The sequence below is a fragment of the Sinohyriopsis cumingii genome, chromosome 10 (assembly GCF_028554795.1).
Source record: "Sinohyriopsis cumingii isolate HCF-2022 chromosome 10, ASM2855479v2, whole genome shotgun sequence".
Lineage (NCBI taxonomy): Eukaryota > Metazoa > Mollusca > Bivalvia > Unionida > Unionidae > Sinohyriopsis > Sinohyriopsis cumingii.
This window is the reverse complement of record NC_142970.1, coordinates 11,784,953-11,929,131: the sequence shown is the minus strand read 5'-3', so window position 1 is coordinate 11,929,131 and position 144,179 is coordinate 11,784,953. Positions and strand designations below refer to the sequence as shown.

At 35.9% G+C, this 144,179-nt stretch overlaps 2 protein-coding genes across 5 annotated transcripts; both read left to right on the top strand.

Moving 5' to 3' along the window:
* Positions 1-62,647: 62,647 nt before the first annotated feature.
* On the top strand, positions 62,648-121,248 carry LOC149789598 (uncharacterized). 4 transcript variants are annotated; one of them, XM_089971619.1, is made up of 17 exons: positions 62,648-62,759; positions 72,461-72,635; positions 76,677-76,764; positions 79,722-79,839; positions 82,451-82,594; positions 84,679-85,512; positions 88,114-88,380; positions 90,422-91,003; positions 99,856-99,962; positions 102,298-102,546; positions 104,205-104,326; positions 105,705-105,865; positions 108,584-108,702; positions 110,803-111,372; positions 116,268-116,298; positions 118,930-119,208; positions 120,044-121,248. In XM_089971619.1, exons 5-17 carry the CDS (start codon positions 82,525-82,527, stop codon positions 120,343-120,345), a joined length of 3,693 nt encoding a protein of 1,230 aa, XP_089827745.1. In that variant the 5' UTR covers positions 62,648-62,759; positions 72,461-72,635; positions 76,677-76,764; positions 79,722-79,839; positions 82,451-82,524; the 3' UTR covers positions 120,346-121,248. The 4 variants fall into 4 exon arrangements, with proteins under 4 accessions (XP_089827745.1, XP_089827742.1, XP_089827743.1 ...); XM_089971616.1 differs by having other exon boundaries at positions 108,584-108,711; XM_089971617.1 differs by lacking the exon at positions 76,677-76,764 and having other exon boundaries at positions 108,584-108,711.
* Positions 93,650-97,328, top strand: LOC149789599 (vertnin-like). The gene is made up of 2 exons (XM_089971620.1): positions 93,650-94,411; positions 95,355-97,328. Exon 2 carries the CDS (start codon positions 95,374-95,376, stop codon positions 96,457-96,459), a length of 1,086 nt encoding a protein of 361 aa, XP_089827746.1. The 5' UTR covers positions 93,650-94,411; positions 95,355-95,373; the 3' UTR covers positions 96,460-97,328.
* Positions 121,249-144,179: the final 22,931 nt, after the last annotated feature.

Here is a 144,179-nt window from a genome sequence, read left to right as displayed (position 1 = left end):
GCACTGGCGTTGCAAGACGAGATGGTACAAGTCGGATGTCGTAGGACTTTGTATTGATCAGGCCTTGGTATTGACGAAAGTGTTCCACGTCAAAGTGCTTAGTGAACAATTCAGGGTTTACTGTAAGAAATCGGCAATATGTGCGCACCGAATGAAAATGGAACACACATAGATGCTAAACAACCCCGGCATCTCCCGACACAATTAATGTTTGTCCCGATTGCACAAACCCTTGGTCACATTTCTCACAATTAAAAGTGTATCCAATAAATCAGGTGATATTGGTAATGGCATGGAAATGTTCTTCGTGTAAATATACGTAATGTAGTTTCCGTCTTGGAAATCGGGGTCACGAAACATCCAAGCTTCACGAGCCACTTAAGGGTAAATTTTCAACGTATAGCATGGAGCCGAGATGCATTGAAGTTTCTGCATTTCAGGAATGCCGTACGTAGTGATGTTCGATATGCTTGCCTGTATCAACAGGAGTTTCTTTCTGCTTCACTTTGTTCTTGGCTTTCCGATTGTCAAATGATCTTCCAGTCTCTTTTACATTCTGCTTTATCGTTTTTGTCGGCATATGTTTGTTGCACTACGATGACCCGGGATCAACACAAATGGTTTAAGATGTTGTTAATATGAAGTGCTCTAACAAGGAATCCCACAACTCGGTGATAGCACTTCGAGCCTGAACACAAATGTTACCCCGTAGGTGGAAGCGGCTGTTCTTAATTATTTGCATGTACGTTTGTGCGTTTCTCGAATTTGGTAATAATTTTCGGGAACTTTTTCAACGAGTCTTGTTTGGTTTAACTCTCATTGTCTTCCAATAAACGTGATGTTTATTGCTTCAGGCTAGCTCATGTCTTTTCGGAAATTTGTTGGATCGATATGATCCAGCAATTCATCTCATGTATGAGGCGATCGATGCCTCTTTGTGTCTCACTGGCATGTTGAAATTATTTCATCTTTGTTGAAAATGTTAGTTTGACAACGTTTTATAAGCAGCTGGACCCTATATATAGGAATAATATTTTAGAGTCAGAGTGGTCATTCAGCTCTCAGGTGGTGAAGATTTTGAGTCAGAACAATCTGTCCTTCTCGCCAGAGATTTCCAAACACTTTTTCGAAAATATATTTTTGAGAAAACGAAAGACTACTTCTCTCGAGATAAAATGATCATACTTGCTACATCGGGTAGAGAAATGTCAATCGGCAGCCTAACGCAAACAAAGTCAAATGCAATGAAATACAGGAGAAAAGACAAAGTTTAAGATACATGCTATCATTGTTGGTAGAAAGGACAATGGTCTTCTGAGTGTCCTAAGAAACAAGAAAACCAGCAAAGAAAGCAACAGGAAGAGGAGCTATCTTCAAAAGCAGAGGAACCCAATGTCGTCAAGGTATCCAAGAAATCATGGCCCGTAGAAGAAAGAGATGAAAATAACCAATGTCAGTGAAGTCAGCCAAAAAGTGACAAGAATAAAACAGGTAGAAGAAAATGGAATTTTATGATGTGCTGTGATTTGAAAAAGAGAATATACTAAAAGGAAGACATAAGTGTCACTTTGTTTTGACTTCTATATTCAGTGATTCAGCAGGTACTTACACGCACACAATTTAACCATGAGGGAATAATTTTGGACGGTGTGTATGGATTCTTAAATAATATGTTTGTTAGATTTCATTTCTTTCTTTTAAAGTCTACGCTAAAACCAGGAGATTAAACTATGTGCCAAAAGATTTTTACTTTGAACACCCATTCAACTTTTATGAAAAGTATAAAATGTTTAGTGTCGTTGACGTAAGTACAAGGCAGTACAGGTGGGCTACAGAGTTTAATGGATTTATCCAAACATCAACTGTCACATCCACATCTCTACCTCTTTTTGTTATAATAAATGATTGTGAATACAGTAACGACGTGTCTCAAAATAAACCCTGACTGTAGCACTAAAACTGTTGTTAAAATATATCACCCACGAGTGATTATGTATTCTGCACAATATTTCCTTGCAATTTTAGTAGTATTGTCTGTAGACACACTATACCCTTTCCAGGGCCAATTCATCCAAGTAAACTGGCTGAAACCCAAGATGACACAGTCTACCTCGAGCTCCCCAATCGTCGCTGAAGTTATATCGATCTCTTTACAGGAGATACAATCAGTAACTATTTGTTGTTTGCTGTGCTTTTCGCAGGTAAACTTAAATACATTGATACACATGGTAAATGCACTCTATCATTCATACTTGTTTTAGTATACCTTTAGGTAAAATGTAGGGAAACTTGGATGTCAAAATACATCAAACATTTTGGCATATTTCGCCTTGGGGTCAAAATCCAAATCATAGCAAATTTACGTTTTGGTTTTGATCACAACAATCTTTTCCACTGCTTGTATTTCGCTGGGTAAAGTACTAGGTGTGCGCAAACACCCCACAAATATGGGTAAATCATGGTAATGAATTTTACAACAAAACCGTTTCGGATTGGCTTCAAAAACAATAATATTGACCTGTACAGCACGCAGAATCAGATAAAGACTGTTGTCGTGAAGGAGGTTAACTGAACTCTGAAATATCGTATGTGGAAGAGATTTACCAACGATAATACCAACCGATGCTTAGAATGTTTTTACAAGAGATCGTAAACCAGTATAATCATGCATTGCATCGTATCATTAAAATACTTACAGCAGAATCATCTTCAGTTCACCCCAAGCAGGAGGTAACAGAAGTCTTATTTTTTAGATCTAACTTTAAGATAGGTGACCACGTGAGAATAAGCAGGCAAAAAGGCACTTTTGAAAAAGGATATACACCTAATTGGACAGAGGAGGTGTTTGTAGTCGGTAAGATACACAAAAATATGCTTGTCACGTACACTCGTAAAGACGCCTCAGGAGAACCCATCGAAGGTTTTTTCTACGAGGAGTAGTTACAGAAAACCAGCTATGTGGGTTTTCAGGATCTCATCTCGGCTGGACGTACAAAAATATCTTGTCAAATTATTTGGTTGTTCTGAACAAATTTAACTCGTGGATCCCAACGGCAGTAATGACTCAGCTGTCTGCGTCTGTGACTATGACATCCGTTTGCATGCGTCTCAAACGCACTAAGCGCATCGGAAATAATATTATCATACGCTGCTGGTACGTTTTTATCAGAGACTGGTTTACACTTCCCTGCATACTCTGGAGGTTCCATCACCTCAAAAATACGCTTAAGCACGCGATACAACTTAATAAATTTCACATGATCTGGAAGCAAAGCTCTCGTGACCAGGCTGAGCAATTGACAATACTGATATCGATGTGGCTTGGTCAAGTTAAAATTCTTGACTTTATTCTGGATGTGGCACTGCTGCTTACACCTCTGTGTGGGCCTCTGGTCCAATGGCACCTTCTCCTCCACTGGTCATCATCATACTCATCTATGTCCACCTCCGAACAATATATTCTCTGGAATATAACTCAAGATCCTTATTAGCAGCTGCCACCCCCTCGTCAAAACGTTTCAAAATTTCATCAGTTGAACCCATCACCTCAGGCAACTCTGATGACGCTTCTGTCTATGGCTATGGAGGAAGTGTTACCGTATCTGAAACCGCCATTATTTAATCCTAATAAACGTATAACATACATCACCTTACTGTGATCAAACCCTCTCATGGTTTTACTAAAACAATACTTTTCCGCATTAAGAAAACCCGCCAATTTTTTTTGGCCTGCGTTTGATACAAACAGTGGTCCAAAACAACCATTTGTTCCTACGCTTAGCCCTGAAACCCCCATATCTCTACATAAAACGTGGTTCTGAACCCCCATTTTTACGGCATTAAAAGGTGGTCCAGAACCTACATTTTTACGGCATTAAAAAAGTGGTACAGAATCCCCATTTTTACAGAACTAAAATGTTGGTACAGAACCCCTAATTTAAGGCATTAAAATGTGGTCCAGGACCAACATTTTTACGGCATTAAAAAGGTGGTCCAGAACCCCCAATTTCAGGCATTAAAAGGTGGTCCAGAACCACCTTTTTTCACTGCATAAATCAACTTCAGGAAAACGTGGTCCAGAACATCCATTTTACTATACAACTCCCGCGTGGCTGAGTAGTCTAAAGCGCTTGACTTTACCAATCACTGCCACCATACCTCTGTCCGCCTCGGTTCGAGTCTCGGGCTCGGCCAATGTGGGTACGTGAGAAACTTTGCCAGTATCTTCACTTGGGTCGGTGCTACTTCCTGGGGTTTTCCTGGATTCATTCTCACCAGTTGTACTGGCCGCCATGTATAGCTAGTTCATCATGTTCTGAAAAACTGGCGTTAAACACACAACAAAAACACCATAAATCTTGGTTGTTTCATTGCTAAATGACACATCTGACTAAACGTCTTTCGCTTCTTTGTTTCTTTGATTGTTTGTTTGTGTTTGTTAGTTTTTTTCTTTCTTTTCTTGTTTTCTTATTTTTTTTTCTTTCAGGCTCATGCATTTTTCTACCGATGTCTGAACAATGGATTGCAGATAAAAGTGTTGTCTACCATCGACACGTTCGTAAATGCTTTCGAAACTTTGTAACTGCTCATTTCACGTTTACTAACGGTATTTTTCGCAAGAGAAAAGTAAAGCTGATAATGAAACAAGGAAGAAAAGAAAATATAACATTTTAAAAAACATACTAGCGGAAATATAATATCTACAGATTTGTTGATATCCACCGATAGAGCAGCACCTGAACAGCAACATATATTCCTTCCAGATTGTAAGGAGTTTTCTTCTTGTAGACTGCTTTAATAAATATGTAGCACTATAATCGACACCTCTAACATAAATAGGTTGATTTAATTATAAGTGTATTATAAAGGCCTAATTTGTAAGGCTGTCACAAAGTACTGTCATGCTTGCGATTTTCATAGTACGATATAACAAATGCAGATTTATAAATGTATATGATTTATAGATGTATATATTCGTCACGTAGGTTTGTTCTTTCCGTACAAGCATACCACGTGACAATGGCATACAAACTTCTTAACGTATCGTAAGGAAGTGTGGGATATTCATTCTGAACCTTGACTCTCACAGACTACCTTGTCAAGTTCATCTGCCATGTTTTGAATAAGAAGGACCTCGTCATTAACGCCCAAAATTACCTTTAGGCCAACAAGACTGCAATGTGCAATAAAATGAAACCCTCGTATGACATCATATAGGAGATGGCAGAGCAATATTTTTGGAATCACCCACTCCCCCCACCGACCCCTAAAATGCTGTAGATGTATTGATATCGTGGAGATATATAGGTGGAGATACATTATTTGGTAATAATTTTCACACACACACACACACACACACACACACACACACACACACACACACAGAGAATCAAAATTATCTTGGGATGATCATGCATATCCAATATATTCCTTTATACACGACCCGACATTGGAACTCACTTTTATTGCAAACCGACCCATTATCTACCAGCTATTCTCGTCAACGCGTCATCAAAAATATTTAATTCGGTCCATGTGGTCGAGTAAAACCCATTTGCTCAAACAAGGAGGCCATCCGAAATCGACTTAAGGAACTCAAATGGCAGTCATAAAACAAGGAGTAGCAATGTACAATTCAGGCCCATCCACCGAGCACATTGTCCGAATACACTGACATATTACTGGATACCTATCTTTAAAGACAAGGCAATGGCGATGAACGAACATGAAGAAAGGTTTTGACAAGGATGCGAAAATATTTTTCATGAAAGAATTTTATGGTGAAATCAATATGGACAGATTATATTTTCGTAAGTGTACAAAATATGAGGTTTTTATGCATGTCAAAATTGTTTAAATCTTGAAGGCGATACATAGACAAAACTAAGTATGTATCTTGTACCCAGCGGGAGCAAAGAACGAGTTTGATACTGCGTAGGAATGTCGAGGTCATCAGGCCGAGACCATGTTCCTACGCCGTATCAAACGTGTTACTTCTCACGACTCGGAACAAAACATCTATGTAGTTTTATATTTATTACAGTTTTTATTCCCACATTCTTTTGACACTGTTCGTTTACAGTACATTCAAACTCTCTATTTCTATGTTTTAGACAAATACAAGAAATTATTCACGCATTGAATTTAAAGTGTTAATTTAATCATAAAATAAAGAAATCAAAGATTCGGTCTCTTTCTAACACGCCGACTAGATTTTAAAACATTTTTCATATTGTAACAAGAAAATGTTGTAATTTTGTTCTGTTTACTACTCTTTATTTTATACTTGAACAAGAATTTAAAACGTACACATATTTCCCTTCATGTGCCCCTGAAATTTCAACAACATTGTAACATGATATAATACTTCTAGTTGGGTGACACTCAAAACAGCTGCTGTTCTCTGTGATACGTTTACATTTATATTGCAAATGTTTGTCAGTTTTATCCTCAGATTTATTAAACTAAATCAATTCCTCGGTAATGTTAATAAAGTCCCTTCACTTTAACTTGCTCCATAAAAGAATAAAATTCTGCAGAGCTTATATTTTAAAATCTGAAGCTGAATTGTAAGTGTGTTTGATATTTTAGATGGATTAAATTGTGTAATATCTCTTGGAAATTAATCATGTGGGTTATATTTTTTGTAAACGTGGGGCAATCTTTCTTCCTTTTGTGCATTAATAAAATTTCGATACAATATTTCAGTGGTAATGGAGTTGTTCTCTCTCTCTCTCTCTCTCTCTTATTTTGTATGTCGCATTGCACACTAGCCTCATTGTCAAACATTTTGCAGAGATATTGTTATCCACATCACCTAACTCTCCTTTGTCGGCCTAGGCACCGTGAAATGCCCATGAACTGCAAGTCTATACTTACGGTACTCCAATTATCCCTTGCAGGAAATAAACCCATTTTCACCCAATATAAATGGCTTTCTAAAAAATTACAAAGTGTGTTGAAATTTTTTGGAATAATTTAAAATGTTTAGCAATAAATCATTCCGGATATTTTATGATAGGTCTATTATTTAATATTTTAAGTTGTTAAAGTAGTTCCAGGCTGGGGGTGCGATACCGAAAATTTAGGGGTGCGATACGGAGTGTGCAATACGGAATTACAGATTCATCATCTTTGTATTGAATGCCAGATTAGCCATGGAATATTGAAAGGGTTTGTAATTAATTTTCAGGAAGTATATGCCACGAGGGGGGAGTTTACCGATAACACCCTCCTTGTTGAAATTGGAAATAATTTTCACTGTATTATAACTTGCTCTATCTTAATTAAAAGAATAAAACGGAAGAAAAAAAGAAGAAGAAAAAAAACGAAGAAAGAAGAATACGTTTCACATCTTCATCTATGCAATTTAATTTAAACATAGAACACACTGACAAACCTAATAAGTAAGGCGGTAAAGAATAAAGGGAAAGTGATTGAAAATATATAAAACCTTCCACGTTAGTATTAATACTGTTCTATATACATGAATTTAATAATATATTTGCTTATTACACTGGTCAACAGTGAAATCATTACTGACTTGAAAAGGCCCTAATCTGTAGTATTTTGGTGTGCCGAACACGAATATAACCGTGAAAAATTTGTATTGGCTCTCGTTTTGAAGATATTCATATACCTCATTTTCTATGTTTCACTGTGTAAATTTCTCCAGTAGGACTGCAGCAACATCCGGAATAATGATGTAACATTGCATAATACCATCATGCTCACATCATCCACAGTTGATTGCATCATTTTCTGATGCAATGCAATACTAATGCCATGCGGCTGCTGAAGTAAGTTGACGTCAGCAGTGTACTATACATGTGTAGGCCTATTATACTAATGCCAGGCGGCTGCTGAAGCTGACGTAAGCAGTGTACTATATAAAACCCAATCAGATAGGTTCAGCATTTAAAATATTTTAGACGTTGTGCGAGACAGTTCAAGCTACTGTTACATAAAACTTATTATTTTATCCATTTACGTACAATAAAGAACAGTAATGCCTCGAAAGTGTGTTAATACCGCGGACAATTTTTGCTATATTTGTGGGGAAGTGACATTTGCCAACCAGAAGAAAAGTATCAATTCTCAAGTGAAGAAGGCATATCATCTTTACTTCGGATGCAAGGTTGGTGACCAAGACAAGCCTTGGGCTCCGCATATATGCTGTGCTACATGTACAACACAGCTTTCACAGTGGTTGAATTGCAAAAGGTCATCAATGCCGTTTGCAGTCCCAATGGTGTGGAGAGAGCCAAGCAACCACCTAAATGACTGTTACTTCTGCTTGGTTCCTCCTCTTTCCGGCGGAATAACGAAGCGAAAGAAGTCGAGAATAGTCTACCCAAACATTCCGTCTGCATTGAGACCAGTTCCACATGGTGAGGGACTTCCTATTCCAGAACCTCCAGCAGAATATTCTCTTGATTCATCTGACGAAGACAAAGGTGAGTCGACCTGTTCTTCTCCTGGTCCATCAGCATGCAGTGATCCAGATTTTCACTGTGGTGCATCATCAACCCCACACAGAATAACACAGGAAGAACTAAATGACCTGATTCGTGATTTGGACTTATCAAAGAACAAGGCAGAATTGCTAGGATCAAGACTCCAACAATGGAATCTTCTAGAAGAAGATGTCACAATTACTGCATATCGAAAGCGCCACCAGCAATTGGAGCCTTTCTTCAGAAAGGAAAGTAATCTGATATTCTGTTCCGATATTGAGGGCCTCATGAATGCTTTAAAAATCACTCATGACCCACAAGAATGGAGACTATTTGTGGACTCTTCGAAACTGAGTCTCAAGGCTGTGCTTTTGCACAATGGAAACATTCTTCCATCTATTCCAGTAGCGTATGCTGTCCACATGAAAGTAACATACGATAACTTAAGGCAGCTACTGAATTCCATTGAGTATAACAAGTACAGCTGGCACCTCTGTGGTGATTTGAAGGTAGTTGCCCTTTTAATGGGACTGCAGCAAGGATATACAAAATACATGTGTTTCTTATGCGAGTGGGATAGCCGAGCAAGGGAAATGCACTACATGAGGAAGGAATGGACTCACAGGCAGAATGTAGCCATTGGATAGAAGAATATCCAACACCCAGCTCTGGTTGAGGCTCAGAAAATCTTGCTACCACCCCTTCACATCAAACTAGGTTTGATGAAGAACTTCGTGAAAGCCATTGACCGGGCTTTGCCAGCATTCCGATACCTGCATGAAAAATTCCCTCGACTCAGCGAAGCAAAGATTAAAGAGGGAGTTTTTGTGGGTCCTCAGATTCGAGAGCTTTTCAAAGATGACCGGTTCAACAACTTGCTGGAAGGTGACGCGAAACAAGCATGGAATGCTTTTCGCCTAGTTTCTACAAACTTCCTCGGAAATGTTAGGGCAGAAAACTATAAGGAACTAGTAGAAGACATGTTGATGAAGTATAAGAAACTTGGCTGCAATATGTCTCTAAAGATTCACTTCCTTCATTCCCATTTGGATTTCTTTCCTAGCAACTGTGGTATTGTTAGTGATGAACACGGCGAACGTTTTCATCAAGATATCGCAACAATGGAACAAAGATACCAGGGAAAATGGTCCACTACAATGCTGGCTGACTACTGCTGGACACTCCTCAGAGATGCTCCCGAACAGCTGTACAAGAGACAGGCGAAGAAATCTAAGATGTAGTCAATGACTTGATTTTTTATAGGTAGGCTATTACAGTTGACCTTTTACTATTGGAATGCATTTCGTTATGTAAACATTAATTTCTTGCAGATTACAAAAAAACTAGAGCCAATTTTGCAATTTGACTGTCATATTCGTGTTCAGCACATAAAAATTGATAAGAACTGACTAATTTTATTTCAGTAACATGACTTTTGTAAAAATTTGTTGTCCAGTGTTATTAATATTTTAATTTACATCAAGTTATGAATATATTTAATGAACGTCATTTTACCAAGAAAGCTCATTTCTTAAGTACCGTATGAAAACTTTGTTTCTAATTTGGGTCGATGGGCTGTATTACAAGAAATTATTAATTTATTAGTAGTAGTAGTATTAGTAGTATAGCATCTTTCAAACATCTTCCTATTGAATACAAATGCTTTCGAATCCTTATATTTTGGAGAAGAAGTTCGTTCCCGGATGTAAGGCTTCAAGCTAAATAAATTTCTAATATAAGCATCTTCTTTACATATCAAAAGCTCTTTAGAAACTTAAATAAATATTGCAGATGTTTTGAATGATACCGACAATGGTGTTCCATTCTACAAGCAGAGCGCCAGGAGGTCGAATAGTCTAAGACAGTCGCCTTTACATATCACTCACAAACCTCACCTCTGTCTGCATGGGTTCGAGTCTCACTCGCCCAACGGTGTATGTGAGAAAGCTTGCCAGTAGCTTCACCGGGTTTTCTACGCTTTTTCCACTAAGTAAGCTGTTCGCCATGTATGGCCGATCAGGTATTGTAAAATCACATTAAACCTGGCAAAACCGAAGCAAATACCCCCATCCAAAAACAAACAACAAATAAACAACAAAACATTTTCATAGCACTATTAAACACGTTCAGTCTGCCAGATTTGAACACTGGTTAGAAAGAAAGTAATGATGCATAATTCTTAATACCATATTGTACAAGACACATCATTTGAACACTGATTAGAAAGAAAGGAATGATGCATAATTAATTCTTTATACCATGTTGTAAAAAACGCGTCATAAGTTTATTCTAATATTATTCATTTCTGCATGATTGCAAACCATCTGCGGCTTGTATTTTACGCTTACCAAGATGAAAGTATACCTGACATACAAGATGACACACTATCAACCAGATGTCTGCTAGCAAATTCATGATTATTAACCTGTGCCTTTCGACATGCATTTATTAACCCCAATGTGCCATTAAACCAAGTTTAGCGACAAGACGATAAGAACCATATAATGAAGCCTAAAGTATCATAAAAATGAGTTTAGGAAAAAGATGAATAAAAAAAAGCAACGTAAACTGTAACAAATTTGGTTTAGTACAATGCACGCCGTATGCATGCATGTAATAAAGTATACAAATCATGCATTACACAAACTGCATAAAATTAGAAAACGAGTTTCGGTCAAGACTATAATTTACAAACAACACCGAACCAAGGATGCACAACACAAACTTATATAAATAGTCAATGACAAATAGTTTATTGCCCTTGCAAGGCATGCAGATACATAATCTACTAAAACAGGTATATATATATATATATATATATATATATATATATATATATATATATATATATATATATATATATATATATATATATATAATGGGTATATAACTACATAATCCACGGGCATTTAACCAAAATAGATGGAGGTACGTAATCTACTAAGAGTAGGATATATATAAACGGCATAAGAAGGCAGGAATGTAAATTAGCGAAACTAAGCAACTATGAATTATAGCTAGTGCTACATATATCTAAAGAGAATATAATTATAACATGTGTAAAATAGCTATATTATAAAATACGCGGGATATATAAAAATGGTACCAGCATCTATCTTACTTTTCCCTGAGAGTCATATTCGACGTCCATTACGACCATGCATTTTTGATTTTTACATTTTTTAATTTTTTGTGTCAGATACTCACAGCCAGTGTGATGTTTGACGAGGAGTAAAACTTTTTATTATAACTGATGCCAATATATTAAAATTCAATTAATTATAAGCCAATGACGCTTTTGTCAGATAAAAAATGAACAGACACATTTTTGTTTGACGTCCGTGGTGGAAATATATCTTAAGGGGTGTCAACGGACGCGGATTTTAAAGGGCTTTCTTATAATGCATATATCGTTCACTTACGTTTAATAGTTATGCAGATATGATCAAAAAAAAAAAATCTGATAGTCTGATATGATCTGATCTGACCCAGCTTCAGGTTGTCTGTTACCTTCAATTTGTCTATTACACTCTTATTTGATGTCAGAAATACATATTTATTACCTCTTGAAAGAAATTTAAAAAGCTAACTGACGATACCCATACTATGTTGATATCGATATATTTGGCGAAGTTATCGCAAAAATGTGTAACGCATATTTATGACATGGTCTACCAAATTATGAAAAATTAAAAATTAGCGTTACCGTCTACAGTTCATTACAATATTCAAAAAGAGCATGGGCCATTTTGTAAAACGGAAAGTTGACAGATTTGTAGCTTTCACGCTTAGAAAGATAGAGATTTTAATTTCTAAAAATAAAACAATAAATTCCAGTTTCAACGAGGATAGGATGCCAGGACATATAGCGTTATAGGGTACAAACAGACAACTTGAAGCTTCAAGATATTTGTTACCTTTAATCCGCCCATTACACGCTTATTTCATGACAAATACATATTTGTTGCATTCTTGAAAAGAAAGTTAAGAAAGATAACTGACTATACCTAAGCTTTGTTGATATCTATATATTTGGTAAAGTTATTTCAAAATAGTTTAACGGATCTTTATGACAAAATTCACAAAATTAAAAACAAAATCATAAATTAACGTCACCATCGATAATTCATTACAATATTCATAAAGAGCATGGTTCATTTTGTGAAACATAAAATTTATAAATTTGTAGCTTTCACGCTTAGAAAGAAACAGATTTTAATTTCTAAATGATCAATTGCAGCTTAATTGAGGATAACATATCTAAAATAAATAACCTTAGAATCGAGTTTTATAAAAAGCAATACAAATTCCGTTCCATACGGCATAGATATTAAGGAATAGTAACAGATAAAAGATTGTTCAAATTCTAATGGGAAAGATAACATTAATATATTGGTATCGTTGTAATTGCCATTAAAAGATCTACAGTTAGGTAATAAATAATATAAAATCTGATATAGGGTAACAAAAAATAACACAGTTTATAAATACTTATAGGATGTTGATTTGGAATAGATCAGCTTCATGTTTATGATAATGTACAGTTTGAAGATATAATCATAACGAACTGATTAATGCCATGGATTGAAGAGACAGAACATGTACCGCTATAGCTTAAAAACAGAATATAGGCGGATTTTTAGAAAAAAATACTCCCATTTAATATTTATTTTACTTACAATGATATTTAAATTGTCGAACATCATATCGTTAGGTATGCATTATCATACCAAAGTGGGCTTCTGGGACATTAATCAACAAATATAGCGGGATTAAAGAAACAGATCATGTAACATCATAGGGTAAAAAAGAACAAAATAGAGCTAGAGTTTTCTAAAAGATTTATACTCGCATATTTCAAATTCATCAATACTAATTGCATCTTTATTGCAATATGTATAGCAAATTCCATAAAAGAGATTTAATTGTATTAATATTGAAACGTTACCAAAGGGTTAACATAACCACGGAATTTACAGCGACGGGCTTCATATCTACTGGTTGTATGAATCAAGGGAGGTAACTCAGATGTATTTACAATATTACCTTCTATAATAGCTGTCTCACTTTGACATATTCGTCAGAAGTTAATACTGGAAACACTTGTTTTGAAAAGGCTCTTAAAATGATAAAAACATTATCGTACTCCTTAAATAAATTAATTACCCTTGGAATCGAGTTTTATAAAAAGCAATACAAATTTCATTATGTACGGCATACATATTAAGGAACCGTAATAAATAAAAGGTTGCCCATTCCGAGATCTACACTTAGCTACTATATACTTAATTTATGACATAGGGTAACACAAAAAAAAATAGTTTATATATATATATATATATATATATATATATATATATATATATATATATATGATCCTGTCTTAAATGCAACAGTTTAATAGTTCTGACAATGTACAGTTTGAGGATATAATCATAACAATTGATTAATGCCAGGGATTGAAGAAACAGAACATGTAGCGCTATAGGGTAAATGTAAATACAGAAAACTTGAAGCTAGAGGTTCTTAGAAGGTTTAGCCGATTTTATTTCCACCAGTATTACTTGTACCTTGATTTCAAAACGTAAAGATTTTTCTTTTAAAAAACGGTAGTCATTTTATTCATTTTGAAAAATGTAATATGTGTTATTTAAATGTTTTAATCATTAAAATAATGTAGTTTTAATAATACTAGTCTATGAATGTATCCAGCCTAAAATACTTGTCTGTGGCAATAACCATGCTAAGGTCAAATAGAGCAGAATCTGGTCTGAGGCAATATCAATGCTAAGACCAAATAGAATATAATCTGGTCTGAGGCAATATCAATGCTAAGACCAAATAGAATGTAATCTGGTCTGAGGCAATATCAATGATACGGTCAAATGGAATATAATCTGGTTTGAGGCAATACAAATGCTAAGGTCAAATGAAATATAATCTGGTCTAAGGAAATATCAATGGTCAGGTCAAATGAAATATAATCTGTTATGAGGCGATATCCATGATAAGGTCAAATGGAATATAATCTGGTCTGAGGCAATATCAATGGTCAGGTTAAATGGAATATAATCTGGTTTGAGGCAATACAAATGCTAAGGTCAAATGAAATATAATCTGGTCTAAGGAAATATCAATGGTCAGGTCAAATGAAATATAATCTGTTATGAGGCGATATCCATGATAAGGTCAAATGGAATATAATCTGGTCTGAGGCAATATCAATGGTCAGGTCAAATGGAATATAATCTGTTATGAGGCGAAATCCATGTAAGGTCAAATAAAATATAATCTTATCTGTGGCAATATCAATGCTAAGGTCAAACGGAATAAAAGCTTGTATGTGGCAATAACCGTGCTAAGGTCAAATAGAACAGAATCTAGTCTGAGGCTATATCAATGCAAAGGTTAAATAGAATAAAATCATACCTGTTCTACATACAGATTAAACTATTTGATCAACATAATTAAGGCTATTATATTCTAGGTCAGTGCAATCATTGCCGTTCTAATATTGGAAAGAAAACAAGTATTATCTTGTATTTTGTATTAATGCCTTTCTAGAATGGTCTAAGTCTAATCATTTTGTATTAATGCCTTTCTAGGGATGGTCTCAGTCTAATCATTTTGTATTAATGCCTTTCTGAGGGATGGTCTAAGTCTAATCATTTTGTATTAATGCCTTTCTGAAGGATGGTCTAAGTCTAATCATTTTGTATTAATGCCTTTTGAGAGGGATAGTCTAAGTCTAATCATTTTGTATTAATGCCTTTTGTGAGGGAGAGTCCAAGTCCAATCATTTTGTATTAATGCCTTTCTGAGGGATGGTCTAAGTTCAGTCATTTTACATTAATGCATTTTGTGAGGGAGAGTCCAAGTCCAATCATTTTGTATTAATGTCTTTTGTGAGGGATGGTCTAAGTCCAATCATTTTGCATTAATGCCTTTCTGAGGGATAGTCTAAGTTTAATCATTTTGTATTATTGCCTTTCGTGAGGGATAGTCAAAGTCCAATCATTTTGGATTATTGCCTTTCGTGAGGGATAGTCAAAGCCCAATCATTTTGGATTATTGCCTTTCGTGAGGGATAGTCAAAGTCCAATCATTTTGGATTAATGACTTTTCTGAGGGATAGTCTAAGTCTAATCATTTTGTATTATTGCCTTTCGTGAGGGATAGTCAAAGTCCAATCATTTTGTATTATTGCCTTTCGTGAGGGATAGTCAAAGTCCAATCATTTTGGATTATTGCCTTTCGTGAGGGATAGTCAAAGTCCAATCATTTTGTATTAATGACTTTTCTGAGGATAGTCTAAGTCTAATCATTTTGTATTATTGCCTTTCGTTAGGGATAGTCAAAGTCCAATCATTTTGTATTATTGCCTTTCGTGAGGGATAGTCAAAGTCCAATCATTTTGTATTAATGACTTTTCTGAGGATAGTCTAAGTCTAATCATTTTGTATTATTGCCTTTCGTTAGGGATAGTCAAAGTCCAATCATTTTGTATTATTGCCTTTCGTGAGGGATAGTCAAAGTCCAATCATTTTGGATTAATGACTTTTCTGAGGGATCGTCTAAGTCCAATCATTTTGCATTAATGCCTTTCTGAGGGATAGTCTAAGTTTAATCATTTTGTATTATTGCCTTTCGTGAGGGATAGTCAAAGTCCAATCATTTTGGATTATTGCCTTTCGTGAGGGATAGTCAAAGTCCAATCATTTTGTATTATTGCCTTTCGTGAGGGATAGTCAAAGTCCAATCATTTTGTATTATTGCCTTTCGTGAGGGATAGTCAAAGTCCAATCATTTTGGATTAATGACTTTTCTGAGGGATCGTCAAAGTCCAATCATTTTGGATTAATGACTTTTCTGAGGGATAGTCTAAGTCTAATCATTTTGTATTATTGCCTTTCGTTAGGGATAGTCAAAGTCCAATCATTTTGTATTATTGCCTTTCGTGAGGGATAGTCAAAGTCCAATCATTTTGGATTATTGCCTTTCGTGAGGGATAGTCAAAGTCCAATCATTTTGGATTAATGACTTTTCTGAGGGATAGTCTAAGTCTAATCATTTTGTATTAATGCCTTTCATTAGGGATAGTCAAAGTCCAGTCATTTTGGATTACTGCCTTTCGTGAACGATAGTCAAAGTCCAATCATTTTGTATTAATGCCTTCTGAGGGATAGTCTAAGTCTAATCATTTTGTATTAATGACTTTCTGAGGGATAGGCTAAGTCGAATGGTTTTGCATTAATGCATTTTGTGAGGGATGGTCTATGTCCAATCATTTTTTTATTAATGCCTTACTGAGGGATATATTAAGTCCAATTATTTTGTATTAATGCCTTTCTGAGGGATGGTCTACGTCCAGTCATTTTGTATTAATGCCTTTTGTGAGGCATATTATAAGTCTAATGATTATTTATTAATGTCTTTCTGAGGGATAGTCTAAGTCTAATTAATTTGTATCAATGTCTTTCCTGAGGGATGGTCTATGTCTAATCATTTTGTATTAATGCCTTTCTGAGGAATAGTCTAAAACTAATCATTTTGTATTAATGCCTTTCTGAGGGATAGTCGAAGTCTAATCATTTTGTATTAATGCCTTTTGTGAGGGATGGTCTATGTCCATTCATTTTGTAATAATGCCTTACTGAGGGATATAATAAGTCCAATGATTTTGTATTAATGCCTTTCTTAGGGATGGTCTAAGTCCAGTCGTTTTACATTAATGCCTTTTGTGAGGGATAGTCTAAGTCTAATCACTTTGTATTAATGCCTTTTGTGAGCGATGGTCTAAGTCTAATCATTTTGCATTAATACCTTTTGTGAGGGATGGTCTAAGTCTAATCATTTTGCATTAATACCTTTTGTGAGGGACAGTCCAAGTCTAATCATTTTGTATTAATGCCTTTTGTGAGGTATAGTCTATTGATTGCAAATGCATATATTGACTGTTGGAAACGTTTCAGATAATCAGGGTCACTAATATGGAATAAAATTCCAAAGGAAATGAGATATTAGTTATACTGTATATATACAATATACTTATCTGTACTGTACATACACTATGTACATGGTGGTACTGTATATATACAATGTGCATAGTTGTACCGTATATGCATCATATACATAGTTGTACTGTACAGTACACAATGTACCTCCCTGTATTGTACATACAAAACGTACCTACCTGTAGTATATATATATATATATATATATATATATATATATATATATATATATATATATATATATATATATATATATATATATAATGTACCTATATGTACTTTATATAAACCATGCACATAGTTGAAGCATGTTCTTACAAAATGTTCTGTCTTTTGTCGATACATATATGTAGCTTATACGCAATGCATTATTATGATTATTATTATTATTATTATTATTATTATTAAAACATTGAGATAGAAAAGATTTTGAATAATTATGATATGTTACTTTGATTAATGATTAAATTTAAACACGTGAATTTAAAAGAAATTCTGCAGGGTGTTTCACAGCAAAGAACTTCTTATTTTAAAATACTCCAATGAATATTCCATATAGTATATGTTTCCACTGATTTTATTTTTTATTAGATGATAAAAGAAGCACATTTAGCAACCCGATTTTACAGTGTCGTTTCCATATTAGAAAACTCAGATGTGGGTTTTATATAAATAGCGAGAAAATAACAGTTAAAATAAACAACAGCTCAGGCTTCAACAGCAGGTAGTCTTGCTCAAGTTTCATTTAATTATCCGTGATGTATATTTATGTAAAAAGCAAGCTGAGTTGAACATCAAGCACTTGCCACAAGGTTATAATCATATACATGTACGTACATATACATAATCATATACATACAAACCCCATGATGGAGAGTAGGGATACTTCCATACTTTGGTGCTGCATACACTGGTACTATTATTGTATTTCATCTGCAGAATTTTACTTGTTATTTTTTTCAATAGGGATTGGGAATAGTGGTTTAAATGATCTCATGTGACCTTTCATTTTCTTCATTTTAGACTTGTTAAATGGCCATCGCTATAATTCATAAACATACCACCATTATGTCATTGGGGTTGTTCAACTCTTTGTATATTCATCTACTTCTCTTTGATTATTTATTACCATGAATTGTCTTGTTTTAATAGCCCCACGCATCACCCTCATCAATTTGCTTTAGGATCACATAATTTAAGAGTATAATTATGATAACTGTTTCCGCTATATATATATATATATATATATATATATATATATATATATATATATATATATATATATATATACACTAATAATATGCATAGGAAACATTTTGGTATGACCTACTAATTGAGACATATAGAGTAATGCTAATAGGCCATCATACAACAGTTACAGCAGTGAATGACTTCTAAATAAAGGCATTTAAAGTAATGTTATTATGCCATCATAGAATAGGTACAGCAGTGAATGACTGCTAATAAAGGCATTTACAGTAATGTTATTATGGCATCATATGATAGGTACAGCAGTGAATGACTTCTAAATAAAGGCATGTACCTTAAATATATTATGTCATTATTCCAAATTTACAATGGTAAACGATATACTAATAAAGGCATATAATGTAAAGCAATAATGCCATCATATGGCATGTACAGTGCCGAATTACCTATTAATAAGGCATATACAATAAAGCTATTATGTCATCATAGAACATGTACAATGGTAAATGACCTACTATCAAAGGCATGTACAGTAAGCTATTATGCCATCATAGAACATGTACAGTGGTTAATGACCTACTATCAAAGGCATGTACAGTAAACTATTATGCCATCATAGAATATGTACAGTGTTAAATGACCTATCAAAGGCATGTACAGTAAGATATTATGACATCATATATAATGTTCAAGCTTTTTGTCAAATTCATATTATGCCATTATATATAATGATAAAGACTTTTGTCAAATTCATATTTGTACAATTAGACACAATTCTCATCATATCAGTGTTATAATATTATCCAAACTAATTAAATATCTTAAAATTAGATCGTAACACATCACTGCCGTATAAGTATTAAATTCATACTGGTGTACTGACCGAATAAAGGACTTAGAATAAGGTATTGATACAAGACTGGAATGTAAGTATTAGATTCATGCTAGCGTATAGTGGCCAAGCAAAGGACTTGGAATGATGTCAGATTGGTATTATGTATGTTGGTATATTGTACAATGACAGATTGAGGTCTATACAACACTGTTTGCATGTTGGTGTATTGTACAATGGCAGGTTGAGGCCTATACAACACTGTTTGCATGTTGGTGTATTGTACAATGGCAGGTTGAGGCCTATACAACACTGTTTGCATGTTGGTGTATTGTACAATGGCAGATTCAGTTCTGTACAACACTGTTTGTGTATTGGTGTATTATACAATGGCAGATTGAGGTCTAAACAATGCCATTTATTACTGAACACGTGACAGTAATTATATAATGACAAGATAGTTGCTATATATTTCAATAGCAGATTAAATTTTATGCAAGAATGTTTGCCAATGGACATGTTGTTGCAATTATCCTAATAAGTTCTAATATTGTACACTGGCATATTCAGGTATATTCAACTATGTACATGTTACTGTAAATATCTTGATATGTTCTTATATTGTACAATGGCATATTAAGGTCTATACAACCATGTACATGTTACTGTAATTATCTTGATATGTTGTCATATTGTACAATGGCATATTGATGTATATTCAACTATGTACATGTTACTGTAATTATCCTAATATGTTCTTATATTGTACATTGGCATAGTGAGTTCTATACAACTATGTACATGTTACTGTAATTATCTAGATATGTTCTTATATGGTACAATGGCATGGTGAGGTCTATACAACTATGTACATGTTACTGTAATTATCCTAATATGTTCTTATATTGTACATTGGCATAGTGAGTTCTATACAACTATGTACATGTTACTGTAATTATCTTGATATGTTCTTATATTGTACACTGGCATAGTGAGGTCTATACAACTATATACATGTACTGTAATTATCTTGATATGTTCTTATATTGTACAATGGCATATTGATGTATATTCAACTATGTACATGTTACTGTAATTATCTTGATATGTTCTTATATCGTACACTGGCATAGTGAGGTCTATACAACTATGTACATGTTACTGTAATTATCTTGATATGTTCTTATATTGTACAATGGCATATTGATGTATATTCAACTATGTACATGTTACTGTAATTATCTTGATATGTTCTTATATTGTACACTGGCATAGTGAGGTCTATACAACTATATACATGTACTGTAATTATCTTGATATGTTCTTATAATGTACACTGGAATATAGAGGCCTATACAACCATGTACTTGTTACTGTAATTATCTTGATATGTTCTTATATTGCACAATGGCATAGTGATGTATATTCAACTATGTACATGTTGCTGTAATTATCCTAATATGTTCTTATATTGTACATTGGCATAGTGAGTTCTATACAACTATGTACATGTTACTGTAATTATCTAGATATGTTCTTATATGGTACAATGGCATTGTGAGGTCTATACAACTATGTACATGTTACTGTAATTATCTTGATATGTTCTTATATTGTACAATGGCATATTGAGGTCTATACAACTATGTACATGTACTGTAATTATCTTGATATGTTCTTATATTGTACAATGGCATAGTGATGTATATTCAACTATGTACATGTTACTGTAATTATCTTCATATGTTCTTATATTGTACACTGGCATAGTGAGGTCTATACAACTATATACATGTACTTTAATTATCTTGATATGTTCTTATATTGCACACTGGCATAGTGAGGTCTATACAACTATATACATGTACTGTAATTATCTTGATATGTTCTTATATTGTACACTGGCATAGTGAGGTCTATACAACTATATACATATACTGTAATTATCTTGATATGTTCTTATACGGTGCACTGGCATATTGAGGTCTATACAACTATATACATGTTACTGTAATTATCTTGATATGTTCTTATATTGCACAATGGCATAGTGATGTCTATACAACTATGTACATGTTACTGTAATTATCTTGATATGTTCTTATACTGTACACTGGAATATTGAGGCCTATACAACTATGTACATGTTACTGTAATTATCTTGATATGTTCTTATATTGCACAATGGCATAGTGATGTCTATACAACTATATACATGTACTGTAATTATCTTGATATGTTCTTATATTGTACAATGGCATATTTAATTCTATACAACTATGTACATGTTACTGTAATTATCCTAAAATGTTCTTGTATTGTACAATGACATATAGATACAGCATTATTTGCCGTTGGGTAGATCAGTCTGTAATTAAATAATCATAAGACCCCAATCCATAATAAGCCCATTCTACATTTGTACTCAATTTCTGGCAGATATATGCAAAGAATATTTTTGTAAGAATTAGTACAACCACCACCTTTCATACATTCATTAGTCTGGCCTCTGGGTCTTGTTTGGGAGAAATACGGTATGCACAAGTAAACTAAATAGATGAGGTGATTACTGTTTTGACCTCAGTGGTAGGAAAATAATCAGTTATCATTTGTAATAGCATTTTGATCTTTAAGGTACAGTATGTCTCCCATAATTAGACCAAGAAGCCAGTCTGACAAGTATTTTGTATTCCTGCCATAATAAGGTTAGGGAGCCAGTCTGACTAGTATTTTTTATCTTTCCTATAATAAGATTATGGAGCCAGTCTGACAAGTAGTTTGTATTTCTCCCATAATACGACTAGGAAGTCAGTATGACATGTATTTTGCATTTCTCCCATAATAAGACCAGGAAGTCAGGCTGACAAGTATTTTGTTTTTCTCCCATAATAAGACTAGGAAGTCAGTCTGACAAGTATTTTGTATTTCTCACATAATACGATTAGGGAGCCAGTCTGACAAATATTTTTTATTTCTCCCATAATAACATTAGGGAGCCAGTCTGACAAGTATTTTGTATTTTTCCCATGATAAGACATGGAAGTCAGTCTGACAAGCCAACGAAAATGTATGCAGTAAAATGTATTGTTAAAGATATCCTTATCTGAGTTAAAGACAGAGGACTGATTTTTCAAGGACATAAAGCTTCTCGATGATTTGTGAAATAAGAAAAGTCAGAAAAATCGTTTACAAAGGATTAGTTTTTTTTCCTGAAAAAAGATCTTTAAGTAAAATATAAAATAAATTCACACTAAAACAAGAATTCTACAGAATGCCATGTTTCATATGCTTCAGTATGGCATACTCCCACAACCTTGTCTGGTCAAAACAGGAAGAAATGAAGGTCGCTGTAAGCTTAACAGTGCATCAGTGAGGTAAATTATATAACTACACTTATCAAATGACATGGCTGTACTCATAACAGTGTCTAAAGATGTAAGATAAATGCAAAATCTTAACACAATTGCTGAAGCATTGAAAGTATGTCACTGTAGCCTTTTTCCATCATGAACAGAACCCTTAAAGATGAATATACTTGTCAAATTTCATGAATATACAGGCAAAGATATCTGTAGTTGAGAAAATTAAAATCCTAGCATACATTACTGGATCATAAAATATATATCACTGTGACCCATTTTTGTCCATGATTAATAGTACCCACCAATACAAATATGCTCATCAAGTTTCATGTCTACATACAACATTGTCGGAAAAAATGTGCTTATGGGATTGGGGTATGTGGACGTCTAAGCAGATATTACATTATTTCTGTACTTTTTGTTTTAGGTTCTTGCATTTGCAAAGTACGTCATTTCTATAACCGGGAGTGGTTGTGACGTATATGTATTTTTTGTCATGTGATACTGAACCATACTGGATTTATACTTTAGTGTAATAGATTCGACAGTTTGGGTTGACTTTATACTCCACCATACTGGATTTATACTTTAGTGTAATAGATTCGACAGTTTGGGTTGACCTTATACTCCACCATACTGGATTTATACTTTAGTGTAAAAGATTCGACAGTTTGGGTTGACCTTATACTCCACCATACTGGATTTATACTTTAGTGTAATAGATTCGACAGTTTGGGTTGACCTTATACTCCACCATGCTGGATTTATACTTTAGTGTAATAGATTCGACAGTTTGGGTTGACTTTATACTCCACCATGCTGGATTTATACTTTAGTGTAATAGATTCGACAGTTTGCGTTGACCTTATACTCCACCATACTGGATTTATACTTTAGTGTAATAGATTCGACAGTTTGGGTTGACCTTATACTCCACCATGCTGGATTTATACTTTAGTGTAATAGATTCGACAGTTTGGGTTGACCTTATACTCCACCATACTGGATCTATAATTTAGCATGATGATTGGACAATTTAAGGGCTAACATAATACTCCATCATACTGGATTTATATGTTAGCATGTTGATTGGACAGTTTGGGTTCACCTAATACTCCATACTGGATTCGTATTTTAGCATGTTGATTGGACAGTTTTTGGTTGACCTAATATCCCATCATTCACACATGATATGTAGTTTAGCATGTTAATTGGACAGTTTGGTTTGACCTAATACTCCGCCGTATTGGATTTATACTTTAACAAGTTGATTTGACAGTTTTTGGTTGACATAGTACTTAACCATGCTGGATTTATACTTTAGAAATTTGATTGGACAGTTTTTGGTTGACATAGTACTTAACCATGCTGGATTTATACTTTAGAAATTTGATTGGACAGTTTTTGGTTGACATAGTACTTGACCATGCTGGATTTATACTTTAGAAATTTGATTGGACAGTTTTTGGTTGACATAGTACTTGACCATGCTGGATTTATACTTTAGAAATTTGATTGGACAGTTTTTGGTTGACATAGTACTTGACCATGCTGGATTTATACTTTAGAAATTTGATTGGACAGTTTTTGGTTGACATAGTACTTGACCATGCTGGATTTATACTTTAGAAATTTGATTGGACAGTTTTTGGTTGACATAGTACTTGACCATGCTGGACTTATACTTTAGAAATTTGATTGGACAGTTTTTGGTTGACATAGTACTTAACCATGCTGGACTTATACTTCAGAAATTTGATTGGACAGTTTTTGGTTGACATAGTACTTAACCATGCTGGACTTATACTTTAGAAATTTGATTGGACAGTTTTTGGTTGACATAGTACTTAACCATGCTGGATTTATACTTTAGAAATTTGATTGGACAGTTTTTGGTTGACATAGTACTTAACCATGCTGGACTTATACTTCAGAAATTTGATTGGACAGTTTTTGGTTGACATAGTACTTAACCATGCTGGACTTATACTTTAGAAATTTGATTGGACAGTTTTTGGTTGACATAGTACTTAACCATGCTGGATTTATACTTTAGAAATTTGATTTGACAGTTTTTGGTTGACATAGTACTTAACCATGCTGGATTTATACTTTAGAAATTTGATTGGGCAGTTTTTGGTTGACATAGTACTTGACCATGCTGGATTTATACTTTAGAAATTTGATTGGACAGTTTTTGGTTGACATAGTACTTAACCATGCTGGATTTATACTTTAGAAATTTGATTGGACAGTTTTTGGTTGACATAGTACTTAACCATGCTGGATTTATACTTTAGAAATTTGATTGGACAGTTTTTGGTTGACATAGTACTTAACCATACTGGATTTATACTTTAGAAATTTGATTGGACAGTTTTTGGTTGACATAGTACTTAACCATACTGGATTTATACTTTAGAAATTTGATTGGACAGTTTGGGTTGACATAGTACTTAACCATGCTGGATTTATACTTTAGAAATTTGATTGGACAGTTTTTGGTTGACATAGTACTTAACCATGCTGGATTTATACTTTAGAAATTTGATTGGACAGTTTGGGTTGACCAAATACTCACCCATATTGGATTTATATTTTTGCATGTCGATTGGTTAAGTTTGGGTGACCTAACACTCCACCATATTAGATGTATACTTTTGTGTGTTAGATTGGACAAGTTAGGTTGATCGGATATGCTGCTGAGTCTAATCAAGCCTGCTCTGATGGCCTGAGTGGTTAAAGCCTTTAGTTGAAGGCTGAATTCTTTATTATGACCGACTACAATGGTAATGTGCGAAGTCCAAGAAACTGTAGGAGTAACATCTGGAGAGTTGATGAGAGTTACGCTTTGTGTATTACTTCTTCCTACACCAACAAACCTAAAATATGGGGAGTAATTGTTGAAACAAAGTTTAAACTGTTTAGGAAACTTGCAAATTTAGAACAAGTGATTTCATCCTTCAATGTAGCTCTGACAGACGTTCGTTATCGTTGGCGCCATAACCAAGTGCTTGCTGAGGTTGTGCCAGTATGGATATAGCCAGGGGAAAGAAATATCAAGTGAAAAGTGGTCCAAACTTTATCCGCTTTGTCAAAAGTGGCGAAACCCAAAGACAAAAGACTGCAACACGAGGAATATTGACAACAGCACAGGGTTGGGAAATGCATGCAAATGTAAACGGACAGCTGACGTTCCCAAGAGACATCTGCAAAACCAACTTCAGGCCTGATATTTTACTGAGGTCTCGAGGTACCAAACATATGATTTTGGTGGAATTGACAGTGCCATGAGAAGCTAGAATGGAGGAGACCCATGTAAGGAAATTGGCTAAGTGTAGGCACTCATCCGTGAGTTCCAGCAAAATGGATGAAAAGCATGGAATCTACCTGTGAAAATAGGATGCCGTGGCTTTGTAGCAGGCACCATTTTGTGCACCATGGGAGTCGTTGGTGTTACATAACCTAGCCACAGGACGTTATTCACCAAGGTTGGCAAAAAAGCCGACGATGGTTCACATTGGATTTCGCGTAAGAGAGATAACCAATGGATAAGCTAATCAGTTGTTGCGTGAATCTGATCAACTCAGCTGACCCATCCCAGGACAGCATATGATGACGTAACCGGTTGCAGTGCAGGACTATATATTAATTTGCCTATTAATATGCCTTAACATTATGGAATCAATGTGTTTCATCAAGTATAAATAGGGGCAATGAAATTATATACCTAAGTGGATAATGTAATGGAAAAACCCATAAACAGTAATTTTCGTTTCATATATGTTAATTTTCGTTTCGTTAAAGTTTATGTTTGTTTTTAAATGTTAGCGAGTTTTGTAGCACCGTCCAGAGTCATAGTTTGGGGCACGTGATGCCGCCTGGGTATATATAAGTGCCATCTGTGGCTGCAATGGTGGTGTGTTAGGATGCGGTATTGTGTGAAGACGTCAGTAGTGAATAGGGACGATTCAGCGACAATGGGAATTAGCATTAAAAACCACCCTGGGACGATATAGCGGCAATGGGAAATTTAACATTACGAAAACCCCTGGGACGATATAGCGACAATGGGAAATTTAACATTACGAAAACCCCTGGGACTGTTTAGCGACAAGGGAAATTAACATGGGGAATAAATCGTGGGTCTGTTTAGCGACAAGGGGAAATGGAACAGGGTCGGGACCCTATTTTAATATGACCCCGACCTTATGGGTCTATGGAAACTGAACAGGGGAGAGGAATATAACACACACACACACACACACGACAACAGACATTTTTTTAAAAAAGGGGTAGGCAATGAAAGTCAAGGTCTTTTCGAGACCTATGAAGGGGCCCTGAAAAGGGCCTTTGGTTTCATCATCATCTTTTTCTTTTATTTCCTCCACTTCTTTAGCCATCTTCTAACTTTTTCCATCATTCCTGTCTTCTTCTTCTTTATTTCTGACTCAGGCATCCAGTTAGGATGACCTATCACTCGGAATTTCTCCTGTATTCTTATCCAGTTATTGTTGAGTTTCTCAAAGCTTTCTTTTCTCTTTCTATTTTCTTCTTCTTTTCTTTCCTTAGTCCACTTTTCTCTGATGTTCTTTACCTCTTCCGTCATCACTTTCCTCCTTACTTCTTCTGTTTTTGTCAGCTGGTCGAACCCCCATTTTAGGTATCGCCACTCCGTCCAATTCAATATTTTTTCTAAGAAGCACCTGACCTCGATGACATTTTCAAGTGCTTCCTTTAAACTTCCCACTCTGACATAAGGCTGGTCAATCAATCCTCTCAATCTCTTTTCCTCTTCTTCCATCATTCCTTTTACTATCTCGTTTGCTTCCTGCAGACTATTAATACAGTCAAGACACTTTTCTAACTTGAATTCTTTCTGTATCTTTCCCATGACAAACGTAACATCTACTATCCAATAATAAATACCTATCAAATGATTCAGTAACGCTGTTGCTACCACCATTTTCCTTGTCTTTATTCCGTGGAATTGGTTCTAATGGCTAACACTGTTATTTTTATAGTTAAAGCGCGGACGTGAAGGAAAACATCCCGCTAAGACCCAAAACTTGTTGCTGTTAGTTGGATTATAGTGGTTTTCGTTCTTTTGAACATGTACCACTTGTTTATTCACGCACTGTGTGATTTTTAATTACTCCTGGGGGAAGGAAAAGGAGCCTCATCCCCCAGGCTTTTATGTACTCAAAGAGTACTTTTTAATTTAGCCACTCAGGTGTAGGACTAACTAGTCCTTAACAACCTGACTGAAAGGCTAATAAACATAAGTGGGAATAGTCACACCACACACTCGTGTTTTTCAGTTGGATTGAAATGCCCCAGGTGTCAAACCAAGCAGTATGTGACTCCCGCTACGATTGGTCAGCAGCGATGACGTCACATTAGGACACCTGGTCTTGTGGCAGGTGGAAATCGTTCCACATACTGCCACGTGTACGTTGTCCGAGCTTGGTAAAGGAGGAAAGGTACTCGGAAAGCCAGCCATAGATGTCATGTACTCCCCCAGAACGCCAGCCCATACTTATTCCAAATCATATCCAGTTTTACTAATGGACAAAATATACAATAATAACTTACAAGTATAATTTATGTGGATACCATCCCATATTAACATACCAGTTAACGATTTGGCAGATATAACAGCTAAACAAAAACTAAACGAAACCACTCACATCAACCTAGATTATAGCATATGCGAACTCAATAGCATATCTAAAACCCTCATTGATAATAAATGGCAGGAATTATGGAACACAAGCACTCAAGACGGGAAACTAAAAACCATCATTAAAGAAGTATGTAGAAATAGGAAACCACCCAAAACAAAAGGCAGTGAACAAAAATTCATAAATAGAATACTCACGGGCAAAACCAAGCTGGCTAACAGCTTCGGACAGTACATAGGACCACAACCACATAACCCTAACTGCTACCACTGCAGGGTCCCAGAAGACATAGAGCATATTTTTAACAACTGCCATACACTTGAAAAAGAAAGGGCTAAGTTTAAAGTTAAACAGCATAATATTGGATCCCCTGCAACATACCCAGAATTCTTGATGAACACAAACTCCAGTATTAATCTAACATTCAAAAATATCATAAGTTTTATACACGAATCCAATCTAATAAAAAAAATCTAAGAAAGTAAATCAAAGACCAGTTAAAATATTACAAATCACTTTTTGGGAATTATGACGGCCGGCTCGGTCTCGTGGGTTCACAGACTGACACAGCCGTTCATAGCCCGAATAATAAAAAACCAGTTAAGGACGAATATTACAAAATCACTGTTTGGGAATTATGACGGCCTGCTAGGTCTCGTAGGTTCACAAACTGACACAGCCGTTCATAGCCCGAATAATAAAAACCAATTAAGGCCACAAAAAATTAAAATAGGAAAATAGGAATTAATTAAAACAGGACTCCATAATAACATACAAACAACCATAAAACAAGTTTTCATTCCAAACCAATAAGATAAGGAATCAAAATAAATAAGGAATTCATTTAAAAAAAAAAACTCCTAACCGTCTCCTTGTCTGTTAAACAACATCTGGCTGAACTTTTAAATCAAGCTTCCACAGCTATTTCTACTAACATACTCAGCCAAATCCAGGCAATGTTGGCAGACGACCCTGAAGAATTTGAAACTTCCACGCTGGCAGCGGCCCTGGAAGTATCATCATCCAGCGGCGATGAAGCTGATGAACCTGCACCACCTAAACAGAGTGGAAAAAAGGAAGGCTCTGTCTACCGGAATATGGGACTAGGAAAGGCAATTGATGATATCAAAAAAACGGGCCACTTCGTCAATGCAATCCAATACATGAATTGGCGCTCTATTATGAAGCTTACTCAGTTCTCCTTACGCCAACTGACTGACACGGCTAAATACCTCGCTAAACTTCATGGTTATGCCTTTCCAGGGGAAACTAACGAAGAAAGCAAACAGCCCAGCTATGCAGGGAAGCAGAGGACAGACGGGGAACGTTTGTCATGCGTTACTCAATTGCTATAAGTCGTTTAGACTTAACCGATTGGTTTTTAATTTCAGTAAGTATGTACACTGCGTACACTAAATTCAAACTTGTTCGGAAAATTTTATTCAAAATTTATAACACACCCAAAACTTATATTACCTAGATCATCACTTAAAACGCGCGGACGTGAAGGAAAACATTCCCTAATTTTCTCATCTCATATTATCTACTATCCACACAAACGTACTTTAGCACTTACAAAACCCAAACTATACTATCCACACACACGCTAAGCATTAAAATCAAACCCAATAATTAACTATTCACACAAACCTACGTGAGCGCTTACAAACACACAATCATATACATAAACACATACAATCTTAACAGGAAAAGAGTGAGTGTTCATAAATACACTACTTCACATACACACATTGGCAAATCGATTACTATCTCTTTTCTAGAGAATGGGGTAGCCCTGAAAAGGGCTGGGGTTTTTTTTCTTCAACTCCACAGACACCTGTTAGTGGTTGCATCTCCCCGGTCTGACCCCGCAAACGCATCTTCGACTCCGGTCTCCTTTCACTCTTTTGACTGGGAGCGCAGAGGGAGGATAATTGGCTTCAGCACCCCAATCCTCTATCTCTGGAATATTGTAAGCTATCCTCTCTCCTATTTTCTTTTCCTCCTCTTCCCTCTGTCTTTTCTCCTCCTCTTCCTTCTTTATCCTTCCCTCTTCGACTATGGCCTCCGCGGTCAGTTCATTTAGTATGCGCCTGGCATATTCCAGGTGCATCTGGAGTTCTAACAGTTTAGCTAGTCTGGTATTCATTCTCTAGTGTTGATCAATCAACAAGGGTAGCTAGACTGCCGAGCAATTTTCAATTTATACGAAAAGCGCGGACATGAAGGAAAACATCCCCTAAGACAAAACTTATATTACCTAGATTATGACCAAACAACGCGCGGACCTAAAAGAAACATTCACTCACTTTTTTACTACCCATTACTAATTTAAAAATTTTCATTAAAAAAAATAATATACTATCCATATTCGTAAAGCAGTCAAATCAAACCCCAAATCTACTATTCCCACACTTCAAACAACAAAAACATTGTCATAATCTATTATCCACACAAACGTACGTGAGCGCTTACAATCACACACACACACTTTGTAAGCAAGATAAATAATTCATGTGCTTATACACTCACTTCTATTTTTTAACTTATTATAGGCAATCGATTGTTATTTCTTTTCTAGAGGTTGGGGTAGCCCTGAAAAGGGCTGGGGTTTTTTTTGTTTCCTATGGCAATCTTTTTTAGGTTCTAAGACTGCGGCCTCCTTTGACGATAGGCTTTCTCCCAGGATAAGGTCTGCTTCTTCGAAAAGAGAAGAAGAACTCTTTGGTATCGATACGACAATCGACAAAGCCTCTGTCAAGTTCAGGTTGCTGTTGCTGCTGCTGTTGTTGCTGTTGCTGCTCTCTCTGCTGTTTCTGAAGTCTGTACTTCTCTGTCCATTCTTCTTTCTCCCTGTTAATTTCTTCTCTGAAGAGCTCTTCTATCAGGTCTTCAGTGACTTTTAACATTCTCACGTTCTCTATCTCTTCTGGCTTCGGTATCAGACTGTGTCTGACCCTATGCAAATTCACGTAGGCTTCGTTTAGCTTAGCTAGTCTGGAGCACATCTTCGTAGGTGGATGAGTCGACAATGGATGGTTAGACTGGAGACTGCCCCGGCTTTAAAGTCAAAGAGCGGACGTGAAGGAAAACATCCCTACACGGTTTTCGAGCCGGAAAATTCAATGAGTGTCATGAAAGGGATAGTAAGAAGTCAAGGAGCATGAATCAACATTCCTATAGCAAAACAAACGACAAAGGCATTTTTTCTTCAAAACAACATTTTTTATTCAAAATCACTTAACACTAACAAACAACTATAACATTTTTAACAATAACCAAACAATATAACATCAAATATTTTTTTTAAATCACAAACATTTTTTTTTCAACTAACACATTTTGTTGGACAGGGCTGACAACGTTGTGATTTGAAATTGTGATTTCCACTATTGGAAGTCATTAGACCATTGATGGACTCTACGTTTCCTAGCTTGAGACAAAAGATAAGCATAATGGTTACAAAACCATCGATCTACTTTCACATCGTTTCTAGAAGAAGAACGAGGTACAAAATGAGTCACTAAATGTTCTGAGGAATAGCCCAGGCTGTTATGATGCAGAAAGTACACACAATATTGTCTACACACCAAGGAATCTGTGCCTTGTAATTTCACATTATTGAATCGGGTGGTCTGAGCATTTCTTCTCATAAAGTCAATGATATCGTCTTCCAAAGGGGGTAATCCATACGAATCGAAATATTCCACACATCCTTCTTGAGGAAAGCAGACGGCTACCCAGTGGGTTCCTGGCAGATGACTGTCGTCCGTATTGTTCACATAAGCTTGATGGTCTTGAGGTTTGCGATGAGGGAGTTTATCTTTAGCACAGACGACAGGATTCCAAGAAGCAGTGTACGAACTGTGGTTCAAAAGGTAATAAAGTTCCCAGGTGTCCATTTATTTGTGTGGTTTTTTCTTCACAGGTAATGATAAGTGATCAATTCGATCCTGATTTTCTCTTGGAAAATGTCTGACAAGTAAAAGGCGTTTAGCTCTGACTTCGGACCCTGGTTCACGAGAGTTTCAATGCAACGATCTCCAGAGGCGTTAATGGAGGACAAGAATGTTCACGCAAGCCTTTATACCACTGATGCAACACGACTTCTTTCGAGATGAGACCCCAAGCTTCGTTCAGATACTCGTCCAATTTTTCTTCTTGACTCAGCATCAGACATTTATCGTGTTGAATTTGACTCGGATGATCGTTTTGACATCCATAACACTCTTCCTTGATTAATTCTTTCATTTTTTTCTGCCAGGACTGTAGCAAAACAGGAGATTAAATGCGCTTCTTGTTCTGGCCATCTCGACTTCATCATGATAACTTTTTCGTCTTTGTCTTGGGATTTTCCTTCCATGGTCTCCTCACATTCCATGTCCAAAGTTTCTCCACTAGGTAAAGAGGGAAAACAGTCTTCCATGACTTCTAATAATCTAGAATGACTTCTCTCAAACTGCAGCAGTGGAGTTCTATAGACCAGGCGCGATCGCCAAAATAAAATCTTCTACAGAAATAAATCCGTAGAAAACCTTTATTTTTACTTTTAAGGGCTTCTACAAGGGCTTATTTTCGTCTTTAACAGACCTACATGCGGCAGTGATGTGTAAAATTACATCTGCGTTGGGGCAAATAATATTGTTAAAATATTTGATCAAGACCAAGACCAATTCGATATCGACATCGTGGATCATGCAAATTTATCGTAATGAATCCATGCGGAGTTGCCTGAGCACGACTAAATACATTTTTAAACTTATTTATATCCATGTCACCGTTGCACCAAGTTTGATGAATATTCCTTAACGAATGCGTATCGACGCCGTTAAATACCGCTAAAATATTACAATTATCTCTAATTACCTTAGGAATTTGTGTATATCGTTGAGTTACATAAATAACGTCTGCATTTTTATGTCGGCCGCGTGAGAATATCCTGGCCGGATTTGCTTGTTTGTCTAATATTACGTCATCGTATTCAACTAAATTATTAATTTCTCCGTCGAGGTCTTCCACGGATGGTGCCTCATTAATATCTGTAATGAATTCGATGATATTCTCGGATATTTCGGTTGCATTTTCATTAAAATCTTTTAAAACTTGATAACAACGCTGATCGTCAACCGACGGTGCAACTAAATATAATTTATCCCATTTTAACCATCTCATTATCAAATTTAACAACAACTGAGTTTTACCTGATCCAGATGGGCCAATTATTATCATTCTGATCGAATTTGGTAGCGCCGTGTGATGTTTTACTTGTTCGCGTTTTTTTTTTTGTGGCTGAAAAATCAATTACATTCATGATATAACAATACTTATGGATTTATATTGTGTAAAATGTCGCATGCGTACCCAAACGGCGGCGTTGACTGAAATTAAAACACGCAATGGTAGACTTGCAATAACAGGCGCGTGCGTGAAATGTGGCAGAAAAAATTTAAATTTATTAAAAAAAAGCTTGGCGGAGACATAGCATCTAGTTTAGGTAAATTACCGGGTCTTCCTTGGGCTAAATATCCCGGAGAAAAACACGTACCTGGATATAATTATTGTGGACCGGGAACACGACTTGATATCAGACTTGATGAAAATAATCAACCAAATCCTGGTGAAAATCCGATAAACGCCATCGATGACGCTTGTTACGTTCATGATCTCGCTTATCGAAGCGGTGATTTACAACAAAGACATCTCGCTGATGTAAAATTAATTCACGCGTTAAATGTTATTCCTAATAAATCTATCAAAGAAAGATTAGCCAATTGGCTAATAAAAGGCGGGATGAAAGGCAAATTAGCATTCGGCGCAGGTAATAAATAATGGAGGAAATTTATTATTCTCCACGAGGATTTTGGCGAGGTAAATCATCAATTGCTAAACTTGCGAAGGCCGCCAAAATAAAAATACCCGTAGCAGCTTCTTGGTTATCTTCCTCCACCTAAGAAAATTCCTCATGCGCATTTTGACGTTAGTGTTCCTAATGAGGTTCACCAAGCTGATATTATGTTTTTGCCGCATGACATCGTTAACGGCGTCACTTACCAGTATGTGCTAATTATCGTTGACATCGCTAGCAGATACAAGGAAGCAGCGCCGTTAGCAAATAAAACTGCCACTGAAGTTGCAAACGCATTTAGCAAATTTAATCGCGATCGCCATTAAAATGGCCAAATCTTCTTCAGGTTGACCCAGGTAGAGAAATTCTTGGCGCGGTCTCGTCACTTATGAAAAAAATAATGTTAATATTCGACGTGGTCATGTTGGAATTCATCGAGATCAGGCTATTGTTGAGCGATTTAACAAAACACTCGCTGAGCGACTATTTGGATATCAATATGCACGAGAATTTATTAGTGACGAGCGATCTCAAGAGTGGGTATCAAGATTGCCTGAAGTTATGAATGAGATAAATAGCGAGATAACACGAACAAGAAAAATGAGACCAGCAATTGCAATTACAAAGTCAATTATACCAATTACTAGACGCGATTTCTCAATGCAGCCCGTGTTAGGTAGTATCACAGTTAGATATTTATATAAAAAAGGTGAAGCTCAAGGTGGTAGAAAAAGAGCAACTGATCCAACTTGGAGCGTGACTTCACATAAAATATCTGCCGTGACAAGATCGTCTGGAAGACCGGCCATGTATGTGTTAGATTCGTTGGCGCCTCAACGCGGATTTACTCGCGAAGAATTACTTGTAATTCCCGAAGATACTCAATTACCGTCAAAATCACTCAAGTAAAATCCGTCCCAACTGAGATAATTTTCTGACCCTAGACACGGCTAAATAAACTAAATTTGACCACATAATTCTATCATCGACAATCCAAATTTGACTATTTATAGTTAGTCCTTACGATGAATGTATCGTTGTTGCATAACCTAACTTCCATGGAGATTTTTCTGCATTTAGCGCATCATTAACAAGATTAATATCAACTTTAATAATATCATTTAACACTAAATTTATTTTTTCTCCTCCTGGAACAATTACATCAATATTTTGTCTTCGTGTATCTGCTGTCCTATAACATAACGGTTCTGGCAGCGTTGGAAATTTCTCACAATGCAACTTAAATAATCTCACCTGAAGGTCATCACGAACTATTTTTCTGCTTGCCACGATTAAATGATCGGGTCGCCATAAATTAAGAAAACCCTTCATTGACGTTTCACTAATTATGTTTCTCATAACGTCACACTGAATTTTATCCGATTGCAGTCGAATTAGCTCCTTAAACGCAGTTAGTAATTTATCTGTAGATCTGTAATCGGCATTAATTTCCTCATAGTAGTCAACAAAATCCTTAAGCCATCCATGTGGCGATTCACCATCAATCGGATTAGGTTGACCGTGATCGCCACACATAACTACGGTGCAATTTTTTTGTGATAACCACGCTAAAAATAACTTTAGTACATATAAATTTATTGTACAAACTTCATCAACAATAATAACTTTATTTATGTATTTGTCGCCCATTCGTATAGGATCCCACGCACCACCGCTGTATTTGAAATAGCTATGATAAGTACAAGAATTAAAGCCGCGTTGTTTCATTTTTCGAGCTAATCTATGTGTTGGCGTTAATACAATCATATCTGAATTTACAAATAAATTTATCACTCTGGTAGTTTTTCCACTGCCACCGGGTCCATTCAGATATACAAATTTATGTCTTGAAATAGGATCGTGTACAGATACAGCTGAGGATATTTCTGTAATATTTCCAAGATGAAGTTCATCATGATCTTCAACGTCAGCGTCTTCACAATAGCAAAGAATATCTTCGTTTTTTACCCTCCAAGTGCCCCTAGAGCCATCTTGGGTAAGATATTTTTCTAACCTAGGCAGGTATTTATCATTAATGTAAAATGAATCAGTTGCTACTCGTACTGCGATGTCAGAAACTTTATTTATCATCGAAAGTAAATTTATACTTACATATGCGAGCATTGACGATCTTAAATGAGTACATTGAGGAGATTCTCCCTCAAGATAGCTAACTACGGTACCCAACTTTGTTCCGTCAACGTTAATAACTTCTCTGTTACAAAATATACCTTTCGACGTGGTATCATTGATAATAAAATCTAATTCAGCATCGTCCATAAATAATCTAGCATGCCGACGTTTATGATCAACAGCGCCACCTTGAGTAAATTTACCAATTATTTTTCTATCTAAATCTTTATCTAGCGGCAACCACACTTCAGTTTGTTTTTTATACGAAATAATTGCTTCACTAACTATCAATAACTTCAGCATGGATGAATCTAACATATATCTTAATGACGCTGTGTGAACCCAACGTCGTTGTGAAAAATGTCTACCAAACCAAACGTAACAAATTTTATGTAAATTTTCAGCAAATTCAAATGATACAACGCGAGCAAATCCAGTTAAGGAAAATCTGGCAACGGTCCGTTAATAGGAACTCTGGTCATCTCACTACAGGGATGCCCAAATTTAGCAAAATATTTAGCAGCGTCGCCATATCCTAGAAAACTTCCAGGGTAACACGCAGACATGTCTATGGAAATCATATTTTCACAATAATATTCAGTATTCCATAATCCTCCATGACCGTATTCGACGCAACTTTGTTGAACATCTTTGAGAAACTCCCACCGCGTTGGCTTCCATGAATTTCTTTCTCTTGCGGCGTGTGCAGCAACAGATGAAATAGTAAAACAATTAGTTAATATTTCAGGATTCATCGAATATTCTACTGCTAATTTGCTCATTGAGTCATTAAGAGATTTATTTCTGTAAATATCACCACGCGGTAATACAAACTGATCATATTTATCTTCGCTGGAAAATAACCAAACTGATACAGGATCATATTTACTTATTTCACGAATAAATTTAAACATCTCTGTGGGTAAAAATTTAACTACTCGTTCTCGTGGGAATATCGTTACCGCATGTGACCACGCGTGAGAATTATGATCAATAATTTCAATTGGCGTTCCCCGAGATTCATATGCAGATTTATATAAAATTTCTCCAGATAATGTCTTTACCGAAATTGGAAATTTTAATTGCCGTGACAACGCCGCTACATCAGTTATTGACGCACCATCAACGACCGTTCCTGCCCAGTTATTTATCTTCGTCAACCTTAACTGAGTTAACCCCGATCCGCGTTTTGCATTTTTAGATGTTCCATTACACGCTCAGCTACGCAATTTATCAATGATGATTTCTTCATCAGTGGTAGATTCCCAACGTCGGGTTTGTTATTTAGCTTATAAATTCCATAAACAACTGCGTTAACTGGATTTGATCCAACATAATACGGTTTATCTATACCTAGAATTAATCCAGGCCGACTATTTTTGTCAAGAATAACATTTTTTTTATCTCCGCTAATAGGATCCCGTTTATCACGAATAATCCACACGCCGTCAGGCATCTGTGCGATCAATTTTATTCCAAAAATAAATTTCTCATCAGGATGATTTTCTTTCACGTATTCAATTATTTTCTTGGCTCGTTTTTCGGTCATTGTTCTATCTATGGTTTTCCAAGTTGACCAGGTATGGACAGCTCCATCGTTAAGAAATTCTTTCTTGGCTTGATTAGCCTCAGAAATTTCATATTTAGCTTCGTCAAGATCAAACAATTTCATATTATATTTTTAACAAATATCTAAGTAATAATGAATAAGTGCGGATGGTTATTAGTTGGCTCAGTAAATTATTGTGATAAATCGTGTAAAAAAGACTATTGTGGCGCACATATGCAGGCTGTTCGCGGAGGAAGTTTAGGACCACAACGATGTGTAATTTGTCAGGTTGGCGTTCGAGGAAAGACCCGATTATGCTAAAAATGTGGTGGTAAACGCTATCGAGAGTTAAAGCGACATTATGGTAAAAAATCCGTCAATGACGTCATAAATTGCGAAGAAGATTATCTTAATAGATTTCAAACAAATTATGATTTAAACAAATAGAATATTGTATATGAATCCAATATTCATGACTCATCCAACAATTAGCGGCTACGAAGCATCATGCGACGGCGTCGTCAGAAATTGCAAATCAAAAAATCAGTCGGTGCCATTATTAATTCTGGTTATCTTAAATTTACCGTTGGATATAAAAAAAACTTATTTCAACCATAGGTTTATCTTCGAATGTCATAACGGACCAATCAAAGATAAACTCGTTATTGACCACATTGACGGAGATAAACTTAACAATAAGTTACAAAATCTTCAGGCGGTTACTTCTAGCGAAAATAACTTGCGCGGTAATGCTGGCAAATTTGCAAAATTTCCTAGAGCTGTCAAATCAGTAAATTTAAATACCAACGAAGAGATGATATTTCAATCAATGAGCGCTGCTGCAAAATGTTTTGGTATTGATCGCTCATCAGTACGGCATGTTGCAGAAAAAACAATCAACATTACGTTTTCATATAAATTTGGCAAATGGATCAAGTTTTCTTATATTCCACTGATACTTAATTAAGTTACAAAATAATAAATTTTACTTACAATAATAATATTTCACAAACAATAAAAACAATACTTTTTTTTACAATTTATTAAATGAATACAATTGTAATATGAACGAGGAAAATATTAGCAATATCACTGACGCCATTGAAAATTTGAAAAATAAAAATATAAAATTATCCCTAGATTTAGATACTGATAAAATTATCTCTGAATTTGAGATACTTGCTCAAAATAAACTCGAGCACAGGTACGTATTGCCATCTGAATATAATTTATAAAACAAATTCAATCAGCGATGTATCAGTCGTTGGCATCTGTCAACGAAAATCAAATTAAGGAATTTGTTACCCTATCGACGCATGTGGAGAAAATAAGATCAGAATTATCTGACGAATACGAATCAAGAAAAATTATTAGTACTCGCGCTAGACAGTTAAAAAATTTAGTAAGTGAAAATTAATTCAACAAAATTGTGCAAATTTCTTGATTTTGACTACCACCTACCCCCTCAAAAAGGAGAAAAAAACAACAATTATTTTACAAAATATCACAAAATTGTACAAATTTCTTGATTTTGAGCACCAAGTACCCCCTCAAAAACAAGAAATTCTTCATTTTGCTAAATTGATTTATTTTGCAAATTATTTATTTACTAAATTAATTTATTTTAAAAATTATTTATTTACTGAAATATTTGTTATTTTAACAAAATTGTGCAAATTTCTTAATTTGGACTACCAACTACCCCCTCAAAAACGAGAAAAATGAACAAATTTCAATAAATACAACAAAATTGTGCAAATTTGTTGATTTTGACTACCAACTACCCTCTCAAAAACAAGAAAGATCAACAAATTTTACTGAGAATTAAAATAAATAAATTTGACTTTTTTATTGTATTTTATCTATTTTTTATGTCATTTTTCTACTATGGACAAGTTTAAGATTCCACTAGCAGATTAATACTTAATGTTTCACCGCGTATGTCAAGAAAATTTCCTTGTTGATTAATTAATCTGAAATTAATTCTAGATAATAATCGATTATGACACCGCATATAAAACGGATTGACCGGCTCTTTGACAATCAATGATCCCGGCGGTGTTTCTGGTGAAAACGAATAAAGAATAAATCCCTGCTGAACTCGTTCTGACACTGACGCGTCTGCGCTATAACTACCATCGATGACATCCGCGTGAAGATCAACCGCGACAACGTCAGTTATATTTACGATGCCTGGTGAAATATGCCTACCTAGTCCATCTGGGTCATTATTATGTCTAAGTATATATGCCGGTGGTAATTTTTTTGCCCACGCGGCGTGTAATTGCGAAAATAACTCATCAATGGTATCAGTGACAGATTTTATTAATTCAGGTGCGTTATAACCGGGAAATTTATAACCTGGCAACGTTGCCTCGTGAAAATCCAGAAATGTCTGTTTATTGACAGATTTATCATCAATAATTGTCTGAATTAATCGCTGTTGGATATATTCCATTTCAGATGCAAGTTGATTTAATATTTCTACGTGTTTGATAATTTCGCTACGTGACGTTGACACGTTAAAGATGCACTCATTAAAATATTGTCGTAGCAGCCGTAGTTGCTCCTGATGTTTATCATTAATTTCCTTAAACCACAAAATAATATCACTTAAAAAGATACTTACTTCCTATTTGAAAGAATCCTCCCAACCTTTATGAATAATTACACCTTCCTGACTACGAATAATAAATACCCTTTCTTTTTTTATAAAAATTCCACGTTAAATTGTTTTTACCATAAACGAAAAATTCAATTTTGTCATTATATGTTTTAACTTTATCTAATTTATCTTTAAAACTTAAAACAATTTCATAATAATCTCCTTTGTCAGTTACATAATCAGATTTCACAGGTTCTATTGGTGCTGGTTGATCCGGTGGCGGCTCAGTTTCAGGCCAACCTAGCACGGATCTAATCGAGGATTGGTAAATATCAACGACGTACGGTGATTTTAACTCAATAACCGACGTTAACGTTGGTTCATGTACGGATATTTTTATGCCTGGTTCTTTATCGCCGGTTATATTGGCTATTCTATAAATAAATTCAGTATTGATTTGTTCGATTTGATAACTACCTGTTGGTATTCCAACGACGGTCCAGTCAGGAGTGCCGTCGGCGCGATTTTTATTAGCAAAAACAAGCGAATTATTCGATAATAATCTACCAAATGATTTTGATCTGATATTGGGCCAACTGTAATAGACACGTAACTGCGATAGTGCAATTTCGCTGACGGGAATTTCTTCTGGAAAATTAATACTAAATTCTGGATTAGTTGAGCTTGCCGATATCATTGTTGTTGTTGGCGGCGTTGTGTTTGTTACAATCTGCGCCAGCTCGGTCATTATTAATATCGACAATCTTTAACATTAACGAGAATTCATGATCGGATATATTACCGTCATTGAGACTTTCAGATAGCAACGATGATAATTTTGAATATGCGTCCGTCGCTATATTTAACTTATTTACATACGAAGCTAATTTTGTGCATGTGCACGATAATAATTTTTTTGCAATTATGTTAAGAACGCCTGCGATCGTCGTTGACGTGGAAACAATAATAGTTACAGCGATCGGCGCCATCATTGTTACCACGGATAATATTATGCCAGCGCCAGCAAAGGCGGCGGAAACTGAATACACAATTACGTCGATGGCAACTAATCTTCGCTGATATTTTTTTACTTTTGCTTGGTACACATCTACGGATAATTTCAGCGAATCCTGCCATAGTCGCGCCTGATTATATCTGTACTCGGACGCGGTCATTTATGTAATTTCTGTCCAACTAAATGATGGAGGTGTTTCAGAGATAAATTCCATGCACCACCATAGGTCCGTTGACGTTGTTATTGCTCGTTCTGGTAGTTCTAGTATAAACGTTTCTTCGGCGTCTTTACTTAGCAAAAGATTCAAAAATCCAAGAAATCTATCAGTGGAGTGTCGCCATTTGTAATTTTTGGCTATTATTCTGAATCTCACTTTGGAGAAAATATATAGTTGATAAACGCCAGTAACCGGCGCTGTATACGTGAAGGAGTTATTTTCTGGCGTCCACGTTGCTGATCCAGATGCCGTCGTAAACGTTATATTGTGAAATTGCTGTAATGATACTGGTGGAACTTTAATAAAACTTGTTTTGCTAATAATTCCAGGAATTAATGCGTTGACGCCACTAAATAATTCAGCAGTAGATTTAAAACCAGTAATTGCTGTATTAATTTCGGTAATTTTTTTATTTATTTCCGCGGCCGTATTATCAACTCGATTAATAGCTGCGTTAGTTGTTAAGTTTGTTTCGGCGGCTATTTGATTAATTTGTCTGATAGATTCATTAATATCTTTTATAGCGTCGGCGGTGTTTTTAACAACATCATCTGCGTCTTTATTAACTTTGTCGGATTGTTCATGAATTTCGTTAATTTCTTCCCGAGATTTTAAAATTCACCTACGTGAGCGTTATATTCATCTCGCTTGATTATATCGCTAATTTTAACGTTACTTGTTCGTAATTTTCCATGAGTATCTTGAAAAATAACAACATCGTCGGGATGTATTCCTGCCACCGATAGAAGATTATTAAGATCGTCCTTTGTTGCATATTTGGATAAATCAATATCAGTCTTCGCTGTTTTCCTATAAAGAGGTCTACCATAAATGTCAACCATATTTATTAGATGTGTATTTAAGTACGGTTTTACTGTACGGGTCAATTGCACGTGAAATTGCGTCAAGAACGTTAATTGATTCTGGACCGCATATCGGTGGATCGGTTAGTGTCTGCGTTGGTAACGTTGAACACCAAATTGGAACTTTTAACTTTGATGTGTAATTGAGAAATTCTTTCGGCAGGGCTAACCCGTACGAGTCAAAATAAATAACTTCACGTGGATTTATCGCGTAAGCAACCCAATGTGTTCCTGGACCAATACTTGAATCGAGATTTATTATCCCGGTTTCGTTAATATTTGGTTTGTCAGGAAGTTGATCTCGCATGAAAACACCTCTGAAGAATTTTATTTTTTTATTTTTTGCCTCGTTGGATAAATTTAAATTTGACATTGGCGTTATGTTAATCTTAGACCGCGTCCGTTTCGCAGATATGTCCCTGGCAATCTTAGTCCGCGTCCTTTTTTTTACCATATTGTCCTCCGGTTATTTTTTCTAATAGTTTATTAGCTGCGAACCTGGCCGCACCCGTTAGTGAGCCTTTTGCTAGTAACGGAGCAACCGTGGATAATAATCCAGGAATTAATCCAAGAAGTGGTAAAAATCCACCAACTTTAACCATATCTTTGATGGCACCTGGACTAAGTTCAACATGGACGCCAGAATTCGCTGATTTAGCCTTAGTAAAACGTCCATGTTGAGTTTTAGTTAATGATAATTTATTTGGTCCACCTTGAATTTGAGTATTTTTTAATATTAATTTCACCCCGCAGGCTTTCGCTGACGCCGACGCGAGTTTTTTTATCTGACCCGGAGTCAGAGTTACACTAACATGATCGTATGGCATTTATTATAATTCGTTTGATCTAAATTTAGATCACATTTTCTCCACGGGCGCGTCAATGACTCTCATTCTGCCACTAATGCCCTCCAGTAGCATGGTTCTGTCGCTGAGTATCACCGCGATAGCTCTAGCGTCTCCACCTGTATTAATTCTAGCTTTAAAATGTATATCAACGACAGATTGTTTTATCAAATCAAGATGTTCCAGTGAAAAATAATAGATTGGGTAAAATTTATTAAAATCTAACTGTGATATTTGTAATCCTGTGTTAATATTTTGATCTCGACCCATATAACTTAATATGCGATGATATGCACGAGCCGTCGAATAATTTGCAAAATTTATTGATATCTCCTCAGATGGTTCTTGTTGTCCGTTTATTCTCAATGATACTTCAGTAGCGGCAAAATTATCAAATATCATATGACTATGCGTTTGATCATATCTGTTAGCGGCTTGAAGAGCAACAAAGATATGTCTAGGTGCAGAGACGCCTTGTTGAGCTGCAATACGCCAAGTAAAATTGCCGTTGATATTTACGTCGATGGAGTCAGTAGTTGTTGTTAACCACGACAAAATTGATTTACCACCATGATCCATAAATGAGAGTAACTTTTGTTCTTCAATCATCGATGGTGTTATTGGTGGCATCCAGAGTGCAATTTTTTTAAATTCCACTTTACCGTTATCACCAGCACCAGCACCAGTTTCTCTCCAGATGGCAATATTGCTACCATTTCGAATAAAAGTAACCGTATGTTTCGCTCCGAAAATAACTTTTCTAAAATATCTACAAAATCCAAATACATGCGATAATGGAATTGCGCAGGAAAAGTTTCTACGACCTGCTGTTAGCATAACTCTTCGCGTAGCAAATCCAGGGTTGTAATTAGCGTTAATAGTTGTAACTACCGGTTCGACGGCGGCATCAGTGTTACCACCAGCAACGGTTTTTGATTGTCTATGAACAAATTGAATATGTTCAGCTGCATCAGAATTATCCTTGCCAAACATCATACTAGGACCAGCTGATCTGGTAAAATCGTCTGAGTATCTAGCTAGGCCTATAATTGTCGTAGCAATATCAACATTATCCGTAATTGACTCAATTTCTCTTCCATCAATCATGTATGTGGCACTCTTACATAACGCCATAATACCATTATTGACAAATCCGATTTTATAATCATCCCCGTAGACAGTATCGTCGGTTTTTATAATTTCACCAGTAACTTCGATAAACGCCTCAGATGGTAGAAAATATCTTGTCGTGTCATGAATTTGAATCTCAACACGATTTTGGCTATTTGGATCCACACTGTAATACGAGTAATATTAATAATCACGCACCGACGTGTCCTTGCTTACTGGCTCGTCCATGTCGAATGCCTCATTTGATGCCCGTGCAAACATTTATTATAAAGATTATCTTCTAAAACGAAGACCACTGCCTGATATAAAACTCGTACTTGCTGGTTCTTGGCGCCCTAATTTACTAATTTCTTTAATAATTCCTTGACTTGCTTATTGACTTGTTAATTGACCAATTCCTTGACTTGCTAATTGACTTGTTAAATCCGCCAATTTCTGATTTGCTGCGTCATTTATTATTTTACTAATATCGCTAGGCATCACGTCAGTGCTAGGTAATTTAACTTGCTCAGGTGGTTTTTCCCTGCCTAATGATCTTAATATTCTACTTTTGACAGCTTCATAACCTTTACTAGATAAACTACTAACACCTGAAATAACTTTTTCGCCAATTATTTTTCCTATGGCTTTCATAGCTATTTGTTTAGCGGCAGGTCTTAGTTTAGGAGCTATTCTTGTTACGAGACTTGTGACAGTATCGCCAAGTCCGTTCCCGTGAACGTATTTGTACACGGGCAATCTAGAATTTACCACACGAACTTGTGTTGGTCTGCGATGATATCTGTGAACGATCATTATTTATTTACTATAATCTAATCGCTGTGTTCATCAACGAGTTCGTCAATAAAATTTCTATAAACGTGAACATCTATGATACCACCGCGAAATAATCGTTGACAAATATCAGATATCTCGTTGGTTATTTTACGTGAATTATTTGCAGCTCGTTTTCCTCCGACAAGTACTTCTAACCGAGACACATCGTTGATAACGCTATCAGGACAAATGGAATTATAACCGCTACCGATAGCGCTAGGTGATTGCGGCGGTGAGAAAAAATCTCTTTCGTCAGGTTTGGCTCTTAGTTGATATACACGTTTTCTAAAATTTTTATAACCTTGATCTTGAATATTGACTGGTTCACCTGTATAAGCAAAATATACCGCAGGAATCCAATCATGATGAGATATTTGTCTAATATTAGCTTGTTTTAGATGATTTCTTCTATTATCATATTCAGACGCAGCAATGCTAACTGCAAAATTTTGATCAATTTTTAATTTATCGAGAGATTTTTTAGAAAAATATCTCTGGTTTGCATACCGCTTATTGCTGATTTATCTGGTGGAAGGAAAAATTCTTCCTCTTCATGAGGTCGTTTTGGTGGAACAACAAATTTTTCTTCCTCTTCCTGAGGTTGTTGTTTTAGTTTATTTACTTCTCTGATAAAATTTTTATAATCTGGATCATTTCGATCAATTGGCTTATTTACATGAACAGAGTACAGATAAATTGGCCATTCATCCTCACTGATTTTATCGACATATTCTTTTTGTAAATATCTACTTCGATTATCATAATCATATGCAGCAATTTCAGCTACTCTAGATCGACTTTTCAGCGATTTACCGACATGTATTTTAAAAATAATCTCGGGAAATTCTTCTTCCATTGGTATTTGTTGCTGTGGTACAATTTCTCTCTGTGGCGCAGTTTCTCCTTTTGCTCTATTTTATCCTTGCATAAACGCGTAATAATTACTGCAAACTTTTAGTTTATCTGTTATTCTATCGATACCTAACCTTGCCTTGAACATCCAATCGGCAAATTTTTTTCGATCCCTAATATCAACATCGGTATTCAAAAATCTATCTTTGTCTCCAAAAGATTGAAAAGCAAATTCACCAAATTCATCAAATTCCTCCTTGGTATTGAGTGGATATTGGTTCATTTTAGATAATCCATATGGAGTAAAACTTTCATCATATCTTTTAGTAGGTTCTTCTTCTTCTTGCTGAGCAGCAGCATCTACCGTTTGAGGTCTAGGTATAGTTTGCTCCTCAACTTTTTTTAGCACGGGAAGAAAACCACGTTTTCTCACTTCAGGATCTTTAACATCTCCAAGAAGAACTTTCTCGGTTGTTTCAGTGACAGGTCTAAATATCTCCGCAGATAATTCCCTAAATCCACTTTTCGCGTCCTCGATTGCTCTTATTTTTCTCTTGACAGATTCTCTCACAGGTAGATATTGTTTTATTGCCGCTAATCGTTCTCTTGCTGATCTAGCAGAATGTGGTTCTCCAACGCTCATTATTATTTATAAATAATTTTAATAGATAACAAAATATTTTGTTTTCATAAATAAATTTGCCCCAACGCAGATGTAATTTTACACATCACTGCCGCATGTAGGTCTGTTAATGACGAAAATAAACCCCTGTAGAAGCCCTTAAAAGTAAAAATAAAGGTTTTCTACGGATTTATTTCTGTAGAAGATTTTATTTTGGCGATCGCGCCTGGTCTGTAGAACTCCACTGCTGCTTATATGGTATTATCGAATTCTGCATACAGGAGAACGTTCACTGTGTCAGGTAGAGGATTAGTAAACTGAAGTTCCACTCGAATCTGACCGGATTTTATAGGGTGGAAATGTCCCTCATCGCTGCCTTGGTCTGGAGTGAAATCAAACGCCTACAAGCCGTAGCCTCCTGCATAATCCTCGTACGACATGCCGTGACCGGTGTTGGTTCCTAACTGTGCGGTGGCTTCGTACAGGGACAAGTAGGTCCTTAAGTAATTCCTGTCACCAAACTTAGGCTCAAAGGGTCGGGTACACAGTGTCTTGCCATCGCGACTGACTTCGATCTTGGCTACGTTGTAATGATGAACCAGGAAAGGATTTTCGTTGTGGACTCCGTTGAAGGCTGAATTCTTGACGATGCCAATGATCAAACACTTGGGTAACTGACCTTGGAACAGATGATCTTCGATCATTGATCGCTGTCCAGCAGGAATAGTGAACGTTTTTACTTCCACGCGTCGTATCGGATACTTGGCGGTTGTTCTGCTCAACGTTTGACTGATGTCGTTTCCCACTTTGGGTAACACTTCCACGCGTCGAACGTACAGCCTGGCTTCTTGGATGATGGTTTTGTACGCGTTAGCATGGGCCATCAAATGGAAAGCGGTGCTGCTACGATTCAGTCTCAGGCGAATATCCACTCCGTTCAGTAAATACTTTTCTTTCAGCCACATGTCCAAATCCAAACGACCCATCAGTTCTAAACTACGTCCTTGCATAATGTTATTTCTACGTGTATTAAACCCCACATTGTGAGGATCGTTATCTGCTGTCAGGGCTGTATCGTTAAACGTGTTATCACCCTCTGTGTCAGGTTTCCATATCACGCAAGCATCCATATGAGTATTCTTGGCTTCTTTTCCGTACGTCAAGAGATTTTCCAGGTAGGCTCGATAGGGGTAAGTATCCATGCTGCTGCTGACCAGTCTGTTATTCAAGTACAAGTCCACTTCGCTGAACAAGAAATCCATGAAATTGTTGACAGGAGCTACTCTAGCAGTGTCTGCGGGATTGGAGTTGTCCGTTTTGATCATTTTGACTTTCAAGTACAGGTAACTGCTATTCAGATCGCTGTAATCTTCGGGCTGACCTTTGATATCAAACTCGATGGGAGCTGAATCCGTCAAAGAGGAGACGGGATGAAATTCCACCCATTGGGATTCTTGCATCGTCATCATGATAGTTGGCATGGCAAACAGATCCAGTTCCGACTTGGAACAGGCGCAAGACTCTCGGTGCATCATTTTTCTGTTTCTCAATACTTTAATAATCGAAAACGTCTAAGTCTCGAACGGTTTTTCTTTTCTTTGTCTTTCTAGGTTTAGACGTGTGAAGTCTGGTGAAAGGGTGTTTTCTTCGTCGTCTCTTTCTGCCTTATCCTTGCTGTGGCTTCCAGGAAGTAGGAATGCCTGACTCGGTAGCGTGTAGGGCGTTTATAGATGTTTCTCGTCGGCCTAAAAGGTCTTTACCTGTTTGCAGCAAGACATTTTTGCCTGTCCTCAAGAAAGCTTCTTTGGGGTTTTGTTTGTCGATGATGACATTTTGGAGAAATGCTTTGCCGTGTGTCAATGCCGCATCTTTCAAGGCGTGCAATCCGCGTGTCACCATCGGTTTCAACACCGGAGCCATCGAACGAAAAGCCGATTTTAACATATCTCCTAAACCGTGTCCTCGCTGTCGAGCAACCCCTCGGTACACTGGATACACGACTTACAACTCGTGAGAGAACCGTTTTCGAAAATGGAGTTTCACCGTGACTTTCCCTTTGGTGAATGAATATTTTGTCCCAGATCTCCTCTTATAGCAATGTTGACCGTGTCCAAATACGACTTGCTGACCGGCAAATAGTGAGGATGTACAAATTCGCGGTGTACGTGATAAGTGTTTTCACCTTCTTCGTCAGCGACCGTAGCAGAATCCACTTTGAAAGGAATGACAATCAGTAATGGTACGGAGGTGTGTCCCACCACGTTATACTCTACCACATCCGAGTACATAAAGATCAAATTCAGACCTTGGTTCAGTTCTACCGAGGAACGAAAAAACGTGGAAAAAGAATCGTTGTCAGAAATGACTGGTAATTCGTTTTTCTTGATGATGGTCATCCTCATGTCCATGTCCCCACCCAATATGTCAAACAATTCAGGACAAAATAAAATAGACATGATTTTTCCCCCGTCAAATTTCATCAGGAAGCGACGAGCTGCTTTGTGGTGCTCCGTGGTGACACTTTTTTGACACTTTCCAAAGCTTTAAGAAACACGACATTAAATCTGGAGGTAATGGTGCTGACCAAATGTTTACCACTAAAATAATAACCTGAGGGAACGAACAAGTGGTAGATCCACTTTTGAGTTTTGTCATCATAGGTTTTGTGATCATATTTGACATGGATATTCAAGTACTTTTGCATTTGCTCGTCATGAACTTCCACTGTAAAATAATTTTGATTGGGACGGACATTGAGGACTTGGGTCGGGTGAATGATTTCCACTAAAGCCACTTCCCAATGGGCTTCGTGATCTAATTGGATGGTCTGAGGTAATTTGACCGTGTAACAGCACAACGTGTTCTTGGGAAACACCTCCATGGAACTGTCACTGGGTAAGGTTAAGTAAAATTGCTTGTTATTGCTCATAATTCCAGAGTTCTGTGATTGTCCGAGGGGTTACTGAAAGCCAGAAGAGTGTCTCCGCTCAAAATGGTATTGTTGTTGTTGGAGTGGTGACTGGCACTGGCACTGGACACAAGGTTCCCGTTGTTCCCGTTCGAAGAGAATTTCAGGGAGGGATTGGGAAGCAGGTAACCGATGCAACTGCTTAATAAAATGGTCCACAATTGTTTGTCTCCTTGTTGCAAACTCAAATTGGCGATGGCTGCCCCGATGACACAATACACCACAAAGATTTGGCAGAAAAAGACGATTTGCGTTTTAGGCACACGTTCTCCACACCACACCCACAAGGGTTGTTTTTGTAAATCTTATAGAGAAGAACTGGGTGAAGGAGTAGTCGCCGTAGCTGCGTCTGTGTGAAAGGGCATGATGGTCACTTCTTTTTATAGTCGATGACTGGCGAAACGTCGATCCAAGAATCAAAAGTGGGTGGGTATCCTTTCCAACGTACTTTGACTTCTTTGACACGTCGTTTGCCCACTTTACGTGTTCTGCGTTCGAGAATGCTTTCGATGTCGTACACGTCATCTTCATTTTTGGTGACAAGTTGTAACTCTGGCAAATAAAACGTTCCTTTGAGCACTTCTCCGTTCATCTCTTTCAATTTATACACGGCAGGATGACAGCCATGCACTTGTTCAGTGACACGAAACAATTCGGTAGTCCAGTTAGGTAAGTAACCTTTGTCGAAAGTGCGTTTGGTTTTGCCAATGCGCACCCAATCTCCTACGTCCAACACTCCACTTTTCTTGGGGACAGCCCTCGTCGGGGACTGCCAAACAGGCGATCAGACACCAGCACTTCGTTCTCGGGAGTCACCTCTTGCGGGGCACGTCCAATGCTTCGATGGTAAGATTGGTTGTACGCTTGCACCAGGTGCGGTAAGATGTCGATGTACTTCAGAGTGTGGTGATGCGTAAAATATTTCCACATGCGTTCTTTCAAAGTGCGTTGAAAACATTCCACTTTGCTGGCTTTGGTTTCAGGATTCTCGGTGGTAAAAAAATGAATGTCACGTTTCTTTAATTCTTTTTGGAAAGCTTGGTTCAGAAATTCGGTACCTTTGTCCGTTTGCCATCGAAGAGGGTGACGACCGCTTTGTTTCAACATTCTTTGCAGGGCTCGCACTAACTCGTTGCTCGATTTGGAAGTCAAGGGCACGACCCAGGCAAATTTGGAAAAGACGTCGATGACACAAAACAAATATTTGTAGCCACGATTGTAGCTGGCCAAATGAGAGACATCGGCTAAATCGGCTTGCCATTGATGATCGATGCCTTCCACTCGGGTGCGACTTCTGGCAAACTTGCGTCGAATGGGTTTGTGTAAAGTGTAAGTAGCTTGTTCTTGTAACCATCTTTGCACTTGAGGTAAACAGAGACTTTTCAGTCGAGTTTTGGCAGCACGATATAATTTTTGAACTCCTGCGTAACCTTCTGGATGGGAGGTATCCTAGTAAATGCTGGCTAACACTTTTTCCATTTTTTGTTTGTTTGTTAATAAGGCACTCACTCTTGGAGGATGCTACTCTTTTTCTCTTGGGGTACTTTCTTGGATTGCAATGCTTTACGTGTGCGACCGGCGATAGGTGTCGCAGAGGAGGATGTCTGAGCGGGGGATATCGGTTCTTGTTTCGCTTCTGTCTTCACTTTCTTTTTCTGTTCTGATGAAGAAGGGGTGGTCATCATCCTTTTAATCCATCCAATTCTGGAGGTAGGTGGTGTTGTTAACTTGCGTACTTTTTCTGAAGGAGTTTGAAACCCTTCTTCTTCTTCTTCTCCTTTTTCTGTCTTGGTCACTGGTTGTGGTGGTAGTAGTGATGGTGCTGCACTTTCCATCAAGGTCTTAAAATCTTTCAGAGTGGGAAGAGCTGTTTCGTGTGAGGCTTTCTGGTGAAAGAGTTGCAGTCGTTGCAAGAGTTGACCGTACTTGTGCGATTTTTCTGTTTCGGACAAATCTTGGCGATCCATCAAGGACTACAATTCGTGTTGTAACTGGGACATCTCGCTCAAATTGGGATTGGGAGGTAAATGCTGGGTGCGTTGTTCTTGCCAACGATGGTATTCCATCCATCGTTTGTAAGGCACTAAAGCTAGTTTTCTTCCTTCCATGGGATGTCAGGGGTCGATTCTGAGATCTTGAGACTCCAGAGGGCCTTTTTATCTTGCTCCCACCAGTCCTCCCAACACGATTCCCAAGACTCCTTTCAGTAATGGGCCTAGCAAGAGGGGTAAAATTCATCCACGTTGGACCAACATCTTCTTTTTTGACGAATGGGAATTTTCTTTTGAACCATTTGGCGAAGAACGTGACGATGTTTGCCTAAGCATTGTTTCTGGTGTTTAGACAAAGAGATCGTGCCTTTCAAGACGTTCAAACAACATTCGCACACGGTATCGATGACCTCTTTGGAGGCTGATTGAATGAGTTTCTTCTCGCAGGGGTGGAGAAGCTTTGGACAGGACAGATAACATGTCCCCATGTTTGACTAAACGTGGATGCAGTCCTTTCCTTTTCTTTCCTTGGGGTTTAGAAGAGGAATGTTTTCTGGAGGGTGACATCTTTGCTTGTGGGTTCTGGGACATTCACGAAACATACACTAACGTCGATGACTTAACACACGCCCTTTTATCTTTTTTTTTTTTTGGGGGGGGGACTATCGCTTTGTCATAAAGGTGACAATGTTTTTTTCCAAAATCGCCAAGGAATCCTCCCCTTTGTTGACGCCTCTTTTTCTTTGAACGACTATATCTTTTCTTAGGGTAACGTCGATGCTTGGCTAAGCGCTTTGTCGGATGACGAGTCTGCCTTTGTCTCTTTCTTTTTTGACGATGGTTACGGTGTGCACTTCTTGGTGGTGACATCTTTTGGAAGTTCATTGATACCCCTACTTGGTCGCAGGCCTTTTTTATACTGCAACGCGTCGGCACTGATTGTCTTTACGGCGTATCAACTTGAGGACAGGCATGACACGTCGTGCAGGGATACGCAACGGACTAAATCGAGGCAGTCCTTGCTTGGACAAATCCAGTAAACTTTGTAACATGCCCGATCTTTCTTGAACTTTGATTTTGGGAGCAGATACTTTGTGAGCAGTGGCCACTGCCGCTAAATTGGAGGGTCCTGCCACTGGGGAAGTTCTTGGGGTCATCAGCGGAGGAGTTCTTGATGTGATCAACGTCTCCAAGTACTTTTCAGTTCTTGGTGTCATCAACGGAGAAGTGGATGAACCTGAGGCTACCGGAGACGCGGTCACCGCCGTTGCAGGTCGTGGTTTGCGAGTGTAAGGTTGCGTCCTGGCCGAAGTGCCTCTCTTGAGACTAGTTTTCTGTGAGCTTTTCTTTTTCTGGGGACTTTTTCTCTGCTTCTTTTTCTGGAGGCTTTTCTTTTTCAGGGGTGGTGACTGGTAAGATGAGGGTTCCGCCACTGGAGAAGTTCTTGGAGACACGGGTCTCCTTGAGGACCTTGTCTTGCCACCGTGGCTCTTTTTCTTGTTCTTGGAGCTTCGTTTGGCTTTTTTCTTGGGGAGAACTTTGGGAACATTAGGAACTCATCTTAAGAGAGAGCGAATGATGACCCCTCCTAGAGTACCGCTCCCTCCAGGTTTCAAAATGATTTCTTTTTTGTTTGAGTGTCGATGCGGCGATCGGCCAGTTGGGTCAAAGCGACTTTGTTTCGATCAAAATAGCGTTTGGTTTGATGAGGAATCTGAATGATCTCTTGCAGTAATTGACGTGCTGTCGCCGTAAACCATCGTAAGATTTCTTTGAGACTAGCTTCTAAGATACGAGCCCGTATTTGTGGATTTTTTTCTCGACTGATGCCGTACAAGGCACGAATCAATTTGACGGGAAGATGCGACTGTAGGGACGTCATGTTCAAACTGTGTGAGACAGACGAAAAGTGTCTGAGGTGTTTATAGATTTTTTTTTAGTGCAATTAAGTCGAGGACGGAGACGTGTACAGGACAGTCCCTCCGTCTTGACACCAGTGGTGAAACAATTGGGTACGAAATCGCAAACATCAGGGGTCGTAGGTTTCAAATCGACGAGTAAATAAGCGTGTGGAGTTTGAGTGGCATCGTCGTACGCCTGAGTCAGCCAAGGCGTTCCTAACTGTTTGGCTAAGACTTGCACTTGCGATTTATCTGGAGGGCTTTTAAACAAGACCACGTAATGCGCATTGAGACTGATGGTGCGATGGGCTTTACTTTGTTGAAACAAATTTTGAGTGATGTAAATGACACTGGCATTACGATGATGCCCTTTGCGTGTAAACCAGTTTAATTTCTTCTTCGTCTTCTCCTAACATGTCGTCGAAAATGACCAAATGGGTTTGACGGGAGTCAGAGACGATTCCGTCGTCTTCTTTAGGAACGCCTTCCACAAACACGATGGAATCGCCTTGACTTTCTCGCAAGAGGCTGTACGCCGATTGCCACTCTTTGTAACACCACATGATGCGTTGAGGTGGACGGTCGATCAAATGCTGTTTATGTTCGATCAAACGTTTGACAAATTCGGTTTTGCCTGAACCGCTAGGTCCAGCAATGAGCATGTTAAAGGGATGGCAAAGATACAAGGCCTCCCATCTGGCACGATCTAAGTGTTCGTCGATGACTTTGACAGTGGAGGAAGAGGGAGCAGAGACAGCAGAGGTAGCCATAGTGTTGGAATGTCACTTGTGACACGAAAACAGACAAGACAAGAGTTTTTATACTTTTTCAGGACACGTTTATTGAATGTTTTCAACATGAACACGAAAGACAAAATTACATAAAAGCCAAAGGCTTAAGTACAACGATAAAAGGCACATGAAAACCATCAACGTGGAATAAAAACAAGTTTCTGTACAACATGTTTTGGGCAATGTTCTGACCAGTTCTGTAGGGGGTAAGGTCACACAAGTGTCCTCCCGAAAGGGTCTTTCAGGCCTGTCCACGACAGTTCTGTCCTGATTGACGAGTTCTTCTTTTGGTACTGTCACTAACACAGGTTGAAAAGTGACTTTTTTCTTTGGACGTTGAAAGGAAGGATCACAACTCTCGAGCATACTGGGCCACTTCTTCGGTCCAAGCCTCAAAACCCCCCTTTTTTCCAGGCCCGTACATCTGTCCATTGGGGGTGTAAGTCACAAGCTACACACACATCGTCATACACGTCTTCGGTAGCTAAAAGTTGACGAATCTTTTTTCCCCGTAGAGATTGAGAAGTATCCAGATGAAAATTCAAGGCTTTGAGCAAAAGGAGTCTTTCGTGACCATTTAAAGGCACCATTTTCATGTTGAATTGGGTGGTAAGTACTGTTCGTATAGAGTCCACAAGGAATCGACTGGTAAACGAAAACCCAGAAAACAAATCACTAAGACACACATCACTTGTCGACCCAAATTGAACGGATACAGTTCTTGTAATAAGTGATGGTAATTATCCACGATTTAAATATGGTCATTGAGTTCCTTCCACGGAATCTGTTCAATCACATGTGATAAAAGCTTTGGCATGACAGCCTGTTTTTATACTCTTTTTTCGGATGCAATAAAGGTACTTTCTGCCTAGAGATATTCGTTTTCCAGTAGGGAATCTAAATACTCCATGTGCTAACCTACACTCCAAAGTTCGTTCTACAGTTTGTTCAGAAGTTTCCTCTTTCTCTAAAGAGATGTTACATAAACTATGTTTGCCATTCTTCAACTTTTCTTCCTCAATTCGTTGCAGTAAGTCTATCTCGAAGTAACGAAAAACATGAACATGTCGATCGTTTGCGACCTCAAAGTGTTGAACAATGTCTGACCACTGAAACAATTTCTGACGAATCAGTTCTCTTATAGCATTTAGGTACCAGTGGTTAAACATCTGCAATTGTTCTTTACGTTTGACTTGTATTTTGACCAGTTCTCGGTAACTGCGTTCTCTCAACTCCACAGGCAAACCCAAAATGTTCTCTTGTAAAGTATCCATATGTATATACACTGTTTTTGGAATCACTGGATGGTGGCCAATAGCCTCGTTTACCTTTGTGACTGATGTAATATCCACTCATAATCAGTCTTTTTATACTTTGGAAAAGAGCATAATTTAAAAACGGATGAATGACTGCGTGTACGTTTCACTTGAATTTTGACCCGTTCTCGGTAAATCCTTTCTCTCAACTCCACAGGCAAGCCACGAATGTTCTCTAGCAAAGGATCCATGAATAAGTCAGTCTGAATTTACAATCTTCTCCTACAGCAAAAGTAATCCACATAGTAAGTAATTTCTGACCACTGCCATACAGGGTAACGTCCAAGAATCTCATTGAAATCTTTTGATGTAAACGGTCTAGAGTGATATAATAGGATGAATGCACACTTTAACCAGAGAAATCTAACACATTGGTTGACTTTTTTCACTTTCCTCTTGTGAATTTCTCGGCACAAAAGTTCTACAGTTACCCATTGAGATTTCACTCTGGCAAGTCCCTGCCAAACTTGTAAATCTTCTCTTGCAGTTCTTTAGGTAATGATTCAATATCGTTTTTGAAATGAAGTTTAAATACTGGTCTCGGTGATGTCCAACATTTGACTTCTAGCCAATCTGATTTCTTCTTCTTCAAGGACATGGTAAGTTACTTCAATGTCTCGGTCCCACTAAGGGTAAGTAATGACAATTCGGTGACCATCGAGCATGTTCTTGGTAGGCCGAATCTTGTGGTTCCCAGTGGTGAAGTGACACACCGCAACTGAAGCACTTGATCTTATCCCCTTCGCCCAAGTAGAAAAATCCGGCTCTGGCTAATTCCTCGGGGGTCGGTCCTCCCAGATACTTAGGCCATTTTCCTTTGAACGATTGAAGATGATTTTCAAAGTCGCAGTATTCCGACAAACGCACAGGGAACGAATATTCGTCTTTCACAGGTTCGTTTCGATGAGGGTAGGGTGACATCGATAGGAGTTTGCTCAGGGCTGGATGACATCCGTAGAGGGGTAGACGTGAAGGTTGACATCCACCTTTAAAATGAAACCCAGTAAAGTGTCCACGATGGCCAGGGACATCGATTTCGCATCCCTCAGGATTGACACGCACAGCATCACTTTCCATGATAGGGGTAGTGAGAACAAAGTTCCCATGATGCTTTACGGCATTGCTCAGGTCACAACGTACAGCATCGTTCCCATCGCAAGGCTCACAATCGCACTCGTCTGCAAACTCCGTTACGCAATTACAATGGTAACCGCATGGACACTTGCATTTTCCTTCCGGACATTTTCCGTCGCAATGCATGGGTCTTAAACTCGTACACGATCTTGGGGTTTTCTAAGTCCCAACCATCAACCGAATGCGTTCCGATAGTCTTTTCGCCCCCTCCGTTGCAGGCATGCTGAATCCATTTGTCTTCTTTGTCGCACAATTAATGTAACCAGCGTAGGGCTTTGACCGAGTATTGACGTTTGACAAAGTTGGTCGATTGAGGACTGATGACAGCCACGGTGTTTTCAGGCATGAATCGTTGGCGGTACACTAAGGAACACGCTTTGGCAATGGTGCAAGCTTCTTTCAAAGGATTGACCCCTCCGTGTTCCATGAACAGTTCTCGAAATTTTCCACAGCAACGCCGTAAAATATCCACGTCGGAACGACAATACTTTAGCATTTCTTCCTGAAAGTCGAAAGGGTCTGAGGCGTGAGCCTAGTACCAAGCGTAGAAATCTTCTCGTTGTTCGGTACGCATGTTGTCGGGGTCGTAATAGTGAGCCTCAGGCAAATGGGGTAGAACGGCATGTTGATTGGCTTCGGTATTGAAAAAGTGAGGATAATACCCTTTAGCCATTTCTGTCATTCCAAACGTTTTAGGCATTCGACTCAAAGGCATGGCCGAGTAACTCATCGAATCTTTAAACTGCACTTGTCCCACTTGCATGAAAATGATTTTGGCTCCATTCAAAGTGACTTTAGGACGCTTGGTGCCATGTTGCATACAGTAGCTCAAAAGAAACTGTCCATCGTATCCGGAGAAATTGTGAGCCAACACTGTGGCATGACGATGACAATCTCCGTAACGTTCGATGTCCTCTTGGTTCCACGTGTTGTCAATGGGGTCTAAGACCCATCGAGCGAAATCGTCTAGCGTCTTGTATCCCCGAAAGATTTGTTCACGTCCTCCAGGAATCTTACTGCAGTGAGGGCAATGACTCACGATAGGTTCTTGAATGCACTTTTCGCACGCTCGATGAGCCACGCAGAAATTAGGAATGTGAATGCCAGTCTCTTGCATGCATTCGAAATCGAAAAAGATGAAATTGCCTTTCTTCTTGTGACCATCCTCTTTTTCTTCTTGGGGTTGGCATTTTTGCATGTAGCATTGGTGTTCCAAGTCCACGATGTGGTGACAAATGTGACATTTTGTCTTTCCTCGACATACGTGTGCCTTGACACTCTTGGTACGTATGCCTTGTCCACACGTAGGGCACAATCTCAGGAGTTGACAAGTACATTTCTGCTGTGAACCTTGCGTCTTCAGATGTTGTTGGTAACAGGCAGGGTTGACAAACGTGCGCAGACAAGTAGAACAATGCACTCGTTCTTGCCTTTCGTTCAGACAGGGTTGAGAGGTCAAAGATCCTGAGCATTTCGATCCGCAATGCTTGTGTTGCTCTCGATTGTTATAGTCATAGTCACATTTCTCACAGTGATAACCGTATCCCAGGAATGCGGTGATACTGGTAATGGTATCGAAATGTTCATCGTGATGATAGAGGTGAATGTATTTTCCATCCTTAAAGTCTTTCCCTCGAAACAAGAGGCCCGCGCACTTCTTGAGGGTGCACTTTCAAGGTGTAGAGTGCAGCTAGGATATCTTGCAATTTTTGCATCTCAAGAATGCCTCAGGGTGTGTCTTTGGACAGACCAGATTGTTGCAACAGGAGTTCTGCATCACTTCGTTGTTTTGCTCGGTCCGATTTTTGAATAGTTTTCCAGGCTCTTTTCCATTCTGCCGTGTCGTTCTTGTTGGCATAGGTTCGTCCCACCACGATGGCTCGGGCTAAGCACATCTGGTCTTGACGGTTGTTAATTTGGACGAGACTCTTTTTGGTGCTACGAAGACCGTTCACCAATAAGACCTTTTTGCGCTGTGTGGTCCCTTGAGGAGGAGAGACGTGGGTCATGTCCAGTGTGGCTTTTCCATCGGTGATGTCAAACTGGTCATTGGATTGTTGTACGTGTTGAATCTTGTCCATGACTTTGGAAGCGGTCAATTCTGCAGGGCTGCTAAACTCGATCCAAACAGGGGATTTCAAGCCGTCGTGTTGTATGGAAAGTCTCAAGCGATCGTTTTCTTTGGGCTGACATTGTCGCTTGAGTGTGGTGAGCAAAGAATCCCACATCTCGGTGATGAACCCTTCTGCTTTCTCTAACGGTACTTCGGACTTGAAATCTTTAAACTTCATAGTGTATTTGTAAGTCGTGGTTGTAAATTTTCTAGAGGGACGCTTTTCCGTCTCTTGAATGGAATAGTACTTTTCAGGGTTGACTGAGGGTGGTGAACTTTGTTTAGAGGAAAAATCTCTGGGTTTGGATTCTGGTTCACTCATGTCCTCTTCAAAATCACTGGCATGAATTTGTGCCAAGGCTTCAGCCCTGGTACGAGGCGATAGATCACGTTTCTGCCTCTTACTTTCTTCTTCTTCTTTCTTTTTGAATGAATTGGATCGTTTCATCTTGATAGTAAAACGTCAAATGACTAAATTTTAAACACCATGGGCTACTTTATAGTCATGGCAGACCAGCGTATATAAAGGGTGTGTGTCTTGTCCTTCCACTATTCATTTTATTCTCAAACCAAGCACAACGATGGACGAGACTACACAAATCGAACGTTTCATCAGAGCGTTGCGAGGAGTCATTAGAAAATTTTCTTCAGACCAGTCGTCGGACTACTCTCCTTCCTTGCGAGATAAAAGTCAAGATACTTGCTATATCTGTCAGAAGAAAGGGCATTGGTCTTCAGAGTGTGCAGACCATCAAAAAAGCAAAACAGGGTCTAAAAGAGATAAAAGTCAAGATACCTGTTATCATTGTCAAGAAAACGGACATTGGTCTCCAGATTGCCCTAAGAAACAACAGGAGCAAGAAGAGGGGGGTGATGGAGAGGAAGAAGAGGAGGAAGAAAGCAGACAGGTGAAGAAAAAGAAACAGGAGAAGAAAAGAAGAAGGGAAGAAAGTGAGGATGAAGAGGAGGAAAAGACTGTGACTGTGAAGAAATTGAAAAAACAGAGAGAGTGAACAAAGAGACAGAAGAAGTCAATGAACTTTTTAAAGTGCTATGTTGTGAATTGTGAATTGGATTGTAAATATTTATAAAAGAATAAATTAGGTATAAGAGGTAAGTGTCTTTGGGTTTTGATTTTAAAATGAGAACCTACACTCACACACTCCATCATTCACACGTACTATTGGGGTAAAATGGGTTTTTTATTTGAGTTTTAAAGGATGTTGGCAATTGAAAGACTATCTCTTTTCGAGAGACATGGGTGGCCCTGAAAAGGGCCTTTTTTTGGTGTTGGGGTGAGATTAAACAATCAACTTTAACTGCCTTAAGCCTTTGCCACGGCCAAGGCCTACTTCTGGACTGCGTACTGTTGATGATGATGATGATTGGTTGAAATCACTAAGGGTGGTACGGTAGGCTTAGTCACCGAGTTGGAGTGTTTAGCTTGGGAAGGTCGTATTCTCTTCGGTCGTAATAAAGAAGTCTGATACATTTGTTTCAGACTTCTTAACTCTGCTAAAATGTCTAACAGTACCGTGACCGTTTGACTTTGACACCCTTGTTTCTTTGCTGCTGCTTCTTCTTCTTATTTTTTTTCTTACCTCTTCTTCTTGCTGCTGTTGCTGTAGGAGAAAAGAATGTTCTGCTTCCCTTTGCTGTTGTATAAATTTCTCCAATTCTTCTTTCTGTCTCTGTCTAAAATTCTCCACGTGCGGTAATGAAGGTGACGAAGGTTCCGTAACAAATTCTTGCGAGGTAAGAAAATCCACAAAATCCCAATTCACCTCTTCTGAAAGTAAGTCCGGGTTCCCTTGGGTAGTCTCCACGGCTGGTGCACCCCAATTTATCGTTTTCTGAGTTTCCGTCATGTTGAAAAACTGTCGCATGGATTGACTGCGCACAGGCGATAGCGAATCTATATAGACCACGTGACGTCACAGACTGTTCTCTTCAGATTGGACGTGGGCTAACTGAATTTTGTAACGCGTGTTTGGATTGGTCAATGAATTCAATCCGTTTCAATCCTTCCACTCCCTATAAATAAGCGCAGTTCACTGCATTCCTTCACCTGTTCTCGGCACCCGCAACATGTGGACTACCGTGGAGTCATCAACTATCATTTAATCATGATGTTCCGGACGGACATACCGATGTATGTCCGATCCAAGTGGACAGTTGTCCACAGGACAGACACCAGCCTGTGGATAAGAAGGATATATGTGGAGAGGTAAGGATGCCTAAAGAGAGTCTTAGTATATGGCCCTGCAATCAGGCGCAGCTTGAGAAGAAGAAGAAGATCTCACAGATGCCCTTTATGTTAATATTAAGGGTATATTAACATAAAACCAAAGGCCCTTTTCAGGGCCCCTTCATAGGTCTCGAAAAGACCTTGACTTTCATTGCCTACCCCTTTTTTAAAAAAATGTCTGTTGTCGTGTGTGTGTGTGTGTGTGTGTGTGTGTCTGTGTGTTATATCCCTCTCCCCTGTTCAATTTCCATAGACCCATAAGGTCGCGACCGTATTAAAATAGGGCCCCGACCCTGTTCCATTTCCCCTTGTCGCTAAACAGGCCCACGATTTATTCCTATGTTCAATTCCCCTTGTCGCTAAACAGACCCACGATTTATTCCCATGTTAATTTACCAATGTAAACATGATGTTCACATCTTACAACTATGGGTAAAAGTTAAATACATTATATAATTTATATATAACAAACAAAAAATAATGTTTATTATAATTCTGAGGATGGTATTTCAAAGATGGTGAAATAACCAAATGGGGGAGCAGCAAGCATGGTTGTGCTGGTGGTATTATGAAAATAATATAAATTTTAGTAATTGAGCAAAAATATGTAAAAAGGAATAGTAGAAAGGATGACGCCTATGTAAATATCGACACGATGTTAGGTAAGTTATATGTAAAGACGATAAAGTCGAAATATTAGAATTGATGGTAATATCAGTGGTTCATTAGATTTTTTAGAGATGTTTCGTTTCAGTGTCAGCAAACTCGGAAGTAGTGGTATGAGGTGTAGAAGATGGGAAGCCCAAAAACAAAGGAATGAGGGGAGCAAAAGGAAGTAGTGTGCGATCCATTTATGCAAGTAGTACTAGACAGACTGACATAAAAAATAAACATGAGGTAATTGACTGCTACAGTTTGACTGCTACAGTTTGATCCGTATTCAACCATCATGTGACGCTTCTACCTTACACTACTTGAACAAACCCCGTATACACGGTGTATATAACGCAACCCACGTCATTTGTGGGATCTCGAAAAAACCGGGTAGTATAAGAACAGCCATTTAAAGCAAGCTATTCATAGCTTATCTGTGTACTATACGGTTGACAAATTCTCTGTAGTGTTACGTCCGTTTGTTTATAGGAACCGAGCTTTATCCAGGTAAATCAGGACACTACGTTGTATTGTAATGAATATACCAGATAATTCGGGATCTAACATTTTAAGGGACTTGAAAGAGATATTTTGTAAGTATCAATCTACTATATATTATTAGAAAAGTACATAAGTGTATTTGCTATAGGACAGCACACGTTGACGTTCATCGTACAAGTAATCACAACTGATTGAAGTCCCTTAGAGTCATTGTAATGAACTTCGTTTCCTTTTGGGCTGTCCTGAAAACTGGGTCAGTAACCTTTATGAAATGATACATTGTCGGACTATATTTTCTAGTATTTCAAGTGGTGCGTAAATGTTCTAAAGATATTGCTGATTAGCTGATTGGGATTAATTCATTCAATATATTACTGACGGGTTTATCTTGACTAGTGATGTTTTCTTTTTCTTCTTCTCAGTAGTGCTGACTAGTGATGGGTTTATCTTCAGTAGTGTTGACTAGTGATGGGTTTATCTTCAGTAATGTCGACTAGTGATGGGTTTATCTTTAGTAATGTTGACTAGTGATGAGTTTATCTTCAGTAATGTCGACTAGTGATGGGTTTATCTTTAGTAATGTTGACTAGTGATGAGTTTATCTTCAGTAATGTCGACTAGTGATGGGTTTATCTTCAGTATTGTCGACTAGTGATGGGTTTATCTTTAGTAATGTTGACTAGTGATGAGTTTATCTTCAGTAATGTCGACTAGTGATGGGTTTATCTTTAGTAATGTTGACTAGTGATGGGTTTATCTTCCATAATTTTGACTAGTGATGGGTTTATCTTCAGTAATGTTGACTAGTGATGGGTTTATATTCAGTAATGTTGACTAGTGATAGGTTTATCTTCAGTAATGTTGACTAGTGATGGGCTTATATTCAGTAATGTACTGATTATTTCGCATGGTGATTTAATTTTCATTTTACTATTGTGGTACATCAAACGGAAAATAAACTTTTGAGGGAACAGGTCATTGTAAGGGAGCCACGTAAGAAAGACTGATTACATCAGGAGAGACACATTCATTGAAATGACGTTTTTTTTTTCCGTAGGTAATATTGAACAATGAAGAGAGGGGTGAACCGACCTTTAATGCGGGGGCGGGGGGGGGGGGGCGGTCGAAGGGTTCATACCTGCATTGCAAATGGCAATTAATTTACACGAACCATGAACGTGATATCCTACGATATCGACACAATCTTTGGTTAAGCAGTCGGTCATTTTGTGGCTCAATGATAAGTCAATTATTTTATAACACACAAAAAGGGGCAGGGGGCTTGACCCCTGTGGTGGAAACAGGGCTCAGATCGACGTTTTTAATACAAGATCTCAACATTTCAAGGCCTCGATTTTCAAAGCGGGTATTTAAAAATGCCCCCAAAAGGGCAGTCCAGTTCGCCCTATATATTCATTTTTTTTACTGAAGTGGTATCACCACACGTTGATTCTGGGGTCGATACAAGGCAATGATCGGCATTTGAAATGCAATTATGAACCCTCCAGCCCCATTTAGTAAAAGGTTTGGTTTTAAAATGGTCGCTTCATAGCCCCATCCCAAAGGTGGGTTTACCCCCTGCTGTTTACTGTAAATGCTATAATTATTCATAATGTTTAAAATTCGTTGCTACTATCGTCAGTGGTATAATATATATGTTTAGATTGTATTTCAAAATTTTTAAGTATTTGTCATAAATATAATCCCTTTAAACATACAATTAGTTTTCCCGTTTTCTATTTGTCCGTCCCAAAACTCAGTATGTTTAAGATATATCTGTATGCTTCAACTTGGGCCACATCTTCGGGTCATTATGCTACGAAATGACGTGGTGGATCAGTGGTAAATGTGTCGGAATCTCTACCGAAAAGTTACGAAGGTTGGAAGTATATCAATATGATTTTGCAGGAGTCGGCTTCTCTGCCCTGTCCTTAGGAACTCTATTTACTTCAGTTGCTTCGACACTAAATAGCATACTTGTGTTGATGTGCCGTAAACAACTGAACCAAACCAAACTCATTATATTCCACCCAAATAATTAGCAGACGTACTCTAGCTGTAGTAGTATGAGTGACGTGGAGGAGGAATGATAATAGTCATGGGGAAAGTAGTATGAGTGAGGTGGAGGAGGAATGATAATAATCATGGGGAAAGTAGTATGAGTGAGGTGGAGGAGGAATGATAATAATCATGGGGAAAGAAGTATGAGTGACGTTGGAGGAGGAATGATAATAATCATGGGGAAAGTAGTACGAGTGACGTGGAGGAAGAATGATAATAATATTGGGGATAGTGGTATGAGTGAGGTGGAGTAGGAGTATCAATAATAGTTCATTATATACGGGAAGCACTCACCAAACTGACAAAATAAAAGAAAGGATATGGGGGAAGACCATTTAAGTTTTGGGTGGCGGGATGGGATGGGCGATGGGATTTCCCTTCCGGCAAAATATAGTTTTACGTTACCTCAAGATTATTTATAATCTTCAACTAAGATAATGAAAATACTAATGGAATAATCACGAATGGATTCTTATACCGAACGAATCAAACACCTGCGTTAACGTGGCTTGACCGTCCATGGTTTTATCTATTTCCAAGGATCTCATGACAACAATGTATGTAACCTGAGAGTTTTTAACGTTCAAATGCTAGAGTTATGTCGGTCTAATCGCCAAATGGACACACATTACAAAACTCGAATTTCACACGTGCAAGGATTTTCTCTTGTTCCACATTTGTATTACTTATTAGTAAGATATTTTTAGCCGAATGGAAATACTTCATATAATAAAGTACAAAATACGACCTAAGAACCTTATACAGAGAAGTATTCCGAATTTAAAATGCCAAACACACATACTTTAAAAATTTACGAAATTGGGGAGGGTTACTTGTAAGACATTAGGGAGGGCACATTTTACAAAACTAACACGTACTATCATAAAATCTAATACATACTGCTCCGAAATATTGGCTATATTGTCGGGATGTGAATTATCTTCCTAAAAGGAACTCCCCATAGTCATCACAAATGCTACTAAAATCTAACAAAGCTATAAATGGAGACATAAGTACAAGTAGTACATACAATAGGTTTAATATATTGTTTTCGTTTATCTATAAAGCAGAGCATAAATAGATTTTTAAAGTTATTTTATGTAAAATATTTTACCTCTCTAAAGTCCTAGATCACCGCCCCTTCCGACCCACCACCACTACCACCCCCAAAAGTGAGAAAAAATAAATTATAGGTTCTCTAGTGAGCTTCAACAAATAAAATGGAAGACATTTATTCAAAACATCGAAACATTCCAATGTTTTTATCCTTTATTATTCCTTCACTGGTATTATATTTTCTTTCCATTGTTTCTTTGAACAAACCCCTGAATTAGGTATACACATCGTTACTGAAATCATTTGCGTTCTCTTACAATTTTGGTCCGGGTAGCCGATTGGTCTATGGTGCTCGTCCGTACAGAATCACAAGCACATCTCACCTCTATCCACGTGAGTTCGAGTTTCAGATCGACCAACGTGTGTATGTTAGAAAGCTTGCGAGGAACTTCCCGTGGGTCTGGGGTTCTTCCAGGTCTGTCCCTCAACTAAATATACTGTCCACCATGTTTAGTATTGTGTGTTTTAAAATAATGGCGTAGAACAACACACAACAAAAGCATGTCACTTGAAAATGCGGGTAGTAATTGTTTGTAGTTTAAATTTTTTTACAAATTAAAAAAAGTCAGGTAAGGTTGACTAGTATTAATCATGCATTTTGCTATACACACAATTTCCCATAGTAATTGATGTGTTTGTTTGGAACAGCACAATACTGTGACACGATCATATTGCATGTGTTCACAACTGCGGAACTCCATTCGAATGAATGGAATGAAGGTCATCTCTCACCGGGCTTAGTTGAAACCGGATTCTACCGCAATGATTAAAAAAGATCCACCTTGTGAAGCTCAAAATGTAATCAAGAACAGAAAATAGCATTTGGAATGCAATATAAATGAAAACAATCATAGGCACTGAATATATATACATATACATATATTCGACATTCTGAAAGGGTCATGCTACTACTACTTTGTAATACTTCCATTCCGTGTACAGCACGTACTTTGAGTCAATGAAGATGACATCCCTACCGTATACCACACTTACTTCACAACAATGAAGATGACGTCCCTACCGTATACCACACTTACTTCACAACAATGAAGATGACGTCCCTACCGTATACCACACTTACTTCACAACAATGAAGATGACGTCCCTACCGTATACCACACTTACTTCACAACAATGAAGATGACGTCCCTACCGTATACCACACTTACTTCACAACAATGAAGATGACGTCCCTACCGTATACCACACTTACTTCACAACAATGAAGATGACGTCCCTACCGTATACCACACTTACTTCACAACAATGAAGATGACGTCCCTACCGTATACCACACTTACTTCACAACAATGAAGATGACGTCCCTACCGTATACCACACTTACTTCACAACAATGAAGATGACGTCCCTACCGTATACCACACTTACTTCACAACAATGAAGATGACGTCCCTACCGTATACCACATACTTCACAACAATGAAGATGGCGTCCCTACCGTATACCACACTTACTTCACAACAATGAAGATGACGTCCCTACCGTATACCACACTTACTTCACAACAATGAAGATGACGTCCCTACCGTATACCACACTTACTTCACAACAGTGAAGATGATTTCCCTACCTTATACAACGAGTACACGATTACCATAAAGATGATAGCAAAATTAAGATGGCAATAAAACTTGCTTTAGTATAGGTCTGACAGTAATATAAAAACTGTATAAACATTGTATGTACATTTTTCTCTCGTAGCAATGATTTTAATCCTTTTTTCAAGGGTCAGTTAATCCGCTTTAACAAGAACAAAAATCCTTTGAATATTTCACACAATTCATCAAGTTGTTTTGTGAAAGTTGACATTTATAAAACATAACGGAAAAATCAAAGATGCTGCAAACATTTCTAAGTTTTCATATATTTCTTTTAATAAATTGTGTATCAACATTCAGTATTTTCCAGTATTGTAAATGTAAACGTCTTTGGTTTGTCTTTGGTTTGTCTTTTCTGGTGTTTGTCTTGTCTTTGCACGTCTTTGTTCACCGTTTTCTGTCTTTGCAATATTTAGTTGGACCTTATTTTTAAGTACTCACAGAACTGTGTGCTTAAGTAATGTTCTTAAGATATTATTGAGTAAATGTATGCAAATAATGCAATACAACCATATGAAGGTTATTTTAATATAGTATCTTTAAGTTTAATGGAATATTCTGGGACACCGAAGGAAAATACAGTCATTCAAATGAGGTGGTCCTTGTAAGGCAGACATAACAAAAGGTTAATTACATAGTGCAAACCAACCTATCGCATAGGAGTATGAAAATACGAGTTTTGGCCACTGGCTTCTTTGAGACCTTTACGCCAGTCCTCGTCTCTACCCACCATGACAATTTAGCGTTGTCTATTGCTCACTTTAATTTTGACCGTATAGACGCAGGTATCGACGTTATTCAGTAATAGAGGCTGGGGACAAAATCCGGCCTTTCATACTACTTAATCTTTTAAGCAGTGCTTATAGAAACGATAGACGATTCTGCAGAGGGATATTCTCAGACAGGCAAGCATATGGTACCGATCAATATACACAAGCTGTCAGCCCATGCATTCATACCAGCCTCTGCGTTGCATAGGTTTTCTTCAAAAGGTGTTATAGTCCAGGTATTATGGTATACGTACAATGATACAAAATGTGTATTGGCAGAAAGAAATTTATAGTTGAGTCGTGCGTATTCTCTTTTTGAAGAAATGTATGTGGTGGCAGCTTGTATAAAATTGTGGAGTGGCAGCAAAACTATCAATTCACCAAGTATACTGAAAGAATTTATGGAGGTTGCAAAAAGTGGCGTATATCTTCCAAAAAGAATAGAATATTAAAATTTAACAAAATTTTTTGATATATTTATTTAGGTGGATTTCCATCTGAAATATGTTTTCTTCAACAGCTGAGTGAGGCATAGTTAATTATTTGGCAAGAGCTGATTTATGGGGGCACTCTTCAGAGAATGGTGCGTGTAAGTTGACGTTGTTTACATTTGCAACATAATTAATGGATAGAATGTTGTTATACCTCTACGTTACTTTCATCTACTGTGGCTAAGATTTCTTAGGATATTGTACTTGTTGAAATTGTGCATGATCTAAGCACACAAGTAACTAAAACGGCTGCTCAGTTGTGTTTCGAAAATCAGCCTGAATTAGTCTAAAGTAACCTATCCTTAGCGGTTGTTATGATTTTCCAAGACTAGACGATGCTAGTATCTGAAAGAGCCATGAATGAATTATCAAATATATTAAAGGTAAAAATGGTCATCGGCTCGTTTTCATAAATTACCTGCCAAGTCCATGAATTGAGAATAACCAAGCGGAGCACATCATTAGTACTTCCAGTTCCGTACCCACAATGTAGTTCTAGTCTACGTTTAGAAAATGTTTTCCTCTCTCATTTTGGTGGTGATAGAAGAGAAGGATGTATATATATTTGATAGCGATACAAAGATAAATGTTTTGTCTTGAGACTATGAGCTTATGGTGTGATTTTCTGTGTTTATATCTATGACAGTGCACAGTGAGTAATACAACCTTGGTAATGATTCGGAAGTGAAATCTGTGTTCATTGCATGCTGCTTTGCTTACCGTCCAGCCACTGAAAAATCTTTAACACTTCACCGTGAAGTCTTCTTTGAAGGTATTTTAGATTAACATATGGTTTGCATTGATTGTCACACACTGGAAAGTTCAGTGCTGAGAAATAAGTGTATAGAATATACAGTAAAATTAATTATAATATATCCTGTCAGGGTAGTATTGATTAAACTGTAAAATTCGTATAAAATGTTTTTTAGTAACAATATACACATTAAGTTTTCCCACCTAGTGTATATTGACTGTAACAATGAGAAAATATAATTGCAATTTTAAAAATTGAATTTACATTTTTAAATTAATTTAAAGAAACAAAATTAATTTTATCCCCATAAATTTACAGAAATGGTATCTGTTGGAGATGACATATCATTATTAGCAGAAATTTGTTCCTACACTATATGCAAGTTGCAATGGAGGATTTCTTTAAAGCCTGTCAGCGAAGATATCTTTCAATTCGGTGTTAGCACATAATAGTGATTGTATATATGGGCAGGAAATGTAACACCCAATAGGTTATATGGCCTATAGCTATAGAGGGATCCTGAGACAAACACATGGAAAAAACGCATGTCTTGAGACTGGCATCATTTGTAAAGCTGCGAAGTCTGCATATTCCAAAGGAGCTCGATGCTTCCCATTCATGCCACGATAGTTTGTGTGTGATTGTTGATCATCTAATTCTAGAACCTCATTCGGTTTACAATAATAGACAGTGCTGCAAAGGTAAAAGACATTGCATTGGGCATAGTGGTTTTCCACACTGCATGATAATGTTGAAATTGAAGCATGGAATAACACAGGTATCATGATATGTCCTATACATCTAGCCACATTCATATGTAATTATGTCTGCATGGATGGATGGATGAATGAATTTGTTGAGTAAGAATGAGAAAAGAAAATGTGTGGTCTTTATTTTATTACATCATGCTGGTATGACAGTGCAGTCTTAAATACATTCATTCCTTCCTTTCTTCATGCATTCCTTTCTTCCTTTCTTCATTCATTCATTCATTCGTTCATTCATTCATTCATTCATTCATTCATTCATTCATTCATTCATTGTTTCGGCCAGTAAGTCCGTTCGTGTTATTTTCTTTTATATGTTTTAAAGATTTATTTATATTGCTTTTTATTTTCTTTATTTGTGTCCTCATAGTCTGAGAAAACTCTTTCGACCTCTCCATAGATATCATCAGGTGGTAGTAAGTAACAGAAATACACAAAACATGTGTTGTGTTACCTACGGATTTCCCCACTACAGTTTTCCCTTCTGTAGCATGTGGTTTTCATGGTGTCTTTGAGCACTGTAACTTTGCACATGGATTTAAGATACTATTTTCTATCCGCAGTGTCCATTGGCTCCTGCTAAACCTGTGCATATGAGTGATCGCCCTTGGAGGCTAGCAGTCCATTGCAGTAGTCAGATGTCCTATTGCCTTGCTCAGTCCTCTACCTCAGATGGGTCTGTGTCATATTTTCTCCTCTTGCTAGAATACGTTGCCTGGTTTGTGGAAGATTGATCTCAGAGTCCTTGTTGAATGTTTTCCTCTAAAGTGTGTCACCCTTGTTCTCAATGGCGATCACAGTATGTTACTGAGGACATGCATTGTTAAATCCACTATTGCCTCAAAATTCTGAAATAGTTCACATTTTTTTAGGTAATGAAACACGGATTGATATGTTCACAGCTTCACATTTATGTGTGTTGGTATTGGGTCACAGTCTTTCTACAACATTACAGGAGAGTTTCATAACCATAACTTCTAGCAGGATATTGTTATGATTTTCTGTCATGTTTAGATGAGTCACTTGATGAGGGCCGATGTATGCTTATCGTATCCACCTGCTGTTAGTACTTTCTCCCTTAGACCTTTGAATAATGCCAGCATTTTCAGCAGTCCCCTGAATAACAGCGCAGAGTGTTATCCAGTACTTGGAGAAGTTGCCATTTAATTTTTGCAATATAGCTACCGTTGTCCTCCATCATTTGCTTGAAGATCAGACTGCAGCATACTTCAATGTTTTAGCTGACAATTTTTTGTTTGAGCCTTTTCCTCCGCTTTTTTTCTATTCCTGGAAACATCTTTTTCACTAAATATGGCAGAATTACACCGTTTGAACTGTAAACGACCCAATTGGACGGGATCAGTCAGTCGTTCTAGTTCCAACATCAGATGTAGAATGTTGTAAGCATCTTGAAAGCCAGCAGAAGCCCGTGCATTTCCATCTGTTGTTGCATATCTAATAAGAATTTCTTGCAGCGCAAACTTGTTTCCTATTTCTCTTGTCATTTCATGCTCTGAATGTCGTGCAACTGGTGACAGATTTGCTGTGCAGTCAGCACGGCCTCCTGGACATTGCACATCAAAACCTTTCCCCTTCAGCTATGTTTCATTCCAAAACAGCATGTTTTTATCTATAGTCCCCAATATGTTTCACTTCTCTGTAACAGTTTCACAGGCAATGCAAACAATTTGCGATGATCTTTGATCAGGTTTCTTTTCAAGTCCAAAGCTAATAGCACTGTATCTTGCGTCAAACGCAAAAGCAACGTTTATGTTCTCATGATGCTAAACACCACGCATGACATTGACCTGTCTGCCTAGATTCAGCTTGTCTGTCATACCCATTTAACTGAAATCCACAGTTGCTTTGTCTACACTGTTGGAAGCCTTCTGCATTGATGTTCTGCAAGGTAGCGGAATATCAGTGGCTGCAAGCAAGCATATAGGCTGGTATTTTCTATTGGTGTAGTCCAGCCTGAAACATCATATTTACAGCAGCAGGATTTTTCCCCGGTTTATTTGTTTTTATTTCATCATACAACCTATACTCTGGTCAGTTAAAGCAGCCGTTTTTACCCATCATAGTATGCTTCCCTGCAAGTCCCCATTTTCCTTCATTAGCAATTTGGAACTCTGGTCTCATTCCACATTTCAACATTGTTTCCCATGTAGATGATACGCGTCACCTCATGATCATTCAATTCTGTCTCTTTTAGGTCCAATTTTGCTTTTGATGATGGTCTTAGAATTTTCGCAGACCCATGTGTGCCATTACAGTCTGGTGCCTCGACCGATTGGAGACTCCCATGTGTCGGCTTTGTCACTGCTATGATAGAGACCTGTCTGCATTCATTATTCTGGTCACTGGAACAGCTGCAGCACTGAAACATGGTAGAGTATCATCAGTCAGATATCTGACTGCTTTGTTATGTGAAATATTTCCAAGTTTAAAAAATTTGTAATCCTCTTCTTGTACCCTTGCATGGTTTCATTTACAATAACTGCATGTAAAATACAAAAGGTATCCGCTCTTTCTCACTTATATAACTAGACAAAGGCATGCTAGATTGGGTTCAGAGAGCTACACCAACTACTCAATACCACTGGAAGCCTAGCATATGCGATCTTATCCCCTTCATGGGATGAACTGATATGATATCCTTGGTTAGTTCCCATAGGTAGCGTATGTAGATGCTACCAGATTTCGGTGTTACCATTTACTGACAGGCCTTGGTTTGGCTGCTTCAGACCTGATAATCAAATCCATTGATATTCATAACAACGGAAAGGAGAGCTTTTGCCAAAGAACAAATTATGCTAACTTCAGGTTTTAAAATTACATTAAAATTTAAGTTGAAATAAACTTTCATCTAAAAATATGTATAATTCTTTAAAATTGATTTTTCTAGGACAGTCAAGTTCAATTTCTATTACTTTGCAGATTGGTGTTAGGATTTAAAACTAGTTGCTGTTTATTTGAATTATTTATCTTGATAAACGAAATCACAATTATACTTTGAGTTGTGTGCATTCTATACATTCTGTCATTTGGAACTGGCTTGTGCTTCTGTTACATGTGTGTCAGATAACAGCATCTAACTATCATAGTCATAGATCCCATTCCATAACAAACTGCACTATTTAAGAGATACTGATTTGATCACGGATGGAAATTTTTTCCATTCCGATGAAATTGTCTAGTTCTGTCAGAAATCGGATCAGAGTTACTACTTTCAGTTTAGTACCCACGAATGTAGTTCTAGTCTACTTTTAGAACATTCTTTCTTCTCTCATTTTGGTGGTGATATAAGAGTTATATTTATGCTTTTTTGGTAAGGATATTAAGGTAATTATTTATTCTTGATACTATGAGCGTATTGTTTAGCCGAAAATTGTATTTCGGTGACAGTGCACAGTGAATACTAAGACCTTGGTGATGATCCGGAATTGAAATCTGTTCCATTGCATGTCACTTTGTTTACAGTCCATCCTCTAGAAACAATTCCGGTGAACCGTTGACAAGAACATCACCGTGAAGTCATCTTTCACGGTATTTTAGATTAACATATGGTTTGTATTGATTTTCAAACAACAGAAAGTTAAGTGCTGACAAATTAATGTAGAGAATGATAGTAAAATTAATTGTGTTATATGTCCGGAAGTAAGGCCAAGATTGACACTTTACACCCATATTACAACCAGCAATCATTAACCCAAATAAATGGGGATTCAAGGTTCTTTGAACAATATCAAATACATACGAGATCGTTTGTAAATATACAGTATAACCAGTGAGGAAACTGGGGAAAATTCATATTTTTCTTTAAAATTGTTGCCCTATGCAAAATATGAAACTGGTGAGCGCCACGTTATTGATTTGTGTTTACAAGTTGGGTGCTGCTAAGAAAACAGAAGAGCAAATGTTTCCGCCAATTAGATAAACGCTTGTGGACATGTTTAAAGGAATCTGCATGGCATACGAACACAATACATGCAGAGCAGCCTTCCTTGGGAAGTACAAATTTGTATGGCTCCGTATCTTCAGATGAATACGGACCCATGCACAAAGGCCACCAATAAATTTGACGAGGACTATTTCGAACGCATAGTCAATGCCATGGTTGGAAGCAAAAGCATAACGAATCTGCGTATACGAATACAAAGATAGTTGGCAAGTTCAAAGGCAACTTCTCGGGCAAAACCTATCGAAAAGTAAGTATGACTGCTACCCAAAATGCACTTGAATGTGGTTGAACCCAAGAACAATAAAATGGCTAAAGGTGTTCCGAATGTGATTGGGCAGAACGATTTCAAACACGAACTATACCAAGAATATCTTCCAAACCGTCGTGAATTCGCAGACATGACAAATATGATACAATCCAAAAGCAATCGCCAATTTTTATACCTATGCATTTGATCTTCGTGCTATTGCAGGCCAACTCACAATGAGTTAATGTTTGTGTGCTTGCGCATTGACGATAACCGTTAATGACATGCCAAAACAAATCGGTATGGCAGTTACGTATCTCCTAGAATGACTTGCAATTCACATGCACGGCTGGCATGTTTTGGCCACCAGTTAATTATGGCCCTAATCAGTAAAGGGTTGCTTAATTTGTATTGTCAGTCCTTACGAAAGTTTTGAATAAATCTACGGATCATACGGAGTCAGCAGCGCGACGTTCTTGTCCACCTTCTAACTCTCCAAGTGAATGAAGATACCGAACAAGCTTGTCACCGAGTGGTTGTAATGCTGCTGGCTGTAAAATCATTTGTTGTCAAAGATGCAACTAATAATAGAAATCATGAAAGAATATAATTAGACGAGTTCGAAATACTGCTGCCGAGACTGAACGCAACGGTTGAAAATGTATCAATTCCTATTCCTAACTCAGCTTTGGTTTTGCACAGCGTCGATCAAACTTACTGATGATTCATTGAAGGTTTCATGCGCGATTCCTCTCAGTTTTGCAAAGAGATTTGTAAGGTTATATTTGGAGTCAGACACCCAGTCAGATTGTTTCGTAACAAACAACTCCAGCGACGCAATTTGGCGTGTATGAGGTGCTGATGGAAAGGTTGCATTAGAAACGTTATCCACTTCCACAGAATCACTTTTCTTATCGTTTATGCATTTGGGAACCACATCAACGTTTTCTGTTCTCACATACCGCAGTCACACACACACACACACACCAAGTGCTATTGTGGGACAGTTTCTTGGCTAATACATTACCATCGTGGTCTTACTTCACCAAAATATTTGTTTGTGGCATCTCACAATTTTAAAACATGGACCCCCCATCCACGAGTCCACATCAACATTAGACAGAAGAAAATTTTATTATCAGATGCGTATTAAGTAAACCATGCTAATTTTGACCAATTCTCTGTTTTCTGTAAATTTGTGTCATCTTTCTATAATTAGCACACGCTTGTCACAGTAACCGAGTTGTTCGTATGAGAATCCCCGCCACGTGACTTGCTTTGGTCATTGCTGGAAAGCTGATTATCATAGCAAAATGCACTCACAGGTTTAGCTGTAAGGCTGAGAAACAAATCCAGAACGGCAGCATAGCAGTTATATTTCAAAGGATATTTAATGTTGTGGTGCATTTAATATATACGCGATGGACAAGAGGACAGGTGAGCAACCTGGGATATATTCCCCGGGCCCTGGCCCGTAAGAAAGCACTGGCTTACACATTTTAATTTTATTTTAAAATAACTTGCTTGAAAAAAAACTAGGAAAAGCCCAGGTTTTTCTTACCCCAGGGCCCGTGATTGCGCTCTACGGCACTATATAGTGCCGGAAAAACCTGGGCCTTTCCTAGTTTTTTTTTCAAGGAAGTTTTAAAAAAATAAAATTATATATATATATATATATATATATATATATATATATATATATATATATATATATATATATATACTCTCATTTACAAGCCCACGTTTTTGTTTACTGACAATTTAATTCATCACGATAGCTGGACATGTACTTAAGTGTGAGCACAAAATACTGAAACATTGTATTACTGGAAATTCTCAATTTGTTTTTTAAAATAAAATATTGTTATAGTGTCATGCCAACATTCAGTTTCAGAAAGGCATATATGGTATGCACTCTGCTTACATGATTTTTTTGTTTACAAAATTTGACAAAAGAAAAGCTATCTAAAATCAACCATGTGTAATCACCACTGTTGGAGAATGATATATACTGATATACATGTACTGATCATTCATTCCATAAACACATCTCTGAACCTGAACATGCTGAAAGCTGCTTTATTTTTTATACTTTTTGATTTGGTTATTTTGCGACTTGGATAGATATTGACTATGTTGCGACCTGCGTCCAGCTATTTCACTCTTTAGTATGCTTGGGATATTTATACCGAATAAGGAAAACCTTATTTTGACATGCAGATACTGTGTCGAGGAGAAGACTGGCCTTAATCTTGGTACTAATTATAAGGAGAAAATCAGGATCAAGACATGAGAAAAGTTAGGAAAGGTCAGAATTCTAGCAATTTATTTTTATTCTTGTTGACAGAATTAATATAACTATCATACTGGAGAAAGGGATAATATACAATTGAAGTCTCTAAGTTATAATTGCAAATCGAAATGGTACATACAGATTATAGAATGACATAAGTCCGCTTAGACTTCCTGGCTAACAATATGAAGAGTCTACTATATTGTCCATGTCTCCCTTGTTTCTTAATGCTTGTCTCCATTACTAATTTATGTACATGTCTACCATATTGCTTAATGTATATGTCTCAGATGTTTTTGAATGTCATTGTCTCCCTTCTTCTTTAATGCCGATGTCTACCTTTTCCTTAATGTCCATATCTCCCTTGTTTCTTTATGTCCCTCTTCCATGTTATTTAATGTCTTTGTCTCCCTTGTTCCTTTATGTCTTGGTCTCCCATGTTGCTTAACGTATATGTCTCCCATGTTCATGACTGTCTCTGCCTCTCTTTGTCTTTAAAGCCCCTGTCTTCCTTGTCCCTTAATGCCATTGTATTCCTTGTTCTTTAATATCCATGTGCTTGTTATTCCTTAATGCGCATGTTTCCCTTAGTCCTTACTGTTCCTGTCTCCCTTGTTTCTTAATGTTCCTGTCTCCCTTGTTCCTTAATGTTCCTGTCTCCCTTGTTCCTTGGTGTGTTTGTGTCCATTATTCTGAATGACCTTGCATGATACTTTTTTTCCTTAATGTTCATGTCTCTTTTGGTCTTTAATATCGAGGTCAAACCAGTTGCGTCATATTGCTGTGTTCCTTGTACATTAATATCACGATGTTCCTTTGTCATTAATTTACATTAATTTACATATTAGTCATTTACCTTCTGATAATTTACAGCGAACGGTTCATGTGTCTAATATTTTCTCATGTTTCAAAAGATATGAAAAGGTATGTCCCTTTATAAAACAACGATACCAATAGTACAACCCCGGTTGGACAGCGCTTAATGATGGGGAACACGGTATTCAGCAATAAGAACAAAACTAGGTTTGATGGGTGCATTGTTTATGAGATGTAGATTCTGTCAGGCTTAGAAATAAGTGGAGTTTTGCGGCAAAATTTGAGATTATGTCACTTCATATCTACTTCATATGTTTTATTTTTTTATGATTTTTAAACGTGATACAAATCACTGACAATGCATCTGCTGTGACTGTAACACTCTTTCACCTGGTTAGTTCCAACAGAGTTATCTCGATTAAATGCAAAGTAAATATCTTGTTTTGTCTTTGCCAATTTGATATTTAAGCGTTGATATCTACCGCAATTTATACACGCACGCTGAATTATATATCGCAAATATATTCATTTTACCAAACATTATCATCATTTTACCAAACATTATCATCAAGGTCTAACGGTTCGTCTGTGAGCCATATATAGAATAACACTTTGATAATGTACCAATATAATAATATTAATATGCATGTCGTTTATAAACTGTATTATTTTCATGTAGTAAAACAGTTGGACACTTATTATTTTTGCTCAAACATTGACAGTCTTTTAACATTAAAACGGATGAAAACTTCGGAAAATAGCACATCTTGGCTTTGGAAGGGTTTTGTGATACATACATACATACATATATATATATATACTAGCTATAACTAATGAAGGATAACCAAACCTGTATATAAAGCAACTCGTGTACGTCATGCAGTAGGACTCACGATATAAATTTAGCTCCCATATTAATACTTGCCTGCCAAACCCATATGTACTCTATTCTTTGTTCAGCCATTCCAGGCTGGTTTCCATATAATGAGTACCGTGTTTCCTGTAAACTAGGCTACTGAACACTATAGAACTCATGGAAGGTGTTTCATTTGTTGTACATGACGTTAATCATATAGGATATTCTGGCATGAATAAGTTTAGGTAATTTATGTAAGAAATGGTATTCCATCCACTTTTGTTTTTATTGTCCTGTAATTATTGTCCCTTTTCGTACACTTTTGTTTTTATTGTCCTGTAATTATTGTCCCTTTTCGTACACTTTTGTTTTTTTTGTCCTGTAATTATTGTCCCTTTTCGTACACTTTTGTTTTTATTGTCCTGTAATTATTGTCCCTTTTCGTACACTTTTGTACCTTAAAATTCTTCATGCAGTTTATTTAGGTAAGTTATATAAAATTCGCGTCTGTAGAAGTAGCATAAAATATCATCAGAGAAGTCAGCACTTCCAATTGACAATTATATAACCTGCTATCTGACTTTCAGTTAATTTTACTTGTTTCTGTATGACTGTGTATTTGCTCTTTTCTCATGCAAAGTCATACATTGTTTAGTGATAACCAAATTAGTCACAATATTCCATATTCCTTCCACTGATATCCAAATAGTTCCTTCAGATTTGCATCCTCTCTCAAGAATCCAAAATAGTGTGGGATCATATTTGTATGTTTACTGAAGGCTGCACTCCACATGCCGGCATTCTAGAGAACATGAACTATATGATATAAAACAGCCAATTCGTCTAAGAGAAAGAAACTAAATCACTCTTTTAAAGATCTTCACTACATATAGAACACTGACTGTTAGGTTCTTACTTTATCAATAATTTAGTTTTGGATAGTTTAATTATATGCAAGCTAATACATGTTTTCATGAAATATATTTTTTTACACAGGATATTATATTCAAAAAACTATAAATACAGCACCTTATATAGATTATTCAGTTGTCTCCCTTGTACTACACATGGCATTTGGAGAAATCAAAATTCACATTTTCAGTTAATGTTTATGAAAAAAGAGAAGATTTATTGTAAAAGTGTATATTAGCTCTCAATTTTAATGCAGTGTAATTCCTCGGATAAATTTTAAATGTTTAAACATTAGTGCTGTGTTTCTCTTTGATTTGATTATTTTGTTCATCATTCTTAATTGCATGTGTATGATGTATCATGTACATTATTCACCCTTTTATTTCAGATGGGAGTGCACATTACTTCGCCTGATGTTGTTGGTGCTTGTAAGAGATATTATAGTATAGGTGCATTCGGACTGTCCTTGGACCAAATGAATCAATGCCTACACATTCTTGTCTAAGGTACGGTCATCAGATGTTCTCTTTGCATTTTTTCCAAGCTCCTTTTATCTCTTTTGATTCATCTATCATAAACTACATTTCTTTGATGCACAATTTCCTCGTGTTTTTCATTCCAGTTGACTTTCCATATTTATATTTATTATTCATTTGGCACTTGTCTGTATTTTAGTTCCCAAATATTCTGGACATTTTGGTTCTGAGATCGACGGGAATTGTGCCAATATATTGTTCAAGAATGCTTGGTTCTGAAATAAAAATTAGAAACATTTTCCATGCTTTGTTCGAGACTTCATATTATGAGATCAATATGTGTCACGTCCATACTTTATTCAAGACTTCTTATTCTATGATATATAAGGGTCATGTCCATACTTTCTTCAAGACTTCTTATTCTATGATATATAAGGGTCATGTCCATACTTTGTTCAAGACCTCTTATTCTATGATATATAAGGGTCATGTCCATACTTTATTCAAGACTTCTTATTCTATGATATATAAGGGTCATGTCCATACTTTGTTCAAGACTTCTCATTCTATGATATATAAGGGTCATGTCCATACTTTGTTCAAGACTTCTTATTCTATGATATAAAAGGGTCATGTCCATACTTTGTTCAAGACTTCTTATTCTATGATATATAAGGGTCATGTCCATACTTTGTTCAAGACTTCTTATTCTCTGATATATAAGGGTCATGTCCATACTTTGTTCAAGACTTCTTATTCTATGATATATAAGGGTCATGTCCATACTTTGTTCAAGACTTCTCATTCTATGATATATAAGGGTCATGTCCATACTTTGTTCAAGACTTCTTATTCTCTGATATATAAGGGTCATGTCCATACTTTGTTCAAGACTTCTTATTCTATGATATATAAGGGTCATGTCCATACTTTGCTCAAGACGTCTTATTCTCTGATATATAAGGGTCATGTCCATACTTTCTTCAAGACGTCTTATTCTCTGATATATAAGGGTCATGTCCATACTTTGTTCAAGACGTCTTATTCTCTGATATATAAGGGTCATGTCCATACTTTGTTCAAGACTTCTTATTGTATGATATATAAGGGTCATGTCCATACTTTGTTGAAGACTTCTTATTCTCTGATATATAAGGGTCATGTCCATACTTTGTTGAAGACTTCTTATTGTATGATATATAAGGGTCATGTCCATACTTTGTTCAAAACTTCTTATTCTCTGATATATAAGGGTCATGTCCATACTTTCTTCAAGACTTCTTATTCTCTGATATATAAGGGTCATGTCCATACTTTCTTCAAGACTTCTTATTCTATGATATATAAGGGTCATGTCCATACTTTCTTCAAGACTTCTTATTCTCTGATATATAAGGGTGATGTCCATACTTTCTTCAAGACTTCTTATTCTCTGATATATAAGGGTCATGTCCATACTTTGTTCAAGACTTCTTATTGTATGATATATAAGGGTCATGTCCATACTTTCTTCAAGACTTCTTATTGTATGATATATAAGGGTCATGTCCATACTTTCTTCAAGACTTCTTATTCTATGATATATAAGGGTCATGTCCATACTTTGTTCAAGACTTCTTATTCTCTGATATATAAGGGTCATGTCCATACTTTGTTCAAGACTTCTTATTCGATGATATATAAGGGTCATGTCCATACTTTGTTCAAGACTTCTTATTGTATGATATATAAGGGTCATGTCCATACTTTGTTCAAGACTTCTTATTCGATGATATATAAGGGTCATGTCCATACTTTGTTCAAGACTTCTTATTGTATGATATATAAGGGTCATGTCCATACTTTGTTCAAGACTTCTTATTCTCTGATATATAAGGGTCATGTCCATACTTTGTTCAAGACGTCTTATTCTATGATATATAAGGGTCATGTCCATACTTTGTTCAAGACTTCTTATTCTATGATATATAAGGGTCATGTCCATACTTTGTTCAAGACTTCTTATTCTCTGATATATAAGGGTCATGTCCATACTTTGTTCAAGACTTCTTATTCTCTGATATATAAGGGTCATGTCCATACTTTGTTCAAGACTTCTTATTCTCTGATATATAAGGGTCATGTCCATACTTTGTTCAAGACTTCTTATTCTATGATATATAAGGGTCATGTCCATACTTTGTTCAAGACTATTCTGACATCAATAGGGATCATGTCCAAAATTTGCAATTTGTGTTTTACATTAGGCAAGTATTCTTTCTCAGGTAGCATAAACACGATGATACTAATAAGTTGTCTAGATCATATAATTGACAATGGAATCTTAGTAATTGCTGCATACTTAATTTGGTATAGATCTGACGATCGCAAATACATGAAATGGTTTTCTTTTTCTAGCGTAGCAAGATTAAGAGAAAGGATAACACTCATACTAGGTTTATACGTCAAATATTTGTACACGATGCCTCTATTAGTATCAACATAGTCGCACATGTTATAATCTTTTAATAAGTTCCGTAACTAGCAATAATTATTTCAAACCTTTATTATAATTTACACAATCGGGCCATAAACAACACAAAAATTTCAAAATGTATTCATAATCTTTTTGTTTTTAAAATTGTCTTGCTATCTTTTGAAGTTGTTCCTTTGTCGGATGGACAACACATCTTTGAGCAATACACCTAGAATTTCAGACACCATTAGAATCGCAACATGGCTACATCAGCATCAAAACCAGTAAATTGCAAATTGGTCAGTGTTGCGAATCTGGAACTGGAAGAAGGTATGGTATATATATATATATATATATATATATATATATATATATATATAAGTCATATTGTCTGTTTATCACAGCACCACATCAATATAAATTATCTTTACTGCCCATATAAGCAGACTTAATGTTTACATTTGTAAAAACAGATTTAATAGTGTACGTAGAAGTTGTATTTACAGGATATACAATCAGTTTTAATGTTTGCATTTTTATAAGTAAGATTACACAGCATATAAAAAAATTGTGTTTACTCAGTCGTAATGTTTATCAATTTAAATTCACATAAAATCTCAAGTTCCATAATGCACTTGGTTGCAACTCCACTGACGATCGATCGGTTTAGATTCATTTATTCCATACTGTACATGTTGGCAACAAAGGATGATTAATCAACACAGCACGTCTTATTCCATGATGCTTCTGTTGGAACACCGGGGTGACAGTAATAAGTCAACATTGCAGACGAAGTAACTAAATATTACTGTGAATTACGTTGATAGGTGTGTTAATCGACTTGGAATCTCTGTTCCACGGTACACTTTGAGGTACCATCGGAGTTATGAATCGATATACAATCTCAAATTCCATAGCACACTTGGTGTTTATTAATCCATACATTTTAATTGGAGTAACTGATGTTGGCTTATACATTTGGTAAACGTCCAAAACCTTTTTGGAATCTATCAATGACAGTATATTATGTGATGTTTTTACTGTTATAATCTTGACCACTCCAGTGGTTAGCGCGTTCACCTCGGGTGCGGGAGGTCGCCAATAGAGAATGATATATTCCCAATGATCATAGATTTGCACTTTAAGAATGATGTCATTCTTGTATTCAGTGCGCATATGTATTCATCAGGTTTCAAGGTTGATTTGTACTATTAATCCAAGTAAACAGCATGTGACTCCAGGACATGGGTTCTGAAAAGCCAAACTGATGGTAATATCTGATTAGTCTGGGATAAACTATTTATCTTGTTTACTGACAGAAATGCCAAGATGATGCATTAAAGCATGTTATTGCATGCGTTCTGATTTGCCTATAAGTTATTTATATAGGATGTATTTTTTTTTAAAAATTAAGTATTTCTCATTTTCATACCAGTCCTGGAACGTCATTTAGCTCGGTTTGTATTAGAGGGGTAATTTACTGAATTCAGTCATTCATTGGAATTATACATCGCTCTGAATAATTGAAAATATAACTGTATTTGAATTACTATGACGTCATTTAAATGACATATGGATTTATAGTTGTATGAAAATTAAAGTTACTTTATTTAAAGCCTTCTTAGGATTACATCGTCGTTATTCATTACAACTATTGGTACATAAGGACATTAGTGGCCATCATTCAGATTACTCGATACCTTTCAACAACATATAACATTAAAAATGCTAAGGATTTCATTCCCCACATTGTAAGTTTAATGTTTAAGGTTTTGTAAATTAAGTCATTTAAAGTCATCTCATCATCAAAGGCAATTGCAGTTACCAATAATGCACCATGACTTTACAATGTACAAATATCAAACATTAAGGTAAAGAACATATGATATCTTCAGTATAACAAAACCTTTGCATATGTAGTGTGGTCGCAAATTGGATGTGACAAATGCTACAAATAATCATCATGATAATAATAATAATCTTGTGTAAAAAGAACCACATTTGTTTTTCTTTTGTTTGTGCTCCATGTCCCAAACAAGAGCTTGCGAGTTCAAAACTCATTGTGGCATACAAATGTTTATTTCTGTTTTCACTTGTTTGTATTTGTATGTTCACTCGTTCCATTTTTACATTTGTATACTTGTTTTTATTTTTGTGTTCAAGCATTTTTTAACATTCCTATCCTAGGATAGGGCTTTAGCTACCAATAATAATAATAATAATAATAATAATAATAATAATAATAATTATAATAAATTAGAACAGATTGATGATGAAAATGTAATGATGATGGAGGAGGTGTTTAAAGTTATGACAGTAGGCTGCTGATCAGTGACAGAAATATAATGGACTTTATATATATATTTATACCCTGATGATATACATGAACTGATATTTATCATCTTTTACAACAGAAGACATTGACCCCTGGTACACCAGTTTTGTGATTTTACCTGGAGAAATGGTATTAGTTGTAGACGGCTGGTTTAGTAATGTTCGGCTTCATAGACTCCAGGATGGACAGATATTGACTAGGTCAGACAAACTGCAGTCACGGCCGTATGATGCATGCGTTTGTGCTATTCAAGAGAATGACATTCAATTGGCTGTGAGTCTGGTGAAAGCACAGGTAGAAATATTATCAGTAAAGTACATAGGTAAAACAGCTAGCATAACACGGGTGAGAACACTAGATGTAAGCAGAGGTTTTCGTAGATGTTATGCTGTAAAACATTTTAAAGAAAAACTTCTGGTCAGTGGCCGTAGCGTAGACAATTTATGTTGGGGCATTGTGTCTATTGAAGATGGAAATGTTGCTGCAGTTAACAAAATCTGCAAACGGGGTAAGTATGGTGGTGTAAGTTATCTGGCCACAAATCCTACAAATGATAACAAGTTCTATATCTCATGCAGTGATGATCCTGACTCACTTCAAAGCACTGGGCTGTATGGATATGATATAACCAGAAGTACTAAATGGGAATTTCTTTACCAACATAGTGATCTGAAAAACCCCAAGGGTATATCTGTGGATGCAAGGGGATTTATATTTGTGTGTAATTGGAACAACCCTCCCTGCATTCATCAGTTGACACAGAGAGGAGTGCCAGTGGCAGTACACATGGAGCTCGGTGTGCCATCCCGGATCTATGCCATATACTGTGAGAAACAACGGGACGAACTGTACATCACAAGCACAGGAAGCAATGTGGTCAGGAGATTCAAACTTCAGTATGCAGATCATCATGGTAATCCATATTTATTATTTGTCGAAATTAACGTGTGCATGATATTACAAATAAAGATACATCATTTAGTAATAATTCGCAAAGATTGAGCATGTGGAGGAAGTGGAGAAGTTTTAAGTATTAAAATAGTAGCATCATTACGAAGACAGTGGGGTTTAAAAGATGTAAATAAAATCAATATTAGATGAAAATCAAAATTGGGAATATTAATAATTCAGCTGTTGCATTATCCTCATTGGCAAAGTGACATCAAGCAGTTATTGAGATTTAAGTCACATAAATGATTCCATGGCATGCAAAATTTCCATATTGCGAACTTTGTTTTTAAAAAGATAAGTTGCTCACTTGTAAAGCTGTAATGTTTGATAACTCTTGAAACTTGCAGTGTTGTGCATATTAAAGTCACTCTGCACAGTCTGAGAGTGTTACTTAACTATTAAGATAAAGTGAATAAATAAGAATCTTAAACGAGAATTAACAGGTTAGGTGACATGTTTCATCAGAATAGCCCTGTCCATTCTAACATATTGATATATTGGTTTGATACAAATGGACGTCTGGAAATCGTTTGAATTATTTATAGCATACAAACAGTGTTTACTAGATGGGTTCATTTGCAGTTGATTCTCCTTCTTCATAGTTGTGCATGCACAAACTTTGGTTCATTTATGGAATGCTAGACTTTAATCAAGCATGGTTGGGCAGGAAATTACAATTTCTTTTCAATTGCAAGACAGTGATGTTTCAAATGTGCAAAGCGAAAGGCGGAATAAAGAATGTATCGGATGATGTTGAATTTATTGCCAAGTGCCGGATGATGATTCTGTTAGATGTTGTGTTATCCGAACTGCCAAAGATGCAACCAAAATGTAATGCAAAGTTTCAGAAATCTATTAAGTACTACATTGATGTTTTGAATGCACTAACATAATTTTAAACCACGTTTCAATTAAATCCATCGTCAGTGGTTTTGACTGATGTAGGAAAACTTTATACCACTTTTCAGTTAAGTCCATTGGTGGAGGTCTTGGATATTATAGCAAGACTTTTTACCACTTTTCAATTAAGTCCATCACTAAGCTTTTGAATGCTGTAGTTAGACTTTATACCACATCTCAAACTCATCAGTAGAAAATTTGAATGCTACAGGTTGAGGTTTCACCACTTTCAAGATTTGTTCCTCCTGGATGAGAGCCCAGTTCTCCAAGTTGTCTCCGTAACTCATGAAATATATAATATATGCCGTTCTGTTTTTGACTAGGAAAATCAACTTGACAACCATAACATTGTTCTTGGGACAGGAAGCAGCGGGGTGGGGGGGGGGGGGGGCGAACATACCTGGCTCGTTTTCCATAAAAAAACCTCTACAGAAAATATTGTTCGTAGAAAGGGCTGAATCCACGGCAGCAGCAATAGCAACACCTAAAAACGCTTTCAGATTTTTTGGCGATTTTTAATCTTCGGGGAAACGTTTTATTCTCAATTAACTCCTTTCTACGAACAATATTTTCTGTAGAGGTTTTTTTTATGGAAAACGAACTAGGTCTGTTCGCCCCCCTCCCCCCCCCCCCCCCCCCCCCGCTGCTGACAGGATCATTATATACTTGTTCAAGTGGTTAGCAAAACAGGAAATTGGTTCTTCTGTTTTGAACGTCCATGCCACTACTATTGTTTTTAACCATTTTCATTTTGTATCTTTGACTACGAGAGTTCATGTCCTTGAACATCTATATCCTGTATTTCATGTTGCATAAATGACTTTTTTTAATAGTCTATGACATTTTCTCTATTCCAACACTGCCAGTGGACAGCATATCAGACTGTTTGTCAAATGCTACGAAACAACATCACAATCCCTATGTTCTCCAGGGGTAGTGCAAGCGAAAGTTCCACATAGAGTTGCTTTGATTTTACAGGTTGGAAATGTCTTTTGTCACTTGTTCTGAGGTGAAATCAAATTATAGTCTCCAGCATTGCTTTATTTATGGGGTACTTTTGATACCTATCTGTCCTGTGACGTCAAACAGAATCAAGAGAGATGTCAAGCAATTCATCTGAGGAAAGCTCGGTTTCGAAGGTCTTGTAGGCAATGTTTTAGCTACATTGTGTTTATAAAGAAGGGACCGGAAAGAGTTTGAATAAATAACTGTATCGGGTAAAGTAAAGCACATATGATGATGGCAAGGTATGCTGATCAAATAACAAGGCCTAGCGTCGTGAACAACTATTTTTTCTATGTCGTACAAGTTCAATTTGCAAGGCTTATATCTAGACTAGTGTTAAAGAAAATCATGCAAGTGCTATTAATTGCTGTATTTACCTTTATCTGCACATGCCAAATATTTTTGACCTAGCCCTCTCGTTTTATCTCTACATTTATTTTTCCACATCCTGCTTTATTTCATACCTGCCAAAAGCGAACGTTTAGGTTCGTTATATGTGTGCACCTCCTGTTTACTGCTTGACTGGATATTGGTTTAACTACAATTCCATCTATCTCTCAGCTACGTATCACAAAAATTAATTATTAATTTTAATGTTTTTATAATATATTTATGGCATAAAATATATTAACTCCTGTCATTATATGACACTTGTCAGATCCAGCCATGCCTGCAGAGATTCTAAAGATGGATACACGATCCCTTGAGATATACAATGAGGCTCTTCAAACTGGAAAAGAGAAGGTTTACAACATAAGGGTAATGATAGTTGGACAGTATGGGGTGGGCAAGACAACATTAACCAAGCGCCTATTGGGGGAAGATGTAACCATATCTGAACGAAAGAGCACTGAAGGAATAGACGTTCATATAGAGTGTTGCAAAGTTTCCTTGGCAACTGGGGAGTGGCTAACACAGGAGAAAAGTATGTGGCTTTATCTCTTTCTCTCAACACACCCAGACCTGAGGTAATGTTTATATTACCCCTTTATTAAAAAATGGTTTTATCTTCTTGTCTCCAAAATGCCAAGTGTACCGTGTTGACTTAATGATATAGTGCAATCCAGAAGTTGCAGGTTTTAATCCTGCCAGGATCAAGTCAGGTCAGCTCTTGTGGTGTTGCTGGGCAAGGTACTTTACTACCATTGCATTGACATTAAGTAGTCTTTGATATGCTGCTTTGCCATAAACCAACCATGTGACCATCTAACCCAAATTACATACATCAGTCATATAACAAATAAAGGTATTCTAGGTTGTGTGTATATTACCCGAGAAACTGCATCATATATACTAGGTATTTTGAAACTAATCAGGAATAACTGTGCAAATTACAAAACTGTAGCGCTGAACAATGGTCGCTAGAGCTGATGACTGTCAGGGATGTAGCTATATAGTTCCTTGATTTTTCGTACCTGCTTAGATATTGTTGTCTGCTCTTATATAATGTTTTCAGATAAATATGGATATACTAGAGTGCAATAAACTTCAATGCTGATAAAAACTCCAGGCACTAATATGACATTATGAGGACTGTTAAGCATAATCTATATTATTCCTTGAAGATGTTAACATTTGCAACTGTAATTAATTCTTACTTTACAGTTTTGATGATGTACAAATCTACACATTTGTTATTGAAACTGAAAACTTCTGAACCTTACTTTGATGTATTGTTGTGAACTTGGTGTAGACAACAAAGGTATACATTTACGCAGGATAAGTTGTGTAACCTTGCCTTTTGAAATGATACCACGCTATTTTTTCTTTCATTAGATTCACGATGATTTGTTCATTATTATTTGTTTAAACTATTGTCCTTACAGTCATGCTATGACACACGATTATTTGTATTCATTCTTGTAGGAAAGGATTGATTTTTAACATGGTTTTGTCGTTTTGCATAGTTTGTGTAGCATTTCAAAACAATTCACAACTAATGATATTGCTGATCCACCCACATAGTAAATATGATGTTAACCTTTGCCTATTACATAGGCTATATTATTTATTTCAAAAATGTTTTGACATTTAATAATACAGTGATATAATTTCAAAGGTAAATGCAGAGGTTATATTATGCCTCAAAATGTTTGTACATTTCCAGTCTCGGACATGATTGTGTGAAACGTTGGTGGCAAAGTTAATTTATCTGAAGTTTATATATATATATATATATATATATATATATATATATATATATATATATATATATATATATATTTCATTCATACAACATACGTTGTAGTGCTCATGGATTGGGACCTGACTACAGGTCCGGTAGTCTCACAGTTGAAAATGGATTGTGATGGTACAACGTACCTTTAGTGTGGATATTTTATTCACAGTAATTAAGAAAAAGGGTCACCAAAGAGTGACTACTTGACTATTTTCTCTTAGAGATTAGCAATTCTAAGTATCTGTTCACAAAAGATACAACATTACCTACAACAAGGATAGCTAATAATATTGAATGCAACGAGTCTGCTATATTTGAGGAATCAACCTTTGACCAATATCGCATATCCCATAATGCCTTTATATCCAGTGTCCTAATGTCCCTTACAGCATGTGTTCTAATGTTGTTCCTTGCATCATATCTTAATGCCCTTGAAGCTAGTGTTCTAATATTCCTTACAGCATTGGTTCTAATGCCCTTGAAGCTAGTGTCCTAATGTTCATTAGGGCATGTGTTCTAATGTTCCTTACAGAATGTGTCCTACTGCCCGTTAAGCTAGTGTCCTAATGTTCCTTTCAACATGTATCGTAATACCCCTTGTAGCTTGTGTCATAATGATCATTGCAGCCTGACACAATGCTTCTAGTAGTCTATGTCCAATAGCCTTTTCAGCCTGTATTATTGTACCTTGTAGCCTATGTTCCAATGTCTCTTGCAGCTCGATTTCCCATTTACTTTTAAAAGCATATCAGTATTCTAATTTAATTTACTTGCATTCTCTTTTTAGATGCAGAGCAATACTCTAGACTTCAGCGCCTTGTAAAGCTTTTTAATAAACATGTTATGGAGCAGGAGGGCCAGAGTGATGTTGGTGGCCATTATGCTGATAAAGAATGCAATACTCAGCAGTGTACTGACACTAGCATTCCCCAAACAATCAATCAGCCTGTGCAGATCAAGACTTCAGTGAAAACGGCGAACTTGCTTCATCTTGGCCAGCAGGCACAATTGCCCATTGTGATGGTGGATGAAGGAAGTGCTGTGAATACAAGTCAAGCGACAAGCACATTTGCCATTCCAGGTAGTGAGGCACAGTTTGGTAAGAGTGAAACAAAGGATGTAGTACTTGAAATCCTTCATTTGGTTAATAAGAATGCTGACAAACTTGAGAAGAGTTTAACGGAATATGCAGCATTAGCAATGTGGGACTTTGCAGGCCAATATATATTTTACACTACTCACCAGACATTTCTGACAAGTCGGGCGATTTATCTATTGGTCATAGATCTCAGTCAAGAACTCACAGATATCATCAAAGATGACGAGTATTTCCTTGATGCAGAGGGAATAAAACAGCGTAAAGTTCGTGGTAAGTAAGTCGTGTTTGATGCTGTGAACGAGGTACAGATATTAAGTGTGGTCAATTCTCCATGATTATACTGTTAATCTGATATTCAATATGGCTGGCATGGTGACCATCTTAAAAATCTTGTACTCAGTGGATCCTATCATTGGCATGGGAGTATATGTATCAAAGGCTACTTTAAAAAAATCATTTGCATTATATTCCAGATTTGTTGAATTCTTTTTATAAAACTTGAAAAAAGCAGCAACTGTTGACCATTTTAAGCACTGTCTTAAAAGTATTTAAAGATAAGTATATATCAGTGCTATACAATACATAGGGATAGCTTTCAGTATGATCTTGTATTATACAGTTATATGTACTGTATTTACCGCATATGTTGGGACATGAAAAATATATTTGCTTTCGTGTTCTAGAACTTAGGGTGAATTTTTTTATAACCTCCATCATGTGTCCAAAGAGTTAGGAAATGAAATAAATTGTGTTCAATTTGCGCCCCCCCCCCCCCCCCGCTGCAACCGGCCACACCGCATCTTACAGTAAAATAGACAAATAAAATGCTTATTTGTAAATACATTATAGGAAACTAACCTTGTACTTTTATCATTTATTCACTTTTTTGGTCAACATTAGCATTTTATTAAAGGAAAAATATATCCACGAACTCCGTATAAGTAGCGCATGCATCCATAGTGTTATCGCTTTTCGTCAGACCACACAACACATTGGACGTTGACGTGAATATTGAGAAACGAATCATGTTTGGTTGTCCTCAAAGGTTTGAATGTCATGAGAATGAAAACTGGATCCTGCAAAATCACATACGAGAGAGAGTGAATTGTCAACTACATTGCTCGAAAGCACCTGCCATTCATGCGTGACACGGTATAAGGTACAACATAACCAAGAGTGTATTATATCCAGGGTAACAACATGACAATATCTCGCAAACTAAAATCATTATTAGAAATATATTCACTGTGAGTACAAACGACAATCTTTTTGATTCCACGGGTTGCGAAAAGTATTATTAAAGTAAGTTAATGTTAATGCTGTGTATACTATTTACACTGAAGGTTAATTTATTACAAAGCAAGCCGATCACGGAGCAGACTTTTGATTCCTTTTTACGTGGAGATTTGTTTTTAACTATACATATGTATACAAAGTCGGCCGACATCGGGAAGACAACTTTGATTTCTTTCTACCGGGTTTCACTGGGATTTTGAAAATAAATAGAAACAATGGAACACTTTGAAACGATAACGTCTCACACATTTACACAAAAAGTGATTCATCGCAGTCATTGTTATTGCGTACATAGCGTATATAAAGGAGAATAAAAATAAAACAAAATAAACCACATTATAGATCTCCGCTATTATGGATAAGTTTATAGTGCGACACTCAAGTAGTGAAGAGGCCTTGCCTCGTGCATGGAAAGAAAATGTGTTGCCTAAAGCTTTACGTAAGAGGCCCCTAGGTCGACGAAAAAGGCGTTCTAGAGCGGAGAAGTGTGATGTAAAAGAAAATGAACCAGGTGCAAAAAGACACGAAATTGGAGACTCCAGTCAGGAGAGAGATGATGCCTACGAAAATGATGATGTCAGGCGAGGGCATTGCAAGCGTTTTATATTAAAGCAAAAATGGAAGTTGTAAGTTTCTCAGAATTGCATGGAATTCGAGTAACAGCAAGACATTTAAAAATCCACAAATCAACCATTGCAAATTGGTTAAAAATATATTTTTCTCTGCAGTTGAATGAATGGGGACATTTAACAAGGAGTGGGAGACCAGTACCATATGGTAATGAGTTAGATCGAAAAATTCCAAAGTGGGGTCTCGTCCAACGCGATCTGCAGATCCCTGTTAGTGTGGGCACTATATGCGCTTATGTCAAGGAATTTGTGTCAAGTGAACGTCCAGAAATTGAATTTCAAACCAGTAGGAACTGGGCAACAGGTTTTTAAAAATATATTATCAGCATTTACGTTTGTTCAGCAGTACTTGGATTATGTCATATATCACTGCTGTGTAAAAAAAAAGTTGTTCGAATCGCTTCAGGACAAGCCGGATCCGATCCAAAAGTCATTTAAAGTTTGTGGTATTAACAATAACTTGAATGGATATGAGGACAATATCATAAGAGATACTGAATGTGATGGTAGCGACAGTGAAGAGGACGAATTTGATGGATTTGAGCCTGCAGAGGTTGAGTGGGCAATTAATAATGTGGACAGATTGAAGGATTAAAATTAAATATATTAGTGGCATTCAAGTTTGTTCAGCAGTACTTGGATAATGTCAGATATGACTGCTGTGAAAATAAAAGACATTCGGTTTCGGAAGTAGTATGTTTACCAATCACTCTGTACAGTCACTATATACCGGTATCTCTCTCTTTATCTCTCTCTCTCTCTCTCTCTCTCTCTCTCTCTCTCTCTCTCTCTGTGTGAATATATTTTTAAGTAATTACAGTGAATAGTTTATACTGTGCTCATCAATAGTTATTTTGCCAAAATAAGTCGTGTAACGAGTACGAACGGGAAATAAACCTTGACATTTAATAAAAAGAGACTTTGTTGAAGCATAAATTAGAACAGAAAAGGTTGAACTCGTTCTCATATACACAAGCGATTCATTCTTACCTGAGTTCTTGTTCTTAGCAAATTTGCATCTAGGAAGAAAAGTGTAAACAATCAACACTCACAGTATTTTCTTTGTTAACGTTTCTTTAATAAAATTTACATTTGAGTGCATTTTCCGACTTGTAGTTTTCGAATAATTTAAAAGATGTCCCATAACTTATGACTCGAAAAAAACGATGTGTCTAAAAACATACAGTGCACAAAAAATTACTTTTATAATATATGGGTCATTCTCAAAAAATATTGATAATTGTGTGAGTTCTGGTATATTTAAACCAATTTTGATTTAATTCCTCCTTTTTAGCTTGCAATGTCAATTTAAGTTATTACAAAAATAAATTTTAATAGAAAATGGTTCATTCCTTGTCTGAATTTTTCAGCGTTTGCCCCTTAGTTCATTGAATTTTGTAAAATCTTGATGTGATTTCGCCGTAACACAATCAATTTGTGTTAATTTATATCACATATATTAAAGTTTTTTCCCTAAACCTTCAGGTTATTATTGTATCACATTGTTTCTTCATAAATATCAGTCTTATTTACACCAAAAGATTGTGAAACTTATAGGAATTTCCAATAAATTCAAAGTGCATTTCGCCGTGTCCCTTGTGTTACTCAATATATCATTATCTGAGTAAGAGTTGTCTTTCTTATGGGATAATTTCATAAATAGTTTCTCCCTCAAGTAGAACTTCCTCTTTGGAATTATTGGTAATGGAGCAGACGACATGATGCAGCAAGGACGTTTTTATTAAGATTAAAGGTATGTATGGTAATGCCGTAACTTTTATTTCTGTCCACATTGTTACTCCATATATAAACAGTAAATATATTGATTTTATAATAAATTTGTGTGTAGTATTTGTATATCACACCATGGTTAAAAATATTGTTGAATCATTCTGCTAGGGAGCATATATTGTGAAATAAATGAGAAACACAGGTAAATATGTCCCTTGTGTTACTGTCCCTTGTGTTACTGTAAAAAATGTAACACAAGGGACTGATTTAATAACAATAGTGACAAAATTATTGTCTTTCACGGCATAGCATTTTATGAATAATAAAATTATGATTTGATCATAAGTAAACGCTTATTTACCTGTTTGCATTCAATGATAAACCACTGGATCACAAATTTAAATGAACCAAAACTGTCAAATAGAATTTAGTAACACAAGTGACAAATACGGAAACACAAGGGACATAAACTATATATTTTTTTTTCAAAAGTTCAAGCATACATTTTGTACAAGGAATAAATTTAGGATAAGTTACATCATTCTTTATAGCAAAAATAACAGAAAATATTAGAATATAACATCGAAATACTTGCATAAAATGAGTTTACTTTTCAGTAGAAATAAATATTATTAACCACATCCTTAGTAACACAAGTGACTAAAAAAATACCAAGCTTAATTATTTGATAGCACTACAAAACATCAGTGGAAAAAACAATATATAATTGATGGTTGTCCATCGTAAAGATATTTTGTCATTCGTTAACATACTCATTACTGTCTTATGTTGTTGCTACCATCAATATAACCACAAAGATTAAAAACGAAACTTTTTATGCCTTTTTATCTTTCTATGTGATTCTCTTGTTTAACCCAAAAATCTAAAAATAAGGGAATGGACAAAAAAGCTTTTATATACTTTTATTTGATGATAATGAACCATTGGTTTCTTTTATTTTTCAGAATGTAAAGTAGAATCATAATGGCCTTAACAAATGCAGAAAAACAATGTCGTTATCGACTAAAAAGAGATGCCGATCCATTAAGAAGAGAGGTTATGATAACTGCTGACGGCAATTGTTTACCTTATTCAGGAAGTGTGATTGCTTCTGGAAATGAAGATATGGGGGAAGAAATGCGAGTTAGAATAATAACTGAATCTTGTATCCACAAGGAATCATATTTGAACCAGAAATTCTTAGAACGAGGAACTGACGATCCAATGAATGATTCTCTTGCAAAAACATATGCCTTCTATTCTGACGAATATTCAGATGAAGCACTCTCTGATGGACAAATCGAACAGATCTATGAAAAGGAAATCATGAAAATCTGCAAGAACAAATCCTATATGGGTATATGGCAGATATTTGCACTATCGAGTGTTCTTTGTCGCAGAATATTTTCCGTCTATCCTTTATTAGGAAACCCAAATGTAAGAAAGGATCTACACCGATTGGTTAAACCAAGGGAAGAAAGATCTACTCAAACGAGCTACATAATGTGGACAACAACAAGACAAGACATGTCAAAACATAATTGGATTCCTAATCATTTTGTCACAATGTTGCCGATGGATCGACCAAATACAAAGATTTCTGTAGATGAATCAGTGAAAGATATTGAAATTCAGAACGTTATGCCAGAAACAGAGGACAAACAAGAGACAAAAGCTAACGATTCAGAAACAAATCATCATGAATCAGAGAACATTGAAAGTAAGTCTGAACTCAATGAAAGCACCGAGAACATCAGGAGTCATTTTGATATTTCTGATTTAAGTCCTCAAGATTTATTGGGAAAGTTTGTATTAGTGAGTTATGACAATAAACCATATCCTGGAATAGTAACAGACTGTGATGAAGCTGAAGTATATGTCAGTTGTATGCACAGGGTTGGAAGAAGTTTGGAGAATTCCTCCTTTTATTGGCCACTTGCTGTTAGAGATGAGTGTTGGTATGATATGGAGAATGTTATTGGAACTATTCCCGACCCCAAGCTTGTTGGACAAAAGTACTGTGTTGATAGTGAACTGTGGGCCTTAGCTTTACAAAAATTGAAAAAATGACATGATTATTTAATTTGTATTGTGAATTTTCCTCAATTTTACCATCTATACACAATGAATTGAAAGTGACTTCATTAGAAATTTCTTTTTCAATTAATAATCGAATATGTTGAGGTTTAATCTTCACAACATCCAACAAATTTTTTTATAACGGAGGAGAGAAGTACAAAACTGTCCTTTGTGTTACTTTTTATTCCCTTGTGTTACCAAAATCAGTAAATCAAAAATCAAGGACCAGTAAACTGTGTTCATTCAATCATAGATGAATATTTTGGACTTTATGATTTACATCAAACAATAACAATGAATATTCTTGAAAAAAAATAGATGTTACATTTGTTTAATGTTTGAATATCACTTGTGTTACCATTTGAGTCATTTATGTTACATTATTGTCCCTTGTGTTACATGTCAAATATTAACCAGTTAAAAATTACTTTGCCATTCCAGTTGTTCAAGATTCGACATTAGAACCATTTTGATGACACTTGTTAACACATAGGATAAAAATAAGAAATAAGTAAATTCTTTTGGAATTATAATCAAAAATATGTGAGTTAGATTTTACCTTTTTACTAGGTCATTTTATAAATCTAAGAAAAAAAAAGATAAAAACAGATAAGAAAAAAAATCTTGGATTAGTTGAGTAATTTTCATATATCACAGATGTTAAGCTGATTACATCGTTAATATTAAAGATAATTCGAAGAAATAATTCTTATATTGCATTTGTAACACAAGGGACATTTACTAGTAGCAAGGAGCTATATTTTCAATTTTAATATTTTGTTTGAATTCAAAGTTGGTGTTCATTGTTTGTTTTACACATTTTAATGGTTAAGTGATGAAATAAAGCTTACATTGATGAACTTTGTGTGGTTTCATTATCCAAAAAAATCAGGAATAAGATTTTGACCTTTTTTGAGAATGACCCATATGTATGGTGTCGCAACAAATACGGTGTCCTAGCATACACGGTAAATACGGTAACATTATGTAAAATGCTGTGTATTTAATTGTTGTTTTAACACTCAGTATGTGAAGTGATTTTTAAAGTAGCTCTAACATGTTTTCAGTTGTCTCGCTGCGAGGTCTGTAATGTGGCAGTTTATAGTGGTGTCTAGCACTGGGGCATCATGCTGCAGACATGTAGCATGATGTCCCACCCAGTCACATTATCTTGACACTAGACCGACCAGTCCTAACACTAACCTCGTAATGCTGAACACCATGTGAGGCAGCTTTTAGTACCATTTTTATAAGTCTTTGGTATTCCTCGGCTGGGGATCAAACCCACGACCTCCCGCATCCGAGGCGGACGCACTAACACTAGGCCACTGGAGCAGTTGTTTTAACACTGAGTGTAATGTTGCTGAATAATAATAATAACACCAATAATAATAATAATAATAATAATAATAATAATAATTATTATTATTATTTTTATTATTATTATTATAAGATATGAGGACAACCAAAACTGTTTTTAACTCAACTGGTCATAAACCTGAAAGTCTATCTTTAGTTATTCATCTGGAGGCACAAGTTTGCTAAAGTTACTACACCTAAATTACTTTAAGAATTGCCATGAAAGTTAGATACACATTCATGAAATGGTGTTGCTCTGGCATCCAGTAGGTAATGTGGCCAACTGATAATCTTGTTATCACTACTTCTCCTGAACAGAAAACCACGTTAATGTGGGGTCTTCAGTACAAGACTGCTTATCATGTCCCATTGGTCCTAAATGAAACTGATATTGATTGGACATCTGATATGGTCATCTAGACATGTGATTTTCACACTAACATTTCACATGATGTCTAACCCGCCCTAAATACAAATGATACAGCCAAAATAGCTAACATGGCCGCCATAGCAGCCATTGTATATTTTTTGTTATTGCTATTCCTCCTGATGAGACGGTAATAACAGCATGAGGTTTTCAGTATAAGACATTTTATGATGTCTTGTATGAAATTAATTAGATTTGTCTTATCTGTTGTTTTCACCAGAAGAATTTTTAAGGCCGCATTTATTTGGTCCTGAATTAACATTTTCTTGTCTTGACCTCTAGAATGACCTTGCACTGACCAGCTTGATGACTGTTATTATTTCTCCTCTTAGATGGAAGTCAGAATACTTCTTATGATATCTAATTAGTCATTATGATAGCTAATTAGTACTTATGATAGCTAATTAGTTCTTATGATAGATAATTCAACCTTATGATAGCTAATTAGTTCTTATGATAGCTAATTGAACCTTATGATAGCTAATTAGTCTGTATGATATCTAATTAGTCCTTATGATATTTATTTAATCTTTATGATAGCTAATTAGTCCGCATACTAGCTAATTAGTCCTTATGATAGCTAATTGAACCTTATGATAGGTAATTAGTCCATATGATAGCTAATTAGTCCTTATGATAGCTAATTAAACCTAAACGAAAACTGTGCTGTTATGATCACCATTAGTGCTGCCAGATTATTGCTACTCTTCAAAAATATAAAGTTTTAATGACATGGCATTGTCACCAGAAGACGTCTTATGGTGTCTAGTTAGACCCGAATGAAATTAATGCCAATCAAACATGAAATATAGACACCATAGTGGCCATCTTGAACATTGTATTATTGTCTCTCATGAATTGATGGCCATACTGACATGGGGATTACACCAAAAGGTGTACGGAATAAAACTGCTACTAAGAGAAAAGGTGCCAGTTTTATTTATAATAGGGCCACCGTGACAGCGATTTTATAAACCCTGTTATCACTACTCCTTGTGAACGAATGGTCATATTGGTACTGAGTTCAACTGAAGATTTCTGATAATGTTTGACTGATTCTAAAAAAACAATTTAACATAAAATATTACTATTGTCTAATTTGAATTTGTTTTTATTGTTCAAGAATACTGAAAATGGTTTAAACACTCAGCAATTAAAAGTAAAATGTGGTCTCATCTCGAATTCCTGAAAATTCTTTCTGAAGATAAAATGGCAGTTCCATTGATGAACAATTGTTAAATAAATATAGTGGACATTTTAATTACAGATACTATTAAATAATGAAGAAATATTAGTATAGCAATGAATTATGATGCACGAGTGTCATACATTTGGCTTAATTTTTGGTGTTCATTTTTATAAAAATAATTCGGAATGCTGCAACTGCATGACCTAAACTAATATATATATATATATATATATATATATATATATATATATATATATATATTGTAATTTTTATTGTTGCTGTTGTTGTTGTTCATCTTCTTTTTCTTTCATTCTTCTTCTTCTTCTTCTTCTTATTATTATTATTATTGTTATTATTATCATTATTGTCATTACATTGAGTTGTATAAAGTAGTTGTCTTTTCTGTCATCAGACCTGATTGAGATTTGGCTGAATTCCATACATTCCTGTGCATGGTCCTCTAAAGCTGGCATCGCCCCTGTGATTCTGGTGGGAACACATGCAGACAAGATACCAGAGGTGTGTCTTGATGGGATTCTGAGTGTATTTTTTTTAAAATGTTGAATGTAATTTTTCGAGATTGTTTCGCAGCTGTAATTGATTTCTAGTTCAGGAAGAAAGCTTTGTATACCAGAGCACTGGGTCTTCTGTTACTAGTATTATCGAATATTTGATGTCATGCTCTCAGTTTTAGGTATTTGCTTCCTGTCCTGTTATCAGCTTTATGTAATTGTATGATGCCATGTTATCAATGTTAGGTACTTTTTTTATGCCCAGTTGTAGATTTTTAAGTACTTGATTGATGCAATGTTATTAGTGTTAGGTACTTGTTTCATGCCCTGTTACTATTTTTAGCCAGTTGTTTACTGCCCAGCTATCAGTTCTTGGAACTTTTTGGTGCCCTGTAATCAGCTTTAGGTACTTGATTGGTGCCCGGTTATTAGTTGTAGGCACTTGTTTTATGCCCCGCTATCAGTTGTAGATAGTAGTGTAATGCCTTTCTATCAATCAGTACATGTCAAATGCCCAGTTATCAATTTTAATGACTTGTGTAATACCCTGCTATCAGTTTTAGATATATGTGTAATGCCCTGTTATCAGTATTATATACTTGTTTTATGTCCTGCTATCATTATTATTTTCTTGTTTAATGCCATGATATCTATTTTAGATAGTTGATTAATGCCGTGGCATCAGTTTTAGGTACTTGTGTTAATGCCCAGCTGTCGGTGTTAGGTACTTGTGTAATGCCCTGGCATCATTTTTAGGTACTTGTATAATGCCCTGGTATCCGTTTTAGGTACATGTTAAATGCCCTGCTATCCATTTTAGGTCCTTTTTGATGTATTGTTTATCAGTCTGAGATACTTGTTTAATGCCCTGGCATCAGATTAATGTACTCTTTCAATGCCCATCTATCAGCGTTAGATAGATGTTTAATGCCCTGCTATTAGTTTTAGATAGATGTTTAATACCCTTGCATCAGCTTAAGGTACTCATTTAATATCATTTTTATAGATCATATTTATTACCTTTATGAACTTGACGGGAGGCATAATTACGTTTGCTAAATCAGGGATACACTTAGAACACTTAGAACAGCTTAGTATAATATATACATTTGGTTGTGTTTTCTTGAACAAAGTAACCCTGGCACATTTAAATGCTTGCCCTTCTCCAACAATGTTTGGAGAAATTGCGGTTAGCTAAAGAGTCATGGTAGTTGGGAAAAGCTCAGTTTTGCTCAAACATGGGCATATCTTTCCTGAAGAAAATGAATATGGCTATCACATTTGGCTAAAGTTTTATCTCAGCTACTGCAGTGAAGAGAGATATAATGATGTTGTAAGTGTTAGTAGTCCGTCCACACATCAAACCTTTCTGTAAGCAAGTTTGCCAAAAGGGTACCGATCAATACCATGCCACAATGTTGTGATACATAGATGTTTAGGTTACAGTTGACTGTGACCGTAATTTTAATATTTTCAAAAACTTGTTAACTCCTTGATGTACTTTTTACATACAAATAGCATAGTAGGCGTGTTTAAACAGAAATAATGTAGGCAGACAAATACAATTTGGTTTTCATCATTATATTAAAACACCGATGACCTGATTGAATTTTCAAGCCGTTATAGCATTAAAAAAATATATAGTTTATCCTTTTGGACATTAATATTTTTTGTTATAAATATCTTGTAAGAACAATTGGGCAAGACTCAATTTAGTACTTTGTTTTTAATTCATATTTAGTTGACCTGATTAGCTATTTATCTTTTTGCAGATTTAAAAATGTTTTGAGCTGAAAAATTATATGATTAAACAAAACTCTGGTAGACAGATTAAATTTAGTATACTTATTTGAATTAGTACAATGTATATAAATTAGCAGCTTTCAATTTTAGAACATTACAGCCCTTTTTCTTTATTTCCTATTTGAATTTTCATGACCAGCATTTTAAAATTGAACATTATTTGGATGTTTACATTAAAACCGCTTAAAGTATGCCAGTGAAGTTTGGTAAAAATATTTGTTTTCTTACGAATATATCCTGAAAGGTTGGAAGGCGGAAGTTTAATATTTTATCAGTTTGTATGTGTATCCTGACTGATTGAAGGTGACGATTGTTTTTTTTTTTTAGGGGGGGGGAAGCGTCAATATTTCCTGGGTTCAATAAGCATAAAACATTCAGAAAGAAAAAGATTTTGACTTGAAAAATTGAATGATACCATTGTTAAATGTTGATATATTATGGAATCATTTAATTTGATATGGAGTATTTTATCATCCTTTCTACCATGGTGACAAAAGTACATATAATCTGGTTTTGAATTATTTTAATTTCTTTTATAGAAATCTCGACAGCGCATCACGGATGAGTACTTTAAAAAAGTCCGCCTCATATTGAACGACAAACCAACCATACTCCACCTTAAGGATGATATTGCCATTGATAATACCATGACTGACCCCAAGCTGGGGGAATTGAAAAGACGGATTTTTGAGCTAGCATCACAACAGCCCCATTGGGGTGAAGAAAAACCAGCCAGATGGCTCCCATTGGAGCATGCAATCATGACACTAAAAGCTTCGGGCGTCAAAGTAAGCATAGCTGAACAAATCCAGATTACACAGATTTGAGCTCACATGGCATTTTTTAGCTTCTCAAAAGCCATTGATTGAATTAGATTTGGTTTAATGGACATGGCTGTATTTAAACATCAAAATTATGTTAGCTTGACTGTCATAACAATGGTTTGACTTCTATAGCAGTTATATGGAGAACTGAAAACTTTTTTCTGTTTCTTCTTAAGAATACCTGAGTCAATTTTGAACAACTTTGTAGGAATATGTCTTAAGACATACTTTATTAAGGTCATGTCAAGGCTGGTTCCAATAGCAATGGTGTGGCATCCTCAGTTGCCGGGTAGAAAACCTATTTTTGACTTATTCACTTGAATGACCGAGAAACATTAGATAAAAGCTTGGTAAGTTCGCTAGGGTATGTCAGATTTGCATTCCAGGTGACTCCAGTGTCATTAGTATATGTTTCAGAGACCAATTGATTTAATTTTGATAAGGCTTGGTTCCATGTGATACACTGTACTGTGTGACCTCCGTTGAAACACTTTAGCTTCCATAGTAATCAGGACGATAAACATCATATGATATTGATCTCTCACCATGGCAATTGTAACATGGACTATAATGAACCGTCATAATCCAACTCTCTCTGTAGTATTGGGCCTCTTCCTGAATGTACATTATATATATCAAACTACATCATAAAGGGTGACTCATTTTAAATGGAGTGAGTATTTTATTGAAGATCATGTTATAATAATGAGTGCGATAATGCAATTATTGTAACACATTGGTTTAACATCTGACAACATATCCTATTTTACTGAAAATAAATTGTTTGTGAACACAAATTCATTGATACTAAATATCTTGAAAAACTTATTACTGGCATCATATATTAAGCATACTGCAATCATCTCATCCAGTGTACTTGAGGCCATATTGCTGACTGCATTATAGAATTTTGCACAATATGGCTGATATGATAGCCTTTCTAATCATCGCAAAACCTGCTATCAAGTTTTACATCTGTTAATAAAATTAGAATTTGATCACATTTGACAGAAAATCATCCTGACACATAGAACGTTTTAGTTTGTATGAAAACTACCAATCTTCCATTAACATGGCTGCAGTTACTAAAGATAGAACAACTATTTTAATAACATGTAATAAATTGTTTATTCTTTAGCATTGAAGTAAAGGGAGTGTCTTGATGATGAGGATGAACAATTAAGGAGTTTTTTATTACCTTAATTCAGAATCACAAAGTGTGTGAATTGGGAATTAAGAATTCATAATATTGGAAGCAAATAATAGAGTGTTTGTTAAAAACTTTTTCAAATGTTATGTAAATGTTGTATTGTATCAGTGTAATAAATGCAGTACTGGGATTTTGTATTACCATGCACACAGCACTATGTATCTTTATTTCTTAGTATTGTGTACCAATGGTTTGAAAATATCCCATATGCTGAATAATCAGGTTATATTTACCTTTGGGACTTTGCTCTGTGTTGGAATACAATTATGACTTGTACAGACATTGTAAGTCCCATTTATAAGTATAGTAAGATATTTAAATGACTTCTTATCACTTCATTGTGTTCATTAGTTATGTATTGCTGTGTCTAACACCTGGTTGCTTTACTGTTAACATTTTGTTCTTTCCAAAGGTAGCGCCACTCAGTCTAGTGGAAGAGATAAATTGGTCAGGGACTGTTAGAATTGACGACAGAGAGGAACTAAAACTGTTCCTAAGATTTCAGCATGAGAGTGGCACTATCCTCTACTTCAGGTATGTTGAGGCCTATATGTCCCACAGGGTGAGATCATATATGTATCCGTTATCTAGTAAGCAAAGTATGAGTAATTATTCTGTCATTTTATGCAGAGGATGAATTTTATTTTAAAAAAAAAGATAAAAGGAAAACAAATAGTCTATTACTTAAGTGGAATATTTCTCATCTGCATATTTATAAATATTTGAAGCATTAGTATGTTCTTTGTAAAACAGATTTTGTCAATCAAAACATTTCATTCCAATCCTAATTGGCTTTTATCCCCAATTAGTTGAGATAATGATGCTATGAATATATCCTATAACTTTGATGATACAAGGTGTGGGGGACTTTCATAATAAGGAGACAGGTTCAACATATGTGTAAAGGGCTTCCTTGATAATTATATATGTCCCAGATGTGAATGGGATATTCATGATATTGAGATATGTTCCAGATATGTGTGTGTGATGTTCATGAAATAAATATATATTCCACATATCTGTGTGGGATTTCCATGATAATGAGATAAGTTCCAGATATGTGTGTGTGATGTTCATGAAATAAATATATATTCCACACATCTGGGTGGGATTTCCATGATAATGAGATAAGTTCCAGATATGTGTGTGCGATGTTCATGAAATAAATATATATTCCACATATCTGTGTGGGATTTCCATGATAGTGAGGTAAGTTCCAGATATGTTTATAGGAAGTATTTACTTATATGTTCTGCCCTTTTTTCCAAAATGTCTTCTTTATTCTTTCAACATGTATATTTAGTGCAGATTTAAAATTTCAAAATGAAACAAAACATAATCCCAATGCAGGCGGGCAAAGCTTCACTTGCGTTCATAATACAACATACTTCATTTGTTGCTTCACCTATAACTTGGAAGTAAAACTATATAAAATTACATCCATATTTACTTGTATATTTTATATATTATTACACAGGGCTGGTAATGCACATTTTTGCCAGAATATATTTTATATTAGATATTATTATACAAGGATGGAATTATATATATTTACACAAAGCTAGTATTATATATATATATATATATATATATATATATATATATATATATATATATATATATATATATATATATATATATATATATAGATAGATAGATAGATTATACGCGGCTGGTAGCTTTTTCTAAACCAAAAGGGATGTATGACATATAAGAGAAGTCGCATGATTTTATTACAGTTGTGTGAAAACTTTCAACCTGGTTTTAAACTTAACAATTCTCTAATCTGTAAGACTTACTAAAGCCTGCAACAGGTAAATGTTAGGTACTTTATAGTTGTCTGCACTATTTGATTAATATGCTTTGAGGGAAATAATGTCTCTACTCACTGTATATGTGCCTAATGTTTCAGCGTTGAAGGATTGAGGGAGAACGTTATTCTGGATCCACAATGGTTGATCGATGCCCTGAAGACCCTCATCACGGCAGATATGTTCATGAGGAAAAACCCTACCATTGCCAACAAGTGGTGTGAATTCAGTGAAAAGGGAAAACTCACTCAGGAACTGATAGGTTTGTATCATTTTATGTCTTTAATATTTTCTTTTTGTTTCATACCTTGTGTTCTGATGTGTACCTGTTTAATATCTTCCCTTTCTGCTGTGTACCTCTTGAACATTTTCCCATTTAATGTATTTTGTTCTGTTATGCCACATCCAGGTAAGAATTTATTATTTGGAAGAAAAGATAAATTTATATCAAGCATGTATGATATTGCCCATGTTTTCAAGTACAGTTCAAAGAACAAATTACTACCAACTCTAATGCATAACATCACATTGCATATCATCAGGTACCTATTTTAAAGTCTGGTATAGTCTTATCTCTATCCATGCTCCTTGTCTCAAGGGTATTGCGGGTGGTACGACACGGATTGGTTCACTGTCTGAATTTGATGAAGGGGCTGTGGGTTTCCTATAGTTATTTGTGTCTGATGTCTACTGATATGACCTTCATTGTGTTTGTTTTATCTATTATAGATTATTAGAAAATCACCAAACCCCATTTGTGCTCACAAAACAAAATATGGAAATTAAAGTAAGAAACTTGAACATACTGACTTTCATGTGTTACGTCACTTGTCAATGTTGACATAAACAATCAACCGTTCCGGTGGCCTAGTGGTTGGAGCGTCCGCCTCGGGTGCGGGAGGTCGTGGGTTCGATCCCCGACCGAGTCATACCAAAGACTTACAAAAATGGCACTAACATCTGCCTCGCTTGGCGCACAGTATTAAGAGGTTAGTGTTAGGACTGGTCGACCTGGTATCAGGATAATGTGACTGGGTGGGACATCATGCTACATGTATGCGGCATGATGTCCCTGTGATAGGCATCACTATAAACTGCCACATTACAGACATCATAGCGATATGACTGAAAGACTGTTAAAGCTACATTAAAAATCCAAATCACACCCACACACACACACACACACACACACACACATAAACAAGGACAGGTATTAATGATATACTAACGACCTGTTTACAATCATTTTATTTTAATGCACATTTTTGGCATAGCAAATTCTTATAACACTGTCTGTCTGTCTATCTGTTTGTTCAGTAACTTTTTTTTCTGCCTGTTAACTTCAGTTTTTCAGCACAAACCGTAGCCAAACCATGTGGATAGCTTGTATATGAGATAAGGATGAAGCCAAATGTGAAGTCTAAATGTTAATATGAAGTATTTTGTGATGGTGAGTCATGGCACAAATCATTATTCGTGTCCACCATATTCATTGCAAGTAGATTATTCTTGCAGACAATCTCTGCTGAGGAGGTCATCTGTTCTATGCAGAATGATCTCTAAACCAATGTGTATGATTTATGCCAGGATGAAGAATTAAACGTGGAGTTTATAGGCAGAGTTAACGCAAAAGCAGGCAGCAAAATGTCAAACATTCTGTGATAAACTTTGTAGAGGGTTTGCACTTGAACTTATTTCTTAGTCAGAAAGCCAAACTAAAGGAGTAAAAACAATTCCCTACAGTACAATTAGTTTTTCATTAAATAACTGCTCTAACAAGGGTGTTTGGCTTCCACTTGGAATAAGAAACATTAAGATGGATGCCACAGAGCAGGCATGGGCAACTTGTCAAGATGGATTAATAGATAGGTCTCGGGAACTAGTCAGGATGGATTCCATAGATAGATCTGGGTAACTTCGTCAAATGTGTGGACCAGATAACTCTGTGATATAAAAATGTGGATAAAACCAGGTTGCTATTCGGGTTCGGCCCGCATATTGACTTTAAATCTTGCACCCATTGTGTCCATATTGTGAACATTACCCAGTGCCTCCTGAGTGAAATATGTGAATTATTATGGGTACATGAAAGGCAGCCAAACTAAACTCATTGGTTTGAGGTTGTATCTCTTGCACACGGGATTCAGTTTGATTAAATGTCATTGATACAAGTTCATGACACGTTGATACATGTCAAGACTTCCTATGTAATAGAGATACACCACTGAAGTTTATGATTCACTGAAGCAAGTCTAGGTCTCTGACATTCTGGAGATATGGCACATTAATACAATTTTAAGTTATTTTGTATCATTCAATTAGCTCGGGATCTCTGATTATTGGACATATGACATACTGATACAAGTTAATGTTCTCTTTATTTTTCAATTTAACAGTCAAATTAGCTTTTGAATTTATAAAGGTGAAGTATTTTAAGAACGTATCGAATATAATCATAATAAATCTCTATACGAAACATTCTAATGCTTTCTATGATTCGGTACTAAACATTTTTCCAAAGGACAGCAGAACTTGAACTGTATCGTTGCTGGTCAAATCCACCTATTATACATTAGACCCTATTTTGATTAAGCAAGTCATTTGAATGATGCTCATCATTTGAGTGATGCCATGAATTTGAGTAATAGCTGTTTTGAATTACAGAAGTTTTTCTATACTACATATATTATTTCATTTCTTTCAATGTATTGAACCAACTTGAATTTATATTTTAAAACATAATGCTTGAATTTATATTAAAATTATTGCTCCTAATTCTCATTAAAATGTATGTTATTTTGTTTCCGTTTGATAATATGTACAGTCTGAGAACATAAACACAACATTAACATGTTGCAATTTTCTTGATTCAAATTGTTAATCAACAAAGGTTTATTTCATAGTGAAGTTGAAGAACACAATGTCAACTTTAAAAACAATTTTAGTGTCTTTCTGTTGACATTATTTTCTAAATTTCTAGATGCCATCTGGTCAAGGGAGAGGAATCCGGAATTCCATGACAATAAAGTGTATATCTTGCGTGTGATGGAGACGTTGCACATTATTGCCAGGCCAAGATCTTACAGTGAAGACACAAAGGTAGTCAAGGTCTGTTTAAATATTGCATTTGTTTTTCTGTGTAGACAGGCAATGTTGATTGATAATGACTGTTGTGTAAACAGATAGTGTTGGTTGATAATAACTGCTTTGTAGACAGATAGTGCTGAATGATAATGACTTGAATAAACATAAAAAGTTGGTTGAAAATGAATTTTGTTTTGTACAGATAGTGTTGGTTGATTATGACTGCTGTGTAGTCATATAGTGCTGATTGATAATTACTTGTATAGACATACGATGTTGATTGATGATGACTTGTGTAGAAGTCTGATTCGTAACTACTTGTGCAAACATGTAATGTTGAGTGATAATTACTGTTTTGAGAAAAAGTGTTGATTCATAACGACTATGCTTCCATTTCATATGTACCTGCTCTCATTCTAAATGATATAAAACTCATTCTGGCAAAAACGAAAAAGAGAAAATAGTACTTTAGAAAGTGAAAGCAAATTTAATATGAGAGTGAGTAATGTCAAACTAAGGTTTCAGTATGAAGCTGTAATTCAAGTTGTTGATGCCTTTAATAAATCGGCTAATGGCTTTTGAGGCAGCTTTGAATAAAACTGCTAGTGGCTGTTGACAAGGTCAGTGGGACCCATAAATGTAACCTCCATTATAAATGAAGGATTGTTATACCGAGAGATGTTCCAATATATGTGATTCACAGTAGACATAGAAAGTGCCAACAACCTATTTTGACCAAGAACACGTAGCCCTGGCTCATAACATAATGACTACATGTACCATTTATAAATTGAAGGGCACTTAATGAGGTTTTCATGAAAGCATCTGCGGCATTACAACGCTATTTGATTGACTCCTTTGAACAACTAAATAGTAGAGGACAGATAATACATAGGACGTTTACAATGAAACGAAATTGAAATATATAAATTAAACATAACGTTCGTTTGGAAATTAACATGAGTGATCTGTGGCTTGAATATATGAACGCCATTTTGTGAGCCTATGAGAGCAAGTGTTTTCATTTAAGAACTGCTGTCACACCCAGCTATGAAATCTTTTGGTTTTTGTCAGTTATTGTGATATTTTAGAAACTAAAAAGATGGTTTGTGTGTTTTATGTGCCACCTTTGGTGATTAAACCATTACCTTTAGCGATATAACTTTGCATAAACACAGCAGAAACTATACAGTCTAATTAACTGGAACTGGTATGATATTACATAATGGTAATCATAACTGTGCGCAAATAGCTCCGTCTGAATGCCACTACAGCAAGCACTTTTCTAAATGTCAAAACATCGGCAAGAAATTTATGAAATCCTTTTGATATAATAGGTTGAGATATTCCTCTAAACATGGATTAATTTCAGCTGGCCTTTCTGGTGGCAGTGGATATAATTGCAGTTGCTATGTCAGTGTTTTATAATACCAGAGATTATGTCAAGTTAAGAGTAACGCTTGCTGCATGCCATCAAGGTGTATTATTTGTATTTCGGTTTCTGAATCTGTACTGAACATTATTATGGTATAAGTGTACTTTACAAGTATTTTAGTTGAAAATATGAACATAATTACTGAGAAATTCTTGTAAGGGTAGGCTAGTCTGGACTATAATGTATTGTTGTTTATGGTTTATTGATAACTTAGTTTTAACATAAAAGGAAAATCTAAAAAAACATGATATTTTAACTTGTGAATTGTGTGATGTATTTTACAAAATTTGCTTCCGAACGGCCATTATATACAGTAAAATGAACAATATTTTGTGATTTCATTTGCCAATTTTGATTGTTATTGTATTCCAGTCGATTATTCTATATGAAATAATTAATTCAGCACCTACTGTTTTATTACGACTAGTTTATGAGTTATCTGGAAATTTTAAAATGATAGAGTGGTGTATATTTGTATATCATCACTAGAGGTTAATATTGTAAGTGTTCAATTACTTTTCCTTTCTGCTTTGTAACTTAAAGGCTGTTTGAGATCAAGAGATACAATGTAATATACTTACAAATTATCGGTAGAAGGTGTTGCATCCAGTGTATACAAAGTCAATGAATTTAATTGAGTATCATATTAATGAACCGCCACTTCCTTTCTTGTATTTCAGGAAGAAGATTACTACCTTGCCCCATGCATGCTCCGTCAAACAACACCAAAACAAATTATCTCCCCGGAATCACATTTTCCTATAGACAGTACATCAGTACTATGCTTTGTGTGCACAGGGAAATTTATACCACCAGCTGTTTTTCATAGGCTTATTGGTGCATGTTTAACACGCTGGCCCATCTCCAAACAGAAATCAGATAATCTGATATACTGTGGTTGCTGTGTCTATAACCTTGACGTTCATCACAGGCTGACCCTGTACTTGAGCCATTATTCCATCTGTGCTCGTGTGACAAGAATGGGCGTTACAGATATCAGTTGGTCTTCAAAGCATGGCAATGAAGCAAGAATCTTCATCTTTGAGAACCTGTCAAATATAATCGGAAACCTGTGTGAGGGTCTGCAGTTTGAGCTACATATACAATGCCCTGATTCAGATCCAGACGATTTGGAGGGCCTGATTGCTGTGCCACTGCTACAGAAGAATGTAAACGTACCATGCCATTCCCACAACAAGAGTCATGTACTTGTGTCACAAGAACTTCTTCAATTCTGGTTTGAGGAAGAGGTGAGTATGAACAAGTAATCCTGTAAAATCTTGGGTAAATGTACACTCCACCACAAAAATGTGTCTATAACGTATCACATTGCATAACTGAAGTACCCACTTGAATATACTATAGCCCTGATCGTACAATACATACGAAGATCAGCCATATATATATATATCGAGATAAAAAGTTTCACAATAAAAAGATTCGATACTATAGTGATTTAGCAATTTCTGGCAAATACACAATCACATTAACCTTCAAAATTACTGTGTCAAATACCCTATCACCTTAATGTTAGGATTACTACGTCAAATACCTAGCCATGTTAATGTTGGGTTAGGAAATTTACTGTCAAATACACGGTCATATTATCATTAAGCATTACTCTGTCAAATACCCAATCACATTAACGTTAGGAATAACTTCTGCTACTTCCTTAATCCGGCCCTTCAAAAGACTTGATAAAGTATGTCTATACTTGTAGAGACAAAGGGAAGTAACTCTTGCAGATTACCCACTCTTACCCGGTTAATATGAATCTATTCATTAATTATGTATTCACCACCATCACCACCGCCATCACCATGATGTTTAGTGTAGTCTGACTAAGAAATTATGATGCCTCATATTTTCCTTTTCTAGACAAAAGGGAAAGTAAAAGATAAAGATTTGACTACACATGGTTGTTGTTTTGCAATACGTTATTTCATACAGTAAAAATCATTGACATAACTATTGTATAAAAGGTGGAATGTTGAGTACATAAACATCAGAGGCTGGGACTACACATTGCGGATGACTTGTATTGGGGTAAGAAAAAAACTTCATTGCTTTTGGGGTCATTTTAAAGGGTCTCTACTGGAAAAATCATTTTTTACCTGAACTCTACTGCTTTTGAAAAAAAGAACACAAACCAATTTATACAAATCCAAATCTGTGTTTTTATGTGTTCTAACAACACATTAGAGAAACCAGCCAAACTTGTTTCACCAGTACATTGACAACCTTGAATCATTGATGCCTGGCAATGGTTTTGAATTTTCAGTAGATTGACTGGTGTGAATCAGTGGTGTGTCGCAAAGGATCAGAATTGTTCTCGAACATCTGACACTGTACACCACAAACTGTTAATTGATTACCTTGTTGTTAGACTTCTGAGAGTTTAAGGCCAAATGCCGGACACTTTGGAGCTGTTATAAGTATGACAGGAATGTGAGTTGGTCAGAATGTCTTCTTGGCCTTTGATAACAATCAAGCGATATTTGGCAGAAGGGAGACAAGATGGAGGGACCAACCATTTTGATTTGGCAGGCGCACGAGGGTAATTATGTTTATTTTTCTCATGTTTAATTGTTATTCTGTTGTGCAAGATGTTTTCAGTGGAATGCTTAAAGACAGCTCTTACATAATTTGTTCAAAGCAAAGCAAATTAAAGGTCCTGGGATTGCAGTGTGTGTTTCAAAGTCATGCAGTTTTTGCATTTCATAAATTACCAGTATTAGAAGTTTCCATGAACATCAATTAAGTTAGTTTAGTATCGAAATAAAATATATTAGTTAACAAAATATTACAAGATAATTCATTTCAAAGCTAGCATTCATTATACATAGCATGGGACTCATTTTCATTGTTTTTTCAGGTCTAAATTAATTTTGGACTTTTGTATTTACAGTGTTGAAACCTGCTAACTAAGGTTTGGAGTCATGAAGAGAAAGAAGCCATTGATGCTGAGACTCAAGAATGTATCTTGGGTCCAAGGCAGGGCCTCCCTTGTGGGGAGGGGATACAATAACCTTCGGATAATAGCCAGCTACCTTGCAAACCAAGCAGCATGAAAACTACAGCTACAAATTTTTCAAAGGCTGATCATTGTTGTCCTGTTGTTACATCATTACAACATTTTAATGCTGATATATATAGGACAAAATCCAAAGTAATATGGAGTGGGTGGCTTCTGGACTACAGAACCACTGAGAGCGGCATAAATTTGATGCTTAACAGTGAATGTCTTCAGTAGTCGTCTCCAGACAGTTATTTTCTGATGTAAATTACAAATGCTCTTTAAATGATTTTTAAAAAAATGTTTGCAATGAACTATATGATAGAAAACTCTTTTGTTTCATGGTTGACAATATATTTACTTGTATTACTTTTCTGTAGCATTGCCATCAGAATTTGAATATGAATTATGTTCAAAGCTTCCAGGTTTAAATCTACTAGAAGAGAATATATACCATGAAAACAAGTGCATATTTTGTTTTCAATCTCCATGAAAAATGCACAATTCATTCCAATAACAATATATTTGTTCCGAAGCCAATTTGCAGATTAAAATTTGTTAATCCATTGTTTGCAATTCTGTATTTATATTTATGCAATTATCATTGTCAGGACAAGTTTTAGTAATCCCCAATCGTGGCAAAGCATGACACAGTAGCGGGTTATAGTATTGTCAGATTGTTTAATGTTTTCGTACTAGATTTAATTTTGCTTACATCTTCTGTACCACCAAATGGTTTTGTTTTTATTATTGGGATGGTTCAGTATGACACATTGTCAGTTTCGTCTTGTTTTACACTCACTTGAACTTTGACGTTCAGGTGAAGATCATGGTCAGTTTATTGAAAATTTGAATAAGTTGTACGTTATTGTTCCATTTGCTTGTATTTTCTAAATCTCTTCATAAATAATATACATTCTTGCGATGACGAATCAAATACAATTCATACAGAGATGCATGGACCTTGACATCAGGGCAAGGTTGCAACATTTGCATTTACGTTTGGATACTGTTTTGATATCGCTGGACATAGACTAGAAGTGGTATAGTCACTATAGTGGTTCACCCATTGTGAGCCTGTCCTTCAGCACAAGTTTCTTCTTGGCACATCTAAAATTGCTGAAAGGATTGGAATGAAACTGTTATTACCCATTCATCTCAAGAAATAATTGTCTTAAAAGAAAATTGCACCACTTGGACAGGCCATATCGTGTCCTTGCAGTTGCCATCTTGAAGCTACTGTTATTACTCCTCCTTCTACATGGACGGTCATATCAACACATTGCTTCATTACATAATTTTAATGATGTCTATCGTAAATAAAAATGTTCCCGATCTGATTATATCTTGTTATCACAACAATTCCTGAAGAGAAAGTCACACTAATGTAATATTTTGCCAGCAGACTTTCAGTGATGTAAAGTTAGTCTTAAATGAAAATGATGTAAATGTAATATTCAATATGGTTGCCACATCAACCATTCTGAAAAGCTTGTTATCGCTAATAAATTGGACATTTCATCATGGGGTTTAACTTAAAGGCTTCTTATAATTTTATTGATTGCAAAATAATTGTCACTAATCTAACTAACAATGTATGTCCATCTTTTCTTCAATACTAGCATTAAATAAAGAGTCATATGGACACGAGTGTTTCATCCTTATGGTGACTAATTATCTTTTATCCTCCCAAATATATTGCAATATCAACATGGGATTATCACAAATAGCTTATAATACCTAGTTGGTTATAAATTATAATGTGCCAGTTGTACATGAAAATGACTGACATTATGACTGTCTTGACAGTCATGTTGCTATTACACTCCCATAATGAATAGTATGCTTGCAGTGTCTTGACAGTCATGTTGCTACTACACTCCCATAATGAATATTATGCTTGCAGTGTCTTGATTGTCATGTTGATACTACACTCCCATAATGAATAGCATGCTTGCAGTGTCTTGACAGTCATGTTGCTACTACACTCCCATAATGAATATTATGCTTGCAGAACGTTTTCATCAAAATACTGCTGTTGTGTAGTTTTTCGTAAATGAATATGGAGCTAATCAGGCAACCAGTATGTCCACCACAAGAAATAATTTTATTATTATTGAAGAATATCAGAAATGGTTTCAACACTCAGCAGCTACAAAGAAAATATTGTCTTATCTGCAATTTCTGGAAATTCTGTCATCCAGTATAACATCGATCCCTTTGATAGACTCTTGTTATTTGCATATGTTTCCCAAGTAATAGATTATGTTTTAGTAGGTATGTGGTAATATAAAGCAAAGACAATCCATGTTGTGGCACACCTTGGAACATCACTAATAAGGTTTACATAATGGAAAATCCATTTTATTACACTGACAGTTGGAATCAAGTTTACAGCAGATCTTTAGAGATAGCTCTAGCATGCATTGATCTGGCCTTCTACTGTTTAAACCCTGTATAAATGTATAGCCACATCTTCAGTTTGAAGGCTGTTTCATAGTTGAAAATAGCTAGTCTTTCATTTGGGTTTGATGTGCAGCTTGTCTCGGAGTAAATTGGTGTTTCTTGGGAAATAATGTATTAGTGTGTATGATAAACCATGCAACAATAGGAAAGTAGTAACATTACGAATTAATGAAATTTGAATGAATAACTCAATAGTTTCCAAGAATGTTCGGGATGTGTGTGTGTATATATATATATATATATATATATATATATATACAGTTCATCAGTGACATCAGTTTTGCAATTTGCATTACTCCTATGTCTATTTTATATGTAATTTTATTGCTAAAAGCACTTTTATGTTTCACATTTATACGTTTGTGTTCTGGAGTGACAGACGTAAAAAAAAGGATGGATGAGAGTAATATAATTCATTACGTACACTGGTATATGATAGGCACGTACCAGCTGCAGATCAGAATTTGTGAGTATGAACAAGGTTTTGTATTGGATTTCCCTGTGAATAAGGTTAACTATTTCTGACTATGAAATAATGCTAGCTATTGCAAGTGGAGCACCTGAAGATAAGGTTGAGAATGTACCAAAAATATATTTCAGAGATAATGCATCCAAAATATATAACATTTAGGTCCATCTTATGATACTATGTCTGTATTTCAGGAGAGTCCAAAAGAAGATGAAGAAGAGTCTGGTAAGCAACATAAACTATAAGAGGTCTAGTTCTCCTAGCAGAAGTCGTTATACATATGTTTTATTGTCTAAGCCAGTATGCATTGCTTTATTTTCTAAGTCACTATGTATTATTGTACTATTTTATTCAGCATATATTGTACTGTCTACGTTTAGTCACATTGTATTATTGTCAAAGTGGTAAATATTGTATTGTCTACCTCAGTATATAATGATTCTTTGTTTAAGTCGGTATGTATTGTTATGTTCTATAAGTCGGTATATATTGTTACTTTGACTAAGTAGGTATATATTATTACTTTGTCTTAGTTGATATATATATATATATATATATATATATATATATAGTTACTTTTCCTAGTCAGTATATATTTTGAATTGTCTAAGTACGCATATATTTTTACTTTGTCTATATTGTTACTTTCTCTAATTCAGTATATATTGTTACATTGTCTTAGCCGGTATACATTATTACTTTACTTAATTCTGAATATGTTGTTTTTTAGACTTAGTCGGTATATATTTTTACTTTGTCTATATATTGTTGTTTTATGCTTATTTGTTTCTCCGTTAATTTTACATCGTCAAAATTGTTCAGTATTTTACGATATTGCACTCATGTCTGCGCAATCGTGTATTATGAACTACTTAGTAAACAAATCATGTACACTCACGTAGTAGACGCCTTACGTTTTGGTTGTAATCAACCTAAAAGTAAAGCATCTACTAAGTTGTTTCTGAATGAACTAAAGCAGATGTTTCGTGGACTGCCACATACCAGCTGTTTCGCTACATTCCGCATTAACTTATTTTTTGATATAATATTTCGCATTTAGGCTAGCTATAGGCGCCAGACATGGTTCCTACAAATAGCATTCAAGTAAGAAGGCATAAGAATTCTTCTTTAGCTAGTAATTAAAATGGCAAAACATATATGTATAGTTTTACATCCTGAATTTCCTCAAAATGTATGTTCTTAGTTCTGCAAATCCGAATTACATGAGTCATGTCCGGGGTTCTAAAGCTTGATTATACATTTCGAAATTGTAATGTAATTTTGTCTACATTCTAAGTGCAATTACATCCTACTTAATATATTCCATACCGTCTATTTGATAATTACAATTGAAAGAATATTTTTCGCACATTATAATTTCAAACAGTCAATGGTAGAACAGAAACACACTTGCAGATGTGAAAACACTGTTACTGTGCTTAAATAAGATATACTTTATGTAGAATTGGCACATATAAATCCAGTCCATAATCACAAATTCTTGTAGAATCGAGAAAAATACTAAAATCTCTTCATTCTAGAAGCAATGAATAGTTGTTGAAATGTGCATTCATTCAGAATCTAGTTCTAAATTATACTTTTAAGTAGGCCTAAATACCACTTCCTTTCAAAAGTATTGTCTAGCGCGACTAAGTTCAAGTTTATCTGGACGGAGTTATGTGTGCATTAATAACTCTGTTCTTGTGTCCTGATGAATCTGCGATTGTGTATTTAGTTTGGAGTATGGAATACATTCAGTTACTTTGCTTCTTGAAATGTATTTTGTTGATATAATTAAGCCTTAGGTAGAATAAGAAAATGAGCATATAATACAAAGGTTACTGCATTTGTATGGGAAAATATGAACTCGTTTTGTTGGATTGATATACTGCACTCCCAACGTGTTACAGTATATCATCCGAAAAACTCATTCATATTTTCCCATACAAATGCAGTACCCTATCATTACTTTGTCTAAGTCGGTATATACTTTTACTTTGTCTATATTATTATATTGTCTAATTCGGTATATATTGTTAGCTTGTCTAGGGCGGTATATATTGTTACTTTGTCTAAGCCGATATGTATTGTTACCGTGTCTTAGTCAGCAAATATTGTTAATGTTTCTAAAATGCTATACGTTGTTACTTTGTCTAAGTCACTATATATTGTTATTTTGTCTAATTTTGTATGCCTTGTTACTTTGTCTACATTTGTTTATAATGTTACTTTGTCTAAATTAGTATACATCGTTTCATTGCCAAGTGATCACATAGGTATGATAAACTCACAATACAAAATAAATCACATTCTTCACTCAATTTACATACAGTTCTCCATGTTTGTGCATGAACGACAGCATATTGTGAAAAATGGACATCAGACAAAGGATGCTGATAGATTAGGACATTGAAAAAGAAGTCTCAATTTTGATGATCATGTTCACAAATAAATAAAAGTGGAAATTAGAAATTAATGTTTTGAATGAAACCAACTGTTTTGAAAATTGCAGGTGTTTAAACCCTTCCCACAAAATTAAAATGAACAATAATCCTTTCTTCATCAAAATCGTTTCTGTTGGACTTTGTAAAAGAAATTTCAGTGCTTTCATTCATTAGAAACAGACAATCAGATACAAAATATTCATGTACATACGCATTAGATTTTGAAAAACAAATAGCGTTCTTAACCATATTAATGCGTATGAGTATAAATCAATACCCCTAAAAAATAACTTTCCGTTTTCTAACAGAAAAAAAAAAAAACATCGTTCCTTTTGAAAATAGGCCCGCTTATTAATTTTGTCAAATGCACATCCAAGGTTAAATCTGATGCTTTTCCTGTCATATATTCTAGTTTTACCACTTGAAGATGAGACACTGTCTGAGAGACAATTGGGCAGACTGTCATTGAATATTGGACGGGAGTTCCTCCGCCTCGGTTTAGAGCTTGAACTTTCGGAGGCTAGCATCCAGCAAATACAAGACAACTATCCAGATGTAGCCACTGCATGTCTTATGATCTTGATTAAATGGAAGCAGCAAAATCAGGACAAAGCCACTACAAAAAACCTGGAAGAAGCATTTAAAGTTGTTGGCATTGATATTGGCATTCTCAAATCAGTCAGCGCAACAGGTTTGTTTGGAAATCATATGTTACTGAAATATTTTCATGATTAATGATTAATTCTTGCAGAAAAGCAGATTAATAATGTTCTCAGATTTAGTGCATTTTACCTGTATAAATGTATCCATATGTATGCATGTTATCGCATAGTTTGGTATATTTTACAAATAGTACGGGAGCCGTGGGTTTCCAAGTGATCTAATGCGCTTGTCTGTTATGATCACCGCCAACTCACCTCTGTCTGCATAGGTTTGATTCTTGAGCTTGGCTGAATTTGTGTATGTGAGAAAGCTGCTAGCAACTTTCCATGAGACAGTGGTTGTTCCTTGGCTTTTCCCGGGTTCTTCCTCTACCAGTTATACTGGCTGCCATGAACAATCTATCTTGCATTGAGAAATGGCCTTAAATTCAAAAGCAACAAAAGCAAAAACATCTGGTGTGTGTCATTAAATAATTTTGATAAGACAGCATGTTAACATATCACTGCATGTGATTCTAATTTATCCAGTAAACCCATTGAACTCGTGTGCAGTATTATCTTTTTACGCAGTGGCTGTGACCATGGGGAATTTCTTCACAACAACCTATTTAACCTTTTCTTTAACATTACTATCAATATTTTGACAACCAATTTGTAAGCATTCTTACAAAGGGCATTGGTAAAAGGTCATGTCTGTTGCAATATGGCCAACGTACCCCACAGGGGCTCATTGCAAGAAACAAAACCTTTTGGTATCAGTCATTGTGTATATATCTATCTATCTATATATATATATATGGTGTTTAAGCAAGTAGATGTTTTCAAGTTGGTCTTTTTCGAGTCAATTTAATTACTTTTTTACAGGGGACAGAGTGTCTTGCCTCCCACAGAAAGTATTAGACATGCAGCCTGATGATATACATCTGGATCAGATCAGTAGAAGGGTTGGAAAAGAATATGTCCATCTTGGTGTCGAACTAGGAGTTGCTGTGTCCAGAATCGAGCAAATTCGTGTCAAACACCCACGTGACTTACCAGGTCAATGTTTGGAAATAATGAGACAATGGAGACAAAACAATGCTGTAAAAGCCACTTTCAGTACTCTGGAGCAGGCATTCAGACATGTTGGTATTGATCCCAGCATTCTCAAACTGTGTATAAAGTGATCATGACTCAGGAGAAATTGGGAAATGCATATATTATGTTTTATCATTGCAGTAGTTTGAAATAAATTGACATTTTGCAAAATGAAAACAAAAGACTGTCCCTTATATTGAACGTATGAATTATTATAATTGCAGCTAACATGAATGTAATTATTTCAGCAGTATAAATTGCAGTGGACATGTATGCAAAATATTTGAAATGTTATAATTACCGTGCATATGTGTGACATTATTTGAGCTGTAATAATTGCACTGTACATCTATATAAATATTCGATGTGTTATAACTGCAGTGTACATGTTCGTAAATATTTGATGTGTTATAACTGAAGTGTACATGTATGTCAATATTCAAACTGTTATAAATATAGCGCACTTGTAGTTTATAATGCCACAGTACAAGCCGATGTTGATGCAAGTTGTAACACCATTTTTCAGCACAATATAGGCTATACATTGTTGCAGTATAAATGGTGAGGAAGAACCCAGGATAAACCTGGGAAAAAACGACAAAAAATAATGAGAAGCTACTGGCAAGCTTTCTCACATACCCACATTGGCCGAACTCAACAATGGAACCCACGTAGACAGAGGTGAGATGGCAATGATCTTTAACGGTGAGCTTTTTAGACCACTCAGCTACTAGGGGCCCCCAATGTACATGTATGTAAATATTTGATTTGTTATACTTGCCGTGTACATGCAAATCAATATTTGACCTGTAACGATTGTGGAATACATGTATGTATATATTTGATCTGATATAATTGCCGTGTACATGCATGTCAATATTTGATCTGTAATAATTGTGACATATATGTATCTCAATATTTGACTTCCTATAATTGCGTCATATATGTATGTACATTATTATGCATCTGTTATAAATACAATTATAAACACATATATCTATTTGATCAGTTATAATTACAGTGTACAAGTATGTACATGTGGATAGTTTGAGTTATACGCTCATGCAAGGTCACACATGTATACATTTATTTAGCTCAAAATGCTAACCTCCACCAATTATGTTGATCATTCACTGCAAGATATACAATTTTGTACATACTGACTCTCTCTCTCTCTCTATCTTTCACACACACACACACACACACACACACACACACACACATTTCGTGGCAAAAGTTAAGCATAATAAATTGGACCTGCCCCTCCTTTTTCCCTTTTTTCCTTCTGTCAGTCCCTCTACTGCACTTTAATTCCACACAATAATTCAAACTCAGCACAGTCCAGAAGCACAGACTACACTATAACCGAAGATAAGAGTTACTGGGGAACCTCAAACAAATTACAAATGGAGATGACATCCCCACCGGCCATTTCGAAAACACGGTTGAATTATATGACTGTTTATTCGCTGAATATTCATTTTACGTTCGCGATAGAAATAATTGTAAAAAAATGCTTTTTATAAATGGGTTGTTATTGTTATTTTGCATGAATTGTTTTTCTTTTTGAGATAGAGAACCATTAAAAGATCATAAAGTACACTATTCAACAAGGTTTCAAGAATCATCATGTGTATGCAAAAGAAATGTTTATTATGTCACTACTTTTTACTGTTGATAATACACAACAAAACAAGATTTTTATTCAAAGAGAGGGACATCTATTTCATCAAGCAATAATCAGTGTCAAATGTGTTGCGTATTGTTCTTTTAGTAAAAATATGATGCCATGATTTCGTTGCAAGTAATAGTGAAACGTCAGTTTCAGGGGTTTCCTTTACCAATTTAGATCAAACATTTCTTCAAATTTCAAACAAATATTTGTCACTTTGGAAGCATTCTAATGTAAAAAGAACGTACATAGCCTATCCAACATTATCAATGGGTTCGCGAGTTAACCTGGTGAGGTTAATGGAGGGAGTGGTGTATCTGTCTTAAGACTGAAGAAAGATCCTAGCTTAAATTGATTTTCTCAGTACTCTATCATTGACTAAGTTTCAATGTATTGATTGTAATCACTGTCATTCATCACATGAGTTAAAGCCCCAGTTTTCCATCACTCTATCATTGATTTCTCCAATTTTTGCCCTTGATTGTTAGAACCATTCATTTTTATTTTAGTGCAGTTTTAATTATGACAGGATTTAAATCAATATGGATCAAGCAAGCAGATATCAATGAAACTGTTGCTAAGTTTAATTGCTTCAAATTCTTCTTTAGCAGGGTTGATTCCCCTGATTTTCAGACAAACAAACGTTCTTTCTCGCATAATAATTCCCCTGTATGTTTATTATGTGAACCAAATTTATGGTGTGCAGCATATTATTGATGAGACATCAGATCCGTTTTATTGTTCGTCTTCATTGTTATCACTTAGGGGAGTTTTATTGTTCGTCTTCATTTGTTATCACTTAGGGGAGTTTTATTGTTCGTCTTCAGTGTTATCACTTAGGGGAGTTTTATTGTTCGTCTTCAGTGTTATCACTTAGGGGAGTTTTATTGTTCGTCTTCAGTGTTATCACTTAGGGGAGTTTTATTGTTCGTCTTCAGTGTTATCACTTAGGGGAGTTTTATTGTTCGTCTTCAGTGTTATCACTTAGGGGAGTTTTATTGGTCGTCTTCAGTGTTATCACTTAGGGGAGTTTTATTGGTCGTCTTCAGTGTTATCACTTAGGGGAGTTTTATTGTTCGTCGTCAGTGTTATCACTTAGGGGAGTTTTATTGTTCGTCTTCATTGTTATCACTTAGGGGAGTTTTATTGTTCGTCTTCAGTGTTATCACTTAGGGAAGTTTTGTTGTCATTAGTACAGTCTTATTATTAAGAGAGTTTCATTGTCATTAGTACAGTCTCATTAGTAATGGAGTTTGATTGTCAATAGTACAGTCTCATTATTAAGGGAGTTATATTGTCATTAGTACAGTCCCATTATTAAGGGAGTTTGATTGTCAGTGTTCATTCTTAATTTTAATGGAGTTTGATTGTCATTAGTACAGTCTCAGTATTAAGAGAGTTTGATTGTCAATAATACATTTTCATTATTAAGGGAGTTTTATTGTCAATAGTACAGTCTCATTATTAAGGGAGTTTTATTGTCAATAGTACAGTCTCATTATTAAGGGAGCTTTATTGTCAGTAGTACAGTCTCATTATTAAGGGAGTTTTATTGTCAATAGTACAGTCTCATTATTAAGGGAGTTTTATTGTCAATAGTACAGTCTCATTATTAAGGGAGTTATATTGTCATTAGTACAGTCTCATTATTAAGGGAGTTTGATTGTCAGTGTTCAGTCTCAATTTTAAGAGAGTTTGATTGTCATTAGTACAGTCTCAGTATTAAGAAAGTTTGATTGTCAATAATACATTCTCATTATTAAGGGAGTTGTATTGTCAATAGTACAGTCTCATTATTAAGGGAGTTTTATTGTCAATAGTACAGTCTCATTATTAAGGGAGTTTGATTGTCAGTGTTCAGTCTCATTATTAAAGGAGTTTTATTGTCAATAGTCCAGTCTCATTATTAATGGAGTTTGATTGTCAGTGTCCTCATTTAAGAGAGTTTTGTTGTCTTTGTTTAGTGTCATCATTTAGGGACTTATGCTTTCAGTGTTCAATGTAGTCATTTAGGGAGTTTTGTTTACAGTGTTAGTGTCATCATTTAGTGGAATTGTGTTTTCAGTGTTCAGGGTCATCATTTAGTGTAATTGTATTGTCAGTGTTCAGGGTCATCATGTACGGGAATTGTGTTTTCAGTGTTAGTACCATCATTTAGTGGAATTTTGTTTTCAGTGTTAGCGTTTACATTTAGTGGAATTGTGTTTTCAGTGTTTAGTGTCATCATTAGTGGAATTGTGTTTTCAGTGTTCAGTGTCATCATTTAGTGTAATTGTATTGTCAGTGTTAGTGTCATCATGTAGGGGAATTGTATTTTCAGTGTTAGTACCATCATTTTGTAGAATTTTGTTTTCAGTGTTAGCGTTTACATTTAGTGGAATTGTGTTTTCAGTGTTCAGTGTCATCATTTAGTGTAATTGTATTGTCAGTGTTCAGGATCTTCATCTACGGTAATTGTGTTTTCAGTCTTAGTGTCATCATGTAGGGAAATTGTATTGTATTTAATAGTGTTTTCATTTAGTGTAATTGTATTGTCATTGTTCAGTGTCATCATGTATGGGGAATTGTTTTGTCAGTGTTAGTGTCATTATGTAGGGGAATTGTTTTGTCAGTGTTAGTGTCATTATGTAGGGGTATTGTATTGTCAGTGTTCAGTGTCATCATGTAGGGGAATTGTATTGACAGTGTTCAGTGTCATCATGTAGCGGAATTGTATTGACAGTGTTCAATGTCATCATGTAGAGAATTGTGTTTTCAGTGTTCACTGTCATCATGTAGTGGAATTGTGTTTTCAGTGTTCAGTGTCATCATGTAGGGGAATTGTTTTGTCAGTGTTATTGTCATCATGTAAGGAATTTGTATTGACTGTTCAGTGTCATCATGTAGCGGAATTGTATTGTTAGTGTTCAATGTCATCATGCAAGGGAATTGTGTTTTCAGTGTTCAGTGTCATCATGTAGCGGAATTGTTTTGTCAGTGTTATTGTCATCATGTAAGGAATTTGTATTGACTGTGTTCAGTGTCATCATGTAGCGGAATTGTATTGTTAGTGTTCATTGTCATCATGCAAGGGAATTGTGTTGTCAGTGTTAGTGTCATCAAGTAGGGGAATTGTGTTTTCAGTGTTAGTACCATCATTTAGTGGAATTTGGTTTTCAGTGTTCAGTGTCATCATGTAGGGGAATTGTGTTTTCAGTGTTAGTACCATCGTTTAGTGGAATTTTGTTTTCAGTGTTAGTGTTTACATTTAGTGGAATTGTGTTTTCAGTGTTAGCGTTTACATTTAGTGTAATTGTATTGTCAGTGTTCAGGGTCTTCATCTACGGTAATTGTGTTTTCAGTCTTAGTGTCATCATGTAGGGAAATTGTATTGTATTTAATAGTGTTTTCATTTAGTGTAATTGTATTGTCATTGTTCAGTGTCATCATGTATGGGGAATTGTTTTGTCAGTGTTAGTGTCATCATGTAGGGGAATTGTATTGTCAGTGTTCAGTGTCGTCATGTAGGGGAATTGTGTTGTCAGTGTTCAGTGTCATCATGTAGGGGAATTGTATTGTCAGTGTTCAGTGTCATCATGTAGGGGAATTGTGTTGTCAGTGTTCAGTGTCATCATGTAGGGGAATTGTGTTGTCAGTGTTAGTGTCATCATGTAGGGGAATTGTATCGTCAGTGTTCAATGTCATCATGTAAGGGAATTGTGTAGTCAGTGTTAGTGTCATCATGTAGGGGAATTGTATTGTCAGTGTTCAGTGTCATCATGTCGGGGAATTGTGTTTTCAGTGTTAGTATCATCATGTAGGGTAATTGCATTGCCAGTATTAGTGATATTGATTGGCTAAAATTGGATCCTGATATTGTGGTCGATGTATGTACAATTAGGATGGTTGGTTCCCTGAGGATCCCCCTTGGTTATTTGATTGTATCGGTACTTGTTACTCATGTTTATTTATGATGACATAATCCGCTGTTGTTACGGATACATGTTTGACTTACCAGAACGGTCATCTGCTTGACGTACGTATATTATCATCAGCGATAGGTTTATATATCCATAACTAACGTCTCTGAAGCAAGACCGTAATATCCTAAGGATTCCATGGATCAATAAAACCCTTTCTTGTATTTGAGTGTCCACCATAAATAAACTAAAAATTTGTTTTACAATCTCATCTTCCGTTGTTCATTTTGCTCAGCAGAAAATTTCATGGCGACCAACACGAATGGACGTTCTTGAAGATATTCAATGCTCATTGTTGAAGATGGACACGGAGATCTATGGAATACTAAATATGATTACAAGGATGTTATCTCGATTTGTATGGCTACATGTTATCCAAGATGCTTTCTTTGGCTGATTGAATGCATGCTTTATTTTGAGAGATTTGGGCATCCGACAAATGCAATTATTCGAGTTACGATAAATGGTCCTCTGCCATATTTTGACTTAAAAGAATTTGAAGGGATTTAATCATTCGAATTTGCAGAGAATGTTCATTCAGTGATTTCTGATTGAGCTGGTCGTGCTTTTAACTAAACTAATTCAGAGATAAACAACTGCGCAAAGAATAAACGTAGCTGGGCTCCAATAGTGCTGTTGTGATATATGCGCGATAAAAGTACACATACATCTCAGAGAATGAAGCAATAATTTCATATAGACCACAAACCTCAGTTTTGTTGCCAAAACCCGAATGCAACAAGGATGATTATTCATTTGCAAAGGATATAGGTCGAACAATCATTGATAAATTTTCACATGGAGCCTCAACTGGTAATAAGCGCCGTTGTACAAAATTAATCATTGATGACGCAGAACTCGACTTTATAATTGCTGATACGACAAACAATGTATATTTATGGAAAGGGAAGTTGTAAATCTATCAGATGGAACTAATTTAGGTAATATTATAAGCTACTATGATGGTGATTCTCCGCAGTTAACTCATTCGATATCTCCAGTGCACGCTTATGTCTCAATAAACATTTAATCAATGATCAACCTATTTCCTATGGAAGGTGTCAAAGTCGCCACAGATTCATTTTATATCAGCGAGTCAAACATTGGGCAGCTATATGAACTTCCGATAAGTGTAGACGAAGCTCTATGGGGACTATGGGAATAAAACATGAGATGATATGTAATTATTCAGAATCTGCATATTATCAACTTCATCCTTGGTATTACAAAAATTGATAAGTGTCACAACCATCAGTAATCCCATAGTGTGACTTAAGACATTTTATCTTAATGGGCCTGGTGGTTCTGGTAAATATACACGCGCGTTAAGATTGTTTAGCAATTAAGACATGGTAGTGCTAACCCCAAGTCACCGACATGCCAGGGAGATGAAAGAAAAAGCTGTTAAGTCTCATACTTATCAGTGTCTTTCGATGTCATGGTGATGCGTGGACAACAGACAGAATGGGTGAGAAATATATTCTTAAGATCATAATCTGTAATGAAACAAGTACGTTATCAAAGGATACGTTAAGACCGTGTCTTAATTGGCTGTCGACGAAATCAAAGGCGATTATCATGTGTGGTGATCATTATTAACCACCACTTTTTGTCAGAGAATTGCCATATTGTCAGATAATATAATTTATATATTATTACGAAGTAGTGTTAGAGGACGCCGGGGCAACCGATGAATAGCAGAAGAAACTAAAAGCGAAGATGAGACTTAAATTCAACCAGACTCAATGTTGCATGATGTTCAGTGAGATTCCAGAGACTACGTTTGATTATTTTTGGAACTAATGGCACCCTAACGATCTAATAGTTGTATCATGGAACACAGTTTGTGACTTACTTCAAAGTGACTTATTCTCACATCACAAGAACAAATTTCCAGATCTACCAGCAACATTATGCTGTCGCCTTGCAGATACCCTAGACAAAAATTCGACGTTGAGATTCCAGTGACCGGGAAAAACTTGTTCTTAATGATGTTGTTTTTGTCTATGTGGATATTGTTGACAAAACTTTATCGGATACATTGGGGGATTGCATATCCCATAGATTATAGGATATACTATAACCATTCAGGGACTAACAATATCAGATGCAAATATATGGACTGTCGATGATCGTATCGAATGGTAAATGTTAGAGTATTTGGCGGTATCGAGAGTTAGAAAAATATCTCAACCAGACAGCTTGGTTTATATTGCGAAAAATATAAGGAACCTCAAAAAGCCGACGAGACACTTGATATTTTGAGGAAACAATTACCTGATTATCAGGTAAATGACAAAAAATACGCTTATTTGATCTTCACGTTGAATTTGCTTGCTGTAACACATTAATGGTGTGGGGATACTCTCCTAAATGACCCACGACAATTTACTGTTGACAGAATCGATATTAATCTCGGCCATACACGCGTGAATGTGGTGATGACCTGTTTTGAATGTAAATGAAGGTGGGGGGGGGGGAGTTGGCTAGTTCTTTGATTTGCTAGCGAATCCATGCTGGTGGTAAGTGTGTCTTTTTTTAGGAACTACTTGTAATTGTTCACGCACAAATCCACGCTATGGAGCTGTTGAATATAGTCTATAAGTTGCAGGCTTGCCTGTAGAAATTACCACACTGGAAATTGTATGTGTGATCACACTCCAAATATAATCAGTTGCGCTTTTTACCACCTTCAAGTCCGCTAGGTTTGTTTAAATACCTGACCGTCACGTTACCGAGTAATAGTTGTTTTGAGGACGAATCATGTCGCTTAAATAATATGTGTTTCTTCGAGATTGTTTAAATAGGTTTCATAGAAATTCCACGAGTAACTTCGTTGTTTACAGCAGCAATGGCACTTGGAAGTCTTGAAACCCATTCACGACATCTCGTGACTGTGGAAATTTCCTGAGCATACTGATATCCAAACAACGCTCAGAAATGTCCGATTAAATCGCTCAACGATTGCCTTATGACGATGAACTTCTGTGTGTCCTCGTCTGATTTTAACCTTGTGTTGTTACATCAGCGATGTTGCTGCAAAATAAAATTCTTTGCCAGGATCAACCTGTAGTAACAGTGGCCATCAGACGGGTCCACGTTGATAAGTTCGTTCAAATGCAGGTACAACTTGACTTGCTGTTTTATTTGAGTGCGGCATTGCTTCTCTGTATCTACTAGCAACGTCGACGATCGTCAACGAGTATTTGTATGTGCATTTTTACATTAAAATTTACCAGTGATAGTGTCATGTGGCAAAAACATAATACCTACCTGATGAACTTGCCATATTGCCTGTCGAGATTACCAATCTGAAGTAACACCACGCGAGACACCTGCTGCAACAGCAAATTTTCTGATCTGTGTTCTACACTTCCAATTAACTTCATTATTATAATTATTGGACGATTAATTGCCGGCTAACTTACCATTTATCGCCGATCTTATCGGCTATTTGGCATGAGATTCTCTTACAGTTTTGTACACAGTTCAATGTGTGGAGCAGCTTCACGTCTCCAGTATATCGTTGTTGTAGATCTTTATTTTTATACATGGCACACATTATCAATCACATTTACTGGATATTCTTCTGATTTCGGTTAATTTGTTTTCGTCTAGGCTAATATCAAGTCGATTTCCAGCACCACAGTAATTATATCCTGGAAGATGTTTCTCACCAGGATACTTAGTCCATGGAGTTCCTGGTAAATTTCCGAGAGCTTTAGCTCCATCGACGTTCGCAGGAGATTCCAAATAAGGGATAAACCATACTATTCTAAGTGACCCAAAATGCACGTGTACGTGAAGCAGAACATGCTCGGGAACCTGTGATTCATACATTGTATCAAATGACAACGTGACGTGCTCTCTGTCAGTCTGTCTGTTCGTCTCTTTCTCTCAAAGTTTCCATTTTCTTCTTCTTGCAAGATCAAGTCCTTGAATTCTGGTGGTGACTATATTAGGAATGCTTTTAAATTTCATTTAAAGTTGAGGGCTATATATAACCGTCAAACCTGCATATAGAAACAAAATGTTCACCAAGACAGCCATTCAGTAGGTGTAGACGATTATGTTCTATTATCCTAGTTTTTGTCTTCACATCCCATAAACGGTTGCGTCGCCGTTTTGGTATTTTGCTTTTTACGATTTCAATGGCAATTGTCTACGTCATCTAGATTCATGTTTAGATACTTTGCATCAACCTTTATTTCCTTTCAAACGAATATTGGAAACATCAAACTTCTGGACATGGTCAGCGTTCATTGCCATATTTATTTCCAAGTAGAAAAAAAAATAGTTCTTAGAACGTGGGTACGTAATTACCATATAAGGAAGTGGTGAATATTTTTACTTATTTCCATGCAATACCACCGCGTATTGACTAGTAGCAACAATATTAAACTAATGGGATATTTTACAAAGTATATACTAAATTCATAGTATTTAATAAATTATACATATGCAAAGCTAAATAAAACTGTTGATATCTCTTCCTTTATAAATATTAAATTTAACAAAATTGTCTAAGATTTTGATTCAGATTATACATAAAACAATTTATAATAGATGAGTTTTATTTGCCAAACTTTGATACACATGTCTTTTGAGAAGAAAATCCTACCATAATCAGATTCATGATAAGACTATAAAAAACCTGCAATGCTTATATATATATATATATATATATATATATATATATATATATATATATATATATATATATATATATATATATATATATATATATATCTGTTTAACACACATATATTATACATCAAGAGAATTAAACGATCAAATCAAAGCAACCAGAATGGTATACTAATGAAATCGCAGAGGCACAACACAAACGAAACTACTACCATAAACATAAAGACTTCACAAACTATCGTTTATGGCGAATCAAAGTCAAATCAATCATTGCAAAACACAACATTCCTTTTACAAAGAAGCCATCACATCAAACTCCGATAACAGATCCATCTAGAAACACTTACGAAATCTGACTTCAACGAAACCTGCGCCTCTAGCACAATGTGAAATTATAGTTGATGGTACTAAATATACTGATGAGCTGGATATTGCAAACCAGCTGAACCATTTTTTAAAACTAATATCTCCCAAACGCTTGACAGGTCTAAGAATACAGAGCCTAATTTAGACAAACTTACTAAATTCGTGAATGAAAGGGTACCCGATCATGTTAGTTTCAACATTCCTTTAATAACAATAAATGACACCTTTGATATTATAAATAAACTTGACACAAACGAATCAGCTGGTCTAGATGGAATTCACCCCAAAACTCTGAAAATGTCGGCTTTATCAATCTCAGAGTCGTTGAAAGAAATAATTAACTGTAGTATCTCTTCCAATAAATTCCCAGAGTCATTGAAGTTAGCAAAAGTATTCGCAATTTATAAGGGAAATGAAAAGAATGACCCATCCAACTATCGACCCATATCTATTCTATCCGTACTTTCAAAAATTATGGAAAAACATGTCAGCAAGCATATTTTCAGATATCTTGACAAGTACCAACTCCTCCATAGATCACAATCAGGTTTTCGAAAGAATCATTCATGTCAGACTGCAATCACGAAACTTATAGACCAATGGCTATTAGCAGTAGAATCAGGTGAACTTACTGGTGCAATCTTCATTGATTTTAAAAAAGCATTCGATTTGGTTGACCATTCGGTGCTCATTAAAAAACTTCCAGCCTACAAGTTTTCTCTAAACTCAGTTGCCTGGTTCACGTCGTATCTCACAAACAGACACCAGGTTGTTTGCACGGGTAAACATATATCCGAATCAAGTCATATCTTAAGTGTTGTTCCTCAAGGATCTATATTAGGGCCTCTTCTTTTTCTACTATTTATCAATGACTTAGCCTTGTATCCAGCGCACGCTAAACAGATCTTTTCGCTGACGATTCGACATTGCATTTATCTGATAAATCTCTAGACTGCATTAAAAATAAACTTCAAATCGACCTCAACAATATATCAGTTTGGTGTCATCAAAACAAAATGCATATTAACATCTCTAAAACGAAATGTATGACAATTGGAACAAGGCAGCGTCTATCTGCTAACATGGATTTACTTCTAACTCAAAATGCCTTAGACGTATCTATTGTCAAAAATCAAAATCTTCTTGGTATCTACATTGATCAACACCTCAGCTGGAATGCGCTTATCGATCACGTATGTGCAATGGTAGTAAAAAGAATAACTCTATTAAAATTGCTTTCAAAATTTCTACCTCCACAATCACTTGAAATTTATTTTTTGGGGTATATACTACCACTGATAGATTACGGCTGTACCATATGGGGAAACACATCAAATTATAGTCTGTCCAGAATTGATAGACTCCAGAAAAGAGCAGCCCGAATAATACTGAAACTTCCTGTTATGACTCCCTCAAATGTTTTGTTTTCACGTCTGAAATGGCTACCTATACAAAAACGTATTCTTCATTTTAAAGGAATCATGACATACAAGTCTTTAAACGGTCTTTCTCCAGACTATATCTCTAACATAATTGAACTAAGATCATCGAATACTGAGAGTAATCTCCGATCGACGACTAACAACGATCTCCAGATTCCTTAGTCGAAAACCAATCATTACAAAAGTTCATTTTCTGTATCAGCACCTACTGTGTGGAATTCCTTACCAATGAGGATATGTAATTCAACTTCCCTTTTAAAATATCATTAAAGAAATTCCTTCTAGACCAGCTGGAATGACATATTAAAAGCTCTGAATAGAAAACTTTAAAATCGTATCCATAATTGATATATATTTGTATGTTTCACAGTATAGTCACACATAGTCATTCATGTCAAATATGTACGAATGAGTGTGCGACGATACATGGTTATGTGCATGATCTTCTACTTTTTTTTATTACAAAAACTGAGGACCACATTGCAGATGGGTCAGCTATGACCAAATGTGTTATCCTCGTTAAAGATAGTCTATTATTATTATTATCATTATTATTATACTAAAGGGTATATAAAAACGGATTCGTGGCAAGTGCATCTAAATGGATTACATAATACGAGTACTTTGCGATAAGCGATTTCTGTTTTTAAGCTTGCTAAGAAGAATATGAAAGAACAAATCAGTCTTTGTTAAGTTGTATGTCATTGTGTAATAACACATGATCAATATTTAAGTAATGTTAGAACAACTTGTATCCAAATGAAAGGTTAGTCACTGAGTGGATCTCGCTCCGAAATCCCCCTTTGGGTCACTTAGACACTTACCATAGCGGTTCAAAATGAATTTAATCAACACAATAAACACACTAGTAACATTCATTAATGTACGTGACAATACTCCTTTACTATGACGCATAGTTATCTATCGTATAATCTGGTTTTGTCGTATCTTTCACATTTATTTACTGGTCTCCTACTTGCTTCATAGATCGGAAAAAAGTAGGCCGAAAAATTTTGTTTATATTTTTTTAAAACCTGTAATGTTGTAGTTGTGTAAAATATGGATGTGTATTGATATACATTTTTTACAGTATATCCCCAGTCTGTCCATTGCTGCTAAAACTCCTCCATTTTCCCTATGGACGTTTATTTTCATTACCACTTCTTGCAAAGAAACCAATTTCTCAGATAGTGTGGATAAATTACCAATATTATCTCAGAGCATTTTAATTAGAGTTTTAAGCCATAACCAATATCCACACATTTCATTTCGTCACCTTCTGACACAGATCGCCCACCACCACCCAACACCCAATTCATCCACACATTTCATTTCTTCACCTCCTGACACAGATCTCCCACCAACACCCAACACCCAATTTATCCACACGTCACTTCTTCACCTCCTGACACAGATCGCCCACCACCACCCAACACCCAATTCATCCACACATTTCATTTCTTCACCTCCTGACACAGATCGCCCACCACCACCCAACACCCAATTCATGCGCACATTTCATTTCTTCACCTACTGACACAGATCGCCCACCACCAACCAAAACCCAATTCATGCGCACATTTCATTTCTTCACCTCTTGACACAGATCGCCCACCACCACCCAACACCCAATTCATCCACACATTTCATTTCTTCACCTCCTGACACAGATTTCCCACCAACACCCAACACCCAATTCATCCACACATTTCATTTCTTCACCTCCTGACACAGATCGCCCACCACCATCCAACACCCAATTCATCCACACATTTCATTTCTTCACCTCCTGACACAGATCGCCCACCACCATCCAACACCCAATTCATCCACACATTTCATTTCTTCACCTCCTGACACAGATCGCCCACCACCACCCAACACCCAATTCATCCACACATTTCATTTCTTCACCTCCTGACACAGATCGCCCACCAACACCCAACACCAAATTCATGCGCACATCGTGGACGCATTCAGAATTCGACACCTTTATAAATATTTCTTATAATGTAACACAGTGGAGGGAGCGGTTTACGTAAATATTGCTGAAACCATTAATTTAGGACTCTCTATAAGAGACGAATATCAAACCGTTCCATATGGACATTTTAGGTGTTAACAAACAACTTTTATCAGATGGGTTTATTATTTGTGCATCATGACCCGAAAGGAAAATGAAATATACTTTCAAATGTCTGTAACATTCCCGATAGAAGAATGTACCCCATTACTCTGTATATTATGAATTGTATTCTTCTAACTACATCCGGTGCTATAATAGGTATGCAACTAAAAGTAATATTTTCACATGTAAAATGTTATTGAAAAACGTTCCTGTTTAAATAGCTAATATGCCATGTCTACACATTACCTATAATGCCATGTCAATGCATTCATTAAAACAAGCAGCATTATTGACAATGAGTTATTACACGGCTTGAAAATAATTAGGACAATTGATCTACTTTGTTCAAGTTACCTAATTTGCCATGTCTACACATTACCTAATGTGTCGTGTCTAAACATTGCCTATTATTCCATGTCAATACATTCATTAAAACAAGCAGCATTATTGACAATGAGTTATGACACGGCATGAAAATAGTCGCACAACTGATCTACTGCTTTCAAGTTATGTCAAAGCTTATGCCAGCTCGTTGCTGTGCTTTAATCGGTATCACGCTAATTTCGTTTATACATGCGTTAGTTCAGAAAATAGGATGCTAGTACAGTACTGCGTAAAAAAGTTGTTAGTGTTATCTTCGTTAATGAAATCAATACAAATTCACGATTATTGTCTTATTACAAACATGTTCCTGGATGGCAATCTCAAGACAGTGGTCAGAATGAACCAGCAAAAGATAATGTTGAAGTTATGTCTCACCCGCTTCGACGGGATATAATCTCAGCCCTTGTTGGAATAAGACTAGTTATTAGTTATCAGCAGTAAGAGTTTTAGTAGGTCGGATTATGACATGATTACAGACCTAAATCCTACCTTTAAAGCTCACGGTTAACACGCTTAGTATAGCCGTGAAAATTTACAAAGTTAGTGCCACAAGTATTATATTATATAGGTTAAATTGTAGCTAAAATGGTCTCTATTAACTACTGAAGACAGCGAACAATTACACACAGAGGTATTAATAACAAATATGAACTATCAGCCTATATATCATAATGATATAATAGGTCTATATTTTAGGTCAAAATGTCATAGTATACTAACATCCTATTTTAATGTGTAATATACCAATAAGTAGGGCATTTTAACTTTTGTCTTCCTGGGGAAAATCATATGTATGCATGCATGCATGCATCTCTATGTATGTATGTATGTATGTATGTTATATTGTATGTATGATCTAAATAAATTTTCCCAGTAACTAATTTAAATATTATAAAGGTTAACACCCAGATTCATATATTACACTCAGGTAGGAAACCATGCGTGTTTGTTTTACAATCCGGCTACACAGGAAACATATGACCATACTTGATAGCAATGTAAGGTGTTAAGCACGTGATAGATGGATTTAAAAGCAAACGTGACAAGTTATTCTTTACACTTGACTATACTGAGGAATGCCTATTATTTTACAAATTTTGTCTGAAATGGCACAGTTGTTAATCTTGGGACATGGTATAATTGCGCACCTGTTTACATTTTGCAAAAAGAAGGATGATAAATGTCCAACAAATACAGCGGATGTAGAAAGTCTTATACTCCTTGTTGAGAAGTACAGTATGTTGTTACAATGGCACGAACAAAGCAAAGAGTTATTTTTTGAGAAGTGCAGTTCATTCACTAGAGAAGTCTACAAAGAAAGATTTTCTGGTGAGTGTCTTTACACACCAATACCTCTTGTATTTCTTTATTATTATTTATATTTCATTAGGTTTTTTTTTTTTTTTTTTTTTTTGTTCTTATCTGCTGCATACAATTATCTCGTCTGGGATTAGTAAGCAATGGAAGTGTTTGAGTTATACTCAGCATTGCCTAAACCTACTGTATTTTGAGAGTTTAACACTCTGAAAAGCTTTTTTGTATCTTGAAAAGAAAATTATTTATTCAGGATCTTCTTGAATAGATCCCTTGTTTCAACTTTAGGTATATTTACCGCCTAAATCTTAAAAAATTTCACATTTTGTTAGTGTCAAACTAGACATAGTGTTGTGAGACCTGCAAGCGGTGATAACACTTAACCAAACTACAATTAGAATGGAAGAAGAAACCATGCCGGTGAGATCCGTACCAAGAGGGTCAAATACTTTGAAGCAATACTTTAACACATTTGTGGAAGACAGAAGGCTTATAGTCTGTCACCCTGAAGGCTGCCAAACTTTGGACTTTGGCGACACACTCTCCATGCCTCGACAAGCTGAAGTCCTAATGGCTCCGAACACTATGGATATAGAGATAGGGAAGATTGATGCGCTGCAGAATGGTGGGATAAATAAATTCGTAATTTATCCTAAACAGCAGACCCCCTTGATAGAGACAGAATTCATTCAAATAAAAGGAATTCAAGTAAGAGTAACGAAGACACCGCCATTCATCAGGGAAATTGAGCCCAGGGCTACTGAAATACATGTGATAAAACTACCCATGGAATTAGGAAACGCTGAACTGATCCAGAAAATTGAAAAGAAATTTGGGGCAAACGTGATAACACATAAAATGGCAACTGTGTGGGGGTTTGCCCCCATAATGTCGGGGGTTAGACTGATATACGTCAACAGAGAAGATGCGAAAAAGATACCACTCTTCTATGTGCTGGGCTTCAAATTAAAAACATGGTATAAAGGATGCGAGAACGACAGAATATGCCCAATTTGCCATCAAAAGGGACATGGCCCCAGGGATTGTCAAGAAACAAAAAGACCAGAATCAAACACCTCTGCAGGCAAAGTCGCTGCCCAGCCCCAGAAACAGCAGCAACAACAGCAACAACAAGAGCAGCAGCAGCCAGCAGAACAAATACTAAACCTGATTAGACATATAAATGAGGAAAAGCAAACAGAAGAGGAAACAATCCATTCCCTGCCGGAAATAGATTCAACAAATATAGAGGAAGGACCAATATCTCCAGAATGGGAACAGATACTTAGCCCCAATAAAGCAGTGAAGATTTTGACACCAGCAAAAGGGGGAGTGCAGACGAGAAATAGGTTCGAAGCCTTAGAAATAGAGCCATTGGCCCATGAAGAAGAAAAAGAGGAAACATCTGTACATCCGCTAACCTCGACGCCGTTACCGAGAACAAACGGGTATAAAAGAAAGGCGGATTCGGTGTCTCCACAGGAGAAAACTACATCTCCCAGGAAAGAACCAATTCAACAACGTAAAGGCAAACCCAAGAAAATAAGAGAAGATGAAACAGATAACGAAGGCGAATCGGAAAATGAGAATGCTGAAGATGAAGAGGAATCAGAAATGGAATCAGAAATCGGAACGGAAACGGAATATACGAGTCAAGAAGAAACAAGAGAAACAATAAAGACTGAAACCATACAAGAATCAAACACTACACTGCAGGATACAAACATAACATTAATGTCAGAAATCGAAACTACACCCAACTCTCCTGGGGGGGGGGGGGATACCAGTGTCCCCATCTAATCTAATAAAATTAAACAAAACTAAACAAACTAAACAAATCTTATAATCTAAAATTTTAACATAGAAGGTATAACCATCAATGCGACACCCTGGGTAGAGACAGGAATAGAAGAAATGAACTTACAGCTCCTGTCTATAAATGTTAATGGAATAAATAAGGAAAATATATTGAAAATTCCAAAGGATATAAAGTATGATATATTGTTCTTTCAAGAAACACAAAATGGTTTTAAAAACGAAAATAAAGCACTATGCGAAAGTTACTTAAATGGTATTTTATTAACAAATGATTATATAGGTAATGACATAAGGGAGGAGTAGCAATTCTGATATAAAAAGGGTATTTTTTGGGAAAAGGTTAACGAAGAGAAAAATTTCAAAGGTAGGCTATTGCATATAATTATCGAAAAAACACATTTTATAAACATATATATGCCAGCAAATAGAGATCATAAAAAAATCTTCTTAGAAAAGTTAACAAAATATTTAGAAAAATATAATATAGAAAACGTCATTATGGGGGGGGGTGTGATTTTAATTGGATCGGTGATAATATAGACAGGGAGGGGGAATTAACATCAAATGATTTAAGGATTAAACCAGAAATGGAAAATTTTATAAGAAAACATAAACTAGAAGATATTTACAGAAGATTAAACATTTTAAGAAAAGAATATACATATGAATACAAAATAAATAAAGGGAGTAGATTAGACAAATTTCTAGTTACAAATTTTGATGAGAAAATCTACAAAGAATCAGGGATATCAAATTTTAAAATTTCGGATCATAAGCTTATTTTCTTGACAGTAGAAACTAAAAATAAAAAAGATGGGAAAGGGGGAAATGGATGTTTAATAATTCAATTTTAAAAGTTAATAATTTTATTAATGAAATTAAAAATGAAATAAAAAAATTTAAACAAAAAGAAAACATAGATATAATTATAGAATGGGAAATTTAAAAAAAGAAATTTAAAGAAATAGCAATTAAATTCTCTAATATAAAAAGTAAGAAAATTAAATTAGAAAAGGAATCCATTATTTTCCATCTTCAACAAACAAATAATAGGGAGCTAGAAAACAAATTAAAAAAGAGACTAAGCGAAATTACAGAAGAAGAAATAAAAGGAAAAGAAATTAGGGCTGGTAAATTTATAAAAATTTATTTTAAAAAAGCAGAAGGCCTATATAAAAGAGAGGAAAAAAGAAAAGGGGGGGGGGGGTGAATTTTTTTCTTAGATAATCTTAAAATAAGTGGAAACAAACTAACAACTGATAAGCGGGAAATTATGAAATATATTAAAGACTTTTATTCTAACCTATATAAAACACAAAACATACCAGAACAAACAACTGATGAATATTTAGAAGGCAGTCCCTGCGAGATGATATCATCAGAACATAAAGACTTTTGTGAAGATTTCATCTCGCAGGAAGAAATAAAAAAAAGTATCCTATCCGCGAACAAAGGGAAATCACCGGGAGGAGATTGGCTTTCTATATGAAATTCTGTGGAGAGCTGTCGCCTATACTTGAATGGTTATACAATAATTTACTACTTAGAAAGAACAAAATGACGGAAACGATGAGGGAGGGTATAATTATTTTAATATATAAAGGAAAAGGGGAGGGGGAGGATCTCATAAACTGGAGGCCCATCTCCCTCCTAAACACGGATTATAATACTTAGTAAAATTTTAGCAGATAGGATTAAAAAAGGAATGGATAAAATCATTAATATTTACCAAACTTGTGGACCCAAAAAGTAGGAAATGCAAAACAATATATTAAATATTAAAACAATTTTATATTATTTATATGAAAACAAGAAAAAAGCTGCCATGGTACATTTTGACCAAGAAAAAGCTTTTGATAGATTAGAACATAACTATACCAAAAAAGTTCTAAAGAAATTTGGTTTCGGAGAAAATTTCCAAAAATGGACTAATATACTGTACAATGATATCACTTATAGAGTACAGATCAATGGAGCTATGACAGATAAATTTGGAATTAAACGATCAGTGAGGCAACGATGCCCACTATCTATGCTATTATACGTAATAGCAATTGAAATGCTTAGCATCAGCATAAAACTCAGCAAAGAAATAATTGGTATTAAAGTTCCAAATTTACAAGATGAAGTTAAAATGTTGCAACATGCAGACGATTGTACAAACTTTTTAGAATTTTCAAAATCCTTTCAACACTTAATAAAGGAATTCGAAAGATTTGGTCAAGCATATGGATCACAAATAAATCACGATAAAACAGAAATTTTGGAAATAGGCAACTGGAAGGGTAAACACTATGTTCTACCACCACATTTGTGTAAAAAATATAGTTAAAGCTGTAGGTATATATTTTGGTTTTCTTGAAGAAAAAGAAAACTGTAAGAGAATCAAAAATAAAATCAAAATGTTGATATCTGGGCACAAACGCCTTTCTGCATCATGGAACGAGCCCAAGTGGCAAACACTTATATGTATGCCAACTTGAATTACATTATGAAATCGATAGATATAAATAACGTTATTTTAAATAATATTGATAACAGATTATAAAGAAAATTTGTTAAAGGCAAAAGAAAGGGGGGGGGGGAGGATATGTTTACCAAGTCCACTACTTTTAAAAATCACAAACATTTTAAATAGATTTAAAAGATTTAATTCAGAACCAAAATTACCACGGAAGGGCTTATATATTTATATTGGTTTGGTTTTACCCTAAGAAATAGATTAGATATTTATAAGAATAATAAACTCAGCAAACTTCTAGAAACACCTAGGAAATTTAAGGGGATAAGGGATTTATTATTTAAATATAGAGACAAAAAAGGTTTTTGGGATATTGAGGAAAATCTAAGCTATAATTGGATACGGGAAGATATTGCAGGGAGTAAGCCACAGAATATCTTATACCTTGATGGAAACTACAATAAAAACACCTTATATCAAATAACTAACTTTATAGTTTCAATCATGAAGGAATGTGGTCAGTGTATTATTATAGATACAAAAGTGAAAATGAAAATGTCCACCATGAGGAAAGTACAGATAAAGACGTCATGGGGCTATGTCACATGGCGATTCGCGAAGTGAACAGGCCCATGAAAGAGTCTGGAAAAGAAACCCTCATGGACTAGACATTCAAATATAACATTTTAATTAGATTAACTCTATAAAAAAATGTCCTATCCTACTAACAATAGTACAGTTTCCATACTGTGCAAAATACCCCGAAAGGGAAGACCATTTATAGGAAGAAATTTTGTTGGCTTTTTGGCAAAATATTTAAATAAAAGATGGACATGCTCGAGATGGGAGACATACACAAATAAAGAAAGTATAGACCCCATTTCGAGCATAGTCTCAATCCTATTTTATATGCAAGAGTGATAAATTTAGGTACACACACATAAACCAGTAGGGTTTCAAATTAATATACAAAATAACACTCTTCGCCAAAATTCAAAATTTTAAATAAACACTCCCGATGTAAATATAAACACGGGAGAAGATAAGACAACTGGGTTTTCTATAAATTTGGCATAGCTGCTGTCCCAAAATGAAAACACAAAAATAGCAATCAGAACATATAGCATCCGCACATACCAAACATGGGACGTAGGTGACCCTAGCAAGGTCGACAAAATACTAGGGAAGGAAATCCGAGAGGATAATAGAAATCACTCTCGGAGGAACAACCCTATAGACACATTAGGGAAACTTATAAATACCCTACTCCAAATTTCTAAATAAAAAGTTTTTTTAAATTTATTTTTAAAAAAAATCAAAAAACCCCACACCTTTGGGGGTAACAAATACATATAAACCTTTTATAAGCTTTGGCTAAGATTGGGGGGGGGGCATCTGTCTGGTGCCGTCAAAAAATAATAATAATAATAAAAAGGATGTAGAAACAGAATTTTGTGGTTTGAATGGTGGCACTACAGACGCCATTCTGCAATTTTAAAGTCACCAATTGCACCAAGAATTGATTATGTATACTTGCAGATAGGAGGAAACGATTTACGGAACGCTGTATCTTGTATCAACGTAGCCAATAAGACTGAGAGAATCTGCACTGAATTGATACAAAAAGGTATCAAGAATGTGCTGGTTGGAAATATTCTACCCCGAGGGTATGACCGTTTCCGAATATTGCAGTAAGAAAAAATTATTAAACAAAATATTGGCTACAAAATTCAAGGATCACGACATGATCGTTTTTTGCACATACCGATATTTTAGTCCAACATATTGGGCACGAAATAAAACTCATTTAAACGAAAAAGGGAATCGGTGGTTGTATGGCATTATCCGCTTTTGTTTTGAAAATGCACATATTAGATGCATATAATCTGTTTCAGCCGCTGTTGAACAAACAGCCCTTTTAAGGGCCACATGAAGCTTTAAGCGACGAGACGCCCCCATTCGTCAGTTTCGGAAACAGCAACGTTAACATAAACATAAACGTTTATGTTAGCGTTTCTGGCTAACGTCGTCGCAATCAAAACAATTACTATGTGAATTTGTAGCTACAGAGATCTCAATTAATTAAAATGTATCCACCCTGGTTATTACATTACAGATGAACAAAAAGCCTTGCTGGTTTAGATAGGACGGATTTAGACATAAGTAACCGTAAACTATATGACATACACTCACGGATATTGTGCCGTGTTATTATAGCAAAATGTCCCAGGTAAAAGCCACCACAATTAGACAGGTAATGTACTTATCGAGACTCAGTATAAAGTTTAAACATTTTCATTTGACATTTTAATTAAACATTGATTACGCAGATGTTTCTATCGGTATCCAAAATATATAACCATATATCTTATTTATAAAAATCGGTTGATTTTAAGAATTATGAGATCTATTGATTTGGATTGGAAATGTATAAATGTAATTATAAATAAAATGGGATTTATAGTAATGTATCATCCTATTTTATGTGAAATGTACCATTGATTAGGAGATTTTTATTTTATAATACTGGAAACAATTATTACAATAACTTAATCATATACAAGTAAGGTGGTTGGAATAAGACTAGTTATCATCAATGAGGATTTACTAGGTAGGATTACGGCATGCAACCAAGCCATAATCCTACCTGTAAAACTCACGGTCAGTGAAATACAATTAGTATAGCCGTGGTTTGTTATAATAATAGTGCTTCTAATATTATATCATATTGGTTAAAATGAAGCTGAAAATCTAGTCTATTAATATGGGGAGATAGAGGACCAATATACACAGGGGGATTAATAATAAAGATGAACAAACAGCCTATTTCATAATGACATTATAGGACAATATTTTAGGTCAAAAGTTCATGGTACACTATCATCTTATCTTATTGTCTATTATACCAATCACTAGGTCATTTTCACTTGTATATTCCTGGGAAAAATCATATGTATGTATAATAAATACATTTCTTATTAATTGGTAGGATTATGGCACTCTACTACGTGAATTGTTAGCTACAGAGATCTCTATTGATTACAAATTATACACGCTGGTTTTTAAATTACAGATGGACAAAAAAACTTGCTGGCTTAGATAGGTGGGATTTGGGCAAATTAAACATAAGTTATGCGACATATTCACGGATATTGTGCCATGTCATTTTAACGATACCTTCCAGGTAAAAGCCATCCCCAATTAGACAGGTAATGGAGGAGAAACATCCGTTACCTGTACTTATCGAGACTCAGTATAACATTTAAACTTTTTTATTTGACATTTTAATTAAAAATTGATAACGCAGATGTTTCCATCAGTATCGAAAACATATGACCACATATCTTATTTATAAAAATCGGTTGCTTTTTAAGAATTAATGAGATTTCTTGATTTTGGATTGGAAATGTATAAATGTAATTATAAATAAAATGGGATTTATAGTAATGTATCATCCTCTTACTTTTTTTGTTTGTAATATACCATTGATTAGGAGATTTTTATTTTTATAATGCTGGAAAAGAATTATTACAATAGCTTAATCATATACAAGTAAGGTGGTTGGAATAAGACGAGATGCCATCAATGAGGGTTTTACTAGGTAGGATTATGGCATGCAAGCAAGCCATAATCCTACATATAAAGCTCACGGTCAGGATAATAAACTTAATATAACCCAAGCTTGGAAAATATACCATAAACTCTGCTAAATGACCCCCACCACCACCGGCA

Coding starts and splice junctions, on each gene's coding strand:
- LOC149789598 (XM_089971617.1), top strand. CDS start 82,525: ATGGCTACATCAGCATCAAAACCAGTAAATTGCAAATTGGTCAGTGTT. Junction 108,712..110,802: donor AAGACACAAAGGTAGTCAAG/GTCTGTTTAAAT, acceptor CTTGTATTTCAG/GAAGAAGATTACTACCTTGC. Junction 111,373..116,267: donor AATTCTGGTTTGAGGAAGAG/GTGAGTATGAAC, acceptor TCTGTATTTCAG/GAGAGTCCAAAAGAAGATGA.
- LOC149789599 (XM_089971620.1), top strand. CDS start 95,374: ATGGCCTTAACAAATGCAGAAAAACAATGTCGTTATCGACTAAAAAGA.